General features: G+C 41.8%; 3 protein-coding genes across 3 annotated transcripts; 1 reads left to right on the top strand and 2 right to left on the bottom strand.

Annotated features, from left to right (window-relative positions):
• Positions 1-25,873: 25,873 nt before the first annotated feature.
• Positions 25,874-27,189, bottom strand: LOC311051028 (microfibril-associated glycoprotein 4-like). The gene is made up of 2 exons (XM_084065381.1): positions 27,052-27,189; positions 25,874-26,709 (listed from the first exon to the last, which is right to left on the bottom strand). Exons 1-2 carry the CDS (start codon positions 27,146-27,148, stop codon positions 26,066-26,068), a joined length of 741 nt encoding a protein of 246 aa, XP_083921507.1. The 5' UTR covers positions 27,149-27,189; the 3' UTR covers positions 25,874-26,065.
• Positions 27,190-46,104: 18,915 nt separating this feature from the next.
• LOC311050074 (microfibril-associated glycoprotein 4-like) lies at positions 46,105-51,124 on the bottom strand (the record flags this gene model as incomplete). The annotated part of the gene is made up of 6 exons (XM_084064040.1): positions 51,042-51,124; positions 50,467-50,571; positions 48,706-48,741; positions 48,284-48,367; positions 47,447-47,488; positions 46,105-46,751 (listed from the first exon to the last, which is right to left on the bottom strand). The coding sequence occupies exons 2-6, from the start codon at positions 50,534-50,536 to the stop codon at positions 46,105-46,107; spliced, it is 879 nt and encodes a 292-aa protein (XP_083920166.1). The 5' UTR covers positions 50,537-50,571; positions 51,042-51,124.
• A 4,846-nt stretch (positions 51,125-55,970) lies between these two features.
• LOC311050073 (TRPM8 channel-associated factor homolog) lies at positions 55,971-117,033 on the top strand (the record flags this gene model as incomplete). The annotated part of the gene is made up of 20 exons (XM_084064039.1): positions 55,971-56,007; positions 61,848-61,960; positions 63,551-63,786; positions 63,935-64,148; positions 64,945-65,042; positions 84,452-84,543; positions 85,052-85,185; positions 99,311-99,486; positions 101,464-101,573; positions 102,619-102,700; positions 102,919-103,081; positions 103,353-103,400; positions 105,292-105,466; positions 106,814-106,908; positions 107,132-107,230; positions 108,660-108,771; positions 109,347-109,583; positions 111,674-111,900; positions 115,372-115,485; positions 116,779-117,033. The coding sequence occupies exons 2-20, from the start codon at positions 61,871-61,873 to the stop codon at positions 117,031-117,033; spliced, it is 2,757 nt and encodes a 918-aa protein (XP_083920165.1). The 5' UTR covers positions 55,971-56,007; positions 61,848-61,870.
• Between the last annotated feature and the right edge of the window lie 10,467 nt (positions 117,034-127,500).

Genomic DNA, 127,500 nt, shown 5'->3' with positions numbered 1-127,500 from the left:
TTTATGGGAGATTAACCCTTACTTATCATGCATAGTATAGAACATTGATTTAGCTCATTTACCATTTGCAGCATAATGTCAAGAAAAGAAAGAATAAGAAAAGAAAAATACATTTTATAGACACTATAAAGCATGCACAATGTTGCATTCGAGGAGGTTGCTCCTTTAAAGAAGGAGAAAGAAAATGATAATGCTAACTCAAGTATTTGAGCTACTGTCCAAATCAAGTCTCTGCTTTTTGAACTGTCTATTTCTTTGTGTGTGTGTGTATAAAAATCTGATGCTTTTGAACTTATAGACATTAAAGCATGCACAATGTGGCATCGCTATATTTGTTCTGTTGTTGTCAATTTGAATTGTTACATTAATTTAGCAGAAACCAACATGTTCACTATTATTATTAAACATCTGCATCAGACAGCATATGGCTATTGAAATAAACACATTATGCAATTATGGCGTACAAGATGTGCCTGTAATAAATCTCACACTACTAGGGTGAGATTTATGGCGGTTCCACGCGCCACACAAGGTGCCCTTTTTGAGAGACAGAGAGAGAGAGAGAGAGAGAGAGAGAGAGAGAGAGAGAGAGAGAGAGAGAGAGAGAGAGAGAGAGAGAGACTGGGAGACAACCAACTGGAGTTAAAAGACCTCTGAAAGTCATATGTCAAAGAAATGTAACTTGGTGCAAAAACCACTTGAAAGGAAACACGCCCAATATATATAAACTGTTTGATTAGAGCAGGGGTCTTCAACAGGGGGTCCGGGACCCCTAGGGGGTCCTCAGAGTTACTACAGGGGGTCCGTCAAATTTTTGTGTGATATGATTTTTTTATTTTACCTTAACCACTTGAACCCTATAGCATCCTTTTTCTGAGGAGCAGACCAAGTAAACAACATTTTTTGAATCTGAAACACAATTCTATACAATATAGAGGGGGTCCCTGCTTCATCTCTCTCTCAGCTAGGGGGTCCTTGGCCTGAAAACGTTGAAGACCCCTGGATTAGAGTCTGCTAGAGCCATGAGATGCAGTGTGTTGGTGATCACGTTACATGGCTGAGCCGAACCCACCTCTTAAATATCCCTACCTCACTATGTCATTGTTTTTAACTGACTGATTTTCCGTTATGGTTTTATTTTGTTGTCTCCGCCAGGAGACTATGTTTTCACTTTTTGTCTCCGCCAGGAGACTATGTTTTCACTTTCCGTCCCCGTCCCCCCCTCGGCCAAGCTAACATTGGTCAAGCCTCACGTGACACGTGACAATACGTTGAAAGAGTGTGCTCTGATTGGCTAGTGAGACGCATGACGTATCAGCGGCCTATAAATAGATATGTCACTTTGAAAGAGTTTTAGCCTCTTTCAAAGTGAGGTAAGACAGGAGTAATCACGAAATGGCTGAGAAATAACACTTAAGACAGGATTAATCAAGTAACACTTAAGACAGGATTAATCAGGAACAGTACTGGCGGAGACCTGTGCTCCGAGGAGCACATTTTCTAGTTGTTTCTGTGTTTTATATCTGTATATGCCTTAAGTGTTGTGTGTGTAATCTCAACAGCATTACTAATGAGGGTAAACCTCAATGCTCTTTACGAGAATAAATAAAGGTTTCAATCAACCTCAAGTGTCTCAAACTAGATAAGAAGACCTTTATTGCTTGCAGAATAAATTCCGGATCATGTAAAGAGTGCTGCGTTCATCCCAAACTGTGCAGAAACCTGATTATTAATGGCAATGTTACAGTACAGTATAACATACTGCAACAGCCACCCATGTGAATGGCAACGACAATACTGTCAGCACAGCACGTAACACCCAGTAATGTTTGTGAACAAGAAAATCTGTCTGCCCGCATGGCTGTGCCAAACCAAAAACCCTTAAAGCAGTGTTGATTTCGTCGACTAAAACTGTGACGAAAAATGTTCGTCGACTACCTTTTTTCACTGACGAAAACGAAATAAAAACAAAATAAAAACTAAGCTATGATGACTAAAACTAAGAGTAAATATATTGACAAATAAAAACTAGGCTAAAATGATAGTGAGGGACGAGTGGAGAAGAGATCCAGTAGAACTAAAAGACAAGTCATTTTATGTTTGGTTGCGCTCGGGTGTTGCGCTCTGAAAATAGCAGATCTACAAGCTCAGTTGTGAGCTTGTAGATCTGCTATTATCAGCATGCAATCAAGTGTAAAATCGGCCGTTACGACGCCATCATGGCACCGCCAAAATACATTTTAGTCGACTGAATCAACAGTAGATTTAGTCGACTATTAATCTTATGATATTTAGTCAACTAAAACTAGACTAACAGTAAAACGTTTCAGATGACTAAAATATGACTAAAACTAAATGGAATTTGATTCAAAAGACTGACTAAAACTGAATAAAAACATTCACCTAAGTGACAATGCAAGTGACCTAAGTGACAAACCCTCAACAATGCACCCCCAATTGCATCCCCAATTGCCAGGACCGGCTCTGGCATGCACCTGTATTGAATTGAATTGTATTTACTTTTACATGCAGTTATGTCAATAAAAAGTTTCAATCAATCAATTAATGTCATTGTCAGGCTGCAGTATCTACAGTATGTCACTTTAGGGGCTCCGTACTACCTGTATATATGGATGGTTTTAATAACATATCTTACCAGACTGCAGAATCTACCTGTATATATGGATGGTTTTAATAACATATCTTACCAGACTGCAGTATCTACCTGTATATATGGATGGTTTTCTTACCAGGCTGCATCTTGTGTGGCTGTTGCTCCTGAGGTGGAGGGTTGTCTATATCATAATAGATTTCATCGTTCTGGAAATTCTCATAGTTCACATCACCTGTCTCTTTCATCTCTATGTTTTCAGAGTCTAAAGCCACAGACATTTCTATCTTAATTACTTAATTCTATAGTGATACGGTCCACCTCTTTACCTTTATGACTTAGATTCTAAAGTGATACGGTCCACTACCTTACACACACTGAAGTAAAGTGATGAAATGGCTTCATGTGATGATGTGTCGTCTCTCTTTAATGTCTTTGCCTCTCTTCCTCTTTTTTCTGGTGCGTTCCTCCCTCACGCTTTGAAACACTTTTTCTTTTTTTGTATGTTTGGTTGTTGTTTTTAGAGAGTCACCTAATTATTAAGTATTTACCCAGGAAATATGTGGTATATTATTACATAGTGTGTGTGTGTGTGTGTGTGTGTGTGTGTGTGTGTGTGTGTGTGTGTGTGTGTGTGTGTGTGTGTGTGTGTGTGTGTGTGTGTGTGTGTGTGTGTGTGTGTGTGTGTGTGTGTGCGCGTGTGTGTGCGTGTGCGTGTGTGTCGGCCATGGTTGCTAGCTGGCTCCGTCTGGACGATTACAAATTAATTGTCACTCAAATAATTGCGATTAACGATTAACATATGAATAACATATAAATGTCTTTATGCCTTTTAGGCTTTGTAATCAAAAATTGCAAACAATAACAAACAGTTATTTACATATTTAATCATTTTAAACATGTAAATATTGCAGAAATAGGAGATCTACAATCTTACAACACGTCACAACGTGACACGTTGTATGATTGTAGATCTGCTATTTCTGTTTTTTTGTATATATTTGAAAATGTGTGAACATTTTTCAACATGGAAACGATGATGGCTATTCTCTCAAATAATTGCGATTAGACGCTGATGTAATAATTGTGACAAGCCTATATCAAATGCATATATAAATATTAATCTAGGATCTAGATGAACCAAGAACCCATCATCAGTCTAAACAGTATAATGTGTAACCACTTTAACACGCACGCACGCACGCACGCACGCACGCACGCACGCACGCACGCACGCAGGCAGGCAGGCAGGCAGGCAGGCAGGCAGGCAGGCAGGCAGGCACACACACACACACACACACACACACACACACACACACACACACACACACACACACACACACAAACACACACACACACACACACACACACACACACACACACACCCACACACACACACACACACACACACACACACACACACACACACACACACACACACACCTACATGAGGACCAGCACTGAAGGACCGTTCACACAGAGCAACTGGAACTCTAAGATTTCTTTGGCAATTCAAAATTCAAAAAATAGCAGATCTACAAGGTCATAGCGCGAGTGCTGCGCTATGAGCAAATCTTTGAATATATATTTTTGTGAAATCTTTGCTTCTGGGGGGTCCCTGGAACTACCATAGTGTGTGTGTGTGTGTGTGTGTGTGTGTGTGTGTGTGTGTGTGTGTGTGTGTGTGTGTGTGTGTGTGTGTGTGTGTGTGTGTGTGTGTGTGCGTGCGTGCGTGCGTGCGTGAGTGTGTGAGAGAGTGTGAGCTTACAGTTAGAACAGTGTACAGTACTTCTCCAGTATAGAGTATCAGGTCTGGTTCTTCCACTAATAGTTCACATGGATCATGTGTTCTATTGTGATCAGAGGTGGACAAAGTACTCGACCCCAATACTTGAGTAAGAGTACAGATACTCCTGGTCAAATTCACTCCACTACAAGTAAAAGGAGCTCAGACAAAATAGTAAAAAAGTCAAAGTAAAAAAAAAGTCACTGCTTTTAAATAGACTTAAGCATTCAAAAGTATAGCCTACATGCTTTTAAAAATACTTAAAGTACAAGTAAAAGTAAAAGTACATGCTTATAAAAGTACTTAAAGTACAAGTAAAAGTAGAGGTAAACAGAAGCCAGAAACACGTCTAGTGTGAGAGCAGAAGTGTGTCCAATTGCATTTTAGGGAAGAAAAACAAACAGCCTTCCTAGAAATGTACTTGAGTAAAAGTAAAATATTTGTCTTGGAAATGTACTCAAGTAAGAGTAATAAGTATAAAAATAAATCTATTACTCAAGTAAAGTACAGGTCCACAGAATCTGTACTCAAGTACATTTACTCAGTTACTGTCCACCACTGATTGTAATACAGTAAATGATGGTTTGATGATTATTATGCTAGAACAGGGGACTGTTTTTCAGGCCAAGGACCCCCTAGTTGAGAGAGAGATGAAGCAGGGAAAAAGCAGGGAAAAGGGCATTTTGGGGTTGAACTATCCCTCTAATATAAAAAGTAGTTATCCTATCATACAAAGATTTGGCGGCCCCCCTGAGGACCCCCTAGTGGTCCCGGACAACCTGTTGAAGACCCCGTGTGCTAGAAAACTTGATCAGTGTTAAGTTGAGCAAATGGAAAAGGAAGATGTGTTTGGAAAAAAGAGAAGCAGGTCATTGTATCTGCCCCAGAGCAACCAGGACCTAGGACCGGCATTGCATCTCACTGCCGCTGTTGCTACTACTTGTATAATTGTTATTGCTGTGATAGTTTTGCAGTTTTTTAAGTGAAAAAAGTGACAAAAAGTAACAAAAAGCGCTTAAAAGTCAAAGAGACAAAAAGCGGGAAAAAAGCCACTGTGCCAAGAAGTTAAATAAAAATACATTTATTTCCGTACGGCTCAATGAAAGTATTTGTAACCAAAAGGTTCCGGGTTAGATGCCCCGGACCGGCAGGAAATACAATCAGGTTGGGGAAGTGAATGACCACCACTTATTCATATAATGAATCAACGCCACTGAAGTGTCTGTGAGTGAGCCTGTGAATGATCCAAGCATCACCGCAGCAGAGTACACCCAGAAATTACATGACCACATATAAAAAACCTCGCCTCCTTTCATGTTAAAGGATACACAATTTTTTTTCTTCTCAAGTTTCAAGTTTTGAACATGTATAAAAACCTACTACGCATTCAAGGGCGCTTTGCAATGCCCACATGTAGAACTAGGCCTATATACTACATAATGTAGAACTATACATTGTTCATACACATTATTTTACCTGCCAGCCACCGTACTGGGTTCAGAGTAACGTTTCAAACAGAAGCGTTTCAAATAGTGTAATAGTAGAACAAATAAAAAATAAAGCTGTCCACATTGATGCTGCACAAAGAGTACTGTACTGTACATAGATACAAATGACCTAATAGACAGGAAAATAATCCCTTACTTGGGCAACAAACTGAGACACATTTGTCTATGCTTCACACTGCAATATTAGGCTCATCCACTGGGTGGCACCAGACTTCAAAAAATGAACAAGGTAAGGTTCCCCAGGAAGGTATGGGTTCAGAATTAACAGAACCAGAGGCTGATGTATCAAATGTGTCAAGTTTATTCAACAGTTGGTATAAAAATAATCAGGTTAAAATACAGAACGTGGCCTTGTTTTCATAGACCTGGTTGCTCATTTCTCTCGCTGAACCCGGCAACACTGGTCCAGAGGGTTCTCCCACTGGAGGTTAACCTCCTTCCTCTGGGGGGGGGGGGGGGGGGGGGGAGAACTCAGCGCCTGTGTTTGGATCTGCCCTTCAAGACCATCGATTGGGCTCGTTCTTTCAGTCTACTACCAACATGACTGCTTCTAGGCAACAAGCTGCATCCCATCTGAGTGTTATTGTGCATAAATGTACATCATAACTGTGATATTGACCAGTTTTGTCTTACTGCACGTTTGGTCATTCTACTACACCCCCCCACCCGCACCCCAATTCTGCACATTCCCTGTTGCCTTCTTGTTTATTATTCATTATTGTGTGTGTTGTATTGATGTCCTGCAGTCAGACCATGTCACACCATCTTCTCTTTTTGTACAAGTTGTGTAAGTGACAAATAAACCTTCAGTAAAAACGTTTTACTGAGCTTGAAGATCGGCTATTTTCACAACTTTGGTGGTAACACTCTTGTATGATGAAGAAAGGCATGAATTTCAAAAAAATAAATAAATAAATACAGCGAATAATAAAGTACTGTATATGCAACAACAAAATTAAGGCTTATCTGGAATGTTTGACCACCCTGCTTCATCATCATCATCATCATCACCACGCACGCACATTGGGGCGGCCATAGCTGAGTGGTTAGTGAGCCCGCCTAGGGGGCCAAAGGCCCTGGTTGCCCCAGGTTCGATGCCAGGCCAGACCAGCATATGTGTTGATGAAATGAAATTTGTCCCTGAGCAAGACTCTTAACCCCTAATTGCTCACAGGTTCTCATTGGACACAAGACCGCAAGGACTTTCATGAACGACCTGTTAAAAGGAAAGGAATTATAAACACACACACACACACACACACACAAACACACTCCCTCTCCCTCTAACTAAAGGTGGTGAGTGATGTTTCTGTTGAATCGCAGTTCTGAAGTTTAAGACACATAGAAGGGTGGGGTTGGCGAAAGGGCCTACTCTGTGTGGAGTTTGCATGTTCTCCCCGTGTCTCCTAGGGTAGTTAATATCCTCACAAAAACATGTAGTAATCCTGGTCGCTATACCGCCTCCCCCATGACAGCCGGGGCGCCTGATGGAGGGGAAGGGAACTGGTTGGAATAACGTGTTCCTTCCACGCGCTACGTCCAACCAGGGAAACTCCCCCCTGTCAGGTGACAAGAAGGCCAGTTGGCTCTCATGCACTGAAGGAAGCATGAGCTCGGCCCTGGCCTCCCTGGCTGTGGGGGACTGGTGTAGCGCTGGTGTAGCGCCCAGGATCACTTAGGAAATTGGCACCGGGTGAAAGAAATGGGTTACAAAAATCGCGGGATAAAAATTATTAAAAAAAAAAAAGACACACATAGAGATACAGTATTGGACAGTGGACACATGACGTGACCAGAAGATATGGAACACGAATAAGGACACGAATGGACACAAGGACACAATGGATAAGAATAGAACATGCATCTCGTATCATTGTGCACAGACGTCGGTCTGATATGGTCATCGTATCACATGCATTCAAATTGTACACAACTGTATCATGTCCCGACTTACAAAAAAGTCTCTTGGAGCCATGACCTGAACCAAACAGAAGTTGGACATTTTGAATTAACATTGGGGTTTTTGTGCATTTCATGCGATTTTCACGGGTTGTACTCTAACAAACTCCTCGTAGGCGGATTGTCGGATCAATATACATGTTGTTAAAAAGTAAAAAGTACAAAATGCACGATACACAACATACATGCAAAAAATACACGGCGGTACTACAGGGGGTATACGTGAGAGAAAGTGTAAACATTTATTCTACTGTCATGTTTAATCATAACATATTTACACTCAACCTGCTGAACTAGACTTACTGAAATGTTGTGACCACAGTTTACAATCAAATCTGCCCAGGAGGCACTGATTGCAACTCTTCAACTCCATTTCTTATTTGTCATGTTTTATTCTCCGTTGGCTATTCAAAAATAGCAGATATACAAACTCACAGCACGTCACTTCGTGCCGCGCTGTGAGCTTGTATAACTGCTATTTTTTTTTTTTTTTTTAAATTTTGATTTTTTAATTATTTTTTTTTTGCATTTGAAAACTTGTGAAATGGGACATTCTGCATAATGAGTACTTTCTAATTGTATTACTTCAAGTATATTTTTTTTATTCCGGACTTTTACTTGTAACAGAGTATTTTTTACAATAGAGTATTGATATTTTTACTTAAGTACATGTAGCACTGGCCCTTTAAGGAAAGTGCATAAAGAGGGGTGGCCAGGTTTGTGGCCTCCTGTCTAGCCAGAAGCCTGGTTTGAGTGTTTGTGAGAGAGACCTGGAGGCATGAGGGGTGCAGACTCATTCTCGGTAAGACAATCTGAAACAAATGACAAGGTTTTTATAACTCATTGTAACAATAGTATATATATACGAGTTTAGACAGGCTGACAATATTAGGCCTGTTGTTAATTATACTAATAAATATATGTACTTCCAGAAGCCTCCAGGTCCTTTGAGCAGCAGTACCCTGTGGCTGTGCAGGCCTTTATCAATATCATGAGCATATATTGACTATTCGGGTATGTTTGTTATTTTGCTGTATTTTGTCGTCTTGCTATAAGAGCCTAATGAATTGATGAATTGGGATGAGTTGTTGGAGGGTTGGTCTAATGCTTTATTATTTGATTTGTGTAGGAGCTGAACTAACATCACTGTTTTTCCCACCGTGCCATATATATATATATATATATATATATATATATATATATATATATATATATATATATATATATATATATATATATATATATATATATATATATATATATATATATATATATATATATATATATATATATATATATATATATATATATAAATATATATATATATATATATATAAATATATATATATATATAAATAAATATATATATAAATATATATAAATATATATATATATATAAATATATATATAAATATAAATAATTTAGGCTGAGTGCAATAGGGTTGACTGAGGACAGAGCTATACTGGGCCATTAAGTAGCATTGCATGATTTTGGTTTTGCTTATTTGTAGTTTGTTTTGATTTTCTTATTTGCTGATTTGCTTTTGGTTACTTATTTACTTTATTTTCTTTTGGTTTTGCATTATTTTGATTTGTTTAATTTCTGTATTTTTAGTTTAGAGGCCCCGAAGCCCTTACCCTTATTGCCCCTTTGCCTCTTGAGTTTAGTCCCTTTTGCAGAACTCTAATACTAACCGCTTTCTTCCTTTCTGTATTTTAACCTGATTATTTTTATACCAACTGTTGAATAAACTTGACACATTTGATACATCAGCCTCTGGTTCTGTTAATTCTGAACCCGTACCTTCCTGGGGAACCTTACCTTGTTCAGTCCTATATATCTATACATATACAGTATGGTTGTCATTGCTTTACATAGCCCTGCTACATACAAAATAGGAGTCTCTCTAACATGTTTAGATATGGAGACATATCAAGCTCTGGACCAATAGGAGTCTCTCAATCCTGAAGTCTTACCTGCATGGGAGTCGTTCGTTAGCAGTGGCAGAAGAAGTACTCGGATGTTTTATTTTATATAAAAGTAGCAATACCACAATGTAGAAATACTCTGTTGAAAGCAAAATACCTGTATTCAAAATGTTACTTGAGTAAACAAAATATTAGTAATGGTAGTACAAATATTTTTTTAAATGTCATTCTAGCTGTCTAACCATGAGCTGAGACAGCAGATGAATGTAAATAAGTATCTGGTACAGAACTAGCCTGGCTCCACCCTAGGATGGTTTTAAGAAGCTTTTCACTGCATTAAGGAAAGGCTGGAGGACCTCCTTTGTGTTACATCATCTCTATTGATATGATGTAATGTAGTCAAATGGGTTTCTGGTCAAATAGCTTTGTGTAATGGTAAAACAAATGCAAAATAAAGATGTCCATATTGTGTCCTAGACAGGAAAATAATCCCTTATTTGGGCAACAAACTGAGACACATGTTAGCCTATGCTTCCCACTGCAATCGAAGGTTTATCCACTGGGTGGCACCAGACTTCACACAATTAGTCCTACTAAGGTGTGCACAATCTGTGACATGTGTGAACCCACGCTACACAACTAAACTATACTTATGCAAAACGATACCAAATTATACTAAGCTATTGCAATTAATTGTTACATAATTTATAATTGAATGTATGCTGATCTTTGGTGATAGTAGTCTGGGGAAGGTGCTACAGCATCATTCTAATACTAACAATATGTTAATACTTGATATATTACTAGTGGCTATTTGTCCTCAAAACAACAATACAAAGTCAAAGGGCCACTGAGGCACCAGGCAGTGAATCTTACACATATCAGGGAATGAGTCCATTGTCCAATCAGGAAGTGAAGCTTTGCAGCATTGTATTATTATTTATTCAACTTTTTTTCCAGAACATTTTATTATTATCTATTCAGCTTATTTCCAGAACATTTTATTATGATTTATTCAGCTTATTTTACAGAACATTTTATTATTATTTATTCAGCTTCTTTTCCAGAACATTTTATTATGATTTATTCAGCTTCTTTTACAAAACATTTTATTATTTATTCTGCTTCTTCTGCAGAACAAAACTGAAAAGTGATGGTAAAGTCTGCCTCACTCTGACCCTGATGCTGGTAAAATAAATACAACATAAAACATGCACCTTCCTGGTGCCACTGATTGATTCCGTGCCCTAATGACAAAAAATAATCCACCTCTGCTCCCAAATTGGCCAACACCTTCAAAATAAAAGCATTTAGCTGTAACACAAATTGACTGAAATAATACGGCTGTAATCAAACTAATTGTACAGGACGAAATAACAATAACAAAATCCTGAATAGCTCCCACATCAGTTGTTCAAGTATCTGAAGGCTTTAATGTTACAGCATTTAGACTCAATATTGTTGTTGTTTTTTTTCTCCAAAATACCAACGGTTCCTTATCTTTTGCAGATTATTCTATTTCCACAATATGAATTAATCTTTAACTGTTGGTTTGTGTGTCCATGTTACACATTATTTTAAGAAAAGTTCATGATATACGCTACTAATGTATTATGTCTTCAAACACATTCCATCCATTGTGATGGTAAATTAAATGTCTGATTGTTTCATGAGAGTAAAATGCATAAAACAAAGTACACACTCTCAACCTCTGCACATTTTAACCCTGTCACTGTTTTGAACGTTACAATTATCTGTATTTTCAAATGGCCAAAGTATAAAATTGGGCTTATTTGGTTAATGTATTGTTTGTAATAATCTAAATCTGCAAAATAACTAGCAACTAAAGTCTTCAAATAACTGAGTAAAATAGAAGTACAATATTAGTTACATATTATTACACAAGAATAAAACATTGGAAAATGGACATTCTCCGGTAAAATAAAAGTGCCTCAAAATATAGAGAACATCTGCTAGTCATCAGGGTTTCAATGAATGTTCATGTATTGATGGGTTAGTAAGGTAAGGATATTAACAGATTTGTACAGAGACAATAAGTGTTGATTTAGATTATTTTATTTGATTGGAATAACATTGTAACTGTAACACACAATGCACAAGCTGCAGATACATTGTATTAAGTGTTTGTAGTGAAACACTAATCTTTTAAAGAAAACAACAAAATAAATGGTCACGTCGTCACCAACTGGTAAAAACAATGAAGAGACCAAAGCAATGAGAGAGAAAGAGAAATAAGCAGTACTGGACAAAGTACTTAGGTACATTACTCAAGTAAATGTACTTAGTTACTGTCCTCCACTGGGAGTAAGAGAAAGAAAGACATTCATTTTCCATGATATATGGTTCATTATTAATATTGTATACATTTTACAGGCTGTTCTGCTCACATGGGAATAGGTCTGCAAATTATTTCCGTAACCATTATTCTATAAATAACTTTTTTGATTCATCAAATGAGTGAGAAGCGTGTTTTTACACATTATGTTTTTTCAACAGTATATCAATGAAAAGATTAACCACTTAAGTGTTTTAAAATAGCCGATCTACAATCTCACTGCGCATCACGGTGTGAGCTGTAGTTTGCCTATTTTAGATATTTGAAGTATCTAATTTTTTTTTGATGCTCATTAATTATTCCATGAAATGATCGATTGTTCCTTTTTTGAATACATAATTGATTAAATGTATTAGTTTGATGAAGTGTTGCACGCCTACATCGAAAAGAGCAGGAAACCAGTGAATGTGGTTTGTTTATTGTTGTCATCAAAGAGCCCTTTACCTGGTTGAAGTTTCATTTCAACCACATCACCTTCCTGTAGCTCCACAGCTAATGCATTAGACATGAAAACACCACCATCTATGGGTCTTTCATTCCAAAGAATAAGCCTGCCGTTCTGGTACAGTGTCACACCCACACGCTGACCATCACGGCCATTATAAGCAGTGAATCTGAAGTAATAGAGTCCTCTGAGTGGAGCAGTGAACACACCTGAATCAGAGCAGAACAAACACACATTAGTGGATCATATAACATTTATAATAACATCTGGAGCATATAATCTCTGTCGGGGGGGGAAACCTTGTATCTCCATATTTCAACTTGTTTATGTTGTGTTGGTCTAATTAATGCTCTACCTTGTTGTAGAGCAGTGTCATGCAAAAGTTGCTATAATAGCAATCACAATGTGTTGTGAGTTTGTAGATCTGATATTTGTGTCAGTGAACGTGTTTAAGTGTCTGTGGGTTTTTATAAATATTGAACCAATGAAAAGTATTAACAAGAGCTTGTGACTAAATAACTACATTGGATCCATTGGAACACAGGTTATTATATTAATAATACATAATAACTACATTGGATCCATTGGAACACAGGTTATTATATTAATAATACATAATAACTACATTGGATCCATTGGAACACAGGTTATTATATTAATAATACATAATAACTAATTGGATCCATTGGAACACGGTTTATCATATTAATAATACATAATAACTACATTGGATCCATTGGAACACAGGTTCTGTTTTACATTTCCTGAAATGTAACAGTTTTGGACATACAAGGTTTCTATCTGACAGTGACTCTATGTTTATGTACGGTACCACTGATTACCAACACACATCAACACAATGACAAACAAATAAATAAATCTACACATACAGTGGTTATACCTTGATAATGTCAGTGGTGGTACCCCTCTGGTGTCCCTGTGGTACCACCTATTTTGGTGGTACCGCTTTTTTCTATGTGGTGCCACTAGATGGCGGTAGAGAGCAACTAATGCCCAGACATAGGCATGTTGTGTCTATTTGAGACAGGGCTGCTTTCAGTCAACAGATAGAAGCTGCTATTGAAGCTGAACTTGTTGAGAAGTGAAACAAGTAATTGTATGGGTTATATTATCAAGATGTATTTTGGTAAATTGCACTCAGTGGGCTATTAAATATAACCCTCAGGAATTAAACATTTAAAAAAAAAAAACATGTGTTAGATTAGCCCTTTAAAGTTATTTCAATGAGTACATTGAGTGAGCTGTAATCTTTAAATTTCATAGATATTGGAAAGTAGTAAAAAATAAATTTCCGTGGAAACAAGTTCCCAGGACAGGAAGAAACTCAATACAATAACATCTTTCAGTCAACAATTAGAAGTTGTAATCACTTTTTGGCACTTGTAACCCTGCATTTTATGGATGTATGCATATTGCCACTTTAAAGATAGGCCTACAGTATTTAAATTGGTAAACAGGATTACTATACTTAAAGTACCAAAATTAAAAGTACTAAAATGTTTTAAAGTAGCCAATCTAGCTTGTAGATGTGGTATAAAATATGGCTAAAGTGGTTAATATATATGTTTTATAATATAACAATTTAAATCTGCAAAGTAACTAAAGCTTTCAAATAATTGTAGTGGAGTAAAAGTACAATATTTGCCTCTGCTGATGTAGTGGAGTAGAAGTAAAAGTGCAGTAATACGCCATTAAAGTAAAATAACACCTCAACATTTTTCCCAAGGCTCTAGGCAACCCAAGCAGGGATCGTACCACAGACCTCCAAATTCAGAGAACAATTCACTAACCACTACACTACCGGTATAGTTGATATGATGGCTGTATGAGATCACAAGAGACTACACACAGAATGGGGCATATCACTTCCAGCTGAAACTGTGAAATGTTACTTGAGTAAAAGTACAAAGGCATCAAAATATACTTAAAGTACCAAAAGTAAAAGTACTAAAATCTTTGAAAGTAGCCGATCTTTGCCACTTTAAAGATAGGCCTATAGTGTTTAAACTTAAACAGGATTGCTTTAATTTTTGGATTGGAAGTGAGAGAGGGAGATTTGAGGTAAGGGGGAGGGGGATGGGATCTTGAAGTGAATTTTGATCAACCAAGCCAAAACAGGTTATGCTAATGCACACATCCTGTCGAAGAGGCTGTCTGGTCTCCAGGGCTGGGAGGGTTACTTTTAAAAAGGAATCCCCTACATTTACAAGTTACTTGCTAACATTTTTTGTCAGTAACTTAATCCTGATTACTCCATTTAAAAAGTAACTAGTTACTTTCAGTTACTTTTGGATTACTTTTTAGCAAAACTATTTAATTAGATGATAGTAACAAGTTGTACCATTGATAGACAAGAATGTTGAGCCTATGAAATTAAGATAAGCACAACAGAAATATGGTTACGGTCATTTAATTGTTAAGGATTTGACCTCTCTGAACAGTTACATTACTGTAGAGTCATTGTGTCAACTAATAACAGATCATAAGAAAATGCATCTTGACCTACAGTACCATTTTGAAAATAGGGTGTTTTTGGCCTTCATCCGAATAAGTAGCAGAGAGATTTGCTCAATGAAAAGCCTCGCCCTGATAATGTTTAACTTTCTCCTGACGTTATTATCATTAGATTATATTTAAAGAGTGAGCTAATTAGGCGGCTGCAGTTATGGTTTGACCCAAAAAAAATTGCAACAAAAGGTTTCTCAATGGTTTATTGTAGTATCAGGTGTACTTAATAACATATCAAAAGTTTACCAAAATCGGACCGCTAGAAAGGTCAGATTTTCAAAATGGCCGCCGCCAGATCCTTAAAATACCATTACTCCTTCATTATTCATCCTAGACAAGTAATTTTGGTGCCTAACCCCATGTTTTGGTGATCTTGGATCTAATTAGCATAATATAAATTATAGTCAAGTGATTACAAGTATACAATTATAAAGCAATTGGTTATAAGCATGGTTATAAGCATATTTAACAATGTAATTGGACATTTCTCCCTTTTCTACGTGCCATAATGCCCAGGATTGGTGAATTCATCACCTATACATGTAATTTACATTCTGTTGAAGCTTTCAGGAGATTTATTTTGATAACAATAAGGAATACATTCATTATTATTGGGTGATACTGTGACATTTGTAAAAACATGGCTGTAACTGACAGACTGGGAATGTTACACAAATCTTGGAAGAAATTCCTTACAGAGAAGTTTCTTCACTCTTTTGTTTGTAAAGGTGTCTGCCAAAAAATAAAATAATAATCCTAGTCCCCTAGGACAGTGGTTCCCAAACTGGGGGTCCTTGAACTTTGATCTTTTTTTCTGGATAATTTTAACATCAAGAAGGCATAGGAGACAGCCCATGACGCCTTGGGCTCCAGTCTCCCATTTCGCTGTGTCCCTGCTGCTATCCAACAAACAAGCATTGCTTTCTGTATACACCTAATGGTCAGTCACTGGGGGCCATATGAATGGTCAGCCACCAACCAGACACCGACTCTCCTGTGATCCAGTCCGACATAGGGACACCCCTGTCTGCCTGACACACAGTCATGCACCACATGGTCTTACAACCACCACTATGGGGGGTCCCTCCTCACTAACTATGGCCACTCACGAGTGCCCATCTCGGGCATAGGAGCCAGCATGGAGGTCCACTTGGGACCAGTGGGACTATCCAATGAGCCAGGCGACATAGGGACACTCCTCTCAGCCTAACGCATAAGCTTAATTTCTGCCTCCTCTCACTCCGTCCTCCAGCGTGACTTAGAAATTGTTTGCATCCCAAATGCTAATTTGCTTTTGGAGTTGCTGAGAACCAGGTGAGCGCAAGCTCCCTAAGCCACTTGGAGTGAAATATGGCAAGATACAAGTATATCTTTCATGTATCGTTTGCGGAACTGTCTTCGTTGAAATGCGTGGTGGCGTATAATTTCTCCTCCTCCACATGACAACCCTCCAAGCTCTGAAATAGTCCAGCAATCCAACTGTGTGACACGTCATAATTGCTATCACTTAAAAATTACGCTCCTTGCCTCCTCACCTCCTCCCTCGGAGACAGGGCTAAGGCGGGAGTGGAGGACTTGATGATGGACACTTGAATATTGGAATTTGGCTATCGCGATGCACAACGTGAAGGTCTTAGAACTACCACCACAGGGGCCGACAAGCCCCATTCTCTTTAACTGCCTATGAGCACTCGTCCTGAGCTCCCAAGTGCCCCACTATAGCTTTATAACTGTGCTCTTCTGTGCTCCAAGTGCCCAGGGAGCAATCCAGTGACCCCCACTCCCCATACTCCCCTCCACCCACCTGAGGGGAACCCTAGGCCCTCTAAACTCTACACCAGACCCCCTTTTACCTCCTCACACAACCCTACCCCCCATACTCCCCTCTGTCTAGGCCCCCAGTAGAGACATGGGTTTTGACAGCTCTTCACTAACCTCCGTAGCCACCCCCATCCCTCTTTACTCACACACACTGATTGCCTTCCTAATGTGTTAAAAAGTTCTTCAAAAATCTATTTATTGTTTTTAAAAATCTTGTGTCTACAAGATGACACTTTGATTCACATTTGATCCACAGAGCTATCCAAAACCTTTCAATATTGCATGCAATACTATATCAACTGACAATATTCTCTTTCTCTGCCATGCACCTTCTGAATGACACAAAAATGAAAATTGTGACTTGTGTTTTATGGATATCTTGAAGCCTTGTTCCAGTAAAAAAAAAAAAGAATAACTAGTTTATTGCATAATTAGTTTAGTTAACTTGAAACGGGTGACCATGCATTTCAGAGGGTTTTAATAGAGTCACAAACAAAATATTGGCTTTCACAATTATCTAATTGTATCTCTGCAATTTGGACAATTCCAGTGGATTTCTAGGCCCCCAAAGGGTAAGACACAAAAAGTACTTGTCTAGGATAAATAATGAAGGAGTTAAGTTATTTTAAAGATTTTTTGGCCATCTTGGACGCCATCTTGAAAATAACACCTTTCCAGTGCTCAAACTTTGGTAAACTTTTAGTATGTTATTAAGGACACCTAATACTGCAAGAAACAGTTGAAAAACGTTTTGTTGCAATTATTTTTGGGTGAGGTGCTTTTTTTTCATAACTGCAGCCGCCTATAATGAGACATCTTCTATCATGAAGAGAAGGTCTCAGACCTTGCATAGTTGTGATGTAAGATATGTGGAACAATAGACAAAGAAAGGTCAGTGTCAAACACATACACGTAGATGATGAGTGACTATATTTTTTATCATAAAGGGCATGAAATGATTTAAAGGAATTAAAATATTTTTCAACAGCGTTACTTTCAACAGCGTTACCCTCCTTTGCTTTTGTAGCAAATGGATCCTCCTGAACATATCTGTTTTTGATATTTTCATACAGTTTAATTGTCTGACCACACCACATATGAATTCACTGTCTTAAAACATAAAAGGTTTCTCCAACAAAGGATTAAACACACATTTTGCTATTTTTTGTGAATTAAGGTAGCTATTATCAGCTGTCTCGTCCTCACCTGATGCAATACCATGGACAATACCACAAATTTCCTCCAACATATTAATGAGCATGTCATCCCGACACTTTATGAGTCACCACAATTATTCAAACCAATTTGAGTTCATAGATTAGATTGTGAATATTTAGTATGTTTTTACATTGTCGTGAAAACAACATAATAGACTATATATTTTCTTTTTTTTTCAAAAGAAACAAAATAAAATAAAATGGGCCTCGGACATAGACAAGTCTTGCCACGGACACGTTGATGCCACAAAAGCCCTCTTTTTCATGTCTAGGCGGCTACAACGGTCTGGTGATAAACAATGATAAACAGAATATTCTAGGTTATTAAATCCCTATAGTGACAGAAAGGCTGGGGGTAACATTTCATCTTTTCATGGGTATACTGTACCAAAGATGTTCTCTTATCTGATCATATCAGTCTACATTTATGAGAAACAGGAAAGTGAATGAACAGATAAGAAGACCCTGAAGCCACTCGCAGTAACTTACTTCCTTCTTCTATTAAGCCATTCAAACTTGGAAAGCATCTGTGTCATTTTAGATTTTAGCTATACTTATAGTAATATAAGTTTTTCGTAAAACTCTTAAAGGATTTAGAACTGTGGTCTAAAACAGGGATTCTCAAAAATAGCAGATATACAAGCTCAAAGCTTGTACATCTGCCGTTTTTGAATATTTAAATTAAATGTTGAAAAAGCACAAATCATTTTCAGAAGGAGGTCGACGGCCAAATACATATCATTTTGGGGGTCCTTGGCACATGAGAACTACTGATTTAGAAGTGGACAGATTTCCCTTTGGGAATCAAGTAAAGTCTAACTTTAACTTCTATAATTATAATTCAAAGACATCAATTCCAGTGTTCAAATCCTTGGCATCAACCAAGTCTGTTGCTTTATGGTATTTTTAAAGTCATAACTATGTATATAAGACTTAATTAATTGAAGTGTTGTGTAACTTGCGTATATCTATGTTTGTTTGTTTACATCAATGAATTAATTATTTTATTTAAGTGTCATGCCACCTCGTGGCCCATCTCTCATGGGATTATACCTTTTCAAACAGTTTTCAGACAGACACAATATTCAAAAATATACTATATATACTGGTTACCGGTATTGCTGATCATACAACAAATACCGACCGAACAAAACAAAACAAAAAATAACATGAATATATATGTCTCCTACTGGCTGTACAATGATTTTTTCCTCATATCCCAGGCTTTCTCCAAGTAGTTTGCCAGTTCAAATACATATTTTTCAAATAAACAATTAATAAGTTGTGAGTCATTGAACATATCAGCATAGTTAACATTCTTAAACAACTCTTCACGGACCCTACAATAAAAAGGAGAATACAAAACGAAATGATACTCATTTTCTATTTCATTTAGATCACATTTGGCAGATTCGATCTTCTTCATCCAACCCAACATAGCGACCTGTTTCAATATAAAGTGGCAGTAAAGTTTACGCGTCATGCCAGCGTCGCAGTCGGTTTGGGATCTCGCTCCTCTATGAGAAGAAAACTAAATTCTACCACATAAAAAGTTGGTGGCCCTCTGTGGTAACTCTGAGGACCCCCTATCGAAGAGCCATGGATTACGTGGCAGCTTTCCATAACAACATGTTTACTGAAGCCTATTGGAGGAAAGCAGAGCAAGAGGCTTTCCCTCAAACACTGACACACGTTGGTAGAACATTGAATATTCATGAGCTTGTGCTGAGCCTCAGTATATAAAGCTGCTGTTACATTCAAGGATGAAGGCTGCTGTTACTCTGCTGATCCACCTGGTGGTGGCGCTGCTGTGTTTGTCTAGAACAGTGGTTCAGGGAGAGCAACCATTTGGATTGCAATTGCAATTGGATGTAAAACAGTTAGATGGACCCGAAGATGGACTGGAGGGGCTGATCAGAGGTAATCATCCATCGTCAGTATTGACATGCTGAATAAACTTTAATAGATGTTTGTACTGAGACGGACATTAATGTTTATCCAATCGTTGTCATCTGTTTGATCACATCTGTTGTGTGACCTCGCTCGCTTCATGCAAATGTTTTAATTCCTGTTTTTACAGCTTTGCAGAAAGATGTGTCGGCTCTGAAGACAGAGAATGCAGGTGATTTCATTTCACATAAACTTTAATAGATGATTCTGCTGAGAATAACATGATGTGTAACCAGTCTTTTTGACATGTGACCTCGATGTATTTATATTTACTATATAAATGTGTTATTTAAATGACTATAACAGTTTCAATTCATGTGTTTAATGCATGGCAGAATGACATGTCAATTCTGTATCCAGTCTTTTTGACATGTGACCTTGCTCCATTACTGTATGTTTACTACATACAATTATTATTTAAATTGATGCAAATGTTTCAATTCATGTGTTTACAGCATTCCAGAATGACATTACAGCATTCCAGAATGATGTGTCGGCCCTGATGACTGAGAACGCAGGTGAATTCATATCAACTTTAAACGATAGTGATGTATCCAGTCCTTGTGTCTCTCTCTGTGTGTGTGTGTGTGTGTGTGTGTGTGTGTGTGTGTGTGTGTGTGCGTGTGCGTGTGCGTGTGCGTGTGCGTGTGCGTGTGCGTGTGCGTGTGTGCGTGCGTGCGTGCGTGCGTGCGTGTGTGTGCGCTAATCTCTGTCGGACCGATCGGCATGAAACTTTGCACCCACACTCCCAGCTGGCCAAGGAAGAACTTGCGGCTCAAAGTTTTAAAATCGGCCTCATGTTGGCGCTATAAAAGCCCAGTTAACATGTTGAGCCATAGCTCATACAGTCAAATCATTTTTTCTCATGGATTCCTTGGATCATGACTCCCCATATAGGCTCCCACCATTTGTGCCAGAGTAGGCGGCTGCAGTTATGAAAAAAAAGCACCTCACCCAAAAATAATTGCAACAAAACGTTTTTCAACTGTTTCTTGCAGTATTAGGTGTCCTTAATAACATACTAAAAGTTTACCAAAGTTTGAGCACTGGAAAGGTGTTATTTTCAAGATGGCGTCCAAGATGGCCAAAAAATCTTTAAAATAACTTAACTCCTTCATTATTTATCCTAGACAAGTACTTTTTGTGTCTTACCCTATGTTTTGGGGGCCTAGAAATCCACTGGAATTGTCCAAATTGCAGAGATACAATTAGATAATTGTGAAAGCCAATATTTTGTTTGTGACTCTATTAAAACCCTCTGAAATGCATGGTCACCCGTTTCAAGTTAACTAAACTAATTATGCAATAAACTAGTTATTCTTTTTTTTTTTTACTGGAACAAGGCTTCAAGATATCCATAAAACACAAGTCACAATTTTCATTTTTGTGTCATTCAGAAGGTGCATGGCAGAGAAAGAGAATATTGTCAGTTGATATAGTATTGCATGCAATATTGAAAGGTTTTGGATAGCTCTGTGGATCAAATGTGAATCAAAGTGTCATCTTGTAGACACAAGATTTTTAAAAACAATAAATAGATTTTTGAAGAACTTTTTAACACATTAGGAAGGCAATCAGTGTGTGTGAGTAAAGAGGGATGGGGGTGGCTACGGAGGTTAGTGAAGAGCTGTCAAAACCCATGTCTCTACTGGGGGCCTAGACAGAGGGGAGTATGGGGGGTAGGGTTGTGTGAGGAGGTAAAAGGGGGTCTGGTGTAGAGTTTAGAGGGCCTAGGGTTCCCCTCAGGTGGGTGGAGGGGAGTATGGGGAGTGGGGGTCACTGGATTGCTCCCTGGGCACTTGGAGCACAGAAGAGCACAGTTATAAAGCTATAGTGGGGCACTTGGGAGCTCAGGACGAGTGCTCATAGGCAGTTAAAGAGAATGGGGCTTGTCGGCCCCTGTGGTGGTAGTTCTAAGACCTTCACGTTGTGCATCGCGATAGCCAAATTCCAATATTCAAGTGTCCATCATCAAGTCCTCCACTCCCGCCTTAGCCCTGTCTCCGAGGGAGGAGGTGAGGAGGCAAGGAGCGTAATTTTTAAGTGATAGCAATTATGACGTGTCACACAGTTGGATTGCTGGACTATTTCAGAGCTTGGAGGGTTGTCATGTGGAGGAGGAGAAATTATACGCCACCACGCATTTCAACGAAGACAGTTCCGCAAACGATACATGAAAGATATACTTGTATCTTGCCATATTTCACTCCAAGTGGCTTAGGGAGCTTGCGCTCACCTGGTTCTCAGCAACTCCAAAAGCAAATTAGCATTTGGGATGCAAACAATTTCTAAGTCACGCTGGAGGACGGAGTGAGAGGAGGCAGAAATTAAGCTTATGCGTTAGGCTGAGAGGAGTGTCCCTATGTCGCCTGGCTCATTGGATAGTCCCACTGGTCCCAAGTGGACCTCCATGCTGGCTCCTATGCCCGAGATGGGCACTCGTGAGTGGCCATAGTTAGTGAGGAGGGACCCCCCATAGTGGTGGTTGTAAGACCATGTGGTGCATGACTGTGTGTCAGGCAGACAGGGGTGTCCCTATGTCGGACTGGATCACAGGAGAGTCGGTGTCTGGTTGGTGGCTGACCATTCATATGGCCCCCAGTGACTGACCATTAGGTGTATACAGAAAGCAATGCTTGTTTGTTGGATAGCAGCAGGGACACAGCGAAATGGGAGACTGGAGCCCAAGGCGTCATGGGCTGTCTCCTATGCCTTCTTGATGTTAAAATTATCCAGAAAAAAAGATCAAAGTTCAAGGACCCCCAGTTTGGGAACCACTGTCCTAGGGGACTAGGATTATTATTTTATTTTTTGGCAGACACCTTTACAAACAAAAGAGTGAAGAAACTTCTCTGTAAGGAATTTCTTCCAAGATTTGTGTAACATTCCCAGTCTGTCAGTTACAGCCATGTTTTTACAAATGTCACAGTATCACCCAATAATAATGAATGTATTCCTTATTGTTATCAAAATAAATCTCCTGAAAGCTTCAACAGAATGTAAATTACATGTATAGGTGATGAATTCACCAATCCTGGGCATTATGGCACGTAGAAAAGGGAGAAATGTCCAATTACATTGTTAAATATGCTTATAACCATGCTTATAACCAATTGCTTTATAATTGTATACTTGTAATCACTTGACTATAATTTATATTATGCTAATTAGATCCAAGATCACCAAAACATGGGGTTAGGCACCAAAATTACTTGTCTAGGATGAATAATGAAGGAGTAATGGTATTTTAAGGATCTGGCGGCGGCCATTTTGAAAATCTGACCTTTCTAGCGGTCCGATTTTGGTAAACTTTTGATATGTTATTAAGTACACCTGATACTACAATAAACCATTGAGAAACCTTTTGTTGCAATTTTTTTTGGGTCAAACCATAACTGCAGCCGCCTATTAAGATATCACCGTGGAAAGAAACCACAACTATCTACCATTCCATGGATTGGTATGATAGAATGGTAGAACTTGATCTCCTCCTGACCTCAGGTAGCATTGTCCTTTTAAAAGCCAGCAATCTCTACAATAATCATATAACACACATCACCTCTGCACCTTAATGGCCCTTTGCTCATGTAATGAGCGATGGAAGCCTTACTGATAAGACCTTACTGATAAGACCCAATTATTGAAATCCCATATACGGAATAGACTTCCATCATGCCACATTTAATGCCTTTCTTTGCCTCCTGGCAGTCTTAAGGTGGGTACACACTGTAGGATATTTGGTCCGGCCGTCCGATAATGCTGTCGGGGAACTTTTTTTGGGGATCGCCGACAACCCCCCCGATCTGACGCAGATCAGGGCTGGGAACTACAACTAGACTAAAATTTTGACATTTCAGATGACTAAATTATGACTAAAACTAGTGCATTTTATTCATAAGACTATGACTAAAACTACATAAAAATTTGCTGTCAGAATTGCACTGCCTTGAGTGTGAAATAAAGATTTAATTGAATTGAATTTTTCTTGATGTTTTCCAGCTAAGCGGTCTGTGTTGATGAGAGGCCACTCCCACTCACTTTGCATCTCTGCTGATCCTCATCTCAGTCTCTTTATTGGCTGCCAGGGCCTGTGCAGACTGAATTGGCGCTCCAGGCAAGCCTTTTCTGATGCCCCCCCCCCCCCTCCCGCGTGCATGTGAAGTTTTTGTCCTTTGTTTTTTGCCTTCATAAAATATCAACAGCTACATACATATAACAAATAATAGCATGCATTTCTCACATTCTTTCCTCAAAACTGCAACACTGATGGTGGTTTATTTGGTAGCATTTTGTAGTGACTGAGTAGCGTTGCCAACCGTCCCGTAAAATACGGAATTGTTCCGTAATTGGAAACTAAAAGATGCGTTCCGTATTGAACTGAAGTGGGACGCACTTTGTTCCGTATTTTAATGTTGAGGAATCAATATGAATGACAGGGTTGTAAGGATTGTGCAATCGTGGCATGAGCAACACAGCCAAACGTGTAGGTAGCGCCACCATTAAATGTGCCAAAATCCCCCAATATGCTCCTGTTGATAACCGCTCTTGTTTTGAGTGACCTGCCAGTCACTCAGGTGCCAGTCACAGGTGTGTGACTGGCATCAGACCATGGCTTCTGCCACTTTGTTTGTGTATGCTCCAAGCAGCAACACTTTCCCCACAGAAAGATGACACGTTTGTCACGCAAACATTGCAATGGGGCAAGTGTTCAGTTATGCAGAGTGGCAGCATCATTTGGTGTCAACCCTGGAACCATTTCCATTTTTTAGTAAAAGTACAAAAGTATTGACATCAAAATATACTTAAGGTATCAAAAGTAAAAGTTCTAAAACCTGCATTTTTTCAAATAGCCTATATATAAAATATGGCTAAAGTGGTTAATGCATGTTTTATAATATCATAATTTATATCTGCAAAGTAACTAGTAACTAAAGTTTTCAAATAACTGTAGTAGAGTAAAAGTACAATATTTGCCTCTGAGGTATAATGGCAAATATGTATATACCTAATTACTGTATATGACATTAAGTAAAACATTATTACAATAAACCAAACATCATTCCCACAATAGGAATGAAGTAGCTGTATACTATTGACCCAGAGCATATTTGTAACAGCAAGCTTATTCTGTAAAGGAGTCTCTCTGCAGAACATACTCTCTATATAATTTTATGTACAGTATTAAGACACTTCATTATAACTGACTAAGTATGGTAGTTATAATGTGCTGAGCGTAATAATGTCGTATGACCAGCACTTATAATAATTCATACACCTTGTTATAAGTTGTTATGAATGATTATAAACATTTATAACAAGTGTTATGACGCCTTATCATGCATTGTAAATGTGATTATAATGCATTATAGACCCCACCTTTAAGCAAAGTGTTACCAAATATACCTTGTCTGTCACGCTGCCGACCCGAGAAAGAGGTGAGGACCCCATAATGTGGAAGGCGGAAACCAGAGTTGCAGAAACAATCATACTTTACTTAAGATAAACACAGTTAACACAGGTACAGTACACCTCAAACAGAGGGAATCAAGCAGTAACTCGGAAATAACAAAGGTCTTAGAACACACGAGAAAACACAGAAACACAGGAGCTCAGGGCGACATTTACAAACCGGCACAGAGCCAACAAAGAGTGGTAGTAACAGGGAAAGGGCAGGGGACAGACCCAGGGTGTGACATCGTCTTTGCCTTTGCATGCATATCTTTATTCATTCAACAGCTGGGATTATTTATTAATTTAAGAGCCCCGACAGGTCACCACTGTAATAATATGTGATACAATACAGATATCTACTGTATGAAATTAGGATTAAACAGAGTCCCAAAGAGAAAATAATGATAATTCAAACCATGAAAAAGAAAAATGTAATATTGCATCATGCCTTTTATACCACGGCTGTGCTTTTCAAAAACATATGCTAGTGAACCTAAACATGTTTAAGGAACACGTCTGATCTTCATCGCTACAGCCTTCAGGGAGTAACTATAACCCTTCCAGTGGTACCAAACTACACCTTTTGTATAATGAGGTGTCTGTCCCCTAAGGTAATAAATACCATTGGGATTAGCATGGTGACAGCTCCCGTACCAAAATGCACCGGACCTCAGGCTTGCACAGTTCCCGTCCCACGACGTGTCCTGATCTTTGTCAAAGGTTGAGAATTTCATTCCATTGTGATAGTTCAGTGAGTCTCCTGCTCCTCCATTCTGGAAGCCAGAAACCTGCAGCCTGTAGCCATCAGCCTCAGAACCCACAGAGAAAGAGGAGTAAGAGGCAAACGCTGTGTTTCCCTCAAAGTCCTCCATGTCCACCCTCAGCTGGTACCTTGTGTTCTTGGTAAGGAGATGCATGTTCTCCAGTCCCAGCCAGTACTCGCCTGATGCGTCTCCAAACCCGGCCTTGTACTGAGCCCAGGGTCTGTAGAAGTTCACGGTGCCGTCCACTCTTCTCTGGATGACCGTCCACTTCCCTCCATCCGTGTCCATGTCACAGTAGACCTGGGCAGGTGTGGCATTGGGGTAGATGGTGTACACGCCGCTCTGCGTGGTGTAGATTTCCTCACAGTCCAGCCACAGAACTGCTACGAGTATCACACACGTTAAAACATAAAAAAAAAGACATCTCAGCCTTTAGTTGTACGAGTTGAACTTTTTTAAATTACTTCCTTGTAATGTTTAATTGGTTATCTCTCAACTGACATAATAGTACATAATAGTACAGTCATCCACTTGTAATAAAGACATGGATTTACGTTGTAACAAACAACATTAATCAGTGTTGTTTGTTACAAGAAGTAAATGTAAAGCCACTGCTTTGGTTCAGATCACTTATAGCATCAAGGGGCCAAAATGTGGCATCAGGCGTAATCATCAAAATGTGGCAACATCAGGCGTAACATTTGATAACTAAAAAGTTATAATACCTGCAATGTGTCTCTCAGTGGCGTTGAGCTTCATTTCTAGGGTGTTCAGCTGAGCAAGGAGGGCTGAAATCATCCCAGCATTAGCATTAAAAATCATAGTTACATTACAGTCATTTAGCAATAAAAATCATAGTTACATTACAATCATTTAGCAGATGCTTTTATCCAAAGCGACTTCTATTCAACATAGGTAGGGAACGAAACCACTAATCACCAGAAGTCTTAAGTGCATTTTCTGCTAAAACTAGCAACTAAGAGCATACCTAGCGCTAAGGTAAAAGTGCAATATATCAGCTACCTACTTACTTAAACAGATGAGACATATAGCTAAATCAAATGAGCAAGAGCTAAAAAAAAATAAGTGTATCGACTGAACAAGATCCAATGAAACAATATGGGGAGTCATGATCCAAGGAATCCATGAGAACAAAATTATTTGACTGTATGAGCTATGGCTCAACATGTTAACTGGGCTTTCATAGCGCCAACATGAGGCCGATTTTAAAACTGAGTTCTCTGTCATCAGGGCCGACACATCATTCTGGAATGCTGTAATGTTATTCTGGAATGCTGTAAACACATGAATGGAAACATTTGCATCAATTTAAATAATAATTGTATGTAGTAAACATACAGTAATGGAGCAAGGTCACATGTCAAAAAGACTGGATACAGGATTGACATGTCACTCTGCAAGACTGTAAACACATGAATTGAAACTTTTATAGTCATTTAAATAATAAATGTATAGTACATATACATACATTGAGGTCACATGTCAAAAAGACTGGATAAACATCATGTTATTCTCAGCAGAATCATCTATTAAAGTTTATGTGAGATGAGTTCACCTGAGTTCTCTGTTTTCAGGGCTGACACGTTATTCTGCAAGGCTGTAAACACAGGAATTAAAACTCCAGTAGTTATCTAGATAATAAACATAGAAAGACTGGATACACCTTATTCTCAGCAGAACCATCTATATTATATTAATGTTTATATAAGATCAATTCACCTGAGTTTTGTGTCTTCAGGGCCGACATATCATTCTGTAATGCTGTAAACACATAAAAAGAGCAAAGCCCTAAGAAGAAAATAAACAAGAAAAGTGCGCTCTTTGGAATGCATGTCTGCGCCAGGCTGGGTTGCCTACCCAAGGCCCGCAAAATTGTAAGAAAGTTATAGACAACTGGAATGGTAACTGAGAAAAACAATGGGCCTCATTCAGCAACCGTTCTTAAGAGGACATTTCTTCTTAGACCCACTTAAGAAGTTTTTAAAAAGATTTTGGTATACTCCAATGTTTTCTTAGCTGTGATCTGTTCTTGGGTAAGAACAGAATCTACACACACTGAAGAGCACTCTTAGGCTGGCCTTTGAGTTCTTACTAAGTGTGACATGCATGTGCAAAAATAATTTATTTTTGAAGTTTCTTCAATTCTACAGTTGTATAATATTGGATTTAAATGACAATAATATTTTTATCATATCCCCCAGGGGTCCTTGAGGGAGTTCCAGGTAGTCCACAGCCAAACAAGGAACAGTTTAGCCACTTTAACCCTTTGTTTGGGATAGTTGATCTACAAGATCACAACACTACTATTACTGCCTGTTTTGAGCTTGTAGGTCAACTACTTTTGAAACATTTTGATAAATCAAGACTGGGGAAGAAATTCGGAATGAGTGGAGGAGTGGGAATGGAGGATGGAAAGAAAGTAACCGTTGTTGCTGTGTGGCAGGGCTAGAGTGGGAGGAGAGTTGGAAACTCAGAGGCAGGAGCCTGTTGGAGTGGAACAGAGGTAGCCGTCTTTGCCGTGTGGCAGGGCTAGAAAAGAAGGAGAGTTGGAACCTCTGGGGCGGGAACATATTGGAATGGGATGATACAGGCATAAAGCTGGCATGATACTGACAAAGATATAGACATGATGCTGACATGAACTGGCAAGATACTGACAATGAATCAGACATAATGCTGGCATGATACTGGCATGATACTGACATGAAACTGACCATAATACAGACATACTGCTGGTAAAATAATGATGTGATAAGACTATGGTACTGACGTGATACTGACGTGATAGTGACTATGATACTGGCAAAATGCAGGGGTAACCGTCGTTGCCGTGTGGCAGGGCTAGAATGGGGAGGGTGAAAGAATGGAGGGAGATGAGATGGAGGGTGAAGGGCGAGAGGATTGGGGGAGAGGGCGGCGTGAAGATGGGGAGAGAGGGGAGGGAGAGGATGGAGGGGAGAGAACGCTGTGGGCGCGAGCGCGCTGCAAGAGAGCTTTGGGAGGAGCGCTGTAGTGGAGGGAGCGCTGTGGATAACGCTAACGATGTTTGTAGCTAAAGGTGTTAGTAGCACCGTCAGCAATGTCTGTGGACTGGAAGAAGCAATGTTAGTAGCACCACGCAGCAAAGTCTGTGGACTGGAGGAAGCAATGTGAGTACCGTCAAGCAGCCATATCTGTGTGGAGGAAACATGTTAGTAGCGCCACGCAGCCAAATCTGTGTGGAGGAAACATGTTAGTAGCGCCAAACAGCCATATCTGTGGAGTAAACAATGTTAGTTTAGTTACATTGTAGTGATAGCAGTGGCAGCTAACCACGGGAGCAATATTGGTAGTATGTCGGGTATGAATGCTAACAAGCTTGTGAATGGAGCGAGCAGCAGTGTTTAGGAAGGAAACAATGTTAGTTCGGTAGGAACATTGTAATAATAGCAGTAGCAGCTGTAGCCACGTGAGAAAAGTTGGTAGTATGTATAGTAAGAAAGCTAGCAAGGGAGAATGATGCTAGCATAGCTCATGAATGGAGGGAGCAGCAGAAAAAAGGGGGGGAGGGGTTATTGAGGGGAGGACAGGAAAGGACAGGGGGGGAGAGTGAGGCGATGCCACCGCTGGTTGTGGCAACAGGGTTTGATTGGGTGGCATGCTCGAAAGTGAAGTGGGGGGGGGGGGGGGGGGGGATAGGGTACGCTGGTGCCAGGTGTGGCCACGGCAGTGCTTGGGTTTTGGGTGGTAGGAGAAATGGAGGGAGACTGAGGTGGATGTAGGGGGATGAAAGTGCAGCCTGCGGTACGAGGGATGATAAGATAGACAAGACAGACATTAGGGATGGGTGGCAGGCACAGGGTTAATGATTGGAAATGTATTGGAGGAGTAGTAGAATATATGCGGGCTGGTGGAGGCGGTGTTCTTCTGGGCAGGCGCTGGACGGCCAGCCCTGAAGCCTCCCGGAGCGGCGGGTGACGTCATTCAGAGTCGCCGCAGGAGCTTCAGGCGCGTGACATCATCGGACCGCGACTGGCGCGACGAAAGCCCCGGTGTTGTTGTAGTGCCGGCTGTTGTAGTTAGCATTGTGGCTGTAGCTAGTAGCTACTAGCTAACAGCTGGAGGAGCCGTGGTGGCACGGGTCGGGGGAGCCGCGAGGCGAGCGTTTCGGGGACGGTGGCGTTGCTGGCCGTCGGGGACACCGAAGCTGCTCGGTGGTTGGTGGTGGCCTCCTTGCGGTTCGGCCCCGCTCCCGTTCCCAAGGACTCGGGCGATGTTGTGTGGGTGCGTGGGACCGACCTGAATGATGTCGCAGTTGACTGGATGGTGGGATGATGGTAGACTGACGTGAAAGTTGAGGTGTCTGGAGAAAGCAGAAAACGGAGGTGCTGGGAGAAATGGAACGGCGGGACTGGGACTGGCTGGAATAGGTAATGTGCTCTTGATGCTCATGCTGAAAACGTTATGAGCTTGAGTACGGATGTACGAAAGCGAATAAGGGGCTTCTGGGTAGTTCTGACAGGGTATAAACAGCGCCAGGTAGATTGGTGAGTGGGCGGAGTAAGTTATGTTTCGCCGCCTCCTGAACATCTGTTGTTCCAACGCCATCTATGTTGCAACATGTTGCAACATCTACGACAACGACAAGTCTGTTGAAGAAGATGGGGGTGAGGGGTCGCTCCCTCCAACAGACAATCAAGTCTGTGTCAAATACTGCGGGAAAAAAGCAGCAACTGGCTGTGGATGAAAAGAAAGGACAACGACTGGGGAGCAAGATAAAGACCGTTGGTATGCGGTCAGGCTTAGGCCTGACTCAGGGAGAAGGATGCCCCTGCCATGCAGAGTCCAGTGGGGGATACGGAGGGGTTGGAACGGAGAGGGATATACCTGGGACGCCAGACACACCGCTGAGCCCTCTGGAGACGTTGTGGGCTAACATCAATGAAACGTCGATGAAGCAGGGTGCCCACCTGATGACCTCAATGAAATTCCTATACCCTCACTATTCACCACTCCACTCTGACCTTCAAGAGCGCCAACTTACCATAGGGATTGAAACATCTAGTTCTATTAGCTTTAACTAATTAAAAATAACATTAGTGGTTCATGTAGGTCTGACTCTAATCAGTATTGTTTGTTTCAAGAGGTAAATGTAAAGCCACTACTTTGGTTCAGACCACTTAGCATCAAGGGGCCAAAATTCCAGTGCAGAAGAATAATTAAACAAATGGGGGGGGGGAGTGTACCTAGGGCTACATGGGATACCTGGGGGTACATGAGTTACCTGGGGGTACATGGGGTACATTGGATACCTGGGGATACATTAGGTACATAGGGGTATCTGGGGGTACATGTGGTACATGGGGGTACTGTACATTGGGGTACACAGGTTGCTCTGTGTCTCCCCATAGGATTCCACTCTTACTGAAGTCTGTTGGAATCCCACACATTTATGAACTTTTAGTTTTATGTTTATTAAAGTTTTAAGTTTATGTGAGATGAATTCACCTGAGTTCTCTGTCTTCAGGTCTGTCACATCATTCTGCAAGGCTGTAAACAATTGAAACTTACATGAATTAAATACAATCTTTATAGTAAATATAAATAGTGAAAGGTCACATGTCAAAAAGACTGGATACACATAATGTTATTCTCAGCAGAACCATCTATTAAAGTTTATATAAGATGCATTCACCTGAGTTCTGTGTCTTCAGGGCCGACACATCATTCTGCAAGACTGTAAACACATGAATTAAAACTTTAACAGTTATCTAAATGATCTTAAACATAAACAGAGTGAGGCCATACATTAGGATAAAATGAAAAAGACTGGATTCATATGATATGCAGAACTCTCATATTAACGGAGTAGTTCACCCCCAAAATGTCATTTTTTCTTATAAGTTAGGCCAGGGGTGATGCAACTTTGATGATGGAGAGGGCCACTATATTTCCACACTCACTCCAGAGGGACACATTGCATATACTGTCGGGCAGACACCTCTTATCTCCTTATCTCCGTATTTTAACTTGTTTTCATAAATGAATGCTTTATTAATGTATTAAATTAATTCCCATTCTATGTTACACAAAAGTAGCCAAAATAGCCGATCTACAAGCTCAAAACGCGTCGCAGAGGGAGTGGCTATTTTATAATTGGAATCCAGATTTTTGTCCTGAAAAGTAACATTTTTATTTAATTTCAAATGCATTTAGTTATACTTATGTTAACTTCATGAACTTAAATACAAATACATTGGCCATAAAAAGGACAATAGAATTTTAATACTAGTCATTAAGCTACTAATATAGACTGAAGTAATTAAAGCGGGTCATGTTTGCATGTTTGGAATTGTAACAGCTGAAATCAATAATATATCAGTATTCTGATATTAACCTGTGGGCCGCATTAAGTGAAGGTGGGGGGCGCATGTTGCCCCCGGGCCGCCATTTGCCTATGTATGAGTTAGGCCTACTCACCCCACGAAGCATTGCATTGATAGAGAATGTTTTTTTGTTTTTTTTTTGTCACGTTTGGCTAATCGTGCTCTGCCTTTTGGCAGAGACAAAAAGACTGGATACACATAATGTTATTCTGAGCAGAACCATCTATTAAAGTTTATGTGAGATGAATTCACCTGGGTTCTGTGTCTTCAGGTCCGACATGTCAATCTGCAAGGCTGTAAGCACATTAATTAAAACTTTTATAATCGTTTAAATTAAACAAACAAACAAACAAACAAACAAACAAACAGAGCACAGCCACACATTAAGAAAAAGAGGATAGAGACTGGATAGAGGTGAGGGGGTGAAGAATATGTTTGAACCATGATATAAACTGTTCATAAATACAATTAAAATATAGTCTACTTTAAAATGTAATAAATTAGTAAAAATGCATCCCAAACATTTGGGGGTCGTGGGCACGTGCCCCTCAGTCTCAGCAGAACTATCTGAACATAAAACTAAAGGTTTGGTAGATTATATTAATGTTGTGACACAATGATTCTTGGAAGTAACTTTCATGCTGTTGGCTTTCTTACTGTAAATCACTCTGGATTAAGAGCGTCTGCTAAATGCCTATATTGTAAATTGTAAATTGTATTTCTCTTTTAAATGGAGCCCCATTTGTGGAATGAGCGTGTGGGTTGTTGTGTCCATGCAAAATGTATGTTAGCTTATTCTGCTGCTGACTCTTGTTCTTAGTTTCCTAACCCAGGTGCCCATCGTACCTGGGGGTACATGGGGGTATACAGGTTGCTCTGTGTCTCCCCATAGGATTCCACTCTAACTGAAGTCTGTTAGAGTGGAATCCTATACATTTATGAACTTTTTGTTTTATGTTTTTGATGAATTCACCTGGCTGTAAACACAGGATTTGAAACTTATACATTTATTTAAATACAATCTTTATATAGTAAATATAAATAGTGAAAGGTCACATGTCAAAAAGACCGGATACACATAATGGTTCAGCTCACCAACCCAACGTTAGTTTGACATCAACCTCTGATGTTCTTAGACATTGAATTAACGTTTGGATCCAACGTTGGAGTCCAACTAAAATCCAAAGTCTAAATAACATCTGAGGTTGATGTCAAACAAACGTTGGGTAATGACGTCAATCAAACTTTCATTTTCAACTAACCCACAGCAGCCATCCAACGTTAGAGGCCAACGTTGATCTAATGTCATATTGACAACAAGGAGAACATTTGACATCGAAGTATGTGTTCACCACGTTTGAAGTTGCTTTACTTTTGAAGAAATAATGTTCAAATAAAACAAAATAGTTCACCTGAGTTCACTGTCTGCAGGGCCGACACGTCATTCTGCAAGGCTGTAAACACATGAATTGAAACGTATACGTTAATTTATACAATCTTAATAGTAAACATAAATAAATAGCATGTCAAAAATATTGGATAAACATCATGTTATTCTCAGCAGAACCATCTATTAAAGTTTATGTGAGATGAATTCACCTGAGTTCTGTGTCTTCAGGGCTGACGTATCATTCTGTAAGGCTGTAAACACAGGAATTGAAACATTTGCATCAATTTAAATCATATTTTTAATGAATGCTTAAATTAATTTAAATTATATTTTTATATAGTAAATGTAAATACAGCGATGTAAAAAATACTGGATTAACATCTGTCTTCAGGGCTGACAGAAGCAGTGAAGAAAGAAGAAAAGAAAAGTGTGCTCTGTAGAATTTATGTCTCCGCCAGGCTGGGTTGCCTACCCAAGGCCTGCATAATTGGAAGGCAGTTATAAACAATTGGAAGAGGGAAAATTGTGTATTGAAGAAAACACTAAATGGCAGAAAATCTACTCTGGCACAAATGGCGGGAGCCTATATGGGGAGTCATGATCCAAGGAATCCATGAGAAAAAAATCGTTTGACTGTATGAGCTATGGCTCAACATGTTAACTGGGCTTTTAAAGTGCCAACATGAGGCCGATTTTAAAACTTTGAGGCGCAAGTTCTTCCTTGGCCAGCTGGGAGTGTGCGTGTGCAAAGTTTCATGCCGATCGGTCCGACAGAGATTAGCGCGCGCGCACACACGCACACGCACACGCGCGCGCGCACGCACGCACGCACGCACACACACACACACACACACACACACACACACACACACACACACACACACACACACACACACACACACAGACACAAGGACTGGATACACACAATGTTATACTCAGCATAGATCCACATCACCATAGTTTAAAGTTTATGAATTCACCTGAGTTCTCTGTCATCAGGGCCGACACATCATTCTGGAATGCTGTAATGTTATTCTGGAATGCTGTAAACACATGAGTGGAAACATTTGCATCAATTTCAATAATAATTGTATGTAGTAAACATACAGTAATGGAGCAAGGTCACATGTCAAAAAGACTGGATACAGGGTTGACATGTCACTCTGCAAGACTGTAAACACATGAATTGAAACTTTTATAGTAATTTAAATAATACATTTATTCAGTAAATATAAATAGTGAAAGGTCACATGTCAAAAAGACTGGATACACTTCATGTTATTCTCAGCAGAACCATCTATTAAAGTGTATGTGAGATGAAATCACCTGAGTTCTGTGTCTTCAGGGCCGACACATCATTCTGCAAGACTGTAAACACATGAATTAAAACTTTAACAGTTATCTAAATGATCTTAAACATAAACAGAGTGAGGCCATACATTAGGATGAAATGAAAAAGACTGGATTCATATGATATGCAGAACTCTCATATTAACGGAGTAGTTCACCCCCAAAATGTCATTTTTTCTTATCGGTTAGGCCAGGGGTGATGCAACTTTGATGATGGAGAGGGCCACTATATTTCCACACTCACTCCAGAGGGACACATTGCATATACTGTCGGGCAGACACCTCTTATCTCCTTATCTCCGTATTTTAAGTTTTTTCATAGATTAATGATGTATTAATTTATTAAAGAGCTAGTGCCATGTTTTTGCACTTTTTCTGTTTTTCATGTGTCTATGAGGTTGATAGAACTTCATTAAGGCCCTCGCTGGTGGTTTTATGGTGTTTCATGTCTTCTCTGACTATTTGGAGTTTTTTCCTGGAGGCTGAAATCTTGAGGGTCAAACGTGCCAATAGAGAAACAGCCCTTTAGTGACATCACAGAGCCCCCAAAAAACATACCCTCCCCCTCATTATCATAACACAACAGGTGTGGGCATGAGGAGGAGGAGGGACTAGGACAGGTGGGTGGTGCTAAGGTGGTGGAGGAGGTGCTAAGGTGAGAACCAGGCATACTTAATGAACTGGAGGCACTCGCCATCTTTAAATTAATTCCCATTCTATGATACAAAAAAGTAGCCAAAATAGCCGATCTACAAGCTCAAAACGCGTCGCAGAGGGAGTGGCTATTTTTGAATTGGAATCCAGATTTTTGTCCTGAAAAGTAACATTTTTATTTAATTTCAAATGCATTTAGTTATACTTATGTTAACTTCATGAACTTAAATACAAATACATTGGCCATAAAAAGGACAATAGAATTTTAATACTAGTCATTAAGCTACTAATATAGACTGAAGTAATTAAAGCGGGTCATGTTTGCATGTTTGGAATTGTAACAGCTGAAATCAATAATATATCAGTATTCTGATATTAACCTAAGGGCGGCATTAAGTGAAGGTGGGGGGGCGCATGTTGCCCCCGGGCCGCCAGTTGCCCATGTATGAGTTAGGCCTACTCACCCCAAGAAGCATTGCAGTGATAGAGAATCTTTTTTTTTTTTTTTTGTCATGTTTTGCTAATCGTGCTCTGCCTTTTGGCAGAGACAAAAGGACTGGATACACTGTAATGTTATTCTCAGCAGTTTTTCTCTATTCAAGTTTATGTGAGATGAGTTCACCTGGGTTCTGTGTCTTCAGGTCCGACATGTCAATCTGCAAGGCTGTAAGCACATTAATTCAAACTTTTATAATCATTTAAATCAAACAAACAAACAGACAGAGCACAGCCACACATTAAGAAGAAGAGGATAGAGACTGGATAGAGGTGGGGGGGGTGAAGAATATGTTTGAACCATGATAAACTGTTCATAAATACAATTAAAATATAGTCTACTTTAAAATGTAATAAATTAGTAAAAATGCATCCCAAAAATCTGGGGGTCGTGGGAACGTGCCCCCTCAGTCTCAGAACTATCTACACATAAAACTAAAGGTTTGGTAGATAATATTAATGTTGTGACACAATGCTTCTTGGAAGTAACTTTCATGCTGTTGGCTTTCTTACTGTAAGTCACTCTGGATTAAGAGCGTCTGCTAAATGCCTATATTGTAAATTGTAAATTGTATTTCTCTTTTAAATGGAGCCCCATTTGTGGAATGAGCGTGTGTGTTGTTGTGTCCATGTAAAATGTATGTATGCTTATTCTGCTGCTGACTCTTGTTCTTAGTTTCCTAACCCAGGTGCCCATCGTACCTGGGGGTACATGGGGGTATACAGGTTGCTCTGTGTCTCCCCATAGGATTCCACTCTAACTGAAGTCTGTTACAGTGGAATCCTTTACATTTATGAACTTTTTGTTTTATGTTTATAACATTTTATGTGAGATGAATTCACCTGAGTTCTCTGTCTTCAGGTCTGACACATCATTCTGCAAGGCTGTAAACACAGGATTTGAAACGTATACATTTATTTAAATACAATCTTAGTAAACATAAATAGTGAAAGGTCACATGTCAAAAAGACTGGATACACATAATGGTTCTGCTCAGCAGAACCATCTATTAAAGTTTATGTGAGATGAATTCACCTGAGTATTTTAGCACATAACATGCAAACAAAGCTGATTCTGACCATATGTAACATCACAAAAGTGTTTTTAATATTAATTAAAAAAAAAATATATATATATATATATATATATATATACATTCAAATAGTAAAACCAACAGTTGTCTTTAAAACATGTTATATATTGTCAGTTTTGTGTTAAAAGATTGACTCTGAGAGATGTTTAATCATGCGATGGAAGTCAATGAGATGCTATTTTTTTTATTATTAATTCTTAACCAAGCGCACAACTGAGTGATATATGTCACCAGTTGGACTAGTTACCTCATGACAACATAAGTAGGCCTACACAAGCCAAACCTCTTCCAAAGTGTCCTGTTGCTTTAAATTTCATTTGGATCGATGAGCTGAAACCTTGCCTAAATTTGCAGCCATATCCATTACAGACCATTACAACAGGGGCACAGGGGTCCTTGACATGAAAAGGTCTGAGCACTACTGATATAGAAACATACGTTTTTCAGAATACTTACTAATACTTTACATCGTCATCATCACTAATCAAAACAAACGCTGTTGGTTCCTACCGTTCTTTATTGGGACTGTTTTTAATAAGTGGGTAATTTCTTTTACAGGTTTAGTTCTAAATGCTTTTTACAGGTTAAGATCTAGAAGACTGGCCTAAAAAAATCCTTTAGCTGCCACTGTAAGTATCCACAGAGGAGAAGACAGAACCTACCACCTAATCAGTCACCTTTTGTGTTACACAACATTACTACAATAGACAATGACATCTGGCATCCGGTAAACGATCAGAGTTCAATCCCCTTGGATGATGGTCATGGGCTTAAATTGAAACGATTTTGCAGTCTATGGTCATTGATATTTTTTGGTTAAAACAAAAAGTATTTTGTTAAAAGGTTAAAGCACTATATTCTGATAGTAATCATTGCTATAGAGTGTTTGTTCAGTAACAGGAGTCTCCCCATCTCTCCAGCTCTTTAATAAACAGAAAATACATTTTCCGGTAGGTATCAAAATCTCAGCCAATCAGGAGAAAGTACCAATTTTTAAGCTTCATTCTTTATAGTGTTCCAGTTCCAACTTTGCCTGCTAATTTCTTAGTGTCATCACTTCCAATTTCACTTGTTTAATCTATATCCTGATTGAGTAATTGGAAATTAAACTGAAAAAAAAATGCATTTTCTGTTTAATAAAGAGGTTGAGAGACAAGGAGACTCCTTTTACTGAACAAACACTCTATAGCAATGAGTACTACCAGAATATAGAGCTATTTAACACTTATTTTAACCAAAGAAAATCACTTACCCTACCTTTAATGGTACCCCCTGCACAGCCTGCAGGGGGTACAGGGAATGATTGGAGATTTACACAAAATGATAAACACATATATATATATATATATATATATATATATATATATATAAGAAAATATTCCACGTAATTTCATAAGCCCACTGCTAAAATGTTATGTGTGCACCTTAGCCTAAGTAGCTTCCTGCGCACCAGCAGGTTTTACCTATTACACCATGGTCTAATCCAGGGGTCCTCAACGTTTTCAGGCCAAGGACCCCCTACCTGAGGGAAAGATGAAGCAGGGACCCCCTCTAAATCGTTTCAAATTGTGTTCCAGGTTCAACATTTTTTGTTTACGTGGTCTGCTCTTTTTTTCCGATCTACAAGCTCACAATGCCTCGCAGCGCGAGGCGTTGTGAGCTTGTAGATCGGCTATTTTTTGGCTAAAGTTCTCCTCAGAAAAGTGATGCTAGGGTTCAAGTGGTAAATGTAAAAAAAAACTAAATCCTATCACACAAAGATTTGGCGGACCCCCTGTAGTAGCTCTGAGGACCCCCTCGGGGTCCCGGACCCCCTGTTGAAGACCCCTGGCCTAACTAGCTTCCGGTGCACCAGCAGGTTTCACCTATTACACCATGGTCAAATCTGCACCCAAAACAATGAGTGCAACAAACACATACAAATGTCTCAAACATCCAGTTGCTGTTGTAGTGAAATGTATTAATCTGTGGGGCTATTTGCCCTTGTTTAAGGAGAATTAAAGAGTCCAGGCATTCCTTCTCCTCAGTTGATTTTATTAAGGAGAGAAGAGAATTACTTACATGGTTACACAAGTCAGGACATGGCAGCTTTCAGCAGGAAAAGAGACAGAGTAAAACACAGCATTGATATTTATACTTGGTGTGTATGCACATGCACACTGTTATCTATAGGTTTGTGCACGTGGTGTGTGTGTTGAGGTCCACATGTCTAAACAGTGTGGATCCTATATGTGTGTGTGTGCATGCACGGATGCACTTCAGTGTGCACGTAGGTGCGTGTCTTACAAATACTAAAACGGTGTGTAAATGTGTGTGTGCTAAGCTAAGTAGTTTGGTGTGTGTGTAGGTCTATTGTGAGAGTTGGTTAGAACAATATAGTGGTCACTAAGGTCAGATGACCCCAGGAGATACTGGACATCTGGACCTCCTAAGAGAAAGGGCCTTTATCTCATGAAAAGGTTTAGGGTTACTATGTGCTGTGTGAGACATCCTGTGGGGGGATGAATGTCTCTAGGTCAGTTATTTGTGTGTTCATTACAACTATTTTTTAGACTATATGTTTATTAGACTATATGCTTAGTTCTAATATACTACACTGTCACTCACATTCTCCCTGCAGCCATAGGTTTGGATGAAACTATGACAGTTCCATTGTCAAACAACACAGTGTCTTGTCAGATCAATGATACAGTATGTCCATTAATATTTGTAGAAAATCCCCTCCCGCTCAGCCCTAGGTGGGAGGAGCAAGACCGGGCACTTGCCTAAATTGGTAACACACCTGCACGTAATGATGTGTACACACCTGAACTGATTGCAAAAGGCCTTCAAAAGGCACTCATTTGGTGCAGTTGTTAGAGAGGCATGTAGTGAGTGTTTGGTTTCCTTCTGTTCCCTGTTATCCTGAGTTCTTTTGATGCATTATTTAAGTAAGTATTCCTTGGTTAGTTTGTCTTATTTTGTCATGTTCTCCTTGTTAATATTTGGTTATGTGTACATTGTTTGATTGGTTTCCTTCGTTTCTATTACAGTTTAAAATCATCATCATCACCATTTCATTCACCACCTTCATCCTCAATCATTGCAATCAATGCTTGTACTGTTTGCTGAAATAAATATCTGATTTTTATATATCCATCTGGTCAACTGGTCATACTTTGAAGGGTATCCTGATGCCTGAGCATTATTACCCTACAAACCGAGTTAGTCATTTTTACAATATTGTTGGATAATAGAACACACTTAGGAGAATCATCAAAACGCAGAGTGCAAAACAGCTCAAGGAATACAAAACGTTAGAACCACTGTCCTAGAACATTTAATTACTAAGAATTAAGTTATAATACCTGCATTGTGTCTCTCCATTTGACTGTCAGTGACGTTCAGCCTCATTTCCATGGCAGACAGCTGATCAAGGAGGGCTGAAATCGTCAAAATATTAGCATTAAGCCAATCGTAAATACTTGTGCGGTTTACATTTAAGTATAACATCAATTTGACTGGTTAATTTTGTTTGACTAAATCAAATTACCTTCCATCTTGTCTCCACTGGCGCTCAGTTTTGCGGAGACTGTACGTAAATATACACATATACAAATTTAAATTAAAACAAAAGTTTTCTCCAGGGAGGACCGTACGGCAGGCCATATACATATAACCTCTACTAAAGTGACCAATTATATGAAGGTTGAGAATGGGTGAAGTGGTCCTTTAACTATACAATTTACAATTTACAATTTAGGCATTTAGCAGATGCTCTTAATCCAGAGTGATTTACATTCAGCAAGGAAAACATGAAGTAATATATAAAATGCATAGAAATAGTAATCTACGATCATAGGTAAACCAACAACCTATCATCAGTCTAAACAGTATAATATCGAAAAATCTGCAATGTGTTAATTGAAACTAAATGCTAGGTCTACCAATGAACCTGACATCTGTCTAAATACTATCTAACTTACATTTTAGCCTGCAAGGTCATTAAGGCTATAAGCCTGACTATTAATACAAACTATAATTATGAATACTGATGTGTCTAGTTTGAGTTCACTGTAATAATCCTGGTTATGAATACTTACAGTGGACTCCTGTAGTTATCATCCCGGCCACTAGGAGTAGACAGAGCACGCCCAAACCCACGTCAAGAAGCCTGGAGTTGCTCTTCTTCTCTGAAAGGTATAATGAAGTGACTGTGAACACCAGATATGACGTGCACGCGTGCGTGGGTGTGTGTCATTGGATAACCAAAATGGTTCCATGTTATGAACTCGCAGAGGAAGTTCCTAGAGGAAGTTTAGATATTCTCATACAACGATTATTGACATGAAACCATTTTGTTATGCAATGTTAACATCAATCTAACACACACACACACACACACACACACACACACACACACACACACACACACACACACACACACACACACACACACTTATGTATTTATGTCCACCTTGTAAAATATTACAAGGAAGGTGCTGTACAAAATGTACAGTCAGCAAATCATGGACAAATACCCACACACCCTTCAGGGGTACAAATAACAGCGTCTTCGCCATATTTGGCGGCTACCGACAGTAGAAGCGATTCCACAGAATTGTGCGAGCCGTTTAGCTTGGACACAAACACACACACACACACACACACACACACACACACACACACACACACACACACACACACACACACACACACACACACACACAGGTGTGACACGTTGAGAGCTTGTAGATATTTTTAAACGTGAAATTTCAATTCAAAAGATAATAATGTTGAAATCTTTAGGATAATAGTTAAATGGTGATTTTATCAAAACATATCAGACGGTCTACACAGCATATAGGCATAAAACACAGACAGACAGACAGACAGACAGCTGCAATGTAGACATACTCTGGGGGTGGGGTCCCCAGCTAAATGTGTTTATACAGCATCAACTCATTTTAACCATTTTATCCACATTGTACAGGTTGCAGTGGTGGAAACTAACTCATTACATTTACTTTTTTTTTTTTTTTGTATTTCCAATGTCCAATACTTACTTCTACTCCACTACATCTCAGAGGCAAATATTGTACTTTTACTCCACTACAATGATTTGAAAACTTTAGTTACTAGTTACTTTGCAGATATGAATTATTACATTATTAAACATACATTAACCACTTTAGCCCTATTTTATACCTATAGGCTATTTGAAAATAGCCGATCTACAAGCTGCGACGCGTTGTGAGCTTGTAGATCTGCTATTTTCAAACATTTAGTACTTTTACTTTTGGTACTTTAAGTACATTTTGATACCAATACTTTCGTACTTTTACTCAAGTACATTTTGAATTCTGGACTTTTACTTGTAACGGAGTACTTCTACATTGCAGTATTGATACTTTTACTTAAGTAAAACCTTTGAGTACTTTTTCCACCACTGACACGTTGCCTATTCACAAATAGCAGCTCACAGTAAGTAAGTGTTATCACTGTTTCTGGTCAGACTGAATACATGATTTGGGGAATGTAGACCGATATGTTCGCTGGCAATTGTATAATATAGCAATATTTTCGTGGTTATTTTATTTTATGTTTTTCACCAAATACAGGCTTTTATTCTGATATCTGTCTGACAATATTATTCTTGCTGTGACGCAAGTCCAGGGGTGCCGTGGAATACTTCCAAATACTATGATATTTGGAATTTATCAATATCACTTCAGTTTGTTCACTTAGAACCCTCTACCTGAGCTGCTGTACTTGGTGCATTATTTTTTTCAATCTACACCAAAGGTAGCAGATGTACAAAATTGTAGATTCTGCTATTTTTGGTGAATGTTCCAAACCTTTTACACCCACCATTCATTTGTGGTCCAAATTGTCTAAAAATATTATTTTATGTTTGACACATTTAGAAAATAATTATCCAACATAAATATCAAACATACCAGACAGTCTACATTTCCCCAAAGGAAATTCATTTTCATTCAGCAGATATCAACATTACCGTATACCTTTAAAGGTTTAATTCACCCAAAAAATTACTTATTTTCCTTCAATTACACACCCCATGAAGCCTTGAATTCAACCAGATTTTTTTTGTTTTTGTTGCATTCCCGAGTCAATAATTTGATAACCAGCAGGGTCTCAATGGAGACTTCTGACTCCACCGGTCATCAAATTATTGGCTTAGGAATGCGACAAAAACAAAGAAATATCCATGAATTCAAGGCTTCACGGGGTGTGTAATTGTTCGAAAACACGTAATTTTGGGGTGAACTACTCCTTTAAGAAGATAGACGCATCAACCCGCAAGCCCGATTCATACTTCGTCGTGCAGTCAGTCTCGTGCGTCGAACATAGCAGACCCACAAGCTCACAACGAGCCGGGGGGCAGCGACACGTTGTGAGCTTGCAGGTCTGCTATTTTTGACATGCAACCACACGGCCGTGAGACGGCGCATAAATGAGTCTTTACTCTACCTTGGCATGGATCCAGGCTAGTCGGTTGGTGGCATGTTGTTGGTGGCGTCGTCTCGGTGGAGCGTTGTCGTTGGAATGTCGTCGTGTTTGTCTCTTCCTCACACATGTCGTTGTGAACGCCTAGACTGTCTAAACTCACGCTGTTGTCCATCAAGGCCGCGTCCTTTTCACCTCCGATAAACGCAACGTAAACGTTCTGTTTGGACATCGCTGTAACGATTAAATTAACGCTGTTCTCTATATAGTCTACCCTGAGGTCATCACCGTACGCAAAGTTTAACGTTGTTCTCTAGTCTCAGCTACGCGACACGTCTGCCACAAAAGAGCCGTGTCGGAATAGATAAGTTCATTAAACTAGGACAGGTGGGTGGTGCTAAGGTGGTGGAGGAGGTGCTAAGGCGAGAACCAGGTATACTTAATGAACTGGAGGCGTGTCCACATAAAAAACTTAGTTTTAACACTTTCTGTACACTTTTTTCCTAATATAACTGGGGGAATCACTGAATATCACGGCACCCCGTCTTTAATAATAGTTATTTAAATCAAATAAACAGAGCACGGCCAAAGGGGGGGGGTGTTATGTTCATAACTACATTTTTGTTTACTAAAGACCTGGACAGACAGGGAGCCTGTTACTGAACAAACAGTACTGTCAGAATAGTCTATAGAGCTTAAATTGCTTTAGTTATATAATAAGATCGATTTCAAATCAATTCTAAAAGATGTGGGTAATCAGTGCAGTGCCACCAGAGCTAGAACGATTCGTTCTCGTAACCTTGTTCAAATGAAAACGAACATTTAGTTTAGCCTGAGTGCATTAATGCTCTTTGGGTCAAGAATAAGGAGAATCTAATTTTTTACTTAATTTCATTGAAATAAATCACCGCTCATCCGTTAGCTTATAACACACACACACACACGCACACACACACACACACACACACACACACACACACACACACACACACACACACACACACACACACACACACACACACACACACACACACACACACACACACACACACACACACAGACACAGTTAGCTTGCTCATCCTCTCCCACCCACACACCCAGCCCTCAACTCATTTTAAACAAAGAGATGGAGAAGTCCAGGCAGTTTAAAAGCATGAACAGGTTGTTTCAGGTCTGAGAGAAAGAGGAAGATTGTTTCGGTCAAACTGAGTTTTATAATGGAATCACCTTCGTACAACTTCCGAAAACATTTCAGTAACAATAAAATAGGGAAAATATGTTGATGTATATGGAACCAGAGACTGTTTAAAATAATATGAAGGACAGTTAAAGTGAACACATTTAAAAAGGAATAGATACCAGTGAAGTTGCCTTCTTGCCCTGGGTGCAGCCAAATAAGCAAACTATAAAGAGAACAGTGATGCGTTCTATATGGACACCTCAGTACAACATCTACATAGGGAGTTAAATAACACATTAAGACACTGCATTATAACTGACTAATGGTAGTTATAATGTGTTGTTCTGCTGAGCTTAACAATGTAGTATGACCAGCACTCATAATATTTCATACACCTTGTTATAAGTTGTTATGCATAATTATAAACATTTAACAAGTGTTATGAAGTCTTATCATGCATTGTAAATGTGATTATAATGCATTACAGACCCGACCTTAAAGCAAAGTGATACCAAACACACATCGTCTTTGTCTTGCATGCATATCTTTATTCATTCTGCAGGTCAGAATATGTATTTATTTAAGAGCCCTGACAGGTCACCACTGTAATAATATGTGATACAATACAGATATCTACTGTATGAGATTAGGATTAAACAGAGTCCCAAAGAGAAAATAATAATAATAATTCAAACCATGAAATAGAGTAAATATTGCATCATGCCTTTTATACCATGGCTGTGCTTTTCAAAAACATATGCATGTGAACCTAAACATGTCTAAGGAACACGTCTGATCTTCATCACTACAGCCTTCAGGGAGTAATAATAACCCTTCCAGTAGTTCCAAACTACACCTTTTGCATAATGAGGTGTCTGTCCCCTAAGGTAATAAATACCATTGGGATTAGCATCGTGACAGTTGTTGTACCAAAATGCACCGGAATAAAGACTTGCACAGTTCCCGCCCGACATGTCCTGATCTTTGTCAAAGGTTGAGAATTTCATTCCATTGTGAACGGCCAGTGAGTCTCTTGCTCCTCCATTCTGGAAGCCAGCAACCTGCAGCCTGTAGCCATCAGCCTCAGAACCCACAGAGAAAGAGGAGTAAGAGGCAAACGCTGTGTTTCCCTCAAAGTCCTCCATGTCCACCCTCAGCTGGTACCTTGTGTTCTTGGTAAGGAGATGCATGTTCTCCAGTCCCAGCCAGTACTCGCCTGATGCGTCTCCAAACCCGGCCTTGTACTGAGCCCAGGGTCTGTAGAAGTTCACGGTGCCGTCCACTCTTCTCTGGATGACCGTCCACTTCCCTCCATCCGTGTCCATGTCACAGTAGACCTTGGCAGGTGTAGCATTGGGGTAGATGGTGTACAAACCACTCTGTGTGGAGACGTTGGTGTAGATTTCCTCACAGTCCAGCAACAGAACTGCAACAACGAGTATCACTCACACGCACACGCACGCACACACACACACACACACACACACACACACACACACACACACACACACACACACACACACACACACACACACACACACACACACACACACACACACACACACACACTGAGTTTACCATGCACATCATTTTTGGGACAATGAAGGTCATAGTCAGAATTAGATAAATTGGTCATAACTCAGGAATGGAGAGACATTCAAACGTCCCAACATTCTAACATACCAAAACCACAGACTGCATGTTAGAGGGTTTCAACAACTTGGGATGCCCAAAAATGAGGCAAAAAGGTTGGTAAAATATTGTGCTGTCTCTGCTATGATTGGCAACCGCCATATTTGGCGAAGACGCTGTTACTTAAACCTATAGAGTTCTGAGTGGCATGCTTATTGGGTCATGAAGACATGATTGTGTGAATGTAAGCTTAAATGCACCTATAACATTTGTGTCCCTGTATATTTCTCCTTTATGTGTACATAAAGACATGTTAAAAAGTGTGTGTGTGTGTGTGTGTGTGTGTGTGTGTGTGTGTGTGTGTGTGTGTGTGTGTGTGTGTGTGTGTGTGTGTGTGTGTGTGTGTGTGTGTGTGTGTGTGTGTGTGTGTGTGTGTGTGTGTGTGTGTGTGTGTGTGTGTGTGCGTGTGTGTGTGTGTGTTTAAATTACCTTCATCCATCTTGGTGTCAGTGTCGTTCACCTTGACACACACTGCAGAGAAATATCACATAAAAAAGTTAAATGTTAAAACATTACAAAAAGACTCAGATCTCAGCCTTTAGTGGTACGAGTTGAACTCCATTTTTAAATCACTTCCTTGTAAATTTTAATAGGTTATATCTCACCTGACATAATAGTACATAATAGTCCAGTCATCTACTTGTAATAAAGACATGGATTTACGTTGTAAAAACATTCAGGTCTGATCCTAATCAGTGTTGTTTGTTTCAAGAAGTAAATGTAAAGCCACTGCTTTGGTTCAGATCACTTATAGCATCAAGGAGCCAAAATGACTGTGCAGAAGAATCATTTAAAACATCTCAGTAAAAAGCAGTGGCAAACAGAAATGTTTTTAGCTGTTACTTAAAAGAACTGAGAGTTCAGAGTCATCTTTATCGTCACATCACAGGTTCACAGGTTGAAAGATGTGAAGTGGGTGAAATTATTTTTTGATGATCAAGTGCTTACTCTTTTTGCTCTATTCTTTGTTTTTTTCTGCTGCCAACATGAAATGAAATATATGGCGCTCTCCTGTTCTCAGAGACTAAAATCTAATACTCAAAAAGTGTACTTATAGACTTATATAGTTACGTTGCCAGGTTCTACAGACAGAGGACATCGATGGCTTATAGACATGTTATGTTGCCAGGTTCTACAGACAAAGGACATAGATGACATATAGACATGTTATGTTGCCAGGTTCTACAGAAAGTGAACGTTGATGGTGAATGATTTTTTTTCAACATCAGGTGTAACATTTAATTACTGAACGTAAACTTATAATACCTGCATTGTGTCTCTTGACCTCCTCCATTTCACTCTCAGTGGCGTTGAGCCTCATTTCTAGGGTGTTCAGCTGAACAAGGAGGGCTGAAATCATCCCAGCATTAGCATTAACTCATTAATAGTTTACATTTGAAAATGACATTCTTTTGAGTGGTTAATGTGATTTGACCCAATCATAAAGCTTCCCTTGTCAAAGGGAAAACACACACACACACACACACACACACACACACACACACACACACACACACACACACACACACACACACACACACACACACACACACACACACACCAACACATTCTGCACACACACACACACACACACACACACTCACACTATACAGTATGTACTGTTTATATACTGTGTGTGTGCGTGTGTGTGTGTGTGTGTGTGTGTGTGTGTGTGTGATTCAAATTACCTTCCTCCGTCTCAGTGCCGTTCACCTTGACAAACACTGCAGAGAAATAGCACAGAAAAAGTTACGTTAAAAAACATATTTAATAGTTTAATAGTTTTAATAGTTTTTTCTCTCAATTGACATAATAGTAGAAAAGGCATTACATATCGTCCAGTCATCACTTGTAATAAATAAATAACTAGAAAATGTGCTCCTCGGAGCACAGGTCTCCGCCAGTACTGATTAATCCTGTCTTACCTCACTTCAAAAGATATAAATGATCTTTTGAAGTGACACACCTATTTATAGGTCTCTATTTCATCATGCGTCTCGCTAGCTAATCAAAGCACACCCTTTCAACATATTGTCACGTGTCACGTGAAGCTTGACTATTAATGTTAGCTTGGTGGACACACGGAAGGACAAGAACGAAAACATAGTCTCCTGGCGGAGACAAAAAGCATTGCATAATAGTCTAATCATCTACTTCTAATAAATACATAAAAGCATATAGTCCAGTCATCTACTTGTAATAAATAAATAAAAATCCCACCCAGTGTGAAGTGGGCGGTGTGGTGGTCATCACAGTGGTCATCAGAGACCCATGACTCACAAAAAACATAATTGTTTTTTTTTAAGTGCATAATCCTGCTGCACATGTGTCATGTGTCTCGCTAGCCAATCAAAGTGCTGAATAGAGTCAGCCAATAGAGTCAGCCAATCACAGTGCAGCTAGTGGTCATCACAGTGATGTAAGCTCACTTAAAGAAAAGTATAGATTTGCATTGAATGTGTAGGGGTTAGGGGTGTACAATGGGTGGCCAATCACGGTGCAGGATTAGGGGTGTACAATGGTGGCCAATCACGGTGCAGCAAATGTCGATGTCCCAACCTCACTTATAGGGGCGGTTACAACGCCCAAAAAGCATTGCATTGCCCAGGGGGCCCAGGGGGCTACCTAACTTGGGGCCAGTGGGGCTACCTAACTTGGGCCCAGGGGGGGGGGCTACCTAACTTAGGCCCAGGCGGGCTACCTAACTTGGGCCCAGTTGGGCTACCTAACTTGGGCCCAGGGGGGCTACCTAACTTGGGCCCAGTTGGGTTACCTAACTTGGGCCCAGGGGGGCTACCTAACTTGGGCCCGGTGGGGCTACCTAACTTGGGCCCAGGGGGGCTGCCTAGCTGGAGAGTGGGCTGGTCAGTCTAGCTTAGCTGGCTATCTCTCTGATGCTGTATGATCATGATCTATTTAATAAAACAGTGTCAATCCTTCATCCTTGTGGAATATATTTTTCCCCAACATAATTGGTGAATCAACCCGATCGCCAGAGGAAACGTTCTCATTGAACGTTTTTCAACGTTTCTCAAAATCCGTGCATAGACTACTGGAAAACCACAAATTCCGTGCATAGCCACCTCGCATCTCCCCCATTGTGACTAAACCATTTCGGAGCCGCGCAGTCTCAAGGGAATTGTCGCCGTGTGAAGGACCACCGAGCGCGCTAAAGCGCGCGAGTTGCCGTCCTGAACATTGCGACGTTCCCTTGAGCCTACTCAGCGGCGTTTGAGTTACGTACCGACAGGCACAGAATCGTAAATTTTGTTGTGGGGACTGCTCTACTTCCTGGTTTTTCCGGGTTGCGACTGGTTACGCCCACCGTGGGACTCCCCGTACATATGCACGGAATTTGGGGGTTTCTAGGCGACTATGCACGGAATGACGTGCACAAATCCGTGCAATGCATACTACTTCTCTGGCGATCAGGCTGGGTGAATACTTACCGTGAACTCCTACTGTGATTCCAGCCAATAGGAGGAGACCTAGCAGACCCACAGCGACCACAGGAAACATGGAGCTGCTCTTCCTCTCTGAAGATACTGTAGTGACTGTGGACACCAAGCACAGTGTACCAGTAAACTCAACTAAAAAAACAACAACATAGTTTTATACAATAATATAATGGGGGTCCATCCAGAGAGAGAGAGAGAGAGAGAGAGAGGGGGGAGAGAGAGAGAGAGAGAGAGAGAGAGAGAGAGAGAGAGAGAGAGAGAGAGAGAGAGAGAGAGAGAGAGAGAGAGAGAGAGAGAGATAGAGAGCGAGAGAGAGAGAGAGAGAGAGAGAGAGAGAGAGAGAGAGAGAGAGCGAGCCTGGGAGACAACCAACTGGAGTTAAAATACCTCTGAACGTCTTATGTCAAAGAAATGTTTTAAGAGAAGAGATGACACAAGAAAGGTTTTAATAACATATCTTACCAGACTGCAGTATCTACCTGTATGTATGGATGGTTTTAATAACATATCTTACCAGACTGCAGTATCTACCTGTATATATGGATGGTTTTAATAACAAATCTTACCAGGCTGCAGTATCTCTTGTGGCTGTTGCTCCTGAGATGGAGGGTTGTCTATATCATCATAGATTCCATCGTTCTGGAAATTCTCATAGTTCACACCACCTGTCTCTTCCATCTCCATGTTTTCAGAGTCTAAAGCGATACGGTCCACCTCTCTACCTTTATGACTTAGATTCTAAAGTGATACGGTCCACCTATGACTTAGATTCTAAAGTGATACGGTCCACCTATGACTTAGATTCTAAAGTGATACGGTCCACCTCTTTACACACACTGAAGTAAAGTGATGTGATGATGTGTCGTCTCTCTTTAATGTCGTTGCCTCTTCCTCTTTTTCTAGTGCGTCACTCTTAGAAACTCTTTGTCGGATTTTTTTTATGCTTGGTTGTTGTTTTTAGAGAGTCACCTAATTATGAAGTATTTACCCAGAAAATATGTGGTATATTATAACCTAGTGTTGGTTAATTATCACTATAAATGTGCAGGTGAATACAAAGAAACTAGAGTTGTAAAGAAACAAAAAATCATTAGCCATTAACTCATAGTTGCCAACTTCAAATGTAAATATGATTGTATTATGAATTTAATAAAAACTAGAAAACGTGCTCCTCGGAGCACAAGTCTCCGCCAGCAGACTTGTGTTGGGAATGTTCTAATTCTTATGTTCTAATTCTTACAAAAAATAGAACATGTTACTGTGTCAAAGTAACATGACACAAGTGTCCTATCCGTCTGTATAACTGTCCTATCCGTCCTGTCTGTATAAGTGTCTTGTCTGTATAAGTGTCCTATCCGTCCTGTCTGTATAAGTGTCCTATCCGTCCTGTCTATGTAAGTGTCCTATCCGTCCTGTCTGTGTAAGTGTCCTGTCTGTATAAGTGTCCTATCCGTCCTGTCTGTATAAGTGTCCTATCTGTCCTGTCTGTGTAAGTGTCCTATCCAATTGTTACAGTATCCGCCATTTCGTGATTATTCCTGTCTTACCTCACTTTGAAAGAGGCTAAGACTCTTTCAAAGTGACACATGTATTTATAGGCCGCTATACGTCACTAGCCAATCAGATCACACTATTTCACCGTATTGTCACGTGTCACGTGAGGCTTGACCAATGTTAGCTTGACATGTGGAAAGTGAAAACAATGTCTCCTGGCGGAGACAATAAATATGTGGGACAGAACACAAGACATATTTTGGGATGGGTCTGACGTGTGCTACTGATGAGCCATAGGTTACAAGCCATGGACACGTAAGCAAAGCAACAGGAAATGACGAAACTAAGGTTTAATGTTCACACTACCTTTTACTATAAAGGTATATTCAACCTTTTATTATATAAAGGTATGTTCACACTACCTTTTCCTGTATAAAGGTATGTTCACACTACCTTTTACCGTATAAAGGTATGTTCACACTACCTTTTACTGTATAGAGGTATGTTCACACTACCTTTTACTGTATAGAGGTATGTTCACACTACCTTTTACCGTATAAAGGTATGTTCACACTACCTTTTACTGTATAGAGGTATGTTCACGCTACCTTTTACTGTATAAAGGTATGTTCACGCTACCTTTTACTGTTTAAAGGTATGTTCACACTACCTTTTACTGTACAAATGTATGTTCACACTACCTTTTACTGTATAAAGGAAAAACACTGTCTAGGGCACTTGTTTTTGCTGGTGTAGCAGGGCGGTATGAATTAAGGTAGCCAACTATACGCCACCTAGGGGATTGCGCCCTATAGGAAATAGTTTTGGTAATCTAATAACCTAAAATACACCACCTGAACGCATGATAGCTCCCCACTAGTTCGTTGTACAGTTAAGAATTGGAGGCAGAGGCGTGGCATAAAGTACAAACAGTAATCCAATGTATTCATATAATAAGTAATAGGGGGCAGCATTTAACAAATGATGCATCAACAGGTTAAAATACTATAACAGTGGTTCAACAATAAAACACATTGTTCGTCTTGGGATCGGCGCTGAGGCGTACCAAGGGGAACGAGGAACTAGCTAGCCAGCCCAGGGCTAGCTAGCACCCCTAGCTAGCGCCCCTAACCACAGCACACAAAATGACAACATAATCTAAAAACCCACAAAAGGGAAGGGGCCATTGAAAAACTGAAACAGCAAAAATGAACAAGCTAAGTTGGTGGTAGAGCAGGCCAGGTTGGATCTGATCGAGCAGGGGTCTTCAACGTTTTCAGGCCAAGGACCCCCTAGCTGAGAGAGAGATGAAGCAGGGACCCCCCTCTATATTGTATAAACTTGTGTTTCAGATTTAACTTTTTTTCGTTGACTTGGTCTGCTCTTTTTTCCCTCTACACCAAACACCTCTTTGCCAAAAAAATAGCCGATCTACAAGCTTATCACAAGCTTGTAGATCGGCTATTTTTTTGGTAAAGTTCTCCTCAGAAAAGGGATGCTAGGGTTCAAGTGGTTAAGGTAAAAAAAGAAAAATCATATCACACCAAGATTTGGCGGACCCCCTGTAGTAACTCTGAGGACCCCCTAGGGGTCCCGGACCCCCTGTTGAAGACCCCTGTGATAGAGCACGGTAAGATGCCAGCTGTGGAAACATATATCAGAACTTGTAGAGCTGTGTTTTGACATTTCTGGTAATATGCATGTAATGCCAAAGTTTTCAGAGCGGGACCCAGACAGGAATTTTTTGATACTTGTACTTAGGTAAAAACAATTATAGGCCATTTTTTTCCAACCACTGCAGCTGACGTGCCTGAAACTCAGTGGTGGAAAAAGTACTCAAATTCTTTACTTAAGTAAAAGTACCAATACTGCAATGTAGAAGTACTTTGTTAAGTAAAGGTCCGTAATTCCAAGTTTACTTGAGTAAAAGTACAAAAGTATTCGCATCAAAATGTACTTAAAGTACTAAAAGTAAAAGTACTAAAATGTTTGAAAATTTGTATCAAGTTGTGAGCTTGTAGATCTGCTATTTTCAAATAGCCTATGTATAAAATATGTATACAAATACCTCAAAATTTTACTTAAGTACAGTACTTAAGTACATGTACTTAGTCACTTTCCACCACTGCTGAAACTTAACTGACTCTGCCTCCTGTTTATAACCTTATAGATTATGTCTGGAACCCCGATGTGTTTTTGCATACTGTGAATGAAACTGGTGTTCTAGCAGGTTGATAAGGCTTTGATGAGTTCAGTTCTTTGAGCTACAGTGGTGGCCTGACCAATTAGAGCTTTGTAGGCGAGGGGGAGGAGCATTTTAAATTCTGTTCTGTATTTAAATTGTATTTACTTAACATTTGTTTAATGTGGGATTGAAAGGACATTATCTTGGTCAAACATAACTGCCATATTCTTTACAGTTGCCCTGGAGGTCAAGGTAACGCCATCTAGGGTAAAGTCCTCATCGGCTAATTTGTGGCTGCATATAGGGCCAAGTAGAATAAAACGTCAACGTTTTGTCCACTGATTTCATCTAAACACGTGAGCACTTTAAACCTATACACGTCGACTATTTGAAAATAGCCGATCTACAAGCTCACAACGCGTCGCGATGCGACGCGTTGTGAGCTTGTAGATCTGCTATTTTCAAAGGAATTTTGGGAAACCTTTTTTAAATTAGAATTATTTTTGAAACATTTTAACAACGCAAATCAGGTACGGGGGGTCCCTGGAACAACATATTTTGAGATGGGGGTCCGCGGCCAAATACATATCATTTTGGGGGTCCTTGACATAAAATAAAGTTTGAGAACCACTGATATTATATCAAACTGTTAGGATTTAGAAGACATTTGTAGATCCCCCAGAAGCATTACATAAAGTGAACATTTAATGTTCACTTTAAAATTTGCAAAACACTTCATGATTTTTCCCCAAAATAGCAGATCTACAAGCTCATAGCGTGGCACTCGGTGCCGCGCTCGCTATGAGCCACATTTTTGAATAGACAAAGAAATCTAAAGATTACACGGACGTTTTCACGATCTTGGACTAAATAAAATCTTAATTTCCTCCTTTTTCTTCTTGAGTGCTCGGATCGTCTGTTGTTTTATCTCATGTTTTGAACCTGTTCGATCCGTGACTGTGAGCACCATTGACACTTTTAAATAATGTTACCTTTTGATATCACCTGGTTGTTCTATTTTTTTCAGACTTTAAAAAAATACTTTGCTACTGTAAGAATATTTGGATGTCAAATATTTGGAAATACAATTTGTAGTAGCCTATATAGTATTCTTACTTACCGGAGTATTTCCAATTTTCAATACTTTTACTTCTACTCCACCACATCTCAGAGGCAAATATTATACTTTTTATACTTTGCAGATATAAATTATTATATCATAAAGCATACATTAACCACTTTAGCCCTATTTTATACCGAGGCTATTTGAAAATAGCCGATCTACAAGCTCACAAGGCGTCGCATCTGTATTTTTTTTTTGTTGCTATGTTTTTTTATTGGAATCCTAAAAAGTAACATTTTAATTTCATTTAAAATGCATTTATTTATAAGTTGTTAGCTTTATGAAAAAAAGTACATTGGACAAACAAGACAATTGAATTGTAATACTAGTCAATAAGCTACTAATATAGACTGGAGTAATTAAAACTGGTCATGTTTGTATGTTTGGAATTGTAACAGCTGAAATCAATCAAATATCAGCATTCCGATATTAACCTGCAGGCTGCATTAAGTGAAGGTGGGGGGCCGCATGTGGCCTATGTTCTGTAACGCTATGGAGCAGAGCTATCACAACTCCCACTCATTTGTTTATCCGTTCCTCTCATACAAGAGTTCTCTCTCTCTCTCTCTCTCTCTCTCTCTCTCTCTCTCTCTCTCTCTCTCTCTCTCTCTCTCTCTCTCTCTCTCTCTCTCTCTCTCCCTCTCCCTCTCCCTTCTCATTGTCGTCTCTCATACAGCAGCTGTTTGATTGTCCAGCAGAATAAACTCCTGGATCCCTGACTTCCATTGAGGTAAAAACAAATAATTCAACAAATTCAGTCTCAGCTTGTGATAGATTATCAGTGGTGGAAAAAGCACTTAAAAATGTTTTACTTGAGTATCAATACTGCAATATAGAAATACTCACACGAGTAAAAAAAATAATAATCTAAATGTACTTAAAGTAGCCTACCAATAGTAAAAGTGCTCGTCATGCAGAATATCCCATTTCAAGTTTTCAAAATATTAAAATATTTTGAAAATAGCAGATCTACAAGCTCACAATGTGACGCATCGCTATTTTCAAATGGCCAAAATGTATATAGGGCTGAAGTGGTTAATGTGTGTTTTATAATAATAATCTAAATGTACAAAGTAACTAGCAACAAAAGTTTACAAATAATTGTAGTGGAGTAAAAGTATAATATTTGCCTCTGAGGGGCGGCCATAGCTGAGTGGTTAGTGAGCCCGCCTAGGGAGCCAGAGGCCCTGGTTGCCCCAGGTTCGATTCCAGGCCAGGTCAGCATATGTGTCGATGAAATGAAATTTGTCCCTGAGCAAGACTCTTAACCCCTAATTACTCACAGGTTCTCATTGGAAACAAGACCGCAAGGACTTTCATGAACGACCTGTTAAAAGGAATTATCCTTATGCAGTGGAGTAAAAATTATTGTATTGGAAATACTCAAGTAAAGTACAAATACCTCAACACTGTACTTAAGTACAGTACCTGAGTAACTGTATTCAGTTACTTTCCACCACTGGTGATTATAGAGGTGATATCAGTTGCAGCATGTTTGCATGTGAGTTACTACTCCACTACATTTCAGAGGCTATTTTTGGCAAAGAGGCGTAAGAGGTAAAAAAAAATCACACCCTATGTGAAGGAAGCGGTGCCTTTGATGAGCTTATTTAATTGGGCTATATATGAACTAGAGAAACAATGTAAAATCCCTGTAAATTCATTTCAAGGCTACTGAACAGTGCCACTGGAAGCAAATCACACCCAGGTGTTAAGTGGTGCAGGTATATAGCAGTGCCCATGGGGCCAAATGCATTCCAAGGTGAGTGGCAAAAAGTGATCTGTCATAGCTGACAGGGTGGGTATCCAAAAGCAGACACAGACAGGGAAGTGGTGACAAACAATTGTTGTCTTTAATTAATATTTTTGTGGTGTGGGTGCTGTTGTAGTGTGAGGCCTGGTGGAGGCAGGGTGCTGTTGTAGTGTGAGGCCTGGTGGAGCCAGGGTGCTGTTGTAGTGTGAGGCCTGGTGGATGCAGGGTGCTGTTGTAGTGTGAGGCCTGGTGGAGGCAGGGTGCTGTTGTGACTGCCTTGACTCTTAATTGACAATGATTGACACCTGGCATAGGCAACCCCTAAGCTCATCATAGAGATCTTGCACCTGTTTGTGATTCATAGTGGCGAGTGTGTGTGTGCGCGGCTGCATGTGTGCAGGTCTGGCTCGCACGTTTGCTTGTGTGTGTGTGTGTGTGTGTGTGTGTGTGTGTGTGTGTGTGTGTGTGTGTGTGTGTGTGTGTGTGTGTGTGTGTGTGTGTGTGTGTGTGTCTTGAAGTGGCACATACAGATGTGCCATTTCAAAACTTCAAATGTCCTGCCATCGCCAAGACAGTACATTTTCAGGGGATTCCCAGGCTAATAAGAGGGACAAAGAAGGGCATTTAAAATGCTGAATTATTTTGATGATCACTGCTTTTATGATGCTAATTAATTTGAGCAACTGGTCAAGGACCTCTTCAAATCACCTTTCGCCTCATAATGAGTCTGACACCTTCTTCAACACACATTCTTTTGTTCTCATGTATATGGATGTCTGTTGAAGGGAAAAACGGGGGTGTGTAGTGACAACTTCTTTTCAGGGGCAAAACAGTGCATTTTTAAGGGCAGAACAGGGAGGAAAAAAATGCATTTTCAGGGCACTTTCAGGGAAAGAACAGTAACGTGTGAAGTTTTGAAGTGGCACATCTAGATAGATAGATAGATACCTTATTGATCCCCGAGGGGAAATTCAGATATCCCATAGCTCATACAGGCAAGGTTAGTTAAAAACACATCACAAAAAGGGCGGGGGTACAGGTTAAAACTGAGAGAAGACAAATATAAAAGATATATTATGAAATAAGCATAAAAAAGCATTTAAAAGGTGTCACTGGAATATATCATCCTTAGTCATTGTCATTGCACATAGACCCATAAATAACTAAAAACTAAGACCATTAGTCCATTAGTCCATTCCATAAGCCTAGCGGCTGGTCATGGAGTTGAAGAGCCTGATTGCTGTTGGAACAAAAGTGTTTTTAAAACGATCGTTCTTGCAGGGCAATGAACGGAACAGGTCCTTACGACCGCTTTTTTGACCTGCCAGGATGTTGTGGAGAGGATGACCCACATTGTCCATTATGGCCCTCCTCTTCTTGTGTATACACCTCTCCACAACAGCCTCCAGTGAGTCCGGCCTCTCACCCAGTACTGAGCCCGCCTTCTTCACCAATTTATTCAGCCGCTTAGCATCCTTGTCCATCACACTGCCTCCCCAGCAGACTGCAGCATAGAACAGGACACTTGCCACTGCTGACTGGTAGAACATGTGTAGCATTCTGTTGCACACATCAAAAGACCTAAGCCTCCTCAAGAAAAAGAGCCTGCTCTGTGTCTTTTTATAGACAACATCGGTGTTCAGAGCCCAGTCAAGGTTCTCATCCAGATGAACTCCTAGATACTTGTAGGACTGTACCTGCTCAATAGCTGTCCCTTGGATGTTGACAGGCTTAAGAAGAGCGGGCTTGTTCCTCCTGTAATCCACCACCATCTCCTTAGTCTTGGAGGTGTTTAGTAGGAGGCAGTTCCTGTCACTCCATTCCCCGAAGGCCTTTGTCAAGTCCCTGTATTCCTCCTCCTGCCCACCTTTGACACACGCCACAATGGCTGTATCATCAGAATATTTCTGAATGAAACAGGACTCAGAATTGTACTTAAAGTCTGACGTGTACAGTGTGAACAGGAAGGGAGCCAACACAGTCCCCTGTGGCGCCCCCGTGTTGCTCAATAGCATCCCCGAAACACAGTTCCCCAGCCTGACATATTGTGGTCGTCCTGTCAGATAGTCTGTTATCCAGTTCACAAAGGAGGGGTCCACCCCCATCCCATCGAGCTTGTCTCCGAGTATGGAGGGTTGGATGGTATTGAATGCACTTGAAAAGTCAAAGAACATAATCCTCGCATATCGACCCGGCTTATCCAGGTGAGAGTGGACTCGATGGAGCAGGTAAAGGACAGCATCCTCCACGCCTATGTGTTCCTGGTATGCAAACTGCAGGGGGTCAAGCATGTCATTGACCTGTGGTCTCAGTTTACAGAGAAGCAGCCTCTCCAGGGTCTTCATGATGTGTGATGTGAGGGCCACCGGTCTGTAGTCTTTTGGCTCACCCGGCCGCCCTACCTTGGGTACCGGCACAAGACATGATGTTTTCCACAGAACCGGGACCCTCCCCCTTTGAAGACTCAGGTTGTATAGCTTCTGTAAGGGCTCCGCCAGTTGGGCAGCACACACCCTAAGCAGTCTCGGACACACACCATCTGGGCCTGCTGCCTTTCCAGGGCGCAGCCTCCCCAGCGCCTCCCTAACCTCATCCACTGTAATGAACAGTGGGGGTGGTGCAGGTGTGACCGACGTTGCAGCTGCAGCGATGGTATTGCAGTCCAGTGGTGGAGATAGAGAAGTAGAAGGAGAGGCCACTGCCGAGATGATGGGTGTGGGGGGGTGGTGAGTAGACTGAGCTGTGCCTGGTGGTACAGGGCCGGCATTGGCCACTGAGCTAAACCTATTATAAAAGAGGTTGAACTCATTGGCCTTCTCCACATCCCCCTCTGCTACCTGGCTGTTCTTTGCTTTATAGCCCGTGATAGTCCTCATTCCCTTCCACACCTCTCTAATGTTGTTATCCAGCAGCTTTCTCTCAACTTTCCTTTTGTAGGCCAACTTTGCCTGCTTTATTGTCCCTTTCAGCTCACGTTGCACTCGTTTGAGCTTCTCCCTGTCTCCATCCCTAAAGGCCTCCTTCTTCTGGTTCAGAAGTACCTTGATGTCACTGGTGATCCAGGGTTTGTTATTAGGGAAGCAGCTTACAGTCCTTGCTGGTACAACATTGTCCCTACAGAAGTTGATATAATCAGTAGTACAGTCCACCATCCCATCAATGTCACCCTCCTGTTACTCCAGCAGTACATTCCACTCTGTGCGCTCGAAACAGTCCCTTAGAGACTCACTGGCCTCAGGTGTCCATCTCCTGAATGAGCGGGTGGTAACAGGTAGCCTCATTACACAGGGTTTGTAGTGAGGTTGTAGAAAGACCAGATTATGATCTGACTTGCCCAGTGGAGCCAGTGCAGCAGCACTATAGGCACCCTTAACATTGGCATACATCAAATCAAGTGTCTTCTCTTTCCTTGTGGGACAATCCACATACTGTGTAAAACCAGTTAGATGGGAGGATAGTGTCACGTGATTAAAATCACCCGAGATCAGGAGCAATGCTTCAGGGTGTTGTGTCTGTATCCTAGCAACGGTGTCATGAATGACGTCACACGCAACAGCAGCCACTGCACGTGGATGGATGTAAACAACAATGGCGACGATGTGTGAGTATTCCCGTGGTACATAATACGGACGTAGACCCACTGCCAGCAGTTCAATGTCCTGACAGCAGATCTTCTCCTTCACCGTTAAATGACCCGGGTTACACCATCTATTGTTCACGAACAGCACTAGACCCCCACCTTTGGACTTGTTGGTCGCTGTCGTGTCTCTGTCCGCTCGCACCGCGGTGAAGCCGGGTAGGTCCAAACAGGAGTCAGCGGTGGAGATCTTCATCCCAGTCTCCGTGAAACACATGAGGCTACACTCACGGTAAGTTCTATGATCACTCACGAGTGTCCGCAGCTCAGTGCCTTTGTTGGTAATCCCATTGACATTCCCCATTAGGATCGATGGTAAAAATGGTTTGCATCTCCATTTCCTAGCCTTTAGCTTAGCCTTTAGCTTGGCACCAGCCCTACACCCACGGTATGGCTTCTTCAACTCAGCCGGGATACAGTGTTTAACTCCGTATTTATTCCACTGTAGCATAAGGAGATCCTCCCTAGTGTACACCTTTTTCATAGCTTCAAAACGCCACGAATGCAATACACATACAACACGGTTTGCTTGTACAGAGCAACAGGGATTGCAGCCGCTCAGTACGGCGCACAGCTCCATTGCTGTATGTTGCAACGGTGCACCTCGCAGGTCCGCATGTTACGTGTATGTGTGTGCGTGCGTGCACGTGTGCAGTGCTGGCTTGTGTGTGTGTGTGTGTGTGTGTGTGTGTGTGTGTGTGTGTGTGTGTGTGCGTGTGTGCGTGCGTGCGTGCGTGCATGCGTGCGTGCGTGCGCAGTACTGGCTTGCTTGTGTGTGTGCATGTCTTTAAGTGCCTCATGTGTTGCAACGGTGCGCCTCGCAGAACCGCATGTTACGTGTGTGTGTGTGTGTGTGTGTGTGTGCAGGTGCACGTGAGCAGTGCGCACGCGTGTGCATGCGTGTGTGTGTGCGTGCGTGCGTGTGGATGTCTTGAAGTGGCGCATGTGTTGCATCTTTGCCGTGCTCAAACGGTCGGACGGACGGACCCACACACACGGTCAAATGTAGAGCGGCTGGCACCGCTAAAAAGAGCAGACCACGTAAAACAAAAAGTTGAATCTGAAGCACAATTTTATACGATAGGGGGTCCCTGCTTCAGCTCTCTCTCAGCTAGGGGGTCCTTGGCCTGAAAACGTTGAAGACCCCTGGTTTAAGGTGACGGTATCTCTCTACTTCCAGAATCATCTGACTGTTACTCCATCATGTCCTATCCCCAACATGAGCAGGACTACACGTCCATCATGAGAGGTGTGAGGATGCTGGACCTCTGTGGCCCCTGTGTTCCAAGGTCAGTAGAGTTGTGCCATGATTTTCTTGTTTTTGACCTTTTTGTTTCATTTTACATTTCATCTCATTTAGTCTTTTAATCCAGTGGTTTTCAACCTTTTTCATGCCAAGGACCCCCTAAATTGATATACATTTGGCCGCGGACCCCCATTTGAAAATGTTTTGTGCCAGGGACCCCCCAGAAGCAAAGATATCGGTTCATTTTCCCTTTAAAAAATATAAATATTCAAAGATATGTACATCCTTTTCCAAGGATTTTCAAAAATAGCAGATCTGCAAGCTCGTAGCGCTATGAGCTTGTATATCTGCTATTTTTGAATAGCCAAAACTAAGTGGTTAAAAATGATTGTGAAGCTATTAACTAATTTAGCTGGGGACCCCCTGGTACTCCCTCAAGGACCACTGGTGGTCCCCGGACCACTGGTTGAAAAGATACAGATATACAAGCTTGAGCTTGTAGATCTGCTGTTTTGGATAAATCGTGAAAATCTGTGCAAATCTTTGAATATATATCTATATGTAAATATCTATATGTTTGAAAGCAATTTGGGTGGTCCTTGACATGGAAAACTTTTGAGCACCACTGATAGCTTAAAGTACCAAAAGTAGAAAGTACTCATTATGCGGAATGTCCCATTTCAAGTTTTCAAGATGATAGCAAATCTTTTGAAAATAGCAGATCTACAAACTCACAATGCGTGAGTTTGTAGATCTGCTATTTTCAAATGGCCGAAATGGAGATAAGGCTGCAGTGGTTAATGTATGTTCTGTAATAGTCAAAATCTAAAAAGTAACTAGTAACTATAGGTTGCAAATAATTGTAGTGGAGTAAAAGTAAAAAATTTGCCTCTGAAGTGTATTGTGGAGTAGAAGTAAATGTATTGGGAATTGGAAATACTCAAATAGGCTAAAGTAAAAAATCCTCAAAAGTGTTCTTAACACAACGGGTGCCAGCGTTTTATTAAAACGGATTACATTGAGTGCCAGAGATCTCACCGTTTGTAACGCTGTGCTGTTTATAGCTGTGGACTCCACTGCGAGCACCCACACGCAAACAATGGATGCGTGCACGACGATCAATGGTCCTGGCTAACGCCTGGAACAAAAACATCTCTCACGCGAGTCGCCATTACGGAGTAATCGCCCATCGAAAATGACTCGTTTTCCCCAATGTGAAGACTTAAGGAGATAGAGGTTTTTATCAAGGAGATAGAACGGGAGCGGACGGGGAGCCATGTTTTTTGGCACGGTGATCCATCTGTCCCTTACTTCTCAGAGTCACCGTGGGTGATTCCAGAGCTGCGCTAGCCCCCCCCCCCCCCCCCCCTTGTGGAAAAAAAACAAAAAAACAAAAAGACTGATAACACGTTGTTTACAGTGTTTGGCAGCCGATGTGTTAAGTACAGTACTTGAGCACCTACTTAGTTACTTTACACCACTGCTTTCAGTTAACCACAACACCCTTTGGTGTTGTGTTGTGTTGTGTTGTGTTGTGTTGTGTTGTGTTGTGTTGTGTTGTGTTGTGTTGTGTTGTGTTGTGTTGTGTTGTGTTGTGTTGTGTGGTGTGGTGTTGGCTTGTTGTTCCCATCAGCCAGCTGGTGCTGACGGGGGACCACGCCTTCCCTCTGGTCATGAACACCAGCGGTCAGGTGCTGATGGCCGCCTCCACGTACGGCCGCGGACGCATCGTGGTCCTGAGCCACGAGGGCTACATGGCCACCTTCCCCGTCCTGGTGGAGAACGCCCTGGGCTGGCTGCGAGGGGATGGAACCCACAACCTCTCTGTGGGGGTCCACCGCGCCTCCAAGTACGTGGCCGACAACCTGAGCAGGTACGGTATTCGGTTCTTAAGTCTGACGTCATTTTGGCCCCCCTGTAGTAACTCTGAGGACCCCCTAGGGGTCCCGGACCCCCTGTTGGAGACTCCTGATTGAAGTACTTTTTATTTCCACCACCGGTTGTATCCCCCCTTTGAGCAGCGACACCTTAATCCGGACCACAGTGGTGGAGGGGTTCAGCGAGGGTCTGGATGTGGGGGTGTACGTGACAGACGGATACTGCGTGGGTCCAGACGTGAGGGGTCTGGTAGCGTACATGAAGGCCGGTGGAGGAGTGCTGATCGCTGGCCAGGCATGGAGCTGGCTGCAACAGCACCCTGAGGACAACGTGCTGCTGGCTTACCCAGGCAACCAGGTCAGTGCATGGTCAATCTGGGAACCCATCGCCAAATAAAAAAGGAAAAACAGCGCCCTCTGCTGTTTTTAACATTTTCACTTAGCTCTGGGGGGAGCTAAATGGAGCACACGTGCGCAAGGAAACCGGGGTTTTGGTCTGCCTTCAGCCTTTCACGTCCGGTGGTACGACTATGTTTTCATTCCCAATAACAATATTTCTACACGGAACACTAACACCACTTCTCCCAGAGAACATGGATCGTTTTGGTTATAAGCCCACTTGTTTCTATGATGAAAGAGCAAGTTAAAATGTGAATATCTTTCCGTGGTTTTGTCTGCTCCGAGGACGCTATTGTTAAATGAGTTTCGGTTTGTTTCTAGTGGGGAAGGATCGGCACACACGTAAATCCTGCCCCCTACATTTGATTGGGTAAAGCGCGGCCTGCTTCCTGATCTGAAGGCACGCCCAATTGTAGGCCAGTGAGTACGCGATATGACAAACCCCCCCGACAGACTCAAGCGGAGAGCAGAATCTGTTCTTGCAGAGATTAGTGCATGGTGAAACAATGTTGGGTAACGCTACTTTTTAAAAGTACATAACTGGTTACGTTACAAGATTACTACCATAAAAAAACAATATTCCATTACGTTACAGGATTACCTTCTGAGAAAAGTAACTCGTTAGATTATTGAAATACTCCAGTAAAGTAAAAACATACCTCAACATTGTACTTAAGTACAGTACTTGAGTAAATGTACCCACCACTGCTTTTAACTGACTTTTGTCCCCCCCCCCCCCCCCCCCCTACACCCAGGTGTCCAGTATGGCAGGAATCTACTTCACTAAGGAGTACGGAGACGCAGAGTGTCTGCCAGTCTACCCACAGATACCCTCATCCTGGAAGGCTCTAGCGTAAGTGCCAGTGGTTTCCATGTCTGCTTATTATAAAGGATTTTGGGCTTGTTTTTCACGTCTTTCTATTATTATTATTATTATTATTATTATTATTATTATTATTATTATTATTATTATTATTATTATTACACTTATAGGTTTTTGTGTTCACCATCCATAGCGGCTATGGCCGGTGAACAGTCCAAATTTCCAGGCCCCACTGTGCGGCCTGTGGGGCCGTGAAAATTCAGGGGGCGGACTCTAAATGTCCTGTGGGCCCCCCTCTGCGCGTGAACACCACTTGTTCGACCATCGGTTTTACGGATTTTCCCTTTGTTTACATTTTAGGGTCCTATCTTGCAGTTCAATCATAATTCCACAGGGTGCCAGGCTATGAGCCACAACTATTAGAAGTGAACAGTGTACACCTCCCACACTATACTATGGGAAACAGCCTACTATTAGAACTATGGGCTGTGTACATTGTGTACACCTCCCATACTATGCTATGGTAAATGGCGTTTACCATCGTGTGACCTCCCGGGACGCTGTTTATCGCCAATTCCCGCCTAGTCCAGCCTGTTCCATGCTAGTATGACCTACACCACCCTCCCCATGTCTGTTCTCCCAACAGGCTGGACTATACTAGTCTTGGGTGCACTGTACTGTACTGTACTGTACTGTACTGTACTGTACTGTACTGTACTGTACTGTACTGTACTGTACTGTACTGTACTAGACTCTACTGGTCTCTAATAGGCTGTTTTAAGCTCTAGTAGGCTTTGCTAAGCTTTGCTGGGCTCTATGAGGCTATAAAAGACAGTACTTTACTGTGGCTCATGCAAAACTATGGCTCGTGAACACAAGCTATGGCTCGTGTACACAGTGGTTACTCCCTATGGTCTGAGTATCTACAGGGCTGACAAGGGACTAGTAAAGTCTAATAGAGAGTATTAGAGTCTGCTAAAGCCTAGTGCACTCTAGTCTAGCCTAGTCCAGCCTGTTCCATGCTAGTATGACCTATACCACCCTCCCCATGTCTGTTCTCCCAACAGGCTGGACTTTACTAGTCTCGGGTGCACTGTACTGTACTGTACTGTACTGTACTGTACTGTACTAGACTCTACTGGTCTCTAATAGGCTGTTTTAAGCTCTAGTAGGCTTTGCTAGGCTTTGCTGGGCTCTATGAGGGTATAAAAGATAGTACTTTACTGTGGCTCATGCGAAACTATGGCTCGTGAACACACAAGCTATGGCCCGTGTACACAGTGGTTACTCCCTATGGTCTGAGTATCTATAGGGCTGACAAGGGACTAGTAAAGTCTAATAGAGAGTATTAGAGTCTGCTAAAGCCTAGTGCACTCTAGTCTAGCCTAGTCCAGCCTGTTCCATGCTAGTATGACCTATACCACCCTCCCCATGTCTGTTCTCCCAACAGGCTGGACTATACTAGTCTTGGGTGCACTGTACTGTACTGTACTGTACTAGACTCTACTGGTCTCTAATAGGCTGTTTTAAGCTCTAGTAGGCTTTGCTAGGCTTTGCTGGGCTCTATGAGGGTATAAAAGACAGTACTTTACTGTGGCTCATGCAAAACTATGGCTCGTGAACACACAAGCTATGGCCCGTGTACACAGTGGTTACTCCCTATGGTCTGAGTATCTATAGGGCTGACAAGGGACTAGTAAAGTCTAAGAGAGAGTATTAGAGTCTGCTAAAGCCTAGTGCACTCTAGTCTAGCCTAGTCCAGCCTGTTCCATGCTAGTATGACCTATACCACCCTCCCCATGTCTGTTCTCCCAACAGGCTGGACTTTACTAGTCTCGGGTGCACTGTACTGTACTGTACTGTACTGTACTGTACTGTACTGTACTGTACTGTACTGTACTGTACTAGACTCTACTGGTCTCTAATAGGCTGTTTTAAGCTCTAGTAGGCTTTGCTAGGCTTTGCTGGGCTCTATGAGGGTATAAAAGATAGTACTTTACTGTGGCTCATGCAAAACTATGGCTCGTGAACACACAAGCTATGGCCCGTGTACACAGTGGTTACTCCCTATGGTCTGAGTATCTACAGGGCTGACAAGGGACTTGTAAAGTCTAATAGAGAGTATTAGAGTCTGCTAAAGCCTAGTACAGTCTAGTCTAGCCTAGTCCAGCCTGTTCCATGCTAGTATGACCTATACCACCCTCCCCATGTCTGTTCTCCCAACAGGCTAACTTTACTAGTCTCGGGTGCACTGTACTGTACTGTACTGTACTGTACTCTACTGTACTGTACTAGACTCTACTGGTCTCTAATAGGCTGTTTTAAGCTCTAGTAGGCTTTGCTAGGCTTTGCTGGGCTCTATGAGGGTATAAAAGATAGTACTTTACTGTGGCTCATGCGAAACTATGGCTCGTGAACACACAAGCTATGGCCCGTGTACACAGTGGTTACTCCCTATGGTCTGAGTATCTATAGGGCTGACAAGGGACTAGTAAAGTCTAATAGAGAGTATTAGAGTCTGCTAAAGCCTAGTGCACTCTAGTCTAGCCTAGTCCAGCCTGTTCCATGCTAGTATGACCTATACCACCCTCCCCATGTCTGTTCTCCCAACAGGCTGGACTATACTAGTCTTGGGTGCACTGTACTGTACTGTACTGTACTAGACTCTACTGGTCTCTAATAGGCTGTTTTAAGCTCTAGTAGGCTTTGCTAGGCTTTGCTGGGCTCTATGAGGGTATAAAAGACAGTACTTTACTGTGGCTCATGCAAAACTATGGCTCGTGAACACACAAGCTATGGCCCGTGTACACAGTGGTTACTCCCTATGGTCTGAGTATCTATAGGGCTGACAAGGGACTAGTAAAGTCTAAGAGAGAGTATTAGAGTCTGCTAAAGCCTAGTGCACTCTAGTCTAGCCTAGTCCAGCCTGTTCCATGCTAGTATGACCTATACCACCCTCCCCATGTCTGTTCTCCCAACAGGCTGGACTTTACTAGTCTCGGGTGCACTGTACTGTACTGTACTGTACTGTACTGTACTGTACTGTACTGTACTGTACTGTACTGTACTAGACTCTACTGGTCTCTAATAGGCTGTTTTAAGCTCTAGTAGGCTTTGCTAGGCTTTGCTGGGCTCTATGAGGGTATAAAAGATAGTACTTTACTGTGGCTCATGCAAAACTATGGCTCGTGAACACACAAGCTATGGCCCGTGTACACAGTGGTTACTCCCTATGGTCTGAGTATCTACAGGGCTGACAAGGGACTTGTAAAGTCTAATAGAGAGTATTAGAGTCTGCTAAAGCCTAGTACAGTCTAGTCTAGCCTAGTCCAGCCTGTTCCATGCTAGTATGACCTATACCACCCTCCCCATGTCTGTTCTCCCAACAGGCTAACTTTACTAGTCTCGGGTGCACTGTACTGTACTGTACTGTACTGTACTCTACTGTACTGTACTAGACTCTACTGGTCTCTAATAGGCTGTTTTAAGCTCTAGTAGGCTTTGCTGGGCTCTATGAGGCTATAAAAGACAGTACTTTACTGTGGCTCATGCAAAACTATGGCTCGTGAACACACAAGCTATGGCCCGTGTACACAGTGGTTACTCCCTATGGTCTGAGTATCTACAGGGCTGACAAGGGACTAGTAAAGTCTAATAGAGAGTATTAGAGTCTGCTAAAGCCTAGTGCACTCTAGTCTAGCCTAGTCCAGCCTGTTCCATGCTAGTATGACCTATACCACCCTCCCCATGTCTGTTCTCCCAACAGGCTGGACTTTACTAGTCTCGGGTGCACTGTACTGTACTGTACTGTACTGTACTGTACTGTACTGTACTGTACTGTACTGTACTGTACTGTACTGTACTGTACTGTACTGTACTAGACTCTACTGGTCTCTAATAGGCTGTTTTAAGCTCTAGTAGGCTTTGCTAGGCTTTGCTGGGCTCTATGAGGGTATAAAAGACAGTACTTTACTGTGGCTCATGCAAAACTATGGCTCGTGAACACACAAGCTATGGCCCGTGTACACAGTGGTTACTCCCTATGGTCTGAGTATCTATAGGGCTGACAAGGGACTAGTAAAGTCTAATAGAGAGTATTAGAGTCTGCTAAAGCCTAGTGCACTCTAGTCTAGCCTAGTCCAGCCTGTTCCATGCTAGTATGACCTATACCACCCTCCCCATGTCTGTTCTCCCAACAGGCTGGACTTTACTAGTCTCGGGTGCACTGTACTGTACTGTACTGTACTGTACTAGACTCTACTGGTCTCTAAAAGGCTGTTTTAAGCTCTAGTAGGCTTTGCTAGGCTTTGCTGGGCTCTATGAGGGTATAAAAGATAGTACTTTACTGTGGCTCATGCAAACTATGGCTCGTGAACACACAAGCTATGGCCCGTGTACACAGTGGTTACTCCCTATGGTCTGAGTATCTACAGGGCTGACAAGGGACTAGTAAAGTCTAATAGAGAGTATTAGAGTCTGCTGAAGCCTAGTGCACTCTAGTCTAGCCTAGTCCAGCCTGTTCCATGCTAGTATGACCTATACCACCCTCCCCATGTCTGTTCTCCCAACAGGCTGGACTTTACTAGTCTCGGGTGCTTACTGTACTGTACTGTACTGTACTGTACTGTACTGTACTGTACTGTACTAGACTCTACTGGTCTCTAATAGGCTGTTTTAAGCTCTAGTAGGCTTTGCTAGGCTTTGCTGGGCTCTATGAGGGTATAAAAGATAGTACTTTACTGTGGCTCATGCAAAACTATGGCTCGTGAACACACAAGCTATGGCCCGTGTACACAGTGGTTACTCACTATGGTCTGAGTATCTATAGGGCTGACAAGGGACTAGTAAAGTCTAATAGAGAGTATTAGAGTCTGCTAAAGCCTAGTGCACTCTAGTCTAGCCTAGTCCAGCCTGTTCCATGCTAGTATGACCTATACCACCCTCCCCATGTCTGTTCTCCCAACAGGCTGGACTATACTAGTCTTGGGTGCACTGTACTGTACTGTACTGTACTGTACTGTACTGTACTGTACTGTACTGTACTGTACTTTACTGTACTGTACTAGACTCTACTGGTCTCTACTAGGCTGTTTTAAGCTCTAGCAGGCTTTGCTAGGCTTTGCTGGGCTCTATGAGGGTATAAAAGACAGTACTTTACTGTGGCTCATGCAAAACTATGGCTTGTGAACACACAAGCTATGGCCCGTGTACACAGTGGTTACTCCCTATGGTCTGAGTATCTATAGGGCTGACAAAGGACTAGTAAAGTCTAATAGAGAGTATTAGAGTCTGCTAAAGCCTAGTGCACTCTAGTCTAGCCTAGTCCAGCCTGTTCCATGCTAGTATGACCTATACCAACCTCCCCATGTCTGTTCTCCCAACAGGCTGGACTTTACTAGTCTCGGGTGCACTGTACTGTACTGTACTGTACTGTACTGTACTCTACTAGACTCTACTGGTCTCTAATAGGCTGTTTTAAGCTCTAGTAGGCTTTGCTAGGCTTTGCTGGGCTCTATGAGGGTATTAAAGACAGTACTTTACTGTGGCTCATGCAAAACTATGGCTCGTGAACACACAAGCTATGGCCCGTGTACACAGTGGTTACTCCCTATGGTCTGAGTATCTACAGGGCTGACAAGGGACTAGTAAAGTCTAATAGAGAGTATTAGAGTCTGCTAAAGCCTAGTGCACTCTAGTCTAGCCTAGTCCAGCCTGTTCCATGCTAGTATGACCTATACCACCCTCCCCATGTCTGTTCTCCCAACAGGCTGGACTTTACTAGTCTCGGGTGCACTGTACTGTACTGTACTGTACTGTACTGTACTGTACTGTACTAGACTCTACTGGTCTCTAATAGGCTGTTTTAAGCTCTAGTAGGCTTTGCTAGGCTTTGCTGGGCTCTATGAGGGTATAAAAGACAGTACTTTATTGTGGCTCATGCAAAACTATGGCTCGTGAACACACAAGCTATGGCCCGTGTACACAGTGGTTACTCCCTATGGTCTGAGTATCTACAGGGCTGACAAGGGACTAGTAAAGTCTAATAGAGAGTATTAGAGTCTGCTAAAGCCTAGTGCACTCTAGTCTAGCCTAGTCCAGCCTGTTCCATGCTAGTATGACCTATACCACCCTCCCCATGTCTGTTCTCCCAACAGGCTGGACTTTACTAGTCTCGGGTGCACTGTACTGTACTGTACTGTACTGTACTGTACTAGACTGTACTAGACTCTACTGGTCTCTAATAGGCTGTTTTAAGCTCTAGTAGGCTTTGCTAGGCTTTGCTGGGCTCTATGAGGGTATAAAAGATAGTACTTTACTGTGGCTCATGCAAAACTATGGCTCGTGAACACACAAGCTATGGCCCGTGTACACAGTGGTTACTCCCTATGGTCTGAGTATCTATAGGGCTGACAAGGGACTAGTAAAGTCTAATAGAGAGTATTAGAGTCTGCTAAAGCCTAGTGCACTCTAGTCTAGCCTAGTCCAGCCTGGTCCATGCTAGTATGACCTATACCACCCTCCCCATGTCTGTTCTCCCAACAGGCTGGACTATACTAGTCTTGGGTGCACTGTACTGTACTGTACTGTACTGTACTGTACTGTACTGTACTGTACTGTACTAGACTCTACTGGTCTCTAATAGGCTGTTTTAAGCTCTAGTAGGCTTTGCTAGGCTTTGCTGGGCTCTATGAGGGTATAAAAGATAGTACTTTACTGTGGCTCATGCAAAACTATGGCTCGTGAACACACAAGCTATGGCCCGTGTACACAGTGGTTACTCCCTATGGTCTGAGTATCTATAGGGCTGACAAGGGACTAGTAAAGTCTAATAGAGAGTATTAGAGTCTGCTAAAGCCTAGTGCACTCTAGTCTAGCCTAGTCCAGCCTGTTCCATGCTAGTATGACCTATACCACCCTCCCCATGTCTGTTCTCCCAACAGGCTGGACTTTACTAGTCTCGGGTGCACTGTACTGTACTGTACTGTACTGTACTGTACTGTACTGTACTAGACTGTACTAGACTCTACTGGTCTCTAATAGGCTGTTTTAAGCTCTAGTAGGCTTTGCTAGGCTTTGCTGGGCTCTATGAGGGTATAAAAGATAGTACTTTACTGTGGCTCATGCAAAACTATGGCTCGTGAACACACAAGCTATGGCCCGTGTACACAGTGGTTACTCCCTATGGTCTGAGTATCTATAGGGCTGACAAGGGACTAGTAAAGTCTAATAGAGAGTATTAGAGTCTGCTAAAGCCTAGTGCACTCTAGTCTAGCCTAGTCCAGCCTGGTCCATGCTAGTATGACCTATACCACCCTCCCCATGTCTGTTCTCCCAACAGGCTGGACTATACTAGTCTTGGGTGCACTGTACTGTACTGTACTGTACTGTACTGTACTGTACTGTACTGTACTAGACTCTACTGGTCTCTAATAGGCTGTTTTAAGCTCTAGTAGGCTTTGCTAGGCTTTGCTGGGCTCTATGAGGGTATAAAAGATAGTACTTTACTGTGACTCATGCAAAACTATGGCTCGTGAACACACAAGCTATGGCCCGTGTACACAGTGGTTACTCCCTATGGTCTGAGTATCTATAGGGCTGACAAGGGACTAGTAAAGTCTAATAGAGAGTATTAGAGTCTGCTAAAGCCTAGTGCACTCTAGTCTAGCCTAGTCCAGCCTGTTCCATGCTAGTATGACCTATACCACCCTCCCCATGTCTGTTCTCCCAACAGGCTGGACTTTACTAGTCTCGGGTGCACTGTACTGTACTGTACTGTACTGTACTGTACTGTACTGTACTGTACTAGACTGTACTAGACTCTACTGGTCTCTAATAGGCTGTTTTAAGCTCTAGTAGGCTTTGCTAGGCTTTGCTGGGCTCTATGAGGGTATAAAAGATAGTACTTTACTGTGGCTCATGCAAAACTATGGCTCGTGAACACACAAGCTATGGCCCGTGCACACAGTGGTTACTCCCTATGGTCTGAGTATCTATAGGGCTGACAAGGGACTAGTAAAGTCTAATAGAGAGTATTAGAGTCTGCTAAAGCCTAGTGCACTCTAGTCTAGCCTAGTCCAGCCTGGTCCATGCTAGTATGACCTATACCACCCTCCCCATGTCTGTTCTCCCAACAGGCTGGACTTTACTAGTCTCGGGTGCACTGTACTGTACTGTACTGTACTGTACTGTACTGTACTGTACTGTACTGTACTAGACTCTACTGGTCTCTAATAGGCTGTTTTAAGCTCTAGTAGGCTTTGCTAGGCTTTGCTGGGCTCTATGAGGGTATAAAAGACAGTACTTTACTGTGGCTCATGCAAAACTATGGCTCGTGAACACACAAGCTATGGCCCGTGTACACAGTGGTTACTCCCTATGGTCTGAGTATCTACAGGGCTGACAAGGGACTAGTAAAGTCTAATAGAGAGTATTAGAGTCTGCTAAAGCCTAGTGCACTGTAGTCTAGCCTAGTCCATTCTGTTCCATGCTAGTATGACCTATACCACCCTCCCCATGTCTGTTCTCCCAACAGGCTGGACTTTACTAGTCTCGGGTGCACTGTACTGTACTGTACTGTACTCTACTGTACTGTACTAGACTGTACTAGACTCTACTGGTCTCTTAATAGGCTGTTTTAAGCTATAGTAGGCTTTGCTAGGCTTTGCTGGGCTCTATGAGGGTATAAAAGATAGTACTTTACTGTGGCTCATGCAAAACTATGGCTCGTGAACACACAAGCTATGGCCCGTGTACACAGTGGTTACTCCCTATGGTCTGAGTATCTATAGGGCTGACAAGGGACTAGTAAAGTCTAATAGAGAGTATTAGAGTCTGCTAAAGCCTAGTGCACTCTAGTCTAGCCTAGTCCAGCCTGTTCCATGCTAGTATGACCTATACCACCCTCCCCATGTCTGTTCTCACAACAGGCTAACTTTACTAGTCTCGGGTGCACTGTACTGTACTGTACTGTACTGTACTGTACTGTACTGTACTGTACTGTACTGTACTGTACTGTACTAGACTCTACTGGTCTCTAATAGGCTGTTTTAAGCTCTAGTAGGCTTTGCTGGGCTCTATGAGGCTATAAAAGACAGTACTTTACTGTGGCTCATGCAAAACTATGGCTCGTGAACACACAAGCTATGGCCCGTGTACACAGTGGTTACTCCCTATGGTCTGAGTATCTACAGGGCTGACAAGGGACTAGTAAAGTCTAATAGAGAGTATTAGAGTCTGCTAAAGCCTAGTGCACTCTAGTCTAGCCTAGTCCAGCCTGTTCCATGCTAGTATGACCTATACCACCCTCCCCATGTCTGTTCTCCCAACAGGCTAACTTTACTAGTCGCGGGTGCACTGTACTGTACTGTACTGTACTGTACTGTACTGTACTGTATTGTACTGTACTGTACTGTACTGTACTGTACTGTACTAGACTCTAAGTTGTGCTTCTCTTCAAGATCTTCACCCTTCAACAGCTCTGTCTGCACTGCTGGTCAAAGCCTTGATTGCATCATTTTAACACACCTGTGTCTTATAATTGCCACCCTCTGATCTGTTGCAGGCACGTGCACATGTGACACAGACATCAAAGGGGGCTTGATTGTTTTGTTTTTTTCCAACTTCTGATGAGAGACCAGCGTTAGAAAATGCTGTAGGGTTAGGGTTAGGGTTAGGGGTGTTTGAATCCCTGTTGGGGGATAATAGTTAGGTTTATTTCACTACCTGTTCCAGGGGTGGGCATATTTTTTTTTATTTTTTAAGTGACCTAATATATATTACCCCCCCCCCCCCCCCCCGTTTTGAAGACGCTGGATCGAATGATGGCAATCTCGCCCCCCCCCCCCCCCCCCCCACATTTAGATGACGCCGGATCGAATGACGGCAATCTTGACCTTCTAAAACCTTGGGAAAGTGGTTAAACCACCCGGAAGTTACTGTTTTAGGTTTTTTTTAGCGGTGCCAGCCGCTCTACTCTTGACTATGTCCGTCCGTATGTCCGTTTGTCCGTTTGTCCGTTTGTCCGTTTGAGCACGGGCTTTAAACAGCTATAACTCCAGTTCGCAGCATGCCAGCAAGTCCAAATTTGGTATGTGGACTTACACCACCAATTGGGACGAGCATTGATTGCTGAAGCCCCGCCCCGCCCTATTATAGCGCCACCAGGAGGCCACTGTGTCCGTTTGAGCACGGGCTTTAAACAGCTATAACTCCAGTTCGCAGCATGCCAGCAAGTCCAAATTTGGTATGTGGACTTACACCACCAATTGGGACGAGCATTGATTGCTGAAGCCCCCCTATTATAGCGCCACCAGGAGGCCACTGGCTTTAAACAGCGCTTTACACAGCTATAACTCCAGTTCGCAGCATGCCAGCAAGTCCCAATTTGGTATGTGGACTTAGACCACCAATAGGGACGAGCATTGATTGCTGAAGCCCCGCCCCGCCCTATTATAGCGCCACCAGGAGGCCACTGGCTTTAAACAGCTATAACTCCAGCTTGCAGCATATGCCACCAAGTCCAACTAATACCACCAATAGGGACCAACTGTAATTACATAAGCCCCGCCCCCTCTGTCTTCCCATTGGCTGGGCTTTAAACAGCCATAACTCCAGTTCACAGCATGCTACTGAGTACAAATTTGGTACGTGGACTCAGACCACCAATAGGGACGAACTGAAATGTAGTAAGCCCCGCCCCCTCTGTCTTCCTATTGGCTGGGCTTTAAACAGCCATAAGTCCACTTTGCAGCATGCTACCAAATACACATTTACCACGTGAACTTAGACCACCAATAGGGACAAGCTGTAATTGCTGAAGCCCCGCCCCCTCTGTATTGTCATTGGCTGGGCTACAAACAGCCATAACTCCAGTTTGCAGCATGCCACCAAGTCCAAATTTGGTATGTGGACTTACACCACCAATAGGGACGAGCATTAATTGCTGAAGCCCCGCCCCGCCCTATTATAGCGCCACCAGGAGGCCACTCATCAAAGGCACCGCTTCCTTCACACAGGGTGGGATTTTTAGCGGTGCCAGCCGCTCTACACCTGACTATGTCCGTCCGTATGTCCGTTTGAGCCTGGATGTCCGTTTGAGCCTGGATGTCCGTTTGTCCGTTTGAGCCCGGATGTCCGTTTGAGCACGGCCTTAAAACAGCTATAACTCCAGTTCGCAGCATGCCAGCAAGTCCAAATTTGGTATGTGGACTTACACCACCAATTGGGACGAGCATTGATTGCTGAAGCCCCGCCCCGCCCTATTATAGCGCCACCAGGAGGCCACTCATCAAAGGCACCGCTTCCTTCACACAGGGTGCGATTTTTTTTTTAAATGTATCATTTTCGGCCGTACGGTATTCGGTTATCGGCCAAGAATTTTCCATTCTGTGCATCCCTAGTCGAATTGCTCAAGAGAAACCTGTTAGAAACAGTCTTTGTAGTTATTGTTCTCTTTTTAGCGGTGCCAGCCGCTCTACACTTGACTATGTCCGTCCGTATGTCCGTTTGTCCGTTTGAGCCCGGATGTCCGTTTGTCCGTTTGAGCCCAGATGTCCGTTTGAGCACGGGCTTTAAACAGCTATAACTCCAGTTCGCAGCATGCCAGCAAGTCCAAATTTGGTATGTGGACGTAGACCACCAATAGGGACGAGCATTGACTGCTGGAGCCCCGCCCCGCCCTATTATAGCGCCACCAGGAGGCCAATGGCTTTAAACAGCTATAACTCCAGTTTGCAGCATGCCACCAAGTCCAAATTTGGTACTGTATGTGGACTTAGACCACCAATAGGGACGAGCATTAATTGCTGAAGCCCCGCCCCGCCCTATTATAGCGCCACCAGGAGGCCACTCACCAAAGGCACCGCTTCCTTCACACAGGGTGCGATTTTTTCTCTGTGTTCTGTACAGTGCACCCAAGACTAGTATAGTCCAGCCTGTTGGGAGAACAGACATGGGGAGGGTGGTATAGGTCATACTAGCATGGAACAGGCTGGACTAGGCTAGACTAGAGACTCTAATACTCTCTATTAGACTTTACTAGTCCCTTGTCAGCCCTGTAGATACTCAGACCATAGGGAGTAACCACTGTGTACACGGGCCATAGCTTGTGTGTTCACGAGCCATAGTTTTGCATGAGCCACAGTAAAGTACTGTCTTTTATAGCCTCATAGAGCCCAGCAAAGCCTACTAGAGCTTAAAACAGCCTATTAGAGACCAGTAGAGTCTAGTACAGTACAGTACAGTACAGTACAGTACAGTACAGTACAGTACAGTACAGTACAGTACAGTACAGTGCACCCGAGACTAGTAAAGTTAGCCTGTTGGGAGAACAGACATGGGGAGGGTGGTATAGGTCATACTAGCATGGAACAGGCTGGACTAGGCTAGACTAGAGTGTACTAGGCTTTAGCAGACTCTAATACTCTCTATTAGACTTTACAAGTCCCTTGTCAGCCCTGTAGATACTCAGACCATAGGGAGTAACCACTGTGTACACGGGCCATAGCTTGTGTGTTCACGAGCCATAGTTTTGCATGAGCCACAGTAAAGTACTGTCTTTTATAGCCTCATAGAGCCCAGCAAAGCCTAGCAAAGCCTACTAGAGCTTAAAACAGCCTATTAGAGACCAGTAGAGTCTAGTAGAGTACAGTACAGTACAGTACAGTACAGTACAGTACAGTACAGTACAGTACAGTACAGTACACCCGAGACTAGTAAAGTCCAGCCTGTTGGGGTAACAGACATGGGGAGGGTGGTATAGGTCATACTAGCATGGAACAGGCTGGACTAGGCTAGACTAGAGTGTACCAGGCTTTAGCAGACTCTAATACTCTCTATTAGACTTTACAAGTCCCTTGTCAGCCCTGTAGATACTCAGACCATAGGGAGTAACCACTGTGTACACGGGCCATAGCTTGTGTGTTCACGAGCCATAGTTTTGCATGAGCCACAGTAAAGTACTGTCTTTTATAGCCTCATAGAGCCCAGCAAAGCCTACTAGAGCTTAAAACAGCCTATTAGAGACCAGCAGAGTCTAGTACAGTACAGTACAGTACAGTACAGTACAGTACAGTACAGTACAGTACAGTACAGTACAGTGCACCCGAGACTAGTAAAGTCCAGCCTGTTGGGGTAACAGACATGGGGAGGGTGGTATAGGTCATACTAGCATGGAACAGGCTGGACTAGGCTAGACTAGAGTGTACTAGGCTTTAGCAGACTCTAATACTCTCTATTAGACTTTACAAGTCCCTTGTCAGCCCTGTAGATACTCAGACCATAGGGAGTAACCACTGTGTACACGGGCCATAGCTTGTGTGTTCACGAGCCATAGTTTTGCATGAGCCACAGTAAAGTACTATCTTTTATACCCTCATAGAGCCCAGCAAAGCCTAGCAAAGCCTACTAGAGCTTAAAACAGCCTATTAGAGACCAGTAGAGTCTAGTACAGTACAGTACAGTACAGTACAGTACAGTACAGTACAGTACAGTACAGTACAGTACAGTACAGTACAGTGCACCCGAGACTAGTAAAGTTAGCCTGTTGGGAGAACAGACATGGGGAGGGTGGTATAGGTCATACTAGCATGGAACAGGCTGGACTAGGCTAGACTAGAGTGTACTAGGCTTTAGCAGACTCTAATACTCTCTATTAGACTTTACTAGTCCCTTGTCAGCCCTGTAGATACTCAGACCATAGGGAGTAACCACTGTGTACACCGGCCATAGCTTGTGTGTTCACGAGCCATAGTTTTGCATGAGCCACAGTAACGTACTGTCTTTTATAGCCTCATAGAGCCTAGGGGCCGAGATAATAGTGAAAAACTGTTTGAAAGGAGTAAAAACAAAATTGGACACCTGTTTCTGGGTCAGCGCGTCGGCCCGAACGCGCCCATATAACTCTCCTCGCACACGGCCTTACCATTCTCCTTAATTGGCTAGGGTCAAATGTCAAGTTTTTACGCGCAATAAAACGATATATCTCGAAATTGATACATTTTTAGAATCCACCTTTCGGATATGTTGTACAGCTCGCCAAGGCGCACGCGTGGATGTCTTGTTTGTCCCGGTACGACACTCCTAAGTTGACCTCCTACACTTTCAGAAGGCACATAGAGTCTTATATCTTAAGACCATATCAAAGGACAAAGTCAGAAATAGAAATGTGTCGTAACGGGACAAACAAGACATCCAAATGTGCGTCTCAGCCAGCTCTACAACATATCCAAAAAGTGGACCCTAAGTCCTTATCGTATTTGAGATATTGAGCGAGATAGCAAAGCCGTAACCATAGCCAATTAAGGGATAATTAAATCATGATTTGATATTAGGGTTTGATTATTTCAAATTTTAGCATTACTTTACGTGTAGATTTGGAAAAAAAATATATCGGAGAAATCACAGGCTTGGAACACCCTAAAACCAACCAGGAAGTGGCCTTTTGAGGCACTTCCTGTTATCCGAGAAAAAAGAAACTTGCATATTTGGAATCAGCGCCATCACATTAGTCTAAAGCCAGAGTCTCGAAGAAAAATACAATTTCTAAAAATGTAACGAGGGTTGACCTTTGCAGTCTTTTCGCTGAACTTTGAGCTTTATCAGTGTCAGAAAAAATCAGGGCCGGTGCCAAAAAATCCGGCTTACTCTCAATATGGATTGAGAGAAGTTTCGGATTTAAAAAAAATATCTGGAGTGATTAGTTACAGATTTTGTGCTCAACAAAATCCGTTTTTTATACAAAAGTCAACGTCCAATCTTTTTGGTGACTATTTGTATTTCCCAAGGTCCTAGAAAATCGAGACCTATCCCATTCAATTCAGCGTCTTTTTTTGAGTCTGAAAAGATGTTTTTTAATTTAAAAATGAAATATTTTTAAAAAATATGAGAAAAGCTAAACTTTGAACTATTTCAAAAATCTATAACTTCTTATTAAACAATTCTAGACTATTGATGTAACCTACCATTCGACTCAATATCATATAAATAAGAGGGTGGAAGGGTCAAAATAAAATAATAATATGTTTGTGAAAAAAGCTTCAAGTTTACTAAACGTTATTGCTTGTTTAAACCACTTTCTAAGGGTCAGAAAAAATCGAGACCTAGCCCATTCGATTCAGCGTCCTCTTCTGAGTCTGAAAACGTGTTTTTTAATTAAAAAAAAATATTTTTGAAAAATGTGAGAAAAGCTTAACTTTGAACTATTTCAAAAATCTATAACTTCTTATTGAAAAGTTGTAGATTATTGATGTAACCCACCATTCGACATAACCAGGGTTGACCTTTGCAGTCTTTTTGCTGACCTTTGAGCTTTATCAGTGTCACATGTACATATACATATACATATACGTATATGTTATAGCACATTTCTACTTGTTGGCATTGATTGATTGATTGATAGATTGATTGAGGCTAGCCTAGACTCAAGAGGGTCTATCGGGGGGGGCGGGGGGGGGGTACGTGGGACGAATTTGGCGAGACCCCGCCCAGAAACAGCGTCCCGGGAGGTCACATGATCAGAAACGGCGTTTCCCATAGCATAATGTGGGAGGTGTACACGCCGTGTACACAGAGCACATTTCTACTTGTTGGCATTGATTGATTGATTGATAGATTGATTGAGGCTAGCCTAGACTCAAGAGGGTCTGTCGGGGGGGTACGTGGGACGAATTTGGCGAGACCCCGCCCAGAAACAGCGTCCCGGGAGGTCACATGATCAGAAACGGCGTTTCCCATAGCATAATGTGGGAGGTGTACACGCCGTGTACACAGAGCACATTTCTACTTGTTGGCATTGATTGATTGATTGATAGATTGATTGAGGCTAGCCTAGACTCAAGAGGGTCTATCGGGGGGGGGGGGGGGGGGGTACGTGGGACGAATTTGGCGAGACCCCGCCCAGAAACAGCGTCCCGGGAGGTCACATGATCATAAACGGCGTTTCCCATAGCATAATGTGGGAGGTGTACACGCCGTGTACACAGAGCACATTTCTACTTGTTGGCATTGATTGATTGATTGATAGATTGATTGAGGCTAGCCTAGACTCAAGAGGGTCTATCGGGGGGGGCGAGGGGGGGTACGTGGGACGAATTTGGCGAGACCCCGCCCAGAAACAGCGTCCCGGGAGGTCACATGATCAGAAACGGCGTTTCCCATAGCATAATGTGGGAGGTGTACACGCCGTGTACACAGAGCACATTTCTACTTGTTGGCATTGATTGATTGATTGATAGATTGATTGAGGCTAGCCTAGACTCAAGAGGGTCTATCGGGGGGGGGCGGGGGGGGGGGTACGTGGGACGAATTTGGCGAGACCCCGCCCAGAAACAGCGTCCCGGGAGGTCACATGATCAGAAACGGCGTTTCCCATAGCATAATGTGGGAGGTGTACACGCCGTGTACACAGAGCACATTTCTACTTGTTGGCATTGATTGATTGATTGATAGATTGATTGAGGCTAGCCTAGACTCAAGAGGGTCTATCGGGGGGGGCGGGGGGGGGTACGTAGGACGAATTTGGCGAGACCCCGCCCAGAAACAGCGTCCCGGGAGGTCACATGATCAGAAACGGCGTTTCCCATAGCATAATGTGGGAGGTGTACACGCCGTGTACACAGAGCACATTTCTACTTGTTGGCATTGATTGATTGATTGATAGATTGATTGAGGCTAGCCTAGACTCAAGAGGGTCTATCGGGGGGGGGCGGGGGGGTACGTGGGACGAATTTGGCGAGACCCCGCCCAGAAACAGCGTCCCGGGAGGTCACATGATCAGAAACGGCGTTTCCCATAGCATAATGTGGGAGGTGTACACGCCGTGTACACAGAGCACATTTCTACTTGTTGGCATTGATTGATTGATTGATAGATTGATTGAGGCTAGCCTAGACTCAAGAGGGTCTGTCGGGGGGGTACGTGGGACGAATTTGGCGAGACCCCGCCCAGAAACAGCGTCCCGGGAGGTCACATGATCAGAAACGGCGTTTCCCATAGCATAATGTGGGAGGTGTACACGCCGTGTACACAGAGCACATTTCTACTTGTTGGCATTGATTGATTGATTGATAGATTGATTGAGGCTAGCCTAGACTCAAGAGGGTCTATCGGGGGGGGCGGGGGGGGGGTACGTAGGACGAATTTGGCGAGACCCCGCCCAGAAACAGCGTCCCGGGAGGTCACATGATCAGAAACGGCGTTTCCCATAGCATAATGTGGGAGGTGTACACGCCGTGTACACAGAGCACATTTCTACTTGTTGGCATTGATTGATTGATTGATAGATTGATTGAGGCTAGCCTAGACTCAAGAGGGTCTATCGGGGGGGGCGGGGGGGGTACGTGGGACGAATTTGGCGAGACCCCGCCCAGAAACAGCGTCCCGGGAGGTCACATGATCAGAAACGGCGTTTCCCATAGCATAATGTGGGAGGTGTACACGCCGTGTACACAGAGCACATTTCTACTTGTTGGCATTGATTGATTGATTGATAGATTGATTGAGGCTAGCCTAGACTCAAGAGGGTCTATCGGGGGGGGCGGGGGGGGGTACGTGGGAAGAATTTGGCGAGACCCCGCCCAGAAACAGCGTCCCGGGAGGTCACATGATCAGAAACGGCGTTTCCCATAGCATAATGTGGGAGGTGTACACGCCGTGTACACAGAGCACATTTCTACTTGTTGGCATTGATTGATTGATTGATAGATTGATTGATTGATTGATTGAATGACTGACTAAGGCTCTCTGCTGCCCCCCATTGAGAAAATGTAGTTGGCACAGACAGTGTACACGAATAGCAGTCGCGAGTGTTCACGCTCCATAGCAACTATGGGAGATGATCGCTGCCGTGTTCACCGGCACTAGTCCGTACACGGGTCATAGTTTTTTCCATTAGAACTGCCTGCCGTGTACACCACTTCTATTGTTATTATTATTATTATTATTATATAATTACATTATAATGGTAATAATGTTCTACTCCACTACAGCTCAGAGGCAAATCTTGTACTTACTTACTACTTACTCCACTACAATTATTTGAAAACTTTAGTTACTAGTTACTTTGCAGATATAAATATCTTTTCATACTTGTTTAGATTAGAGCTTCATGCATGTCCTTTTGTAAATTATTTTTATTAGGTAAATATTTATATAGAAAGGTCTAACTAGGGACTGGGGTTGCAAATTAGCCTCGGCTATAAACCCCATTTACAATGCAATGGTTTCATGTTTTTATAACTTGACTCATTGTTTTTGTATTGTCCCTGTCAAATAAACATACATAATAATAATAAAAAGGACTCACACATCAAATCACAAATCATGATGACATATAAGACAGACAGAAATACACACTACTGCTTCATGCCTCACTGTTTTCTCAGGGCACAATGCATGCAGTACATTTTCATAGACCTGACTGCTTATTTCTCTCGCACAATGTGGCAACCCATTTCCCGCAAAGCTTTTTTTTTCAGATATTTTGTGCAGGATTGAGCACATGTGTGAAGCATACCGATGTGTTTGCTACAGATCGCGCTGTTTTATAATGCTGTGCCAACAGATCTGATCTACAAGCATAGGGCTCGTCAGGCAGCGACTGTTTTATGTTTGTAGATCAGATATTTGGCGCAGGAGTAGAGCAGGAATGAGCACATTTGTGGAACATAGCAATGTGTTCACTTGTTGCGCTGACAGGGAGGAGGAGAGGAGACGCTTTTGTCAGCGACGTGGACAGCTGATAGAATGAGAGCTTTACGCTCAGGCAATAATGTGAATATTATTTTTATTAATAATAATAATATTGGTTTGTCAAGAGATATCCATGTGTTTTGGACAATGGAATTAGACAGTGGCTTCAGCGGTCTATCCATGTTTCCCTCAAGAGTTTAATGTAATGCTACAGATCGCGCTGTTTTATACGCTTTTTTTATAACGATTTTACGTACAGAATCTGCAGTTACCATTACAAGTTAGCCTATTTTATAATGTTTCTGCCTGCCTACAACAACATAATATGTGAGTGAGCTCACTGACTGAGCAGAGTGCAATTGAAATGTTAATAGCTATTTAAAAGACAATGGAATCCCCACTGTGTAGGGGAGAAAGTGTCAGCTCGTCTGGGGCACGGAGGGGAGACAGTGGCAAATAGAATAGCTGGGAAAACGGTCTTTTTGATCCCCAAATCAGGCAGTGTATGGGATGATGAAACCCCGGTCATGGAAGTGTTAACGAACTGGAGGCGTGTCCACATAAAAACATAATCTTAACAATTTCTGTACACTTTTTTTGAAAAAAAAACTTCCTCCTAGTATAACCATAATACCTGATGATTATGTTTTAGGGGGCGAAAAAATCACTGAAAATCACGGCACCCCGTCTTTAAGTAAAAGATGTGAGTACTTCTTCCACCAGTGACTGTCCCCTCATGTTTTGTCCATAAGGATGGATAAGGCCGAAAGACTCTTTGAAGAGGACCTGGGGTTTCTCCTCAAGGACGTGCAGCAGTTTGACATCCAGGGAGAAAGCATCCCAGGTGAGCAGTGGTGCGAAGTAACTGAGTACATTCACTGAAGTACTGTACTTAAGTACAATTTTGAGGCACTTTTACTGTACTGGAGTATTTCCAATGTTCAGTACTTCTACTTCTACTCCACTACATCTCAGAGGCAAATATTGTACTTTTACTCCACACCAATTATTTCAAAACTTTAGTTACTAGTTACTTTGCAGATTTACATTATTACATTATAAAACATACATTAACCCCTATTTTATACATAGGCTATTTGAAAATAGCAGATCTACAAGCTCACAACGCGTCGCATTGTGACGCGTTGTGAGCTTGTAGATCTGCTATTTTCTAACATTTTAGTACTTTTACTTTTGGTACTTTAAGTATATTTTAATGCCAATACTTTTGTACTTTTACTCAAGTATCATTTTGAACACAGACCTTTTAGTTGTAACAGAGTATTTGTATATTGTGGTATTGCTACTTTTACTAAGTAAAAATATCCGAGTACTTTTTTCCACCACTGCAGGTGAGGTCCTGGTCCACGGCCCGCTGGCCTTCCCCATCGGGACCACCGAGGACGGAGGGGTCTTCCTGGCCGGTGGCCGCCATGGGCAGGGCAGGGTCATTGTGTTCACGCACGAGAGTTACTTAGGACGACAGGTGAGGGTGTGGATTTGATCAAAAACACAATATGGGGCCGGACGGTTGAAATCCAAAAAAAATAAATAATAATAACCTTTAAAAAAAATATCAAAACAAGAAAGGTCTCCGCCAGGTCACGTCGGTTATTGTGGCCTCCTGGTGGCGCTATAATAGGCCAATGTGAAAAGGGTGGCATTTCTTCTTCGGCCTAGTGGGAATGAGCGTGCATTCATGATTTGAGGCATTTTGTTGCAAAAATGTGTTTTGCTAAATTAGACCTGCTGGTGGCGCTATAACAGGCCAATGTGAAAAGGGTGGCATTTCTTCCTCGGCCTAGTGGGAATGTGCGTGCAAATTTTCACGGAAATCACAGCTGCGTTCATGATTTGAGACATTGTGTTCAAAACGGACCAATCCTGGCAACTTTGGAAGCCAACCTTAGCCAATCAGGATGGAATATGAAATATCGGACAGATCCGTCTTGATCACATGACTATAGAGATACTGTTTACTGATATGCGTGATATTTGGATAAAATCTGTAGGAGTAATATCCAAAAATGTGTTTTGCACAAATCGGCCTCCTGGTGGCGCTATAACAGGCCCATGTGAAACATTTTGGGCAGAGGTTCTGCTCTGGCATCCAGGGAGTGTGTGTGTGCAGTTTCACAGCGACCGGGCCAATGGTCGCGGAGATTAGCTGGTCGCAGACAGAAGGACGGACGGACGGACACACGGACACACGGACAGGGGGCAAAAAAAAAAACTCTCTCGCCATGCCGTTGGCCTGGCGGAGACAAACATATATATATATATATATATATATGTATATATATATATATATATGTATATATATATATATATATATATACTGTATATATATATATATATATTACTTCTCCTTTGAAAAAAATAAAAAATAAAATAAATAAATGTCTTCCCCTAAATAAAAAAAAATCATCCTTGTTACAGCAAGGTTACTGTACCTTTGAAAAATCTTTAAATATTCTCGGTGATCTCCTTCCTCACGGAGATCGGCTCATTACACACACGGTGGTCCGGTAGAATGTGGCTCGTTTGAATGTGCCTTGTTTTTTTTTTAAACAGCAGAAAAGCAACAGAAAAAACACAGAAAGCTGCGAAAATTTGACTTTTGCGAATCCTTTAACATGAAAGGAGGCAAAAAAAATGATGTGCAGTGTGGGTTATGCGCTGTGCACAGACAGTATATCAGGGATGGAAAGTGACACACACACACACACACACACACACACACACACACACACGTCTGTCCCGTCGCATGCAGACACACACACACACACGGCCGGAGTTGGGTCGCACGTGCGACCCGTCGTGGACAAGCACACACACACTCACGGCCGGACCCGTCCCTCCCGATTAAACATAGGGATGTGTTTTGGTGTAGTTGTGAAAATGAGAAAAAATAAATCACACCCTGCGTGAAGGTAGCGGCGCCTTTGATACATTTTGTCATCAATATGTGTTTATAATGTGTTTATGGCCACGTGTCATGTGAAGCTTGACCAATCACTTTGTTGACGTACGCACTGTTGTTGACGTACGCACCTGACCAATCACAACGTTGACGTACGCACACGGACAAAGTCAGGTATAGAGCGGCTAGCGCCGCTAAAAATGTTAACTCAAATCTTTGCTTCTGGGGGATCCCTGGAACTAAATATTTTGAGATTGGGAGGCGGGGGGGGGGGGGGGGGGGGGGTCCATGGTCAAATGCATATCATTTTGGGGGTCCTACACATGAAAAATGTAAGAGCCACTGATATATAGCAACATAAAAAAACCTGTTAGGATTTAGAAGAGTTACACATGTTTGCTTAAAAATATATATATTACGGGGGCATGGTGGCGCAGTCGGTACCGCTGTCCCTAGGTTGGCAGAGGGAAGGTATATAATGTGTGTGTGTGTGTGTGTGTGTGTGTGTGTGTGTGTGTGTGTGTGTGTGTGTGTGTGTGTGTGTGTGTGTGTGTGTGCGTGCGTGCGTGCGTGCGTGCGTGCGTGCGTGCGTGCGTGCGTGTGTATATATGTATATATATATATATATATATATATATATATATATATATATATATATATATATATATATATATTCAAAGATTTGTACAACATTTCCAGGATTTTCCGCAAAATAGCAGATCTACAAGCTCATAGCGCAGCACTCGGTGCCGCACTATGAGCTTGTAGATCTGCTATTTTTTAATAGCCAAAGAAATCTAATAGCCAAAGAAAAGGGTTAAGCCACTGAGGAGAACCAAGCAAGACTGATGACTTGATGAATGATGACTGACTGACTGACTGACTGACTGACTGCTGACTGTGAGGTTCAATTCATGAAGGTCTCACAGGCAATTTTATTACCTGTGTAGGCCCTATAAAGAGAAGAATGCATTCGCCATCTGTTTTGAATAAGGGATGCCATGTTTTGCAAATAATTAAGTTTACCTAGACTAAAGGTAAAACCATTTCTTAATTCCATTTAAGGATGTGTTTTCCCTATAATTTATAATTATAAGTTATGGGCCATGACGGAGGCGCGCCGACTCAGCGCCGTCCGAGTTATGTACCGATAGGGACAGAATCGTAAATATTATTGGTGCGGACTGCGTTTGCTCCACTGACTGCGTTTATCCCAACTACCACTCAAAGTGGCTCCTGGCCAACTGCCTGGATGAGGCAGACTTATTTTTTAAAGCTTTGTGCTTTCTATTAGACTGTGCAGGGCAGAGGCGTCTAATCTCTGAGTCAGGGTGACCGCATACCCTCGGGTTAAAACTATTTCCTAATTCCATTTAAGGATGTGTTTACACTATATTTTTTAGGACTATGGGGTAGATACTGAAGGGATACAGTTTTGGAAACAAGTTAGCATATCCCCAGTTCTGATGTTCACACCTCCAATTTGGAAGACAATTAGCTCCCTGTTGATGGTCCAAATGTTGATGGCTCTTGGTATCAATGTGCCTTCATTGATATTCTCATTAGCTCAACAATGAGATCTCCCCCTCAACTTTGTGGTTGATGTAGGTCAGGGGTGGGCAACTTTGATGATGGAGAGGGCCACTATATTTCCACAATCACTGCAGAGGGCCACATTGCATATACTGTCGGGCAGACACCTCTTATCTCGACATTTTAACTTTTTTTCGCAAATGAATGCCGTACTTCGCCATTCTTTGTCACACACAAGTAGAAAAATAGCCGATCTACAAGCTCAAAACGCGTCGCAGCGCGACGCGTTTTGAGCTTGCAGATCTGCTATTTTAGCTATTTTTTAATTGGAATCCTGAAAAGTAACATTTGTATTTAATTTCTAATGCATTTAGTTATACTAACTTCATGAACTTAAATACAAATACATTGGACATAAAAAAGAGAATTGAATTTTTATACTAGTCATTAAGCTACTAATACAGACTGAAGTAAGGTCATGTTTGCATGTTTGGAATTGTAACAACAGCTGAAATCAGTAATATGTCAGTATTCCGATATTAACCTAAGGGCCGCATTAAGTGAAGGTGGGGGCCGCATGTGGCCCCCGGGCCGCCAGTTGCCCATGTATGATGTAGGTGATCTGACTGACTGACTGACTGCTGACTGTGAGGTTCAATTCATGAAGGTCTCACAGGCAATTTTATTACCTGTGTAGGCCCTATAAAGAGAAGAATGCATTCGCCATCTGTTTTGAATAAGGGATGTCATGTTTTGCAAATAATTAAGTTTACCTAGACTAAAGGTAAAACCATTTCTTAATTCCATTTAAGGATGTGTTTTCCCTATAATTTATAATTATAAGTTATGGGCCATGACGGAGGCGCGCCGACTCAGCAGACCTTAAGGCTGAGGAGACGCGCCCTCGCGCCTCCAGGCGCGAGTGCCCGCGTCGACCAGCCGCTGGGCTGCTAGTCGACTCAGCGCCGTCCGAGTTATGTACCGATAGGGACAGAATCGTAAATATTATTGGTGCGGACTGCGTTTGCTCCACTGACTGCGTTTATCCCAACTACAGTGGTCACCTGTTCATTCATGCACGATCTTCAAACGGCCACCTATTGGACATCAGAGGTTTTCAAAGGTTTCTTTAGGTACCTTTCAAAGTTGACGCCCACAGATTCTTGGCACCTCCCATTGAAATGATTAGAAAGTGTAGTGTGGCCGTCCAGCCACGAGGTGGCGCTTGGTATCAAAATGTATTTTAAAAAAGTAAGTAAGGCCTGTGTTCAAAATGTTACTTGAGTAAAAGTACAAAGTATTGGCATCAAAATATACTTAAAGTACCAAAAGTAAAAGTACTGAAATGTTTGAAAGTAGCCGATCTACGAGCTTGTAGATCGTCTATTTTCTAATGGCCGTGGTATAATATAGGGCTAAAGTGGTTAATGTATATGTTTTATAATCAGTGTTGGGCTATATTACTTAGGAGAGTAATATGTTACCTACTTGTATTACTTATTACTCCTTTGAAAAGTAATAATATTATATAACGTATTACTTGGAATCAAGAGTAATATATTACATATTACTTTATATTACTTTCCCCGTGCCCCCCCCCCTCAAAAAAAAAGACGTGTACAGTTTTTAGCCTTTTAGAACTGAATCCAATTTAATGGAACAATAGAAAACAGTTTTTATCTTTTTAAGTATTTTGCTGCTACAGATTCCATATTTGGAATTGGAACAATAATTATCCTTACAGGAACAACATAAATCTGAACTGCACACACTGGCTGCAGCCTCTCAGAAACTGAAACAATAAAGTAAACTTTTTGAACATTTCTTAACCTTTTCACTTACAACAGTCAATATTAATTAGCCAAAGTGCAAGGGGGGGAGATATAGAGCAGTGGTTCTCAAACTTTTTCATGTGAAGGACCTCCAAATTGACACTTATTAGCCCGCGGACCCCCATTTTGAGAGAGAGAGAGAGAGAGAGAGAGAGAGAGAGAGAGAGAGAGAGAGAGAGAGAGAGAGAGAGAGAGAGAGAGAGAGAGAGAGAGAGAGAGAGAGAGAAGAAAGAAAGAAAGAAAGAAAGAAAGAAAGAAAGAAAGAAAGAAAGAAAGAAAGAAAGAAAGAAAGAAAGAAAGAAAGAGAAAGAAAGAAAGAAAGAGAGAGAGAGAGAGAGAGAGAGAGAGAGAGAGAGAGAGAGAGAGAGAGAGAGAGAGAGTGTTAAATCAGGGGTCTTCGACAGGAGGTCCGAGACCCCTAGAGGGTCCTCAGAGTTACTGCCGGGGGTCCGGCAGTAATGTGTGGTTCCACGGTGTGGTGGGGACAGAGGTACTGTAGGGGGGAGGGGAACCTGATAGCAGAGTTCCTCAGCTTATTTGGAATACTGTAGTGTAGGCTACACAGTATATCATTAACATAACCGGTTTTGCTATCTGCTACCTACCTCCCCCTACTGTCTGTCTGTCTGTCTGTGCCCACACACTGCACAGTCAGACACACACACACACACACACACACACACACACACACACACACACACACACACACACACACACACACACACACACACACACACACACACACACACACACACACGATGTGCAAGTGTTTGAAAACTTTAGTTACTTTGTAGATTTTGATTATTATTACAAAACATACATTAACCATTAACCTTATATAAAGTTGTCTATTTAAAAATAGCAGAACTAAGCTACACGTTGTGAGCTTGTAGATCTGCTATTTTACATTTCGTCACCTTATTAAACTAATGGCCTAAGTCATTTTTTCAAGGTTTTCAGGAAAAATAAAAAACTGATCCAGAACAAAACTATATGATATTTCTTAATCATTTCACCCAAAATGTTTATAACAAATTATGACTATTTAAATAGAAATAACACTGTCTGTCAGTTATGTAACATAAGAGATTTAAATAGGTTTAAATAGGATTAAATCTGACTTAGGCCAAAATAAAAAGCAAAACAAATTACAAAATGGCCTAAATCAGTAAATAATTTGGCTTAAGTCACAAAAACATGTGACTTAGGCCAAACGAAAGGCCTATTTTGTCCTAAGTCACACTAGGGAGTTAGGCCATTATACTAAAAGGGGCGTGAACAGCATGATCCTTTTCAATTAGGAGATAGGCGATTTTACCAGAGGTGGCCAGTGTCATGAGGACCTGACTTAGGCAAAAATATAATTTCCTCAAAAAATGACTTAGGCCATTAGTTTAATAAGGTGACGATTTTGAGATAACGTGTGAAAGAGGACTTTCTGCATAACAAGTAGAGAGAAAGAGAGAGAGAGGGAAATAGTCCAGTAAAGAAAAAAAAAAACCTAAAATCTTTACTTATGTACAGTACTTGTGTAATGTAATGTGTTACTTTACACCACAGTAAAATGTTTGAAAATACATTGTTGTGTAAAATGTTTGAAAATATTTTGATGCCAGTACTTTGTAGTTTTACTCAGTAACATTTTTAACACAGGCCTTTTACTTGTAACAGAGTATTTTTATATTTTGGTAACAAAAACTGGACATTCCGCATGGAATTTGCAAGCTCATAGCGTGGGATTTAAACCCGGGCCGCAAAATCACTGGACATCAGCTTTAACCACAAGAGGGACTCTTACTTAAGCATCAGAAAGATACATACAACTTAAAACATCACATCAGAGAAAATTTGATGCATTTAGGGTTGACCTTAAAAGGCAGTTGATACCCAGTTAATACTGAAGACAGAGAGAGAGGGGTGCTTGAGCTAATGTGAGCATTTTTTCCACCACTGAGAACATGATTTCAAAAAAAGCTAAATTCTCCCCCAACCCCCTCTCCCTGCTGACTGTAGCCTACCTAACTGTGTGTGAAGGTGGCCAAACTTGTTTTGTGACAACAATGGCCAAGCTTGAAGCCACTGTCTGTCTATTAGCATATGTTAACCATGATCCTCTCTCACTGAATGAAAGGAAGGGGTCGCGACCAGCGTTGCCATGTTTGCTTATTATAAGCAACCTGTTTTTCTGTAAAGTTGCTTGTAAATATTGGTAGAAGCTTGCTGCTTTTTATTTGAGAACTTGAGGTGCATATAGGTTTAATGTGCTCATGTGGCCTATAATAATCAATCTCTTTTGGGCTTGTTTTCATAGACCTGTTTGCTTATTTCTCTCGTAAACTCTGGCAACACTGGTCGCAACAGCTGTCTCCTATGACTGAGAGAGAGAGAAAAAAAAAGAATGAGAAAAACACTGGCTTATCCTCTGTTCTTTAATTGTTGTTCTTCAGTGGTGGAAGAAGTACTCAGATATTTTACTTAAAGTAAAAGCCACCACATATACCACATAAAAATACATGTAGAATGTCCCGTTTCACAGGTTATCAAAATATATAAAAATCCTTTGAAAATAGCAGATCTATAAGCTCACAACGCATCACATGGCTATTTTTAAATAGCCAACGTTTATATAAGGCTAGTGTCATGAGGACCTGACTTAGGCAAAAATATAATTTCCTCAAAAAATGACTTAGGCCATTAGTTTAATAAGGTGACGATTTTGACATAACGTGTGAAAGAGGACTTTCTGCATAACAAGAGAAAGAGAGAGAGAGGGAAATAGTCCAGTAAAGAAAAAAAAAACCTAAAATCTTTACTTATGTACAGTACTTGTGTAATGTAATTTGTTACTTTACACCACTGTAAAATGTTTGAAAATACACTGTTGTGTAAAATGTTTCAAAATAGCATTGTGAAAATTGTGAGCTTGTAGATCAGCTATTTTCAAATAGCCTATGTATAAAATAAAGTAAAAGTACTGGAAATAGGAAATACTCTAGTACATAAGTTTGTTTTATTAATTCAATGATAAATTGTCTGCATTCATAAGTTCTCTAATGACTTCTGCTTTTAAGAAATAAACTGCAAGTAGAGTAATTGCTTTCCTCTGCTCTCTTCTGCCACCTACTGTCCACCTAAAATGAAAAACTTAAAACACACCCCCAAGGCATAGCCACACCCCCAACCTTTCACAACCTAAGGTTATGGTGGGTTATGGTGGGTACCTTTCAGAGACTCTGGTGCGTATGTGAATAGGTGACCACTGTACCACTCAAAGTGGCTCCTGGCCAACTGCCTGGATGAGGCAGACTTATTTTTTAAAGCTTTGTGCTTTCTATTAGACTGTGCAGGGCAGAGGCGTCTAATCTCTGAGTCAGGGTGACCGCATACCCTCGGGTTAAAACTATTTCCTAATTCCATTTAAGGATGTGTTTACACTATATTTTTTAGGACTATGGGGTAGATACTTAAGGGATACAGTTTTGGAAACAAGTTAGCATATCCCCAGTTCTGATGTTCACACCTCCAATTTGGAAGACAATTAGCTCCCTGTTGATGGTCCAAATGTTGATGGCTCTTGGTATCCATGTGCCTTCATTGATATTCTCATTAGCTCAACAATGAGATCTCCCCCTCAACTTTGTAGTTGATGTAGGTGATCAACTCTATTGTTTAGTTTAGTAAGAATATGTGGATAGTTTCAGTTTTTTTGGGCAGTTTAGAAGTTTAGGCCTCCTGGATATTTTGTGCTAAGTCTTGTAATCCATTCTTTTTCATGGAATCTTCTCTGTCCAATTGTCCAGCAGTCATTGAATTCCAAGCCGCATACTTTTATGGCATCAATCCCATGTGTCATAAAGTGTTGAACAATTAATAAATGGGTATCTTTTTCATTATTAATGGTGTACCTGTGTTGGCTTATTCTAATTGCTATGGAGTTGCCTGTCTCTCCTACATACTGTAATCCACACACTTGGCAAGTAATCAGATAAACACAATTTCTGGTGTTGTATGTGATGTTCTGTCTTAGGCTAATAATGTTTTTGTTTGTCCTGTTTTTAACCGTTTGTTTCGGGCTAAAGTAGTTAGGCCTTGCCCGTGCTACTTGGTTCCGTGGCTTCAATTTGCTGTGGATCAAGTAGTCTTTCAGATTTTTGTTTTTCCTATAGGCCGAAATTATCTTAAAGTTCTGTAGGAGGTTTCCCCCCCTGTTTTCAAAATTGTTTTTGATGGCTCTGTTTGCCAATAAACTTTGGCTGGAAAATGTGGTTACTAAGGCTAGTGTGGGTTTCTCATTCCTTACTTTCACTTCCTGGAATGTGTTGTATGATTTCCTGAGGAATGTTCTTGTATATCCACGTTTCCTTAATGCTGTGAATAGAGTTTTGCAGGCATTTTCAAAATCTGCTGTTTGTGTGCAGATTCTCTTGAAACGTAGGAGTTGAGACTTGACTATTCCTGCGAAACAATGGGTTGGATGGAAGGATGTCTTGTGGAGCAGTGCATGTGTATCAGTCTCCTTAAAAAACACCTTTGAGTCCAGTTTGCCGGTGGTGTTAAAATCTTTCCCTTTGAAGACTGTAACATCCAAGAAGTCAATGTGTTCTTTGTTTGTGACATATTTCACTGTTATTGAGGCATGATGTGTGTTTAAGACTCGTATGAATTGCTCAAATTCCTCTGTGGAGTGCTCAAATACTCCAAAAATATCATCTAGAAACCTAAAATAATGTGTGGGTTTGAATCTGCATTTTTTAAGGGCGGTTTCTTCCCATAAAGCCAAATATATATTTGCGTAGGATGGCGCAAATTTCTTTCCCATGGCTGTTCCACTGATCTGAAGGAAGGTTTTCCCATCAAATGAAAAGTCGTTTTTGGTCAAATTTAATTCTAGTAGTTCCAATAATTCTGCGTCTGGTCTTTGTCTGTCAGGATACTTTTTAAAGATATCTCTGATTGCTTTCATTCCCGCTAATGTATTTATATTGGTATAAAGGCTATCAACATCTATTGAAAACAAGAAGGCACCCTGAGGAACCGTGATGTTTTTTATTTTGTCAATAAAGTCATATGTATCCTTAATATAGCTTGGGTGTTTTACAGATAGTGGGTTTAAGTAGAACTCAATATATTCTGCTGTGGCATATGTTTCTGAGTTACAATCCGAGACAATTGGGCGTGCAGGTGGAATTTCATAAGGAATAGTCCAGCTGTTTGGGTCCTTGTGGATTTTGGGTAGAAGATAAAGGACTCTAGCCCTAGGGGAATTTTCGCCCCGTAGGTATTTTTCTTGTTTATGGTCTATAAACTTTTTCTCCCTTAACTTTGTAATGATTCCCCTCACCTCTATTGCTGTTTGTTCAAAAATGGGTGCTTCCAATTCCACATAGTGATTTGAGTTATTCAACTGTCTTAAACCCTCAAAAACATATTGTTGTCTGTCTAGAATGACTATACGACTCCCTTTGTCCGCAGGCTTAATCACAATGTCCCGGTTGTTAGCTAATGATCTTAGAGCTCTCACCTGATCTGCTGTGATGTTATTCATTTCTTTCAGGTGTCCTGGTACATTTTGTACTGTGGCTCTGTCCATCTGGATCAATTGCTTTAGGCTGTCCGGTAGTTTGTCATTGTCTGGTTCCCAGTAGGATGGAAGATGGAAGCGCGGAATTTCCGTGTCGTTTCCAGCTCCAAAATGTGTGGCTAATTTGAGTCTGCGATGGTATTTCGACACATCTGTTCTCAAGTTTTGTGATTGTTGCCTGTAGAGGTCCAATGTGGGGACGAATGATAAACCTTTTTCCAGAAGTGTTTTCTGGTGTTCGTTTGGTTGGAAATAATGAGACAGATTGATTATATCCGACTCCATAAGGCCCTGCCGGTTTGAGCTGTTGGGCCTTATTAGTTTAAAGAGTTTATCCAATGCTGTAACATGGATTCGGCTGTGTCCCTGAGCCAGTGGACGTTTTCGTTGTCTGTTTTGAAGCTGTTTGCAGGCAATTTTGGGAGGTGGGGCTCTTTCTTTATCTCCTCATTTATGTATGTCAGAGTATCCTTTTGGTCAGTACTTAGGCCTTCTGAGTAGTTGATTAGTGCTATGCGTTTCTCTGCATTGGGGAATTTTGCTTCGGCTGCAGTGCGGAGTCTCTTCAGGGCTGTGTAGCTTGTTTTTCTTGATTTTTGGTTCTTGTTGTTAATTCCTACTGAGATGATGAGGTGTGTGGCGTCCTCATTTTTCTCCGCTTTTCTCAGGACTGTTCCGGCCCATTCCAGGTTCATTCCAGAGTAGGATTCTATCTGGATTCTGTCATCTGTGATTGTTGGGATCCGAGCCAGGTTGGAGTCCCCAATTATGATGATGTTTCGGTTCGGTACAAATCTCCATGTGGCCTTATTATCCTTTGATCCGCCTCTCCAGTGGCGTGGTTTCCTAGGTCTCGTCTCGATTGTTTCTTCCTGTGCTGGTGTTTCCCTCTGTGTAGTAGTGTCTTCGGTGGGTCCCTCTGGTGTTGTTTGGTTCCCTCCACTGTTCCTTCTCTCCTGGGTTGTCCTCTGGGGTGTGTCCCTGGGTGGTGTAGTCTGCCTCCTGGTGGGACGTTCCCTCTGTGGTTTCGGGGTGTTTCCTGGGTTCTGTTGTTCTTCCGTGTTCCTCCATGCAGGCTGTGTGGTTTTGTTGGTGTCCTTCTGTTTCTTTTGTTTTCCCTTCCGTCCAATCGATGTCCATGGCCCCTCAGGTGTGGGCAGGTCTGGGAACTCTGCCTGTGTAAATTCTATTATTCTCTGTGTTGTTGCTCCTGTGGTTTCCAATCCTCCAGTTGAGTCTTCTCCCATGCCTGGGTTACCTGTAGAGGGAGAAGAAGGAAGGGAGGGGGGGGCTGGGGGATGGGGGGGAACGTGTGGTGTGGGGTGTGCTGGTGTGTGTGTTTTTGTGTTATATATTTCCCTTACTGCTGTATGGGCTAAGCCCAGAGTCTTCTCTGTTAGGCGCCTTCCCAGATTTTTTCTTGCCCATTTAGTGGCAATGGAGAAGGCCCTGTCGTATTCCTGTGTTAAGCACTGGGACAGGTCTTTTTTTGTGTTTTCAATCAATTGGCTGAAGTGTTCTATTAATATTAACAAAGTGGTGTAAGACCAATGCTTTGCACTTCCTTGTAGTAGCAGTAAGGTTCTATCTGTTGGTTTTGCTGGTTTTATAAAATCCATCAGTTCTTGTTATTTTCTAGCAATACCCTCTGGGTATTTGTTTATGTCTACATTCTGTGAATGGTGTAGTGCAATGATCAAATTGTTTATCCCCCTAATTGATTTGTGGAAATCACTGTTTCTCTCCTCATGTGGTGTGTGTATGTAAGTTTGTCTGTGCCTACCTACCTGGCTTACCTGGCCTGGTACCACATGTCTCCTGGGTCTGTGGTTGTTCCTGGTTTCTCCATCTGGTCTGGCTCTTTCCTGCCAGGCCTGTCTTCGTCCATTGGTTTGTTGGTTCATTCTCAAATGCATAAACGTTTTCGTACTGTTATTGTACTTCATCAGATGCGATCCTCCGGATGAGAATGAATTCCTGTTCCTCTCTTCCTGTATTTATGTGTTTTTGTTGTGGGTGTGGCTTCCATGTGGCCATTATCCTCATTGGTTGGTGCTGTTGATGGCCCATTGGGTCATTGATGGCCCATCTGCTTGTTTCAGGCTTTAGGGGCATGTTCAGGCATGTTCCCTGTTTCATATGTATGGTCTACTTTTTGTGTTGAATCTTTGTTTATATATATGTATAAACATGGTTAGGTTTTAGGAAATGTTATAAACATTTTGCAAGCAGGCATATACCTCCATGTTTGCAAATATGTATAATTAAAGATTGCATTAGATGACTCCCCCCACAAAATCAGAGGTACAAGCTTGAGTGACTGCTGACTGTGAGGTTCAATTCATGAAGGTCTCACAGGCAATTTTATTACCTGTGTAGGCCCTATAAAGAGAAGAATGCATTCGCCATCTGTTTTGAATAAGGGATGTCATGTTTTGCAAATAATTAAGTTTACCTAGACTAAAGGTAAAACCATTTCTTAATTCCATTTAAGGATGTGTTTTCCCTATAATTTATAATTATAAGTTATGGGCCATGACGGAGGCGCGCCGACTCAGCAGACCTTAAGGCTGAGGAGACGCGCCCTCGCGCCTCCAGGCGCGAGTGCCCGCGTCGACCAGCCGCTGGGCTGCTAGTCGACTCAGCGCCGTCCGAGTTATGTACCGATAGGGACAGAATCGTAAATATTATTGGTGCGGACTGCGTTTGCTCCACTGACTGCGTTTATCCCAACTACCACTCAAAGTGGCTCCTGGCCAACTGCCTGGATGAGGCAGACTTATTTTTTAAAGCTTTGTGCTTTCTATTAGACTGTGCAGGGCAGAGGCGTCTAATCTCTGAGTCAGGGTGACCGCATACCCTCGGGTTAAAACTATTTCCTAATTCCATTTAAGGATGTGTTTACACTATATTTTTTAGGACTATGGGGTAGATACTGAAGGGATACAGTTTTGGAAACAAGTTAGCATATCCCCAGTTCTGATGTTCACACCTCCAATTTGGAAGACAATTAGCTCCCTGTTGATGGTCCAAATGTTGATGGCTCTTGGTATCAATGTGCCTTCATTGATATTCTCATTAGCTCAACAATGAGATCTCCCCCTCAACTTTGTGGTTGATGTAGGTCAGGGGTGGGCAACTTTGATGATGGAGAGGGCCACTATATTTCCACAATCACTGCAGAGGGCCACATTGCATATACTGTCGGGCAGACACCTCTTATCTCGACATTTTAACTTTTTTTCGCAAATGAATGCCGTACTTCGCCATTCTTTGTCACACACAAGTAGAAAAATAGCCGATCTACAAGCTCAAAACGCGTCGCAGCGCGACGCGTTTTGAGCTTGCAGATCTGCTATTTTAGCTATTTTTTAATTGGAATCCTGAAAAGTAACATTTGTATTTAATTTCTAATGCATTTAGTTATACTAACTTCATGAACTTAAATACAAATACATTGGACATAAAAAAGAGAATTGAATTTTTATACTAGTCATTAAGCTACTAATACAGACTGAAGTAAGGTCATGTTTGCATGTTTGGAATTGTAACAACAGCTGAAATCAGTAATATGTCAGTATTCCGATATTAACCTAAGGGCCGCATTAAGTGAAGGTGGGGGCCGCATGTGGCCCCCGGGCCGCCAGTTGCCCATGTATGATGTAGGTGATCTGACTGACTGACTGACTGACTGACTGACTGACATTCCTAAAATGTAGGATTATGTATGTGTTATTAACAGGAGCTGGCTCCATTCCTGCACAACGCCCTCCACTGGTTGGATGAGGGACGTCGGGGGCTGGTCGGGGTCGCACCGGGCGTGGACTTTGCCCGTCCTCTGCTCAGCCAATCAGGACTGCAGTGTGAGAAGACGGGCTTCCGGAAGGATCTGAGTGTGTTTGTGTGCGACACGTACAGGTGCAATGTCCCAAAAACATTGTATCCTATGTTCATGTTGTGCCTGTAAGACAGTGGTTCTCAAACATTTTCACGTCAAGGCAAAGCATTCTCACTCCCAAGAAAGTCAAAAGGGTGACTGCAAGGGCCGGGGTAAATACGGCCAGCGTTGGAAAGTAACTAAGTGCATTTACTCAAGTACTGTACTTAAGTGCAATTTTGAGGTATTTCTTTCTTTGCTGGATTATTTCCAATGTCCAGTACTTCACTCCACTACATCTCAGGGGAAATTATTGTGCTTTTACTCCACCACAATTATTTGAAAACTATGTGTCAAAATTGTTCCATAATTTAAAAAATGTGCAGATCTACAAGCTCAGGACGTATCGCATTATGAAGCGCTGTTAGATTGTAGATCGGGCTATTTGTAAATAGCCCATAAAGGCCCTATCTTGTGCGCCGCCTTACCCCTAAACTTTTTTGCATTTTTTTATATATATAAAATATATATATATATATATATATATAAACATTTTGAAATCGTTAAAATAGGCGATCTGCAAGCTCACAACGTGTCGATGTAGACCGGCTAGTTTTAAAGGAGAATTCCTGTCATTTTAAGTGTTATGTTTGATGTGTGTCAAATCACTTACCAACGTAGGAATGAAAATCGCGTAACTCCACAGAGCCCCCTATCGACCCCCACCGTTGTCATTATAGGAGGATATAGGATAGCCCAAATTCGCATATTTTAACCAATGCAAAGTCTGTTTTTTTGCTTCTAGTACTCATTGTTGAGTCCCATGATAATGTAACAGGCGCTAAAACTCCCGACAAGCTAACGGCTAATAACAGAACGAGCTAATGCTGGTTGCTGGTTTCTCTCCCGACCTGGCAACCTGGGGCTGCCATGCAGAGAGATAAGCAGCCCCAGCGTTAGCTCGTTTGTTATTAGCCGTTAGCTTGTCGGGAGTTTTAGCGCCTGTTACATTATCATGGGACTCAACAATGAGTACTAGAAGCAAAAAAACAGACTTTGCATTGGTTAAAATAGGCGAATTTGGGCTATCCTATATCCTCCTATAATGACAACGGTGGGGGTCGATAGGGGGCTCTGTGGAGTTACGCGATTTTCATTCCTACGTTGGTAAGTGATTTGACACACATCAAACATAACACTTAAAATGACCGGAATTCTCCTTTAAAATGATTTCTAAAATAGTCAAACATGGCTAATAACTTCAGGGATAAGGGGTGAGGTGGCGCGCAAAATAGGACCCCAAGAATGAAATAGCGTTTACAATGTAGGCATTTAGCAGACGCTCTTAATCCAGAGCGACTTACAGTAAGCAGGGCCAACACAAGGTAATACATCAAATGTGTTTAAACTGTTCCTCATCCTTCAAACCGCCGGTGTGAAGAATGTGTGAGCAATATGACACCAATTAATCCAAGGAAACATCAGTTCCTTGTTCATTATTGTGATTATTGCGATTTGAATCAGTGCCAAGCCCTGAGTTATCCCAAGTTTTTGCTTAATGCCCTCAGTGCCAGAACGAAAAATCCAGAGTTTTTTTTGTTTTTTTGTTTTTAAAGATGTTCAGAACCCAAGATATCATTATCTGAAGATTTGCAGCTCCATCCACTCATTGTTTAACTGATAAGTGAAAAAGGCTGTATCTCGCTAGCACTTTTTTTTTTATTTGAAAAAAAAAAAAAATATATATATATATATATATATATATCTGGCAGTTTAGATAACATATGTTTTTTATTTCATTGGCACTGAGAGAGTTAATTTGTTACACGTAGACTTTTGAGATATGTTGAGATATTTGGATTTTAGATTTTCAGGGGGAGATGTATGCTATAATCATCAAGCCTAAAACAAAACTAAAAAAAGGCATGAAATATTTCACTTTATGTGTCATGAATAAACGAAAGTTTAACTTTTCCTCAAAATAAAATTGTATATATATATATTTTTTCATGCACCAGTGATGAGCATAAAGAAGAGATCCAGAACTTTGTGGCAGAAGGAGGAGGTCTGTTGATGGGAGGACACGCCTGGTGGTTAGCGGTGGCGTACCCTCTGGCCGAATATAGAGGTATGTATGATCATTATTATTATATCATCAATATTATTACTGTTGGAGCCAAATTTCCTTTATATTCATTTTATTTGTTATATGTAACTGAATCATCTTAAATCACAGTGGGTGGCCCTAATATCTACCTCATGTTGCAGAGGTGTGGCATTATTAGTCACCATGACAACCACCACAGGAGAGGTGTGGCATTGTCAGTAGCCATGGCAACCACCACAGGGGGTGGTTACCCATTTATACCTGGTTGGTGGGTGATTGTGGCCAGGTGCGCAATGGGGAAAAGCCACACTGTGTTTGACCGTGTTTCATGTGCTGTACAGGTCGGCATTCAATGCTTTTCTGTCTGAGTATATTGTGTATCTATGATGTATGGGCAATAAATGGATTGAAATATCCGAAAATATACAACAGCTGTGGACATTGAATTTCATGCCTAACTAAACTCAACCCAGTTGCCCCTCGCAGTAGGCTTAAAGGTTCTATGACATTTAATTTCACTTTTTTTTTTTATTATTTACGTTTTTTGGGGGGTTTTATGACTTCAATTACACCCAAAAAATCTGAACTTTGAACATTCAGTGGATTTTTTGTGGTCTGGGGTTTTCTGAATAATTAGGCTGAAAAGTAATCTGAGCTTGGCCCTTGGGCAGTAAAGTCACAGTTTATTAATCCCGCCCACTCTCCTCCCCGCCCCTCCCATCCCCTATCCTTTCCTTTGGGGGGGGGGGGGGGGGGGGGGGGGCGGAGCAGAGGCGATGATTGACAGGCAAAATCCCTCAACAGCGACACCCGCAGGCAAAGATTTCTTTTTTCATTGCAGTTGAAAAGGCTTTAGAAATGTGAGAGAAAAACACCTGCCATGGATCAATTGAGTGGATTTTTTTGTTAAAACTATTTATACACGTTTGAAGGACCATGACAAAGACGTTTAATGTGTGGTAAAACTGAACGTCATGAAACCTTTAAAGGTAAAGGCTCTACAATTACCCTGGATGTTTTACGCCTAGTTGAAGCTGGTGTTGTGTTCTTGTGTTGTGTGGTGCAGGTAATCATGTTCTGACCAGGATGGGTGTCAGTGTGCTGGGAGAGAAGCTTAAAGCAGGCTGCTACAAGGCCCCGCTGCCAAGGTTAGTAAGAGCTTGGTATTTTTCAGTGGTGGAACACGTACTCAAATGTTTTACTTAAAGACGGGGTGCCGTGATTTTCAGTGATCTTCCCCCCAACCAAAAACATGATCCTCAGGTATTATGATTATTCTAGGAGGAAGATTTTTTTTTTTTTTAAGTGTACAGAAAGTGTTACAATTGTGATCTGCTATTTTCACAAGATTTTTCTACCACTGCAGTGATCAAAGCTACCACTTCAGACACATGCTACGTCGCTTCGTCTGTCACGTGACCCAAGGGGAGGAGCTTACCAAACAGGAGGAGGCGTGTCTTAAGAAGCTGGGAAGAGACTGTGGCCATTACCTGCAGATGAAGTCTTACGACAGTTCCTCCTACACGCAGGTGGTGTCCACCCCCAGAAAAATGATGATTATGATTAATAATATTAACATTAAAGACGGGGTGCCGTGATTTTCAGTGATCCGTGGACTGTGGACAGTCCAGAAACCCGTCTACCAGGGAAAAATGGTACAGTTTTATCATGAGCATTAGTGAGGACCTATTATATGAAGATAGGTTGCAAATGGGTGAAGTCGTCCTCATATATGAAAAACAGAAAAAGTGCAAAACCATGGCACCACCTCTTTAATAATAATATTATTATCCTATGCAGGTGCTGTCCACCCTTACAGATGTGTTGAAGAAGTCGGGCATGCCGCAGGTGGGTAAATGGTGCATTTATACAGCGCTTTGATCCAAAGCGCTTTACATAGATTGTCCATTACATTCAGCTATTCACACACCGATGGTGGAGGAAAACCATGCAAGGCACCACCTGCTCATCGGGAGCAATTAGGGGTTCAGCGTCTTGCTCAAGGACACTTCAACACTAAAGGCGGTTACACACCGGCAAACATTTGGACTTGTTCCGAATAATTAAAAGGCGCTTTTTCGCTTCGCTTTTTCGCTCCATGTAAGCTTGCATTGACTTTATAAGTTTTTTTTTTTTAAACGTATTATTCGCATGAAAAAATTTGCCCCGGTGTGTAAGGACCTTAACTCTGGGGGAGCCCGGGATCAAACTGGGAACCTCACAGTTCCCATCCGGTCGCTCTACCGGCCACTCTACCCCTGAGCCACTGCCGTCCCAGGTGGGCTGGGAATGATTTGTATTATTGTCTCTGCCAGGCCAAAAGGCATGGCAAGAGAGTATGTTTTGCACCCTGTCCATCCGTCCGTGTGTCTGTCCGTGTGTCCATATGTCTGTGAGCAGCTAATCTCTGGCACTGTAGGCCCGGTCGCTGTCAAACCGTGCACACACACACACACTCCCTGGATGCCAATTCAGAACCTCTGCCCCATTTTCTTTTACATGGGCCTGTTATAGCGCCACCAGGAGGCCGATTTGTGCAAAACCCATTTTTTATGTAACTCCTACAGATTTTATCCAAACATCACGCAAATCAGTACACAGTATCTCTAGTCATATGTGATCACCAATGATCTGTCTATATATCATATTCGGTGACTCCTCATAAGTCCGACATCCCACTGCTCCGACTATGTGGCTTCCGCGTGCGGTTAGGGTTAGGGATAGGGTTAGTAATGTCGGAACAATGACATGTCGGAACAATGACCACCCTGATTGGCTAAGGTTGGCTTCCAAAGTTTGCAGGATTGGTCAGTTTTGAACAAAATGCCTCAAATCACAAACGCAGCTTGCTATTTCCATGAAATTTAACACGCACACTCCCACTAGGCCGAGAAAGAAATGCCACCCTTTTCACTATTGGCCTGTTATAACGCCACTAGCAGGTCTAATTTGGCAAAACACATTTTTGGAACAAACTTTCTCCAATCATGAATGCATCGTCTGATTGCCGTGAAAGGCCAAAGAATAAATGGCACCCTTTTCACATTGCCCTATTATAGCGCCACCAGGAGGCCACAATAACCTACCTGACCTGGCGGAGACCTGTGCTCCAAGGAGCACTTTTTCTGGTTTGTTTTTGATCCCGTTGGGATCTATATGGTCACTTACTTCCCAGTTAGGTTCTAGATATTCAATCCATGCCAAATATTCAACACACATATTTGTGTATATGAGGTTAAAGGTTTCATGACGTTAATTTTTACCACATTAAAAGTATTTTTCATGGTCCTTCAAACATGTATAAAAACTTTTAACAAAAAATTCCACTCCATTGATCCATGGCAGGTGTTTTTCTCTCACATTTCTAAAGCCTTTTCAACTGCAATGAAAAACATAAATCTTTGAGGGATTTTGCCTGTCAATCATCGCCTCTGCTCCGCCCCCCCCCCCCCCCCCCCCCCCAAAGGAAAGGATAGGGGAGGGGAGGGGCGGGGAGGAGAGTGGGCGGGATTAATGGCCTGTGACTTCACTGGCCAAGGGCCAAACTCAGATTACGTTTCAGCCTAATTATTCAGAAAACCCCAGACCACAGAAAATCCACTGTATGTTCAAAGTTCAGATTTTTTGTGTGTAATTGAGGTCATAAAACCCCCCAAAAAAACATAAAAATAAGAAAAGTGAAAATGAATGTCATAGAACCTTTAACAACTCACTTGTTTTTCCTCTGTTCTTCTATGAGGTGGGTGAGGACTGTCCGGTGCGGACCCCCAAGGACCACCTGCTCCTCACCCTGGGTTCAGAGGTGTACCCGGTGTGTGCGGACCCAGACGTTCTCCTGCCTTACCTCATCAAGGACAACCCTGGCCTGCCTGTTGTCTTCAACCACAAGATCAACCTGGACGTCAACACTGAAGGTTTTTACGATATAACATCCTATAGTAACATTGCCTGGAGGGTGGGGCGGGCGGACCAACCGCGGTTACAAACGTAACATCCGGACTTACGAGTTCGCACCGATCCGCTCCGATCCGCACCAAACTTGGCACAAACACTGTTAAGGGGTCTGCCATCAGAATAGTCATACCAGGTGCCACGATATAGGGGCCCCCGAGTGCCACAATCGCACTGTTGCTCTGATCCGCACCAGACGTGCAAAATAAGCCAATGGCTTATTTTGCCTATCCTTTTTCACACAAAACAAATTGACGTAAAGGAAAAAAGAAAAACTAAGAAAACAAGAAAAAAAACGAACAAACAAACGAGAAAACAGACAAACGAGAAGATTAACACAACAGAGAAAAAAAACAAGACAAACGTGATCACAGCAACCAAAAGACAAGACTTACAGAATTCTTGAATTATCATATTACAATATCCATATATAATACATAATTAGTATGTAATTACGATATCATTTATAAGATAATCTAGAAAAGCTAACATTCCTTCAAGTATTTATGATTCACATTAATGTTCTATATTTATCTATTATTTTAGATTTATACATTCTTTTAAATGTATTTATGGAACTACACTTTTTTAGTTCATCGTCCAAACCGTTCCAAAGATTTACCCCTCTGACACTTATGCATCTACCTTTTTTTATTGGTTCTTGCCTTAGTCACCTTAAAAATACCAAATCCCCTTAGGTTATACCTACTCTCTTGGCTCAAACAGCTCCTGGATACATCGCGGACGTAGATGGTTATGTGCTTTGAACATGCAGACTGCAGTATTAAGGTCAACAAGATCATAGTAGTTTTAGGGTGTTTGAATGAATGAAAAGTGCATTTGTAGGTGTGTAGTATTCTGCATGATTGACAATTCTGATGGCTTTTTTTTTGGAGTAGAAATATTGGATTGATATTTGATTTATGGTTGCTCCCCCATACTTCCACACAATAACTGATGTGTGGAAGTATGAGAGAGCAGTACAATAAGTAGAGTGAATTCTGGTCCAAGATTGCTTTCATTTTATACAGTATAGCAATTGTTTTCGATAATTTAGTTCTTAAGGTGTTTATGTGTGACTTCCAATTTAATTTGCTGTCAATTGTGATTCCCAGAAATGTATTCTCAACAACTTGATCAATTTCAACATTGGCAAATTTGATTTTGACCTGTTTATCTGTGTGTGTGTGTGTGTGTGTGTGTGTGTGTGTGTGTGTGTGTGTGTGTGTGTGTGTGTGTGTGTGTGTGTGTGTGTGTGTGTGTGTGTGTGTGTGTGTGTGTGTGTGTGTGTGTGTGTGTGTGTGTGTTAGGAAAAGAGGAGTGGATCAGTACAGGACTCTATCTCTCTCCTGGCATGAAGACCTACATAGCATTGCCGTCACAGATTGTCAACAAGGGGTGGCAGGTATGCCGTGCATTATGATTATCATCTTTCACTGCTATATTTGTTACCATAACCGTTCCTTATAATATCTAAATGTTTATTCACCAGTGTCTGCCAGCGCCGACACTCGCGCCAAAATTCCATCTTATAGAACATGGCATTGTCTTCCACCAGTATTGGGGGAAGACTCACTGTGTTGCGTCACTGTGTTTCATCACTGTGTTCATCACTGTGTTCCATCAAGGTGCAGATTGGCTGTCAGACGGACCGCCTTGAGAAAGACGAGCTGAAGAGGGCGTCACGCGTCCACCAGCGTTTCCCTGTTACCACGGCGATGATGCAGGTGTGTGTGTGTGTAGGGCTGGAACCATCCATTATTTTTTTGGGGGCGGTGTAGCCGCCCCCTATAAGTGAGTTTTGGACACCGACCAAAAAATGTGTATACCCCCTAACCCTTCCATTGTTAATGCAAATCGATACTTTTGCAAAGTCAGCCAATCACATTACAGCTAGTGTCATCACCACTAACTGTAATGTGATTGGCTGACTTTGCAAATTCAGGACTGTGATTGGCTAGCGAAACACATGATACATGTGCAGCCCTATGAATAGCAGTATGGACTTTAAAAAAAGTCATTTATCCTTTTTTTAAAGTGAGTCATATTGTGATGACCACACACCGCCCACTTCACACTGGGTGTGATTTTTATTATTCTATTGATCACTGTTAAGATGAATACACATAGGCACTATAAGCACTCCTATTTTATACTTTGTCACACAATGGTGTCATGCAAAAAAGTTAAATAGCTGATCTAGGAGTTTGTAGATTGGTAATTACATTGGGGCTGGTAAATTAACATTCGATATTCCTCGAATATGGCGTAAAAATGTATAATCGAATATAATACATTGTTTTTTGTATTGTCCCTTTCAAATACATTTAAAAACAAAAAAAAAGTATAATAATAATAATAATAATAATATTCGAATATATTCGCCAATTTTCAAGACCAACATTCGAATTTCATTTTTGAGGAATATTAACAGCCCTTAAAGGTAGGGTAAGTGATTTGCGTTGGTTAAAATCATTGCTAAATAGCTCTATATTCTGATAGTACTCATTGCTATAGAGTGTTTGTTTCAGTATTAGGAGTCTCCTTGTCTCTCCACCTCTTTATTAAACAGAAAATGCATTTTCGTTTCAGTTTCAGTTTCATTTCCAATTTAATCCAACCAGGATAGAGAACTCAATCAGGATACAGATTAAACAAGTGAAATTGGAAGTGATGACACAAAGAAATGAGCAGGCAAAATTGGAAGTGGAACACTATACAAATTAAGCTTAAAAATGGGTACTTTCTCCTGATTGGCTGAGATTTTGACACCTACCGAAAAAAATATTTTCTGTTTGAAGAGCTGGAGAGACGGGGAGACATCTGTTACTGAACAAACACTCTATAGCAATGATTACTATCAGAATTAGTATTTTAACCTTTTAACAAAATACTTTTTGTTTTAACCAAAACATATCACTTACCCTGCCTTTAATTACATGCTCTCTAAATGTAACTCAATATCATGAACGACACAGAGTCACATGCCTGACAGAATCGCTGGGCTGATTTACTCTATTTCTACTCTAGTTTTGAACATTTTGTGTCATCATGTGTTTTGAAACATCACCTTCTGTGACACGCACAGATTAGGATTTTGCATTATATAGTTGATTAAATCAATGAGTGTGATGATTAACTGTTGCACCTGTACAGGTGTGGAACCTGTGGGGCGGGCTTATCTACCTGGTGGCTCCGCCCAACACACAGGTACAAGGGGCGGAGCTATTTGTGCAAGAAGCCGTGCTGGCGCCGTACTACAAGTCTGGTGAGTGTGTGTGTGTGTGTGTGTGTGTGTGTGTGTGTGTGTGTGTGTGTGTGTGTGTGTGTGTGTGAGTGTGAGTGTGAGTGTGTGTGTGTGTGTGTGTGTGTGTGTGTGTGTGTGTGTGTGTGTGTCCGCGCACACACCATTTGGTTCCATTTGTACACTCTCAGAGTTAAATGAACACTGAGGATGATGATACAGTGTAGATTGGGACCCCCAAGAAATTTAAATGGTTGAGTCCCTGGCATAGCTTTTCAAATGGGGGTCCCTGGGCTAATATTTGTCAATTTGGGGGTCCTTGATGCGAAAAAGGTTGAAAACCACTGCTCTAGATAATTCCTCCGCCCAGAGTCAAATGCAAAAGTAAAAAACTGCAGAGGGCGCTGTTTTTCCTTTTTATTTGACGATGGGTTCCCAGATTGCCTCACCCCTAACCTCAGTAAATCTATGCTGTGCCAGGGAGCCAATCAGGCACAGGTAAGGCGGGCCTATCCCATAACGTTGGTGGGGATTCATAATCACGGCGGTTAATACAGAGCATCACTTCCTCATTGAATTTCTTCACTGTTCTCCACCAGGTGTGACGACCCTGGCCGATTGGTCGTCGCTGCGCACAGCCCCCGCCCCCTGGGCGGAGCTAGAGTTCGACAACATCGTCCTGACCGTGCCGTCGGACGCCGTCCGCAAGCTGGAGCGCCCCGACGAGCTGGCGGCGCTCTGGGATGACATCATGAGGGGCGTGGCCGACCTGGCCGCGGTCCCACACAAGCTCCCTCGCAAGGAGCGCTTTGTGGCCGACGTGCAGATCTCTGCAGGTCAGTTATAGTGGACGATGAGGAAGAGCATTTACTCACGATTATCTCTGTCTGTCTGTCTGTCTGTCTGTCATATATTCAAAGATTTGCACATTTTCCACGACTGTCCCCCAAAAACAGCAGATCTACAAGCTCATAGCCTGGCACATTTAAAAAAAAAATGTTTAGACCTCAATTACATCCAAAACACCTGCACTTTGAACATTCAGTGGATTTTCTGTGGTCTGGGGTTTTCTGAATAATTAGTCTTAAAAAGTGCTGGGATTGGCCCTTGGACGTCACAGTCCATTAATCCTGCCCCCTCCCCTCCCCTCCCCTATGCTTCTCATTTCGGGGGGGGGGGGGGGGGAGCAGAGAAAAATCCCTCGACAGCGACACCCGCAAGCAAATTGTTTCATTGCAGCTAAAAAGGCCTCAGAACACAGAGAGAAAAAAAAACCTGACATGGCTCACAGGAGTGGATTTTTCAGTTAAGAAAACATTTAACACATTCACTGCCTGTTGTTTTGACGATCTGTGGAGCGCTGCAGAAGCCACAACGTGCATGCTGATGTAAATAAAAAGTGTCCGGAGGATGAGGGAGGGTCTGATCTTTCCACTGGAAAAAAACTTTTTTTTTACCGCGATCGGTCATTTTTTGGTTGAATAACAGCCGTTTTCCAAAAAAAGAAAGAAAGGAGTGTTTTTCTAAAACTCATAAAGAAGGAGCGGACGGGAGTGTCATTCTTTGGGATGACGTCACATCTGTCAATTCCTTCTTTCAGGGTCCTAGGTTCATTCCTAAGTTGTGTTAGAGCGCCCTCTTGTGATTGTTGTTGTTTTTTTTTGAGACGGAGATCTACGTCAATGGCAGGGAATATGTTCATACACGTTTGAAGGACCATGATAAAGACTTTTAATGTTTTTTAACACATTGAGTGCCATAAACGGTCCGGACTGTTTTTGACCCATGTTTTTTTTTATACGTGGGTCCCACGTGGGGCACTCTAACTAAACTTTGGGATCATCCAAGGAGTCTCTGAGAAGGAGAGGCCGGATGTGGATCCATGTCAAAAATCCTTCCGGTCGGCATCTCCAATGTTATCTCCTTGACTAAAAGCTTAATATCTCCATTTATTTTTAACGTGGTGGAAGTGAGCCGTTTTCGATCGGCGATCACTCTGCAATGGAGGATCGCGTTAGAAATATTATTGTTCCAGGCGTTAGTCGGGACCCTCCGCCGTCTCGCACGCACGCTTTGTTTACATGCACTTCCGCGTCGGGGCTTCTACAGCACGAAACATATCAACTTAAGTGGATGGAAGATATGCAGGCACTGAACGTACCCAGGGACGTGCACAGACAGCTCTAGGTGGTGCTAGAGCACCTGCCCTTTGCCCTCTTGACCAGAAGTGCCCTTTTGGAAAAAAAAAGAAAAAAAAGGTATTTTTTTTTCAGTTTACAGCAGGGGTCTTCAACAGGGGGTCCGGGACCCCTAGGGGGTCCTCAGAGTTACTACAGGGGGTCCGCCAAATCTTTATGTGATATGATTTATCTTTTTACCATAACCACTCGAAACCTAGCATCCCTTTTCTGAGGAGAACTTTAGCCAAAAATAGCCGATCTACAAGCCCACAACGCCTCGCGCTGCGAGGCGTTGTGGGCTTGTAGATCGGCTACTTTTGGCAAAGAGGTATAGGTGTAGAGGGAAAAAAGAGCAGACCAAGTAAACAAAAGAAATCACACCCTGTGTGAAGGAAGCGGTGCCTTTGATGAGCCCCGTGCTCAAACATACATACTGTTTGTCATCAATATGTGTTTATAACCCAGCCACGTGTCACGTGAAGCTTGACCAATCACATTGGACGGACATACGGACACACGGACATACACCCGGACACGCACACGGACAAAGTCAGAAATAGAGCGGGTGGCGCCGCTAAAAAGTATAATTTACTTGAGCACCTGCCCCTCAAAATGTCTGTGCACGCCACTGAACGGACCCTATTTTAATAAACCTCTGGCACACAATGTGTTAAATCTGAATGCCATGAAACCTTCAATGGGTTCATCTATCAGCCTAGGTTTCTCTCCATGTGTCCATTTCGCAGGCTGGATGCACGCTGGCTACCCCATCATGATGCACTCCGTCTCCGCAGCCGAGGTGGTCAACGACGTGGAGACCATACGACGCCAGGGCCTGTGGGGCCCCATCCACGAGTTGGGCCACAACCAGCAGAGAGCATGCTGGGAGTTCCCCCCGCACACCACGGATGCCACGTGCGACCTGTGGTCTGTGTACGTGCACGAAGAGGTGCTGGGCATCGACAGGGAAAAGGTGGGGGAAAAAAACGCTACGTCACGCTACCCAGCTGCTTTTAACCCATTAAAGGGCAAGACCAGGTGGACAAGAAATCAAATATGATCGCTCCAGTGATTTGAAATTGATAATTCTAAATATGCTCCTCATTGACTTACATCGTACGGTACAATGAAACCATACAAATAGTCAAATCAGCAGGAAGTTGACATTTATATTACAAAAACAAACAGTGCTGGCTTTTTTGATGTTCTATATCGTCTGAATCAACTTTGTATGTGTTTGTTTATGTGCTAAAAGAGTGACTTTGAGAGCTGTTTCACCGTACAATGTAAGTCAATGAGGAGCATTATGTAGAATTATCAATTTCTAATCAATGGAGCAATTATTTTAGATGTCTTGTCCACCTTTGGAGTTACATCGTGGCAAGGTAACCACACAACCCAAACCTCTACCAAGGTGGTCTTGCCCTTTAAGACCTGAGGCCAAATCTACAAATCCTAACAGTTAATTGAAAAAACTTCTTTCTCTATCAGTGGTGCTCAAACGACCCACAAAATTATATGTATTTCCCCGCCGACCCCCATATCAAAATATTTTGTACCAGGGACCTCCAGAAGCCAATTTTAGTTCAAAATGTTTGCTTGCGGTAAAATCACTGCCCACCACCGAGGTTGTGGGTTCGAATCCACCGTGGTGCATCCGGCTTTGTCGAGCGTCTAAATCATACGTGGGCAACTGGCGGCCCGGGGGCCACATACGGCCCCCAACCTCACTTAATGCGGCCCGCAGGTTAATATCAGAATACTGATATATTATTTATTTCAGCTGTTACAATTACAAACATGCAAACAAGACCCGCTTTAATTACTTCAGGGAAGTGGATGGTAAGAATAATGTCCACGTCCTGCAAGGATGCGTATAACTAAATGCATTTGAAATTTTAAAAAAATGTTACTTTTCAGAATTCCAATTCAAAAGTAGCAAAAAAATGTCAGGATTCCAATTCAAAAATAGCAAAAATAGCAGATCTACAAGCTCAAAACGCGTCGCGCTGCTATTTTTTCTACTTTACAGGATTAATTTACGAAAAAAGTTAGAATACGATAAGAGGTTTCTGCCCGACAGTATATGCAACTCTGGAGTGAGTGTGGAAATATAGTGGCCCTCTCCACCATCAAGTTGCCCACCCCTGGTCTAAATTAACCTAATTGGCCCGTGTTCGGGGGGAGGGAAGCCGGGCGGGGAGGAGGATGATATCGGTCATTGCACGTATTCCTACGGGCTGGGGGCCGGCACCTGTCAGCGGGGAGTGTTGGACGAAGGTAGCCTGATTATCAGCCTGAAGCTGTGTGGAGCTTCAGTCTGAAATTGGCTGCAATGTCCGCGATTACCAGGGGGAGGGGATTCAAATTTCCCTAAACCAATCACAAGAGATCCACGGATCCTCCCACATCTGACGTCGTCGCACAGCTTGTTTTAGCAGATATTCGCTGATTGGCTTGTCGTTAGACCACCCCCACCTCCGACTCTGATTTGACAGATTTTTCTTCGATCATGAAAAGCCATAGGCTGACATTATAATGCCAGACCAAGAGGAGCTCACTCAGAGAGTGTGGCGGGGTCTATGGTCTGGAACCAGGCTAGGACGAAGGCTCTACGTCCTCCTGGTGGGGGCTCCTCACTGGCAGGCGAGTCAGTAGGCTACGACATGCAGTGACAACACAGAAATGTGTGTGGGGAGGAATTCATTGGCATAACGACTAACGATTGGGGAGAAAATGGGGTAAAAAAATAATGGGCTACTCTAAATTTAGAAGAAAAAATATTTAAAAAAAAAAAATATATATATATATATATTCAAAGATTTGCACAAATATTCAAGAATTTTCAAACAAAGCAGATCTACAAGCTCATATTGCGGCACAAAGTGACACGCTTTGAACTTGTATACTGGATCTGCTATTTTTGGGGCGGTGTAGCCGCCCCCTATAAGTGAGTTTTGGACACCGACCAAAAAAAATGGTGTACCCCCTAACCCTTCCATTGTTAATGCAAATCGATACTTTTTTCATATCAGCCAATCACATTACAGCTAGTGTCATCACCACTAACTGTAATGTGATTGGCTGACTTTGCAAATGTAGGACTGTGATTGGCTAGCGAAACACATGACACATGTGCAGCCCTATGAATAGCAGTATGGACTTTAAAAAAGCCATTAATCCTTTTTTAAAGTGAGTCATGTTGTGATGACCACACACCGCCCAATTCACACTGGGTGTGATTTTTTAATAGGTTAAAGTGGTTCAAATTGAAAATGACAAAGATAATTTCCCGGTTTTAATGGGTTAACCGAAAGCTGTTCAAGAACATCCAGGATGAAAGGTCTGCGACTGTCCATCATTTTCCTAGTGATTATTCCATCAATTACTTTTATAATTAAACAAATCATTTAGAAGTGCATGTTTTTATTTACATTTACATTTTTATGTACATTTTTGAATATATCAACAAATCAGTTAAACGTAGGCCAAGTGATTTATTTTTAATGCTATAGCTACAGTTAAAGGTAGGGTAAGTGATTTTATTAATAGCTCTATATTCTGATAGTACTCATTGCTATAGAGTGTTTGTTCAGTAAAAGGAGTCTCCTTGTCTCTCCAGCTTTTTATAAAACAGAAAATGCATTTTCGTTTCAGTTTCATTTTCATTTCCAATTTTATCCAATCAGGATAGAGAACTCAATCAGGATATAGATTAAACAAGTGAAATTGGAAGTGATGACACTAAGAAATGAGCTGACAAAATGGGAACTGGAACACTATAAAAAATTAAGCTGATAAATGGGTACTCTCTTCTGATTGGCTGAAATATTGTCACCTACCCAAAAAAATATTTTCTGTTTATTAAAGAGCTGGAGAGACGGGGAGACTCCTATTACTGAACAAACACTCTAATGGTTACTATCACAATATAGTGCTTTAACCTTTTAACAAAATACTTTTTGTTTTAACCAAAAAATATCACTTACCCTACCTTTAATCAAACAAATCAATTAAATTGATTATAGAAAAATCCTCAATAATCGATCATTTAATAACACAATCGATTAATAATCAATCCCTATTTGGTGCATGTCATTCATGATCTGTGAGCTTGCAGACCGGATATTTTCCCTATTCTTGCATTAAGAGATTCAGATTCAGATTCAGATTCCTTTATTTGCCATTGTGTAATACACATAGGAATTTGCTTTGACAATGCATGATTGTGTTTCAATCTTTTTTCACATATATAACATAAATACCAACAACACCAACAACATCGTGCAAGAAATAGATAATATAAAGTCTGAAGAAAAGAATCACTTGTTGCAGCACTGATCACTTCTAACCTTGTTGTGGTGTGTCTTCTGTGTGGTGAATAAAATGTAATAATAATAATTATAATATACAACAATAATGAAATAAAACGTGCACCGTACAGGCCCACCCTGACATGACCAAGGAGAAGCGGAAGGAGAGGACCGAGTCCTACATTAAGGGAGGGAGGAAGCTCAACGACTGGCACATGTGGGTCGCTCTGGAGACATACATGCAGGTGAGACAGACAGACAGACAGACAGACAGACAGACAGACAGACAGACAGACAGACAGACAGACATGCTTTAGAATATGTCATTTAAAGGTTTCATGACATAACATTTCTAAATATTTTTTCTTTTTCTTTCTTTTTTTTTTTGTATTCTGACCGCAATTGTACCAAAACAAACTGAACTTTGAACATTCTGTGGTCTGGGGTTTTCTGAATAATTAGGCTTGAAAAATGCTGTGATTTGCCTGTGGACTTTGATGTCACAGTCCATTAACCCCCCCGCTCCCTTTCCTCCCCGTTTTAACCACTGTAAAAAGTTAAGGAGATCCGGAGGTTTTTATCAAGGAGATATAATGGGAGCAGACGGAAGCCAGGTTTTTTGGCACGGTGATCCATCTGTCCCTTCCATTCCAAAGTTGCGCATTTTAAAATTAAAACACGAGCTATGCCGTGTTCGGCACCCAATGTGGCAATGGTAAGAAAATGAAGTCTAAAGTTCGTCAATAACCCATCCGCTTGCATTGAGAGAAATTATTTCTGACACCAGCAGGGGTAAAACAGCGAAACTACAACTGAACTGTCACTTGAACTCACTTCCAATATCGACTCAATTTCAGAACACGAAGCTGCACCCTTGGTATGTATATGTTACAGGGAAATTGGCATTCCAGGGAAATTGTAAAAGGAGCGCTTGCTTTTACCACCCACCCAGGCAATTCTGTAGAACCAACAGTGGAGGGAAATGCAAGCCACACGCATGCACATGCGTGTACGCATGCACACATGCACACGCATGTGTGCGCACGCACACGCACACATATGTGTCGTCGTGGATAGTAACCCATGAAAAGATCTATTCTCCCCCTATCGGTTTACAACTCGGACGGCGCTGATTCGACTAGCAGAGCATCGGCCGGTGGAGGCGCTCGGGCGTGCCTTCTCGGCCTCAAGCTCTGCTGAGTCGGGCGTGCCTTCTCGGCCTCAAGCTCTGCTGAGTCGGCGCGCCTCCGTCATGGACAATAACTATTATCACGTGTGCGTGTGAACGCGTGTTCAGCGTTCCCCTAGCGTAGCTTCCTGGTTGCTATGTGGGGGGGAACAACAAAAGCCAGGTCCGCCTCGCATCAAAGCCCCACCTCGCGCCTCCTCCTCGCGTAAAAAACCCTGTCTCGAAAAGCCCCGCCTCGCGCCGAAGCCCCGCGCCTAAAAGCGATCGCTCCTTTTTAAATTTCCCTGGAATACAATTTCCCTGTGACATATAGTACATCACCTCCGCCCCCCCCCTCTCCTCTGTGTAGCTCCAGGAGCAGTTTGGCTGGGCCTCCTTTAAGAAGGTGTTTGCTGAGTACCACACCATGAGCGACGTTCCCCAGGACAACGAGGGCAAGATGAACGTGTTCGTCCAGACCTTCTCCCTGGCTGTGGAGCGCAACCTGTGTGGCTTCTTCAGGGCCTGGGGCTGGCCCATAGGGGCCGCCACCGAGCAGAGGCTGTCCAGCCTGCCCGCCTGGAGCGAACACGTTATGGATTCAGATTACTGCCAATGCTACTGACTTAAAATTAAGGTTTCAAATGCTTGAAAACATGTATTTTTGCAAGATTGATCAGTGAAAAAAGTTTTGAATCTCTGAAAATATTTTTGAATCACTGAAAAAGGTTTTTAATCTGTGAAAAAAGTCTTGAGTTACGACCTTATATGGTCTAGAGGATATAAAGGAGTAACATATTTCAAACCAAGTCAGGGTCAACCAAAAAAGTGGGTCAGGGCGGCAGTGGGTCAGGGGTAGAGTGGCCGGGTAGAGTGAACTGGAAACCGAAAGGTTCCCAGTTCGATCCCGGGCTGGGGCGCTCCCCCAGAGTTGGTGTCGAAGTGTCCTTGAGCAAGACGCTGAACCCCTAATTGCTCCCGATGAGCATGTTGGTGCCTTGCATGGTTTCCTCCGCCATCAGTGTATGAATGTGTGTGTGAATGGGTGAATGTAATGCACAATCAATGGTAAAGCGCTTTGGATAAAAGCGCTATATAAATGCACCATTTACCATTTACATTAGCAACTCAAATTCACAGGGGATCGACGAACATGGAAAGCATAAACGTCAGGGTGGCCAGAGCCAAAATACTCCATACCTGAAAAGAAAACAATCTAAACTACACTAAAACAAAAAAAGGTACAATCTACACTCCCTAAGTAAGAAAAACAGGGACACAAGGGGGGACAAAATAAATGGCAACACACCCCTACCAGCTTCTATGTCCAAATTCACTCAGGCAAAGGTTTGGAATGCTTAGAAAAGCTTCTATTAGAATTGTCTATACTTTAAACACCAAGCATTAAAGGTACCTTCCGCACTAAGCAGGAAGGTATGGCACACAGCCTACAGACCTATTAAACACTAGCTAACTAAAGAAAAAGGGATCAGCAGCATGTGGTACTGTGGAACTTTTTCCAAAGATTCTAAACTTTTTCCAAAGATTCAAACATATTTTTCAAAGATTCTAAACAAGTGTTTGGTCATGCAAAAAAAATCAAGCTTTTGAAACCTTTATTTTAAGTTAGGCGTATTGACAGTAATCTGATTCCATACGACCAACCCATGGTCTAGCAGATCAGGGGGTCCGGGACCCCTAAGGGGGTCTTCAGAGTTACTACAGGGGTAACCAACGTGAATCCAACATATTAATCGAAAAAATAAAGCAATAATTTACACAACAAGTCTATGAAGCTTCTATGAAATTAATGACAATGTTTAATCTGCAACACATACACATACGTGATATAGTACGTAGTGGGGGTCCCTGCTTAATCTCTCTCTCAGCTAAGTGGTCCTTGGCCTGAAAAAAAAAGAGACCCCATGACATATTTTACTGTCATGTTTGAAGGCATTCTAGGTAGCTTTTCAGATCTGATCCATCCCCTCTCTGACAGGTATCAAAGTGATGGCTGTCTTTGATACATTCATTGATTAGAGAGAGCACTAACGAGTTTGATGATTTTATGGCTCAATCAACTCAGTGCACAACCCTTTTGAAGTTCAAAGGGATCAATTAAGAGCTCCACCCTCTCTCCCCACATACTTCTCAGTCCTTGCAAATAAGGGATGAATGTCAATATAAACAGTGGAATGTCAACACAAAGAGTGGAACAACACCAAAATACCGCCAGAGGAATGTGTTTTTCTGCAGGAAAACACACCGACATAGTGGCTGATAGAGAGAAAAAAAACATACATAAACATAAAAACATAAAAAACATAAAACATAAAAAAATATATATATATTTTTTTAATTTGGCTCAAAGTTACCTAGTCTGCCTTTAACCATAACATATTAATAAACTGAACCTGCTGAACTATAGACTTACTGAAATGTTGTGGCCAAAGTTTACAATAAATCTGCCCAGGAGGCACTAATTACAACTCTTTAACTGAATGTTTTATTTGTCATGTTTTACTCCTAATAAATAATCTGGGTCGTTATCATTCATTCATTGCATCGTATGCTAGCTCTGGTTTTCAAAGCTAAATCTAGTCTGTTACAGTGGTGGGAAAAGTACTCACAAGTACTTGAGTAAAAGTTCAAATGTATTGATTTCAAAACATATATATATACTTAAAGTACCAAAAGTAAAAGTACTCATTATGCAGAATGTCCGGTTTCACAAGTTATCCTTATGTAGAAAATGTAGGAGAGGAGAGGAGAGGAGAGGAGAGGAGAGGAATGTCACAGGTTCCATAATGAGTTCAGTGGTTGGTGTAATTGCATTTTGCATGCAGCAGGGGGAGCAATTGGCTAATGAGAGGTAGACAGCTGGCACTGTAGAATTACAGGTCAAATGGAACCAAATGGACCCTTAAGGTCCCATAGACCAATTATTTGTTTACTAACATTGAGCCTGGACGCACAGGTGATTGTTTCACGCAATCAATTCCCAACCTGTTTCGGGGTGCACTGGTTTCAGCACACCCCAACCCCCTCTTGTGTGTGTTGGCTAGTGAGACGCGTCCTAACGAGACCTGATATAATGGGTTTCGTTGCGCGCATACTGGCTGCACGCAGCCAGTATGACGTCGTCTGTTAAGGGGTCTATTAGTACCAGTGGTGGAAAGTAACTAAGTACATTTACTCAAGTACTGTTCTTAAGTACAGTTGTGAGGTTTATTTTTTTTTACTTGACTGGAGTATTTACAATTCTCAGTATTTTTACGGCTCTCATAGACTTTTTTTTATCTTTTGGACGATGTCGCCCGCGATTGCCCATGACTCGCCTGCTGTTAAAACGTACTGTGAGACATACATTAACCCCTTCAGCCCTATTTTATACCTTGGCTATTTGAAAATAGCAGATCTGCAAGCTCGTTGTGAGCTTGTAGATCGGCTATTTTCAAATATTTGAGAACTTTTACTTTTGGTTCTTTACGTACATTTCGATACCAATACTTTGTACTTTTACTCAAGTGCATTTTGAACACATGGCCTTTTACTTGTAACAGAGTATTTCTATATTACGGTATTGATACTTTTACTTAAGTAAAACATTTGAGTACTTTTTCCAAGTAGGGGGGAGGAGTCACACTGGCACGACGTGTTTTAAGACCTTCCTTGACATGAGAAGGTCTCGTGAAGGGGTCCACGTCTCCATGGTGGTCCTTAAGGTCTCGTGAAGGGGTCCACGTCTCCATGGTGGTCCTTAAGGTCTCGTGAAGGGGCCCACGTCTCCATGGTGGTCCGCGGACCCTATGTTGAGAAGCGGCGTGCATCTTTGGCGGACCTCCAACCGACAACCTTCGTAAAGCGTTGGTTCCCATGGAAACGCCCACCAGCATGACCAATTAAAAGCAACAAAGGCTTCTTGACACTAAAGCTGCCTGGAGATTAGAGTCTGTGTGTGCGTGTGTGCGTGTTGTGTTGTGTGCGTGTGCGCGTGCGCGTGTGTACTGTAAGTGTGTTTGTTCGTACCTGCGTGCATGTGTCATGATGAGGTGTGCGTGTGCGTGTGCGTGTGCGTGTGCGTGTGCAAGTGCAAGTGTGTGTGTGTACCCGCGTGCGTGTGTGCATGTGCATGTGCATGTGCGTGCGTGTGTGTGTGTGTGTGTGTGTGTGTGTGTGTGTGTGCGTGTGCGTGTGCGTGTGCGCGTGTGCATGTGTGCGCGTGTGCATGTGTGCGCGCGTGTCTGTGTGTGCGTGTTTACATTTGTTTGCGTGTGTGTGTGTGTGCGTGTGTGTGTGTGTGTGTGTGTGTGTGTGTGTGTGTGTGTGTATGTCTGTCTGTGCATGCATCCGTGTGTGCGTCCGCTTGTGCGTGTGCATGTTAAATAGATGTCCATCCATCTCTTTGATTAATTCCTCTCTCTCTCTCTCTCTCTCTCTCTCTCACACACACACACACACACACACACACACACACACACACACACACACACACACACGCACTCACACGTGCGCGTTGATGTGATGAGCAGGGGCAGAGAGAGGCCGGTCGATGGGCTAAACCATTTGGAGAGGGTGATGCAATACCAACACCCACAGTACACACATGTGACTCCCATGTCAATGGATATCTGTGAGTGTGTGTGCGTGTGTGTGTGTGTGTGTGATTGATCCGATGGCATTTGTTTTACAGCGGATGCCTGCTCTGTTATATAACCAACTGTTATGATTTCCTGCTGTGTGTGTGTGTGTGTGTGTGTGTGTGTGTGTGTGTGTGTGTGTGTGTGTGTGTGTGTGTGTGTGTGTGTGTGTGTGTGTGTGTGTGTATGTGTGTGCGTGCGTGAGTACACTGGAACACTATAAAAATGAAGCTGATAAATGGGTACTCTCTTCTGATTGGCTGAAATATTGTCACCTACCCAAAAAAAAATGTCTGTTTATTAAAGAGCTGGAGAGACGGGGAGACTCCTGTTACTGAACAAACACTCTATAGCAATGATTACTATCAGAATATAGTGCTTTAACCTTTTAACAAAATACTTTTTGTTTTAACCAAAAAATATCACTTACCCTACCTTTAAAACACAACATACGTTGTTGTACATAGAGTCGTAGAAATAACAGATCTACACGCGTGTGAGCGTATAGATCTGCTATTCTTTGCGACATCAGTGCAACCATGCAATGTGAGGCAGTCAATAAATAAAGATGATATATTCTCCTTGCGCGCATGTGTGTGTGAGTGTAGGCGTGTGCGTGTGCGTGTGTGTGTGTGTGTGTGTGTGTGTGTGTGTGTGTGTGTGTGTGTGTGTGTGTGTGAGAGTGTAGGCGTGTGTGTGTGTGTGTGTGTGTGTGTGTGTGTGTGTGTGTGTGTGTGTGTGTGTGTGTGTGTGTGTGTGTGTGTGTGTGTGTGTGTGTGTGTGTGTGCGTGTGTGTGTGTGAGTGTGAGTGTGTGCGTGTGCGTGTGTGTGTGAGTGTTGACAATGTGGTCAAGGTGATGGTGATGATAACAATATTCTTCATCTTGCCTGGTTCAGGGTCTTCCTCCTCCATCATTTTTTTATCCCTTGGCTTTTACTGAAAAAGATGACCAAATATTTTCTACCATTGTCTTCTATTTAGAATGATATAATTGATATCTTCCCCCCTACTTTCAGAGTTACAACTGTTTGAATTCTCCATGAGGGGTCAGTTGGCAATTAAACCTTATTCTGGGGGAAAACCTTCACAGAAAATTGCAGATCTACAAGCTCACGCTGCGACATTTTTTCATTTATTTTTTGATTGATTTATTGAATAAGGACGACTTCACCCATTTTCAACTTATCTTCATATAATTGGTCCTCACTAATGCTCATGATAAAATCGTACCAATTGTTTTCGTACTCTGTCTGTGTCTCAGAGGAGGGCTGTGGTCAGAATCCCGTCTACCAGTGACATCATCGATGGGGAATCCAAGCTAATAGAAACGGCAGGCTTTCTATTCCTGGAAAGTTGCAATGCAATAATAGAAGCCATTGTTCTCGCGTTAAATACTCAAGTCGAGTAAAAATGACAATTTGTTTTACCTAAGCACAGTAGCCTACTTGAGTAAATGTACTTTGTGACTTTATTATACACCACTCCTGCACAGCTACGATTCGTAGTGATATGGTTATCTCTACAAATCTCTTGTTTTTTAGAGACCCTACTGTACAACAGTGATGAGATTTTGTAGGGAGGGTGGGAGGGTGATGAGGCTCTTGGAGGGTCGAGCCAAAGTAACATCACCTGTTGTTACGTCTTGCTTCCCTTCGTCTCCACGTCCCTGTGCTGTGAGCTCTCTGCACGCGTCAGCGCCACAAGAGGGCTCCACAGCACACCTCAGCGCACCTGTCTCCCGTTCCCAATCTCCCCACCTGGGGGCCATGTTGCACCACCTCACACTAGGTTCAAACTTAGCCTAGTTATATAGCTTAAAGGGTCTACACCATGAATTTTCACTTTTTCTTCATTTTTGTGTGTTTTTGGTCTCCCCCACCTCTCTTCTGTTCCAAAAAATACCCGACTTCGAGCATGCAGGCTTTCATAGGCTATCTGTGGTTTCTATGTAAATTGGTCTGAAAACAGTCCGTCAGATTTGTTCCCCCTGCCTACGTCACGTCAGGGAACAATTCATCCCGTTTTTCAGTTCTAACTAAAAAAACAAAAAAAATCCTTTTTAAAAGATGTTTTTTTCTCTCTTTTTTTTATATATATATTTTTTTACTTTTTCTACACAGAACCAGGAGATAACATGCATACAAACTGGCTCAATAGCGCCCCGTGCCAAACAGGACAATGTGGTATTGCAGGTGAAAATGCTTTATAAGCCAGAGAGAAGTTAGTTGGAATGAGTATATCTGAGGCTTGATTTAGGCTCAAACCTTTTGAAAAACGTTTGAGGGACATAAACAGTATGATATTAAATATTATTATTATTTTTTAAATTCATGGTGTAGACCCTTTAAACACATTCAATCCGGGAAAGTATCTCTGTCATTTTAGATTTCTTTGGCTATTCAAAAATAGCAGATGTACAAGCTCATAGCGCGGCACCGAGTGCCGCGCTATGAGCTTGTAGATCTGCTATTTTTTTTTTTTAAATCGTGAAAATGAGTGCAAATCTTTGAATATATATTTTAAAAAAAAAATATATATATATATATATATATATATATATATATATTGTCACGGGGCAACCCGTGCCCTATAGACATTAATGAGGAACTTTACATGCACACACTGCACAACTGCTTCCCAATGCATTTATCAGCAAGCCGGCTGGGAACAGTATTTAGTGTTGTATTGCAGTGGTTCTCAAACTTTTTCATGTCAAGGACCCCCAAATTGACACTCATTAGCCCACAGACCCCCATTTGAAAAGATGTGCCAAAGACCCCCATAAGAGAAGATTTTTACGGCTCTAGCAGTGATTTTGAACCATTTTTATTTCAAGGACCACCAGTTTGACAGGCATTTTAGGCTACGGACCCCCATTTAATGGCATTTCTATCTCTGGGACCCCAATTTATATTGTAAAATCAATGTTAATTTACAGACCCATCATTTGGTTCCTAACTATCTATCATTTAGCTGGGGACCCCCTGGAACTCCCCCAAGGACCCCTAGGGGTCCCCGGACCCCACTTTGAGAACCAACGTTGTATTGCATGTGTCCTTATATGGATATAGCTGAAGACATTCTAACTCTCAGTGACTGAAAGGGTTTTTAAATGTTTGTTTATTGATTGACACTGTGTGGGCAAGTTGAATTGTTTGGGGGGGTCACCTGTCTATCCTCTGCAGTGCTGGCAATCCTGTTGATTGGACTGGGCCAAGCACTGCAGAGGAGGAGGGGTGTATGTTTATGTTGGTATTATATTTTGTCTTTAGTTGATAATTGGTGAATGAATTGGCGCATGGGAAACATTGTAATGAACATATTTGACTTACTTCATTATGACATAATTGTGTAAAATATCTCATGGGGCCTTAGTTAGCCTTGTTTGAGTATATAGAGTTACCAATTACTCATCGTGTGATGGTTTGCCTCACCTGCTTAAAAGGCATGCTCAGTTTGGCTTGAAGCTAGCCATGACGACATCCAGGGGAGAGCTACCAGGGCCTTTGTAGAAGGGTTTCCTTGTTATAGTTTCTTAAGTTCCTGGTTTGTTTCATTTATTTAGCTGTCAAGTGTGTATTCCTAAATTCTGTTATTTGGAGCTTTGTTTTGGCTAGCCTTATTTATTTTTCAACTATTTTTGCCCGGGCCTGCACTGTGAATAATTGTGCACATTCTGAGGTAAATAAAATGCAAGTATGTGCAAAGTATTGCACATACTTTTTGGAGCCTTGGCCGTTTGAGCCTTTTCACATACATAATTAAAGATTTGCACAAATGTTCACATAAAAAACAAAAAATAGCGCTCATAGTGCGGGACTATATCTGCTATTTTTGAATAGCCAAAGATATCTAAAAATGACACAGATACTTTCCCGGCTAAATGGGTTAAATGGCTTTTTTAAAAGCCATTTAAGCTATAACTAGGCTAAGTTTGAACTCATCTGCAATCACTGCAATCACCTCCAGAGGCTACCTGGCCTGGCCTGGCCTGGCCTGGCCTGCATGAAGCTTGATGCCTGATCTTCCCCAGTCTACTGTTGGTAAACAATGGGTTTTACAAGGGGTTTTATTAGTATTCTCTATCTATGGCCTGTTAAGATCCAATGCAACTGTTAACACCCAGGATAGAAGGAAGAGGAAATGGGAAAGAGATCTTGGGGTTGAAATTACCAGTGGTGGAAGAAGTACTCGGATATTTTACTTAAGTAAAAGCAATAATATAAAAACACTCAGTTACAAGTAAAAGGCCTGTGTTCAAAATGCTACTTGAGTAAAAGTACAAAAGTATTGGCATCAGAATATACTTAAAGGTTGGTAGGGTAAGTGATATTTTTTGGTTAAAACAAAAAGTATTTTGTTAAAAGGTTAAAGCACTATATTGTGATAGTAATCATTGCTATAGAGTGTTTGTTCAGTAACAGGAGTCTCCCTGTCTCTCCAGCTCTTTAATAAACAGAAAATACATTGTCCGGTAGGTGTCAAAATCTCAGCCAATCAGGAGATTTTAAGCTTAATTTTTATAGTGTTCCAGTTCCAATTTTGTCTGCTCATTTCTTAGTGTCATCACTTCCAATTTCACTTGTTTAATCTGTATCCTGATTGAGTTCTCTATCCTGATTGGATAAAATTGGAAATGAAACTGAAACTGAAACGAAAATGCATTTTCTGTTTGATAAAGAGCTGGAGAGACAAGGAGACTCCTAATACTGAACAAACACTCTATACAGCAAGAATATAGAGCTATTTAACACTTATTTTAACCAAAGAAAAGCACTTGCCCTACCTTTAAAGAACCAAAAGTAAAAGTAGGCCTATACATTTTTTTTAAATAGCTGATCTACAAGGTCACAATGCTGCGACGCGTTGTGAGCTTGTAGATCGGCTATCGGCCTAGGTATAAAATGGGGCTAAAGTGGTTAAAGTATGTTTTATAATATAGTCATTTATATCTGCAAAGTATAGTAACTAAAGTTTTTAAATAATTGTAGTGGAGTAAAAAATACAATAGTTGCCTCTGAGATGTAGTGGAGTAGAAGTAAAAGTACTGAACATTGGAAATACTCCTGTAAAGTAAAAAGTAACTCAAAATTGTACTTAAGTACAGTACTTAAGTACATGTACAGTAGTGATGTGCGGGTCGGGTTTTTTCATGAACCGCCCCGCAAACCCATATATAAATCTATGGCTCAACCCGCCCCGCGACCCGTGGTGGGATAAAAAAGATAATCATCATCACAATAGCTCAGATTTATATAGCGCTCTTTTAAAGGTAGGGTAAGTGATTTGCAATTATTAAAATAATTGCAAAATGGGTCTATGTTCTGATAGTGCTCGTTACTATAGAGTGTCCTGTCCATATAAGGAGTCTCCATGTCTCTCCAGCTCTTTATAAAACAGAAAATGCATTTTCGTTTCAGTTTCAGTTTCATTTCCAATTTTATCCAATCAGGATAGAGAACTCAATCAGGATACAGATTAAACAAGTGAAATTGGAAGTGATGACACTAAGACATGAGCAGGCAAAATTGGAACTGGAACACTGGAACATAAAAATGAAGCTTAAAAATTGGTACTTTCTCCTGATTGGCTGAGATTTTGACACCTACCAGAAAATGTATTTTCTGTTTATTAAAGAGCTGGAGAGACGGGGAGACACCTGTTACTGAACAAACACTCTATAGCAATGATTACTTTCAGAATATCGTGCTTTAACCTTTAAAAAAAATACTTTTTATTTTAACCCACAAATATCACTTAGCCTACCTTTAAGTACCCAAAGTCGCTTTAAATGTCTACAGTAGCACAACATTGTCATGGGTTAAATAAACAAGCATGTTGTTCAAAAAGATTTTTTTTTTTACGTGTGAGAGCGGCTGACCCGCTCACCCGCAGCCCGCATAATTGCCTCTGAAATCCTGACTCGACCACCCGCGTCGCGGGTTGACCCGCGGCACCCGCGGGTTACGGGTCGGCCCGCTCATCACTAATGGACAGTACTTAACTCTCTGTGTGTAATAGAGCCTGGTCGATTCAGCTATAAGAACCATTACACAGATTACATGTCTCACCCATAGCCTTCACCATAAAATGAACCCTAGTTTATCACCTCTCTGTCTTAAGTGTAAGATTGAAGAGGGAGACTACCTATATATCTCATTCTACTACTCTGCCACCACAACGTGAAATGGCCTGACATCATCCATTAAAGGATGTGAATCACTGCCTAGAGCTTAGAAGGCAAACGTTGGGTGTATGGTTTTCCATGTTAAATCCCCACAGTGCGCTGTTGCGGCTGCCAGAATTTGCGAGAGGAATAAGCAACCGCGGGTCTATGAAAACAAGCCCAAAAGAAGCGACTATAATAGGCCACACGAGCACCTCAAACCTATATGTCAGCCATTAAACGATGTGCATATTTATACTGGGAGATGGGAGAGCGTAAGATTGC

This window comes from Gymnoscopelus microlampas (genome assembly GCF_963454915.1).
Source record: "Gymnoscopelus microlampas genome assembly, chromosome: 8".
NCBI lineage: Eukaryota > Metazoa > Chordata > Actinopteri > Myctophiformes > Myctophidae > Gymnoscopelus > Gymnoscopelus microlampas.
Note: the sequence above shows the minus strand (reverse complement) of the source record. Positions and strands in the feature narration are given on the sequence as shown.

Bases quoted from the DNA above. Each gene is read 5' to 3' on its own strand.
- LOC311051028 (XM_084065381.1), bottom strand. From the start codon at position 27,148: ATGATTTTTAATGCTAATGCTGGGATGATTTCAGCCCTCCTTGCTCAG. The intron at 26,710-27,051 runs GTATTATAACTT...TGATACTCGTAG, and splicing joins CACTGAGAGACACATTGCAG to CAGTTCTGTGGCTGGACTGT.